This window comes from Salmo salar, chromosome ssa24 (assembly GCF_905237065.1).
Source record: "Salmo salar chromosome ssa24, Ssal_v3.1, whole genome shotgun sequence".
NCBI lineage: Eukaryota > Metazoa > Chordata > Actinopteri > Salmoniformes > Salmonidae > Salmo > Salmo salar.
In genome coordinates, this window is record NC_059465.1 from 18,089,841 (window position 1) to 18,234,019 (window position 144,179).

The window sequence follows — 144,179 nt, forward strand, 5'->3', positions numbered from 1 at the left end:
TGTGTGTTCGATTTTATACACCTGTCATTTACAGGTGTGGCTGAAATAGCCGAATCTACTAATTTGAAGCCGTGTCCACATATTTTTTGTGTATATATATATATATACACACACACACACACACACCAAGGTACTGGTGCAAATACCATGATATTTTCCTGGCATGGCAGTACAAAAAATTACCATGTCAGGAAATACCATGGTATTTTCCTGCCTAGGATAGTGACCAAAAACCATGATCGTACCAAAGTATTAAGGGGTAATAATCAGCTGCCTGGCTGATGACCACCGCGGTAACTAGTGACGACCAATGACACCAGGAAAAACATTTAATTTAATCTTTATGGAATTAGTTTTCATTCCACAAATGGTAAGAGGGTATTGTAAAGAAAAGCAACAACTCAGAATGTTGGTATGAGTGGATGCAAAAATGTATAGAAATTCATATTAAGGAATATTAGGCCAGATTTATTGATTAACAAATTCTGTATTTAAAAGTATCAAAAACATGCATGTACAAATGGTGAGATGTGACATTTTTTTTAAACAAATTGTAGCCATTATCTTTTGTGATTTTAAACCCAGAGCCATATGCTGGATTCATGACGGAAACTCGGAACCTCAGAGTAAAAATGTACCTAGGTTATTTGTGTAGAGCTTCCCATTGGTTTATTCTGATACTGTCTGAGTGGGAAACTCGGGTATTATCGTTTCCAAGTCAAACATGTCTGAGTTTCCTAGTTCCGACATGTCATGAATCAAGCATTAGCGCTTCCTAAACCATTGGTGGCCAACTCTGTTGTAGTGGTGTGGTGCAGGCTTTTGTTCCTTTGTTATTTTGATAAGATCAATCAGGTGTGTTACTGCTTGCCTGAAACAAAAACCTGCACCCACACAAGCCCTCTGTGTATTAGTGACCATCCCCGGCCTAAACCAATATTTCCACTTGACATAACCTGCGGTTTACCAAGGAGGGTGATAATACAGTAATACCTTACCAAAAGAAAACCGTGGTAATCTTTAAATAAAACTTTCCAATTACAAAGGTCCATGTACAGTATTCATTTGCATGTCACGTTGATGGCTTGAGTTTCTTCTTCTTTGACTTCACCACCTGGGGCAATGGAATTTTGAAGGCAGTCCTACAAGGAAAAGGCATTTGAAGATGACTAAACACATTTTCACAGAAACAAAAAAATAATTACCACCTGTTTCTACTTCCCCTAATGTCTATTACAACAAGAGTAAAGGTCTGTAGTACTCACTCGCACGTTGTGCAGATGGGACTGAAGTTGCAGAATACTTCAAGAGAATAGGGTTTGTTCATTAGAAATTAAATCATTATACAACTGCAAATGTTCACAACTTTTATACAATGAAAAAACAAAATAACTCACTTGACAAACACACTGAGCAGACATAACCAATCTCAATGAGGTTTCTGTGGCAAAAGCATGCTGCTCTGTAATCCACATGTACAGGAGGTGGCAGCACCAGTTGGGAGCGTTGGTCAGAGTCTGGCAGGAATACCCACTACAGGTAAAATAGAATGTAACCAATGTCACACAAAACATAAGACATAAAAGCTAATCAATCTTTATCTCTGATATCATTTTTATCCTCACCAGAAGATATTGTGCCAAGGCAATCTTCTGTGGTATCTTCAAGTACAATCCTCCAGTTATGTCACAGGCCTGTTAAGACAAATGCAGTAGAAAATGGTGAACCTGAAAATGTTTGTGCACATCTATATGATAAAGCAATCAAAACTTGCCTGTTGGAGGAGACCTGAGTCCGAGTCTAACACACAGGCGTCTATTAGGATGCTCTGTAACAAGACAAGACAAAATACAGGCACCGTTTCTTTATTAAACATATGCTAAAGAAAGCGAAAGCTGAGAAGAAAGTAATTTTACCTGCTTCTGGGCAGCGAAAATCACATTCATGAAGTTCATGTATTGCAAGGCACAGTCTTCCGCTGCTTTAACGACCTATTCCGCAAAAACACAAAACAAATATTCAAACCACTCACCAAAGGAGTAAGCTACCCTTGTGAAACTGACTCCAGTGAGGTCTTACCAATATCCTTGACTTCATTTCTTGTCCGGCTGAAAAAAAAGCAGGGAAACATATGACTGAAAACCATGACTTGTATAATGACCATTACAAAATTGTAAGATTAAATCTGATGGAATTTATTAACACTTTATTAGCCTAGTAATTGAAATGCTCTGAATACCTTCTAGCTCCTTTGCGACTCTATGGATATCTGAATATTGAAAGTAAAAGAAACATACAAGCATCCAGCTCAAATTTGATGAGGGGGATTTTATTTCTAATTTACAAATCGACAAAACACCAAAGAAAACCAACCATTTAAAAATAATTAAGTTTTCTAGAACCCTCTTCCCGACAACTAAAGGTCTGAAGCTTCTGCGCATGTGCGTGATTCTCTACTTCACGCAGTTTCTGCTCTACTCATTCGGCTTCCCAGAGAACAGGCAACTCTGGCAAATGGTGCTCATTTAATAAAGTTGGATTAAAGCTGAATCAATGTCTGCAAGATCACATAATGACAGTATTCTGCACAACAGAACTGAATATAATAGCATAGTATAACATTATTGTAAGACACAAAAAAAACATTTATGATTTTTTCCCCCCTTATGATATTGTGTGAATGGTCGTATTAAATACATTTTTTAAGTGTGAAATGTCAATCAGTTTCATGGGGATATATATTTAGATGTTCTTGAGTTATCAACAGTGTTGTTCTAAAGTAGCCTACAGGGTTGTTTTGAATTATGTACGGTGACTAAATTTAGAACAGATGGTGTTAAACTAGCATACCTGTGTTTTGTTTCAATCAAAGCACATATTTTGTCTAGTGGCGCATGCTGTTGAGTTTTGGCCGCACAAGAGAAAAATGGGACCAGTCGCACAATCATTCTAAAATCTCATAAATGATTTATTTTCATTTTCTTAAATGAACGTTATACTTTGCTATTATATTTGGTTCTGTTATGTTGACTACTATCATTGTGTGATCTTGCAGACATTGATTCAGCTTTGACCTAACTTTATTAAATGAGCACCCTTCACCAGAGCAGCCTATACTCTGGGCAGCCGAACGAGTAAAGCAGAGAATCCTGCATATGCGCAGAAAGTTCGGATCTTTAGTTGTCGGGAAAGGATTCCAGAGACTCTGATGTGCAGCCTTGGCCAACATAATTTCAGGGAAATTGATTAATATCTTCTCTAAGATGGTGATTATGCTGCTGTTCTAATGGAAATGCATTGTAATGACTAAGTATTTTAATGGAAAGGATACAGCAGAGAGCTTTAGCAAGTGATCCCGCCAATAGTGTGTCTGTCTGGTTTCCCTTCACTTCAGCTGAAAAACATAAAAGTGAGGATCTTCTAAGAGTACACAAAGGGAGTTGACAAACACTGCTAACTGTGTTATTTTTTGGCAACGCACAGGGAAATTATTCTGCACTTACTTCTTGACATGAGATTCTTGATCTCTTCTGCAATGAAGTCATTGGCAACTGACAATAGCTCATACTTGCCATCCCCACTAGTTGATGCATTGTCATCCCCATGACCATCTCCAGATTTCCAGAGCTTACAAGGATACAGAAAATGACTGCAGCATATGACAAGGGAGGAAGAGAGACATTTGTAATTAGATTGGAACATGAAATCACAGGACAGAAACCAGCATTTATAAGTATTCTGTGTATCTACTAACAAGTTTGATTACCTTTCCTGACAATGGCTGGCAATTATGGCCAGCTTGTTGGTCCTAGTCATGACCAGGTGGGAGTTACCCATCACCATGACTGCATCCAGACACTTGGAAAGGGTGAACTAAGAGAGAAATACAAATCAAGCATATCTCAGTCTAATTTATTCTTTGAAGTAGAGGCTAACTCTGTAGACAATTGCACAATTAATAATAGTTAAATACCTGAGGTTCTCGATTAGCTTGCTGACCCCACCATATGGGATTGACATCCACAACAATGACCAGAAGACTTACTTCATCCTCTGCAGACAAACACATAAGTTAGCTTGACAGGTGGCTATTGTTGTTATGAAAATAACTAACTTATGCCTTTTCTCATGCATTCCTTTTATATGAGTGATTAGTACTACACCAACGTTACTAATTGCTAGCTAGCTAGTGATTAGCACAAACTAGCCAATGTTAGCTAGCTAGCCAGCTATGTCATTCCTTCATAAAACGAATTCAATGCCAGCAAGCTTGTAAGCCAATGTTTTCACTACATATAAATATATATATATATATATGTTACACATGCAATGTTTTAACATATTCATTATTGTTTGAAATTATGGTTTATTATGGTTAAATCTCTATTATGGTGAATTCACTTACCCGACGCCATCACCATAAGTTAACATTGCTAACTCCTCCAGCGTACCCAAACTAAAGACCTGCCCATTTCTCCCTAAAACAACCAATAAGAAATGAGGTGTACATCATCAAATTGCGACGTCTGATATTTATGCCGCGTTTAAAACACCTTGGATCTCGGAAATCTCTGACTTCCGAGCGTTCCCGACAACTTGGAACTCGGGGAAAAATGAGCTCGGACTGAGAAAAAGGACCGTGCTATTGGGACGTCTCTATCCCATTGAAGCTTACATTTAACATAGTTAGAGCAGAGTTTCTCAAATTCGGTCCTCAAGTGCCCGTTTTGGTTTTTGCCCTAGCACTACACAGCTGATTTAAATAATAAACTAATCATCAAGTTTTGATCATTTGAATCAACAATGTAGTGTTTTTTCCGAATTCCCAGTTGTCGGGAACGCACTGAAGTCGGAGATTTCCGAGTTCCCAGTTGTTTTGAACGCGGAATCCATCCCAAGAAATGAGCAAACATTTACCTTAAACCCAGTATAAGTGTGACAGAATTTGCTATTAAACGTATTTTATTTGACGCAAATCAAGGATTGTCTTTTCTCAGTCCAAAACGTAAGAAGCTACACTTGAAAGAGCATAATTCGCGTCAGAGGAGGAAAAACGTGTCTGTTTAATGCGCGCGAGCAAGTACATGACTAGTAGCTCGCTAACGTTAGATAGCTGGAGAACGAAGGACTAGGTAGCGTAGTTGTCAGGAAAAATCCATCTGGCACATACTAGGTTAGCTGGCTAGAAAGTTTATTCTACAAATATTCAGGTATCATCTGGGCCGTTTTCTGCTTTTGTTGAGGTGGGGACTTGTTTGACAGAATGGACAAAGATGGTGAGTTTAGGTGTCATTGATGAACTTGATGAGTAGACATGCTTCTCATATGGTCCCCCATAGGAATATATACATGGTCTTGCCTGCAGTTGATTTCATGGGGGTTGTTTCCATGTATGCACAACACACTATTCACTTTTTAGTGAGAGTGTAATCAAGTAGATTTGCACTTCTATATAGATCATGTTTCCATATGACTGACTTGCCCATGGCCATCTCCTTTCAGAGCTGGTGGAGTACTTCAGGACACAAATGAGACAGGACCCTGAGGTACCCTCTGCTGTAGCAGCAATCCGCACTCTCCTGGAATTCCTCAAAAGAGACCAAAGTCAGATTTACTTTCAGACAAGACATTACTTTTCTACCCTCCTTCATTTGTTATACTGATGTGTAGTGAATCAAGAGGCAAATCTTTTGTCTGATGGTTACTGAATTCAAGATATTTTCCTCATCACTGCTGAAGGGTTGGTACTCGATTTGTCAATTATTAGCAAATAGACAAGTTGTGGTATTGATTGGCTGGGTGCTTTATGTCCCTGAGCAGGTGAGACCATCCTGGGCCTGAGAGAGAACCTGACCCAGACCATTAGGTGTCTGGAGGAGGCGGACTCCTCTGTGGCTGTCTCGTCTGGTGGCGAACTGTTCCTCCGCTTCATCAGCCTCACATCACTGGAGCACCCTGTGAGTAGAGGGCTATCACCTATCCCTCTTGCTGCAACACCTAGGCTACTCTTATACACTCCGAGCCCACTTTACTGTGATTTTACATGTATTCAATGGTGAGAGTACTTTGAGTTGTACAACGTACCATCATGATTTGAGATGTCATTCTCAGAAATGTTTTATTTGTCCCCCGAACAGGATCTCTCTCAATGCAAGAAAGTTATGGTAGAGAGAGGAGAGCTCTTTCTAAAGAAAATATCCCTTTCCAGGAGTAAAGTAGCAAAACTGTGCCATATCTTTATCAAGGATGGAGCTGTAAGTATTTCTATAGAATTTAGTTTTTTGAATGAAGTCTCAAACCCGCTCCACTGGAATACATGGTGATTCTGCCTCTGACAAACACTGTGTTCTCTATTGCCATTCACAGAAAATATTGACACACTCCTCCTCCCGGGTGGTTCTTAGGGTACTGGCGAATGCAGCAGCCGCCAAGAAACGCTTCATTGTCTACGTCACTGAGTCACAACCAGACTCTGCAGGGTGTGTGCTCAACACAAACGCATGCATATGTATAATACCAAACTAAGCAAACCCTAGAGAGGAACTTGAAAGAATATTCACAAGTATACTTTCGTCTCTTTCCAGACAAAAAATGGCAGACAAATTACGCAACCTAAACATTCCGGTCACAGTGGTTCTTGATGCTGCAGTGGGGTAAATATCAAAATCATTTGTTGAGTCATGAAATTATATAAATCAGATTGAGATCTCAGCTCAATCATACTATTATTTTTTTGAAGGACCTTAAAATTACTGTTTTAATAATACCCACTTTTGATTTATACAGGTAGTCTATATGAAGGAAGTAGTCAGTGAAAACCATGTCTCTTATTAGTACTGAAAATAGTGTGTTTTGTTAAAGGTATATCATGGAAAAGGTGGATCTGGTGATTGTGGGTGCAGAGGGAGTGGTGGAAAGTGGTGGCATTATCAACAAGGTACTGTGTATATTCTGAATTGGATAACACACCAATCAGACACATTCTGGACAATCTTATGTTTGTCATTGGATGATGTTACCATTTACAACACATCATGGGTTACCCTATGTTCTGCAACCCACTTGACAGATTGGCACCTATCAACTGGCTGTGTGTTCCAAGGCTCACAACAAGCCTTTCTACGTTGTGGCAGAAAGCTTCAAATTTGTCAGACTCTACCCTCTAAACCAGCAAGATGTCCCAGACCGATTTAAGGTAATTGCACTCATCTTTAATTTACAATCTGTAGAAACTGAGAATAGAAATGTTTGTCAAACATTACAGCACAGTTAAAGTATATTGCAACTAGAAAATCAAAAGTGGATGGTTTTCAGAGATAGATGGGAGGATTGAGGGTAGCTGAAGGGTGGGACTAAACAAATACAAATTAAAAGATAAATGTAAAATATACCGTTTCCGTAAAGTGTAGTATGTATACGGAACAAAAATATAAATGCAACAATTTCAATGATTTTGAGTTAGAAGGAAATCAGTCAATTGAAATAAATTAGGCCCTAATCTATGGATTCATATAAATGGGCAAGGATGCAGCCATGGGTAGGACTGGGGAGCCACCCACTGGGGAGCCAGGCCCAGCCAGTCATTCGTTTTTCCCCACAACAGGGCTTTATTACAGACAGAACTACTCCTCAGTTTCATCAGCTGTCCGGGTGGCTGGTCTCAGACCATCCAGCAGGTGAAGTAGCCGGATGTGGTGGTCCTGGGCTGGTGTGGTTACACATGGTCTGCGGGTTGTGAGGCTGGTTGGGAGTACTACCAAATTCTGTAAAACGACAGAGGCGGCTTATAGTAGAGAAATTAACATTCAATTCTCTGGCATCAGCTCTGGTGGACATTCCTGCAGTCCACATGCCATTTAAGCTCCCTCAACTTGAGACAACTGCACATTTGTGTCCTTTTGTCCCCAGCACAAGTTGCACCTGTGTAATGATCATGCTGTTTAATCAGCTTTTTGACATGCCACATCTGTCAGGTGGATGGATTTTCTTGCACAACATTTGAGAAATAAACACTGTGTGTATGGAACATTTCTGGGATCTTATTTCAGCTCATGAAACATGGGACCAACACTTTACATATTGCATTTATTTTTGTTCAGTACAAGCTGTTAATAGAAGCTAAGTATTGTCCATTATTTTACTCTAATTAGGGAAGGTAGAATCAGTAAAATAAATTAAACATTTGAAATCTATGGGGGATTGGAAATGATGCAGACAATTATTGATAGAACCCACAATCTACAATATTAAAGCTGTTCCACCCCTAAAAACAATTAAAAGTCATTGGGCTGTAGTTATTTTATGTGCTAACTTGTGGTCTCACTTTACTCTCTCAGTATAAAGCAGACACTCTGAAGGCAGTGGAAGATCTAGCACAAGAACACCCCATGATTGACTACACACCGCCATCGCTGATTACACTTCTCTTCACAGACCTGGGGGTTCTCACTCCTTCCGCAGTCAGTGACGAACTTATTAAGCTGTACTTGTAAACCATCACTAGAATACAATAAACACCATCAAATGGATTCATTTAATTCAGATATGAACAAGTCACCTTTCAATATGCATATCACTAATAACATTAAACCCATAGTGAGTCAAGACATAATTCAAGGATTTTATTAGTCTTGGATTTAAGGAGAAACTCACAAAAATCAGGTGTTTTACTTTGTGTGTGTGAACATTTGCCCCCTACTTGCTTTACTGGAGTTTGAAAAGGTTCCTCTGACCCATGGGAGAGTATATAAAACGACTGTACTCGTCAATTACGAATTAAAAGCAATCAATCTTGAGGACAAGGAAACACTTTATTATGAACTGGATTTGGGTCATGAGTTCATCCACATTTTAACTTGACTCTGAAAGTCTGAGCTCTGTATCTGTTATTCACCCCGTTGTGACCAATGTCACCCTCTGCTAACCCAGAATAAAACATTGAACATAACTACCAATACAAACTAGAATAAGATCTGCACAAAATTGTCCTCATTTGATAAAGTACAATACTAGAACAATAAATGCTCAAGCAACTACTTCAAACTGGCAACAATAGCTCAGATCTCACACCAAGGCTTTTCTTATTCTGCATTTTACCCCAAAATGTAACAGTCTTAAATACATACAGTACAATTATATACCATTACTTTTTCCATTAAATATGCATTGTGCATACTGTGACTGATTGGCACGGTAGGTGTTAAAAAAAACGTATTTGTACGACAAAATATACTCCCTAAAAAACATCTAGAGCAAGCTGAACAGTTGTAACAATTATCATTCCAAGCCCAGTGTTGTATTTAATGTGTCCACAACTTACTACAAAACCTCCTGGCATTGAGTTTTAGGGCAGTGGGTTTGAATGCATAAATACTCTTCTTGATCAAAAATGTATAATACCCTCTTCAGTGCTATTGATATCAAAGTCTGAGGAGTCAATGCAAAGACAGTTCTCCTCGATTGGAAAAACATACATTGTACCATGGCCTGAAGTACGAGAAGAGAAAAACAGAGACATGAGACTGGATAAGGAAAAGGCTTTTCAGAGGTTGTTTGATTTCCAACTTTGTAGTATGGTGCGGCTAATGGTTCAAGTGAACGATGACTCACTTTGGAGTTGGGAAAAAAGCCTTGTTTTACACAACTCTCCGCACCTCGAAAAATCTCTTCAGGTAGTAGATCTGTCCCAGGGTCATGGCTACCAACACAAGAGCTTCAAAGAAGGACCAAAGCACCACTCGGCTGTTTGTGTTGTCATTAACTAGAGGGGAGGGAGAGAAACAGGATAATACTTTAAACAACTACTGCCACTGAACAATGCATTCATTAAGCTGTCAAAATTGATGTTCTTTACATAAATGCTGTTTGGTTTTGTTCATACGTTATTCATTTTCTATGGAAATAGCACATTTTACATTGCTATCTTGTTGAAGAAAGAAGTAGCACAGAAGTGGTCTTACTTGCTCTGTGTATTCTCTCTCGGACCTCCATGTATTCCTGTTCATGTTTTACTGCCGTCATGGCAACTGCTAGCTCATTAATCATCTCCTCCAGCTTGTTCTGGTGGGCTGTGAACAATAACAGTACACCAAATATTGCACAGTTAAAGAAGCCAAGAAGCACAGGCACATACAAGTAAATCAAGTAAAACTCAAATCCAAGGTTTATTGTAGATGCTGGTTAAAGGGATGTAAGGACTTTCAAGCAATAAACTTGTGCAGGAAATGTTTGTACATCACACAATAAACACCATCAGTAACTGTCAGTAAACTGTGACATCCATGTCTGCCAATATCTTGGGTATACCTATTGTGCAAAATTGTCCTTTTAACTAACCTTTACATTAACCTTACACTATGTCAGGTACATTTAAATAATTTAAGTTTGTTTTCTACATAAAATAATTGCAGTAACAAAAGACTTGGATAAAACTTAAAGGCACAGTTTGAGCTGGTAGTGCTGTACAAACTGCTGCATTGACTGGACACACGTGTACATGGATTGGATACCAGATTTCTTATTGAAACTGACCAACCAATCATTTTGAAAGACTGAGGGGAAAAAATATATAATTGCTGACCCAATTTGTTCACTTACTGCCCATAAGGCAGAGGCTGAGGGGGCATACATTTCCAAAATCCATTCACCAGTCTCAAGTCATTGCTCGGCAACAGGTGAGTGTCCATAAAGCAAAACACAAAACAGCACAACCCAGGCAATTAATAAAACTGCACTATTTAAATTCCCTGTGTTAATTAAGTAATTCAGTATCTGGGGTAAGCAACACTACAGAGAATGAGGTCATTCTCTCCAAGAGCATTGAAGAACGACCATCTGACCTCATGCAATAGTGTTAACCTACCGTCCCAGGTGTCTCCACCACCTGATGGAGGGAAGGGGCAGGCAGAATGAGAAAAGGAGGAATATGATAGAACAGAAGGAATATAAAGAAAACAGCAGGAGAAAATGAAAGTAGCACACAGTGTTCCCAAGAACGTAAAAACATTGACGGTGAGATGATTTTCCTAACATCAGTCAGTGTAGCCATTGCTGCCTCGTCAACCTTAACCCCAGCCTACCTTCCGTCTCCATGCCGTCTCCCTTGGGGGCCTCTCCGATGTCAATGGTAAACATGACAATCTTGGGCGTCATGGTGGACATCTTATTGCTAAAGCAGAACTTGTATGTGCCATCCATATGGGCAGCCACAGAGTACTTTCCACTGGATTCTCTGTCTCCTTTATAAATCTGCTTCCCATCTGGACCCGTGATCTGCAAATGAAAAGTACCTGCTTAGTAATTGATATTCCCCTGTTATAGGGATAGTTCAGATGAATTACAAGATGACCAACTGGTTTCCTTACCTTGTAAGCAGTCTATGGCCAAGGTATGACAGCAATCCATGCTTTGGTTTTATTTCCCTTGCACTGTTTCCAAATGCTAACATTTTAGCATTTGTGGCACAAATCCCATTTAAGTCATGGTACCGATATTAGCATTTTTCGTGCATCATGTCCAAACATCCGAAAGCATCTAAAATTGATTCTGAAGCTCAACAAAGTCACTTATAGATAATTTGAACATGAACATCGTGCACCCAAAATGCTAATACCGGCACAATATACTTGAATTGGGCTTCCGAGTGGCACAGCGGTCTAGGACACTGCAGTACCAGGTTCTAATCCAGGCTGCATCACATCCGGCTGTGATTGGGAGACCCATTGGGCGGCGCACAATTGGCCCAGCATCGTCCGGGTTTAGCCGGGGTAGGCCGTCATTGTAAATAGGAATGTTGTTGTTAACTGACTTGCCTAGTTAAATAAATGTTAAATAAAAAAAATGTATAAGTGGGATGATAGCAGGGCAAGGAAACCAATATATAATTTGGGTGAACTATCCCATTACCGTTAGGAATACAGGTAACTTAGTTATGTTTTGACTGGACACCAGAATTAAAGGCGCTACATGGTCAATCCAACATCTGCATCGGACATGCAGCATTTATGGCGATATGGCCTCTGTAGAAGTCAGGGCATTCATACTTCTTGCGCTTCGTGGAGCAGGGCAGAACTGTTGTGAAGGAAGTTGTCAAGGAAGTGAGTTTGTGTTTAAACCAGGGGCGGAAATCCCGGGGGGGACGGGGGACACACGACCCCCCCATCCTGGGAAAAATATGATTTGTCCCCCCCAATATATCACTGAAACATAACTATGTAATTTAAATAATATTAATAATACGCAATGAAAGCAATTGTGCTGATTATAGACACTTAATAGTGCGTTTTTAAGTTTCAAAAGATTGCAACCCCCCCACCCTTTGCCTCACAATGGTTTGATCCACTGCCAGTTCCTTAGCTTGCTCCGTAACAGAGAGGTCGTATCTACTGTCTGAAAGGCACTCAATGCACGTAACTGACGTGAGGTTAATCCAGTCAATCGCGCACACACACTAGCTGAATATGCAGAGCTAGCGCGCAAATATTAACTATTAAGCTAGCTAGTACCTATTCCATTTATGTAGCGTCGTCAAAGATGGAATCAGCATGCAGATGATGTAAGTTAGTGCTTCAAAATCCCTGTGATAAGGTTAGCGATAAACTGAAATCCAAACTGAACAGAACTACACTCTCTTCTACCATTGTCTTAAATATATTTAATGGTCTCGTTGCAAAAGCTAAATTGTCGCAAGTGAACTTTTATTTATTTATTTTATTTCACCTTTATTTAACTCGAGTAGCAAAGATTATAGCAAACACCACTGAAACTGAATTGGTGCTCGCTAGCTTTGCAAATTCAGCTATTGTTGGAAGCCAGCCAATATGAAACAAACTATTAAAATTACAAAAGGTTGCAGCATATGTTGTGTAAATGGTGAACTCATACAGCTGTCAACTCTTGTCATTTTAATCCGTTTCACATTTGCTAGCTACCTTTTAGATCGAAGCCCAAATAGAATGATTGAAGATGATAGAAGCCCATCTCCTACTGTAAATAACCTACACACTGTGTGTGTAGCCAGCCAGGTAGAAAAATGGCAGAAAAATAAAAGACGGACATCAGAGTATTTTTCAATACACCAAAACGCATAGTAAGAACCCTAGTAGCCTAATATCTCAAAGACTAGTTGATAAAATGTTCATAAGAAAGAAATTACATTCTAATGGAAATGTTTCACAATGATGTCATTAGGCAGAGCAGGCAACAGATGGCACACAGACAGCAGAGTTGGGGACAGATATGCAGGGACAGACTGGCAGAGACAGGGAGTCTCAGGTAAGTTTGTTGAGTCTTTGTTTGGCAACATTATGAAAGGTTCTCAATTTTTTTGACTTGTAAAATAGGAACATAATTGGAAAATGCCATGGATACCCCCACTCTCAACTTAAACTGGTGACTGAACTAAGATTTGTTAAAGGCAATGGTATTGCTGTTGTGATTAGTTGTGTAGTATTTACCATATTACAATGTAGGCTGTGTTACAGCACTACTTTTGGTGTCCCCCTCAGGAATTGCTCTTGAGAAAATTTCATGTAATTGTCCCCTCCAAAGTTGATATCAGATTTTCGCCCCTGGTTTAAACAGGACCTCCAGCACCCCCATCAACCCTCAACCAATCATGTCAATGCGGAGCTGGGATATGGAGCCCTCTGCATCGTTACAAAAAATGGGAGGCGCATGCCATGCACATGGCTCAAATTGGGCCTCTGCATGCCGCTGGAGGCTTCGCAATTGCGTCACACCCTCCATACTGGAGCCCCCGACCACATTTTCGGATCAAGCATAAATTGGCTCTTCGGCAGAATGCTGCCCAAATCCACCAACACAAATATATGAATTATAAACAGCCATAACATGAAATCATGCCTTGGCTCATGTTATTTAAATTATAATAACTATGTAAACAGGATAGTAGCTACTTAAAGCTACTAACTATTATTATATGGCACAATTTCAGTGACGTTTGCAAGGTGATGCTGCTAGCTAGGCAGGTTAACGTTAGTTGGCCAACTCGCCAAAAAGTTAGCGATCAAAGATACTTAGCCACTAACATCCAGAGAGTTTTCTAATATCTCCGACATAGCTAGCTACATTACCAAGCTATCTATTTACCCACCCAACTTAGCTAACAATAAAATTGTCAGTATTCTGTACCGCAAGGTGTAGACTTCACTACAAGTACATTATATGACAAGACCAACTGTTAGCATTATTTGTTAGCCACACTAACTCATATTGCTAGTAAACTAGTAGGACGAGTTTAATGGCTTGCTAGCTAGCTAGGCTAACGTTAGCTAACTCAATTGCTCATATTTAGCAAGGCCCGCATATTCCAAACCTAGCTAATTGAGCTGCTGCAGGGACTGATTTCGCTCAAACAGATTTAGAAAGATGTTGGGCACCTTCCACAACTCAATGGGCTTACCTCCACATCGATGTCAAGGAAACCTCCTTCGGCCACCTCAAACATGAGGCCCATCTTGGTACCAGAGTTGACTCGTTCAAATAAACATTCTTCTGCATGAGCGTCTATGCTTACAAAATAACCTGACGCGGTGGCGGACAACATAGCTAAAATTACCATAAACTCAGAGAGGGTAAACATAACTGCTGTTGTTTTTCGCAACTATCTATGTGAAAAAGACGCTAAAACGTACTAGTAAGAGCGAGCCCTCGCAAGCCATTGATTTGTGGAGGAGGAGCTAACACTACTAGTGGAGCGCGGACCCGTTCTTCACACCTCAGTGAACGCGTCTTACTTGAAGATGGTGCCACATAAAGACTGGAAAACGAGCCGCATCAACGTTTAAAAAGCTATTCGATTTCCACTCCGCACTAATACACTACACTCTCAAATTGACCAGGGCCCTGGTGCAAAACCTGTTGTAGGCCTACGTATCATAATCTAGTACACCGGCCGATTGTAATTTAGCTGCAGATGAATATTTCGCCTGCTGTAATTCCTTGTTCTGCGTTTTCGGCACACTAAACCTTCAGCACCATGGACAGCGCCAGAATCAGCGCAAACTTTGAGTTAGCTACGCTCTGCATTTTATTTGAAATGTTTAATGAGTACATAGTAATTTGAGTTTGCACACAGGGAAATCCATCCTCTCAGAAACATGGCTAAGAAACAAGCTTACACCATGAACACATGACCAAAGCATTATGATGGGAACTTTCTTCCCTTTGCGAAAAAAACATCACCATAATAACAGATAAACAAATGTTCTATACAATATCATACAACATAGCTTACTTCTGCTATTATCTGGAAACCTGCTTAAGCCGGTTATATCCGTAATTATTATTATTAGGCTGTAGGCCTACAGTCTGGATATTTTGAACAACAATAGGCCTACACAAGTGCTTTTATAACAGTCATACTATAATAGAGCAACTCATCAAGTCCCCCTTTTTATTTTGCAACCATGAAGTATGTTGTCCAGCCTGCTAAGAGCAAAGCGCCTAACAGCACTGTGTAACTGAAGAGAACAACTTTCAGAAGTTCTTTAAAGGTCCGAAGGAAGCAGATAAACATTGGCTCCATCTCGTACAGGTATTCAGTCACCCAATGAGTGATGTAGTTTGCAGGATCTGTCTGCTCTGCAATCCCAGGCCCTGAAAAGATTTCAAGGATTTTAATTTGGTCCCCCATTGGGTATACAGTAGAGCCTATATCAGCAACTCATATGCATGGCTAAAGACTACAATAGTCAAACCATTACCTTATGCATAATATATTTGTAAATTGCTCCAAGTGCTTTTGATCTCACTCATCGCAAATGATCATACATTTACCTCAGACACATACAAGCTACAAGAAGTAGTCTGTATATCTTATTGGTAATTTCAACTACTGAAATATACCCCTTGATATTTGAAGAATACAGTAATGGCTTATAGCTTGTCAAAACACCCAATAATTATTTGTAACGATACAAAATATTTTAGAGAACCAATAAGGAGAAGCGCTGCTGTTTGTAAACACTGGAGTGGCTGGTTCACCCACTCAGAAAGTAATTAAGCAACTTTATCGATTGAAATGATCTTCAAATGTAGTTATTTTTAAATTCTCTCAGGGAATGTAATTCCTTTATAGATATTCTGTCTATCGTCCACATGCACATTTTACAGTGCACAAATAGCACAAATTCCCTGCACTTGTAGACGATACAACCTCGATCATATAGGCCTACAAAAGTCTAAATAATGTAATAGTCTAAGGGCTCTATTCAATCTGTATCACTGAAGCGTTACATTGCGCAATATACATTTTAAGGTAATTTCCGACACATGCAGCGTTTACCTTGAATGCAGCCTCCGCTGACGCTCGAACATTGACTTTACATTTCAATCACGCTGTAACTCTGAACTTCTGCAATATGGATCGAATAGAGCCCTAAAACAAATATAGCAATAGCCTAAACACATTTATTCAGAATAACTATTTAACGGATGGTGCACCAAAAACAGCAAAGCCCCACTTCTTTCTCAGCTAAAGTCATTTTTGTTGTTGTTGCTTTGATAACCTATATAATCTGTATTATTATAAAATTGTTTACTAAACTATACCGTTTATGCATTTTTCAAGTATATGAAAGTTTATAACTGAACATGGATGCAACCAATGAACTCATTGAACATATCGTTAAAACGTTGTCAGTATTTATAAACTGCCTAAAAATGGTTAGGCTACTTACCCAATCGGAAGTCTATTGGTAGCCTATTTTAACTTCTTGGAAATTGCATCTGTTGCAGATGCTCTCAGTGCACGGGTTTCGATGTGTTCAATGTGTTATCATACATTTGACAAACCGAAAAGAAAATGCAATACCACATATATCTTCATGTGATATTTCACACTCAGTTCCTGACTCTTCCAACGCTATAGGTTGAAGATAATATATATTCTTTTCGATCTGGCCTGTGAGTTCACAAAAATCTCAGACTGCTGTCAGCCTGTCAATACCCGTCCCCCACTGACTACAATACCCCGCTGAGCATAGCGCAGGGCACGGACAAACCATCGATCTAGCCAAGAGATCAAACCCAACTCCCCCGCACTCATCCTCTACCGGAACACGGAGCAAATGGCCTCCTAATTCAATCAGCGTCCTGCGCTGTCAAATCATGGGCCTTTATGGGGTAAGATATCCAGACAGCAGAGGGCCATTATCGGCTGATCGGGAGGCCTGTTATTGGGCTAATTGTTCCTTGAAAGAGCTGGACTGCTGAAGGCTGACTGGGCTCATAACCTTTCCGCTCCACTCCTTTCCTCCCTGCCTGCATCATTCTGTCCGATCTTTATTTTCTTCTACAGCATAAACAACTCGTAAAAAGTAACAATACATGTTGCCTAATTAATCGTTATCAAGGATTTTAGATCCTACATGTTGAAGCTGGAGCAAGGATAGTGTAATGGAGGTGGAGCCAAAGTCAGACTGTCCAACTGTACATCAGACATTTGGTCACATTGTAGAGTGGAAGGATAAATGTTTAAATGGTCAGTGTTTTAGAGACCTGAGGTTAACTCTGGTTATAAAAGCAGTAATAAGCTGTCAATTACACATTTTATTTACAGGACTTTTTACACAAATACTGGAAAGGAGAGAGAAAATCCCTATACTGTACAACACAATATATAGGTTGAAATCACTAATAAACAATAATACAAACAACTACATTTCAGCCTCTGTAAATACAGTATTATTTTTTACAATGATCTTAGAACCTTTCATATGATCATGCCCCAAGTAAGAGACATCTTCTTGGCTCCATACAGTGACCACAACAGGTGACAATGGAGAACTACATTTAGCAAGCTGTGAGAGTTGCAGAAGAAAGACATTGACAATTGAGGAGCTGACTTCTGCTGAGCTCAATCAGACACACCGGCAGGGTGCTGGAATATGGACATTAAAAACAAGCGGCAAGGTCTTTTGTTCCGAATGTTTGTTGGGTCCAGCAGTGCATCTGTTCCCCCTGAGGGGGCAGACAGCGGGCTCAGGAGGCCTGAGCCTCAGGGCGGTCCATTAGGGATTTGATCCAGCTGGTACCATTGATGAGCTTGGTGGTGGCAATGATGTATTCTGTGCCACCATCCTCCATCTGAGACAGGAAGCGCAGGGCAGCAATTTCTGCGTACGTCACCCCTCCCAGAAAGAACACCAGTGTGGTCCTGTTCTCCCCTTGCTGGCCTGTGGGTGGGGAAAGCACAGTCAAACAGGGTGGAGATCACAGGGTGCTCCATTCTCAGAGGATGTCTCAGGGGGAGTTGGGATATGGAAAAAAATACATTTCCATTTCACACATACGTATAATACACACTTGTACATGTATGAAACAGGACAAATATAAGCACCCACCAAATTATCATTACTTAGCAGAATGTTTGTTTTGAAGTGAGGTTACTTTGATAACCTCAAAAACCAATATTGTACATGTAAACTCACAAAGAAAGTAAGAGACACTACTATTCAACCCCCATCCTCCCATTCAACCCCCCATCCAACCCCCATCCTCCCATTCAACCCACCATCCTCCCATTCAACCCACATCCTCCCATTCAACCCACATCCTCCCATTCAACCCACATCCTCCCATTCAACCCAGATCCTCCCATTCAACCCAGATCCTCCCATTCAACCCAGATCCTCCCATTCAACCCAGATCCTCCCATTCAACCCAGATCCTCCCATTCAACCCCCATCCTCCCATTCAACCCAGATCCTCCCATTCAACCCAGATCCTCCCATTCAACCCAGATCCTCCCATTCAACCCAGATCCTCCCATTCAACCCAGAACCTCCCATTCAACCCCCATCCTCCCATTCAACCCAGATCCTTGGGCTCACGAGTGGCGCAGAGGTCTAAGGCACTGCATCTACAGCCCCTGGTTCTAATCCAGGCTGTATCACATCTGGCCGTGATTGGCCGTGATTAGTAAAATAAAAGATAACATTTAAAAAAATATAATAATAAATGTCCGCACCCACACACTATTCTCTCAAATCGCAAACAAACTCCGCCCTCCTCCTGCTACAACAGGCTTGTTTATTGTCAGTCTTCCATTATCACCTTTCTAGAACAAAGATCTGGCAGACATGTAAGATCAAGTCAACTGTCTTAATACCCAAACTCAGTTCTAATAACATTGCATGGTGTGAAAAGCATCTCACCAAATTATTTATCCTCATGTCAATGAGGTATCCAAACTGACCCTGGAGTCAGTAAACCACAGTTATAATGCTTAAGATGAGAGGGATATTCCATACCCCGGTCACCAGTGCCTTTTCCCCTCTTTCATAAACAAATCCATGTACACAAACAATTACCCAGACAGACACACACTTAATGGTAAGGTCCAGTTTGGTTCACTGTGTACAATAAATCAACTGCTGCTCTAAGACATCTGACACGACAGGGAAAAAGCCAGTTCTTGTCTACAGCCAGCAGATCACCACACCGGTGATCGTTCACCCTGCCTTTCAATAGCTCAGCTTGTTGAGCAAGACAGCAACTGGCTGCCTTGGTCTCCTGCACTCCTTACGTTTCTTATGGAGACCAGCAGGCAGCTGTTGTCTCTCCTCAAAGTGTGGACCAGGGAGCATCTTCAGAACCTCCTCGATGCTGCGCCAGCCAGGCCTGGCCAACACCTGGGTCAGACGGATGCTGAGAGGAGCATAGCCACTGTACACATAGGAGATGTCGTTGGGGTTCTGGATGAAGATGACACACACACACACACACACACACACACACACACTGGGTATCAGTACAGACAATACTATATACAAATCCCACTCTCACAGTCAGAGGAAAAACTACGCATGTGGGTTTTGGCAACGTTGTTTTACAAAGACATTTTTTTTTCTCTCAACTTTCTTAATGACAAAAACAACTCAACTCCATTATTGTGCAGTTACTAAGCAATGACTATATTACTAACGTGTCACTAGAATAATTACAGTGTTGTCACACAGGTGTTAGTGTTAATCCCCATCCCCTCTCCCAGACTGCATTATGTCTCTCTCATGGGATTCATTCACCTGTTCATTGGCATCCTCCATCCAGAGTTTGAGTGTCTTCCTGATGGTGGGGTAGTTATTCCTGGTGCTTGTCTGGGGCTTCAGAAGACCTGTCTTCTCCAGGTTGTTGAGGGTAAGCATGTGTTCATATCCATACGTCTGGAGAAAAACAGCACAGGTCAATCATGTTGCCACAGTAGCATTCATCACATCTTCAAAATGACCATCACTCGTTTAAAACCACTGACTTATTGTAATGTAATAAGACAAAAAAGCACCTGCAGAATCTCCCTCTTGTAGTAGTCCAACAACTTCTGCTTGAGGCCATTGTTGCAGACCGACTGCATACAGACCAGCCGCAGGATTTTGATTAGGGGATCCTTCTGGGCGATACAGTCCTCTATGTATGTGTTAACCTGGGGAATGGGAAATAGGTGTTGTTGATTAGCAAGATTACAGCCCAAAAACACACACACACAGCCCAAAAATATGTTTATTTAGTGAAGGCAGCTTTCAGGGCCGACCCTAGCTTTTTGGGGGCCCTAGGCAATAATTGGTTTTGGGGCCCCCCACCACGCTGGTAAAACATTTAAGTGATCCCCTCTACGCCCGTGGTTTTAAAGCACATTTTGCAAAATTTTACACATTTTGCCATGGGGCAGTGAGAAAATGTTGCAGTTTTAAAGCAAATTTCCTGTAATTCTACAAAGTTTGCCATGGAGTGGAGAGAAAATGTTCCAGTTTTTAAAACATACCATAACTGACTTATGCCATGTTCATATGATATCTGAGTGAGAGTGACTAACAAAATCAGGGCCACTGGGCACATGCCCTGCATGCCTGGTCAGTAATCATTCGGCCATGATTACTACAAGGTGTAAATAGCCTCTCAAACAAACTCCGCCCTCCTCCTGCTACAACAGGCTTGTTTATTGTCAGTCTTCCATTATCACCTTTCTAGAACAAAGATCTGGCAGACTTGTCAGATCAAATCAACTGTCTAATACCCAAACTCAGTTCTAATAACATTGCATGGTGTGAAAAGCATCTCATTAAATTAATTATCTTCATGTCAATAAGATGTCCAAACTGACCCTGGAGTCATTAATCCACACTGATAGTCACATTGAGACATTAGAAGAGAAGAACTGGTGATGCACCCACTACATTTCATCATTCCAACTTGTGTATTCTACTATTCTAACTCTCAACAGTAAGTTGAGACCCTGACTGAGTTCCTAAAAAAAAATTTTATATTTTGTTTGCGGCCCCCACCCCAGCAGCTTACAATATTAGAGCTAACCACAAGTCCACCAAGCACTGAAAACATTGTGTACCTACCTTGTCTGTATCGACTCCAGTCATAAACTCCTGCTCCACTGTCAGGTTATCAAAGAAGGCCTCAGAGGCTGTATCGGAGAGAGAGAATATCCATTTACCTCTGTTACAGAGTACCAACAGCCGTCTTACTCTAAACTGTATGCCACACATACATGACATACTGATATACTCTACCACATTCAATTCTATCAAGATCGGATTATACTGTAGGTATATCTTGTATCAGGAAGAAAGACAGAGTGGAGGGGTGTTAGTTGGACATGAAAGGAGAAGGAGTAAAGGTTGTTTTTCTCACTGGTGATGTCCTTGATGAGCTCAGCTATGGAGGTGTGATTGGCCAGCGAGCTCCGTGCTGCCTGCATGTGGGGCAGCTGGGACACAAACTGCTTTATCTCACCCACTGTTTTGGCACTATGCCGCTCCTGCAAGACAAATTCAATTAAATAACATTAAAACACTGGGAAAAAAAGTTGACAGGTCCGTCGTAGACAGTTTAAATCACACATTACCATGAGTCAGATACTGGATGCTGGAGGTTTGAAATAAGGAAAATGTATGATAGACTTTGACAAGGACTGTGTAGTGTAACATACGGATGATGTGAAATGTGAGAACCGTTTGAGCTGACTACAATCACGTAGGAAATTACAAAAAAAATCTGCTTCTCAACTACACAATAAACAGACATTAAGCTCAAAGCAAAGATGTAGGGATGATTTCAGATGAAACATATCGTATAGACTGCTGCCACGTAGGCATAACAGTAGTAAGAAAGGGCTTGTTGGCTGGAGAAAGCTGATGCTCTCACTGATACAATCATCAAACTAGAGAACATAAACTTGGATTAGGAACAGGTTTGGGCAGGACAGAAATGTAAGAATACATCAACACCCACCGGTGTGGGACGACAGCCCAATTATCACATGCAAAGCACCCAGTGACAGTTATGATGCCAAAAAGTCTCTTGCTGACAAAAATGTAGGCCTGTGGGGAGATCACCTAAACACAGTAGAAAACAGCTTTTTTTGTTGCTCTTATCTGACACTCTTGTATCATAAAAATGTTGTTTACGGTCTTAGTCGATAATACTAACTGTCAGCTGGCTTTACTTTTTACCATTGGAAATCCACCTGGCACATCGAAGGTGATTAATAAGAACACAAATTGATATGAGAGAAATCGGTAGCTAAAATGTAATTACATTTACGTTAGAGTAGTTTAGCAGATGCTCTTATCCAAAGCGACTTAAATGAGCATTAGATAAGAGTTGTCATTTTCAGCTTGAACCTGATGAGCTCAACAGTACCGAATGGGCTTGGGCTGGACCAGAATTTCTCTGAATTGATTCGGATCCAAATCATGTAACAAACCAAAAAAGACCTTGCGTGTCTGTTCGACTACTAGCGCACCTTGGACTCCACTACTACTTTCTCTAAATCTCTCTCTTCTTCTCAGCAGCGAGCAGTCACAGGAACCAACAATGTGTATGCTGTGTGATGACATGATGAATGATTAATTGATTGAGATATACTGAAGTAAGTTACGTTAACACAGCTAAAAATTGACACGCTCTCACAGCTCGATAGTGGATAGATTATACAAGGCTACTATAGCCTAATAGGACTAATAATAATAATACTTAGTAGGCTATTACAATGATATTCATAATAATTGTAATACTAATAATAACAATAAGACGCCGATCAAGAAGAGGAACAACAAGGAGGGTAGGAGCAGGTGCCAAACAGGTGTTAGTTGAATTTTATTTTTTACCGTTTGGAACAGTGTAAACAACACTGAAAACACATTTTAAGAAATCCCAGAGTCTGTTCTAACAAAAACTAGTTTTAAAGCCTTTATTATGCATTGCAAAAATTATAAAAGCCGCCGCATTCGTGAGACGCGATTGCTTTAGTCGACATGTTGTGGAGCTCACAGAATCAGTTTTTACTCAAAGACAGGCAACAGCAGCAGGATCTGTCTAATTTCTGAAGCTATATGGATGTTTTATAAAGCCTGTCACATTTAACAGTTGTTGATCATAACAAAGGTGAATTTTCCTGTATCCTCGCTTTTCTTTCATTTTTTTGTGACCAAGATTTTTATCAGTTTGGTTATTTTTATTTTTCAGAGGGGGGTTACAGGTACAAAAACAATCAAATAAATGCATACAAAGATAACCCGTTCCCTCCACACCCGGAAACCATGCTTCCCACTCCACATAATAATACTAATGTTATAACTTCCAATAGTAACTGTATCCACTTCTTAAATGGGTGAGAGTGAGGTGGTTGCCATCTTGGAGGTAACAATTTTGTTCACAGCAGTGCTGCCTGTTAGCAGTTAATCTTCTCTGATTGATTGAGAGATTCAAAAAGATATCATAGACGGATGCAAAAGGCTGCCCTCCAAGGCATTATTGTGAAATATTGGAGAATGAGAATGTCATTTTGATTCCCAGTTACAGTTGAAAGTTTACATACACCTTAGCCAAATACATTTAAACTCAGTTTTTCCACAATTCCTGACATTTAATCCTAGTAAAAATTCCCTGTCCTAGGTCAGTTAGGAACACCACTTCATTTTAAGAATGTGAAATGTCAGAATAATAGGAGAGAATGATTTATTTCAGCTTTTATTTCTTTCATCATATTCCCAGTGGTCAGAAGTTTACATACACTCAATTAGTATTTGGTAGCATTGCCTTTAAATTGTTTAACTTGGGCCAAACGTTTTGGGTAGCCTTCCACAAGCTTCCGACAATAAGTTGGGTGAATTTTTGCCCATTCCTCCTGACAGAGCTGGTGTAACTGAGTCAGGTTTGTAGGCCTTGCTCACACATACTTTTTCAGTTCTGCCCACAAATTTTCTATAGGATTGAGGTCAGGGGTTTGTGATGGCCACTCCAATACCTTGACTTTGTTGTCCTTAAGCCATTTTGACACAACTTTGGAAGCATGCTTGGGGTCATTGTCCATTTGGAAGACCCATTTGCGACCAAGCTTTAACTTCCTGACTGATGTCTTGAGATGTTGCTTCAATATATCTAAATAATTTTCCTTCCTCATAAAGCCATCTATTTTGTGAAGTGCACCAGTCCCTCCTGCCGCAAAGCACCCCCACAACATGATGCTGCCACCACCGTGCTTCACGGTTGGGATGGTGTTCTTTTGCTTGTAAGTCTCCCCCTTTTTCCTCCAAATATAACGATGGTCATTATGGCCAAATAGTTCTAATTTTGTTTCATCAGACCAGAGGACATTTCTCCAAAAAGTACGATCTTTGTCCCCATGTGCATTTGCAAACCGTAATCTGGATTTTTTTATGGCGGTTTTGGAGCAGTGGCTTCTTCCTTGCTGAGCGGCCTTTCAGGTTATGGCGATATAGGACTCGTTTTACTGTGGATAAAGATACTTTTGTACCGGTTTCCTCCAGCATCTTCACAAGGTCCTTTGCTTTTATTCTGGGATTGATTTACACTTTTCGAAGCAAAGTACGTTCATTTCTAGGAGACAGAACGCGTCTCATTCCTGAGCGGTATGATGGCTGTGTGGTTCCATGGTGTTTGTACTTGCGTACAATTGTTTGTACAGATGAACGTGGTACCTTCAGGCATTTGGAAATTTCTCCCAAGGATGAACCAGACTTGTATAGGTCTACAATTTTCTTTCTGAGGTCTTGGCTGATTTCCTTTGAATTTCCCATGATGTCAAGCAAAGAGGCACTGAGTTTGAAGGTAGGCCTTGAAATACATCCACAGGTACACCTCCAATTGACTCAAATTATGTCAGTTAGCCTATCAGAAACTTCTAAAGCCATGACATAATTTTCTGGAATTTTCCAAGCTGTTTAAAGGCAGTCAACTTAGTGTATGTAAACTTCTGACACAGTGAATAATAAGTGAAATAATCTGTCTGTAACAATTGTTGGAAAAATTATTTGTGTCATGCACAAAGTAGATGTCCTAACCGACTTGCCAATAGTTTGTTAACAAGAAATTTGTGGAGTAGTTGAAAAATAAGTTTTAATGACTGCAACCTAAGTGTATGTAAACTTCTGACTTCAACTGTACATTGTTTTATCAATTTTGCGCCAAATAGAAATTGTTTGAGCAATAATAGGACCAAAGCGTAGTTTACATTGTTTAAGGGATATATCAGAGAAGACCACCTCTTCCAGGGCAATAGGAGACACCATATTTCTCTCTATATATATATATATATATATTCAGCCCGGGGGCAGAAGAATCATGTCTAAACCAATTTAGGACGGGGTTAAAAGCTAGTGGTTGAAAATACAATTTAAAGTTGGGTATGGATAGTCTTCCTACGTCTTTCCCTCTTTGTAAATTCATTAATTTTATCCGGGATCGTTTACCTTGCCATATACATTTTGAAACCGCACTATGAATTTTATCCCAATAGCCAAAAGAGGGAGCGCCATGAGAAGCATCGAACTACAGAAATTCAGCTATGGCAATATATACATTTTGACAATAGATATTCTACTGGTTAAAGCAACTGGGATATTATTCCATCTACTATCATCTGTGTATAATGAGATGAAGTGATCAGTAGATTTTAGAGATTGACAAATTGCCTGGGCCAGAGGTTCCATGGATAATAAGAATAGCAGTGGTGGAATTGGATCGCCTTGTCTGCTGCTTCTAGTGATTATGAACGGAGCAGATTAGATATTGCCTGTTACAACTATGGCTGAGGGATTGGCATAAAGTATTTTAATCATATTAATGAAATTGGAGCCAATTCCCATATGTTCCAAGAGAGGAACCCCTCGCCTTTCTAAGACAAGGACTGGGCCTGGGCTTGGGCTTCATCTCACCAGGCTTGGCTCAAATTGTTAAGTTAAAGACAACTCTAGCTTTGGTGGTCTGACATTAGGACTTATGAGTGTTTTCAACAATCGGTCTGCTCTGTCTGTGTGTGTCTGTGAGTGTGTGTTGGGATGAGGCCAACCTCAAATGCAGCGGAGATGATCTTGGCCTTCTTGCTCAGTGCAGCCCCTACGCCATTGAAGTTTTTGTCCCGTATCTCAGCATACAGCTCCTCTGCTGAGTTGAGCTGCATCTTCTTGGGCTCCGTGGGCAGGTCTTTACCCGCCTCACCCTGCTTCTTTTGGGCAGAAAACTTCTCAGGAGGCAACTTCACATAACCTGTTTGCAGACGCATGCACACAGAATAGACAAACATGCAGACAAAGGTCACAAAACCACATACACAAATCGACAGAAACCTCTCAAGATGTCTGTATTTTAATCTATATGTCATTGAATAAAGCCATGTCAATGTATTTAGCTTATTATTGTTTTTCATGCATTAACAGAGGCCCATCCTCACCGTTGGTGATTCCATAGACTTCGTCAATGAGGCCCTCGTAGGTGAGCTGTGTGGCCAAAGGGGTGAGCAGGTCTACATTGCGGTCCAGCAGCAGCAGTGAGTCAAACACAGGTAGGATCTGAGTCTGGCTGCCAGCAAACTCCCTTTTCATCCTAAGCATCATGTTAGCTACATGCTTCACAGGAAAAAGACACAAGAGTTTAATTTCCAACACAATGCATTTATCCAAGAGTTGACTGTTTGTTTCAAAACAAAATGTGGACATTTAACTTTTTAAGGTATAGGGGGCAGTATTTTCATTTTCGGATGAAAAGCGTGCCCAGAGTTAACTGCCTAATACTTGGGCCCAGAGTTAAATATTTGCAAATTATTAGTAGATTTGGATAGAAAACACTCTGAAGTTTCTAAAACTGTTTGAATGATGTCTGTGAGTATAACAGAACTCGTATGGCAGGCAAAAACCTGAGAAAAATCCAACCAGGAATTGGGAAATCTGATGCTTGTAGTCTTTTCAAGTCATTGCCTATCTAACACACAGTGACTTAGGGTTCATTTTGCACTTCCTAAGGCTTCCACTAGATGTCAACAGTCTTTAGAACCTTGTTTCAGGCTTTTGCAGTGAACAGAGAGCGAACAAGAAGGCCGGGAAGTTGGTGACTCAGAAAATGACATGAGTTCATTGGCGCGCATTCACGTGATGAGGTAGCTGTGTTCCATAAAACTTTATGTCATGAAAAATGTTATGTTAAAAAGGCCCTAAAGATTGATGCTATACAACGTTTGACATGTTTCTACGAATGTAAATATAACTTTTTTTGACTTTCGTCGTAAAATTTTCGGCACGCTTCCTACATTTGGAGTTGCTTACTGAACGCGCAAACAACAAGGAGGTATTTGGACATAAATTATGGACATTATCTAACAAAACAACATTTATTGTGGACCTGGGATTCCTGGAAGTGCCTTCTGATGAAGATCATCAAAGGTAAGTGAATATTTATAATGCTATTTATGATTTTAGATGAATCCAAAATGGCGGGTATCTGTATTGCCCGATGTATTTTTCTGAGCACCGTACTCAGATTATTGCAAAGTGTGCTTTCCCCGTGAAGCTTTTTTGAAATCTGTCACAGCGGTTGCATTAAGGAGATGTTCATCTATAATTCTTTGAATAACAGTTTAATATTTTATCAACGTTTATGATGAGTATGTTTGTAAATTGTTGTGCTGATTCACCAGCAGTTTTGGAGGCAAAATATTTTCTGAACATCACGCGCCAATGTAAAATGGGGATTTTGGATATAAATATGAACTTTATCGAACAAAACATACATGTATTGTGTAACATTGAGTCCTAGGAGTGTCATCTGATGAAGATCGTCAAAGGTTAGTGCTTCATTTTAGCTGTATTTCTGGTTTTTGTGACTCCTCTCCTGCTTGGAAAATGGCCGTGTGGTTTTTCTTGTGTTGGCACTGTCCTAACATAATCTAACTTTATGCTTTAGCCGTAAAGCCTTTTTGAAATCGGACAATGTGGTTGGATTAAGGAGAGGTGCATCTTTAAAATTGTGTAAAAATAGTTGTATGTTTGAGAAATTTGAATTATGACATTTTGTTGTTTTGAATTTGCCGCCCTGATATTTCACTGGCTGTGTCCCGCAGGTGGGCTAGCGTCCCACATAGCCCATAGAAGTTAAACTTCAAATGAAGCCTTTTCCAATACTCACCCGTGCACACTCCCCTTTCCCAAATATCTGGGGGATGGTCCCATACAGAGCCTGGAGAGTCATAAGGCCCTTGGCGGTGTGGTACAGACTTGTCTGGTCACTTTCCAGATAGCACTCCTAAAGGAGCCAGGCGGGGCACATGAATGGGTAATTACACTTTACAATACAAAATATAGCTTTGTACCTGAGCATATGCATACACTGGGACGTGTGTAGTGTCTATGTGCATGTCCCTGTCCTAACCTACCCTGAAAGCCCCCTCAGACTCCATGGAGAGCAGGTCTCCATCATAGGGGATGAGGTCTAAGATGTACTCGTCTATGTTGATAAACGAGCCCAGGACCCCCTGCTCTTTCAGCCGCTGCTCACAGAGCATGCTCCGCCGTGGCACAAACAACATATGGAAATCACGTGGGGAATGCATCTTATCCTCACTGCAGAAACACACATTGAACACAAGAGATACGCTATATGAGGGTAAGCAAACCACATTCACCTCCACCCATATGCAATACTGGCTGCAGCATTACTCCAAAATCAATACAAGTGTTTAGTGCCAGTGAGATACTGACCTGATTACATTTTCAGCTATAATATCCATCAGCTCAAGCCTGGGACGGACAAAGAAGATGATATTTTTCACGTCAGCAGCAGGGAGACGCCCCCCTTTGAGGGTGAACATCTTCTCCACCTCATGTTCCTGGAGGATATAAAGAAGACACAGATCTGTCAATAACCAGTTTGGCATTTTGCTCTTGCTGTAATGTGAGCCTTCTAAAGCCTATGCAAACACAAGCATTCATTGTTGCTATTCTGTCAGACTCGCTTATAAAAGTGTTACTGTTGGTCTACAGTACACACAGATTTACACATTTTAGTCAGTCTTACCTTCAACAAAGAATATTGTGCTATCAATCCAAAGGGTCCAGTCAGGTATTCATCCCACACAATAGCCTATGGACAGTCAACAACAATTTGACACATAAATACTATTTGAGGTCCAAAGTTGATACTTGAATCCACTGCATCTAACTGTTATTTAGCTAGTTAGCTAGCGTTACTAACGATGTGGATTACTATGTACGACAACAACCCCATCATTGTTTATGTGGATGATAGCTTAGCATGCTAGCTAGTGTTGAACAGAAAATTCAGATTAAAACAAGGTAAATTAGCTTGTAATTTATAAACGCTTTAAACCAGACGTTTTACCTTGCTTCCTCCACATTTGTCCAAAAACTCACGGAGCTCCTTCCGCGCTGCTTCCCTCAAAATGTTTAAATTTACTCTTCCATATGATAAGTGCGCAGACATTTTTGCACCGACTGTGTAGGGAGTGTCAGGTGACTGCTAGTGGAAAAGTGTGTGTGTGTGCATCATGTGACCTACAAGAGGTTGTCTTTGAGCTGTAATAAATATTCTGTCCAATAGATGGCCTTATATATACACAATGAATCCTCAGTTATACCGCAACTGTAAAATCAGATGCGGTGAAAGGCATTTAGAGACGGGCAGTCTATTTAACATGCACAAATCAATTTAAGACCAAGAATCGAGGATAAAGTGTGGCAATAGTATAACGATGTGCCTCTAGCGACAAATGTTGTTGATGACCATGGCCATTTGATTTAGCACATAAAACACAGACATGCAACTAATGTGGCCTTTTGATGGAGGGAAAACAAAAACTTCATATGTTACCCCGATCTGCAGGCTGATTGAGCATCCATGAAAATAAGGTTGACGTCTAGGCTATTAGATCGTTTAACTGAAAGTGTTTACTTTCATTGGGCTAGTGTAGCCAATCAATTAAATAGTAAGTTGAAATGTAGAAACACGAAACGAAGACTAATTTAAAGTATAACCAGGTAAGAGTCCACTACTTGAGCATCAATGGTAGCCTACTTGGATGCAGGGGTCTCCTTCCCAGGGTACCAAGGGCTTACCACTGAGGAGAGGAGCCCACGCAGGGCGTATAGTGTGGAGATTGGTCCTGGCGACGGTGTTATAGGAATTGAGAAGCACCCCTTGACTATTTTTTGTGTGCTTGTGACAGGCGTTGCATGCGCAATGAACGGTTTGCGGTTGATTCCAGTACAGTATAAAATTAGTCCGCATCATTCCCTGACATCTTCCTTCAATAGAGGGCTGAAATCTCAGGTAGGCTTGCTACTGTTTTCTAAAGGTCTGCATCTATTGTGAGCAATAGGCTACGTTTCACGTATTGCAGTTCAGGGTGCTTCAATTAAAGATTTTTTCCAAAATGCAGTTACATGAATAAAATAACATTATGTATACATATGAGGACTGGCTGGTTCTAAGTCACAGATTCTCCATCACTTATGATGAAAAATGTATGGAGCGCTGGGCTTCAGTTTATTTGAATAATCTCATTGAAAATTTATTTGAATGATAAAAGTATCGAATTGTATCACATAGACCTATGGTATGCAGTATGATGCTACCTGTATCAAAAAGACCCGATGGATCAGAGTATTATCTAGATTTTTGAAAACGTTCCCGAAGACGAGGTTGAGTGAATAGATTGCGTTTTATTTCGTAGCTGTAACAAATGCTTTCCTGAGTGAAATTACTTGACTACCAATAGAATGCTATTCCATAGAGCCTACTAAACAGTAAGCTTTACTGACGTAATTTTATGCTTAGCATATGTCACTTAAAAAAAACTGATATTACAGGCTGTCTGTTGTAAAATACATAGGCTAATGATTACTTGACGTATTTACATTTCTTATCCATTTCATTTATGAATAATGTGGTCCATTAATAACCACTGATGGTGGTAAAGCTTCCTGCAGCCTCCATTCCTCCATCAATGTCTCTACACAACCCTGTGCAGTAAGTGCCTCTTTACAATGAGACTGGTGGCAGACTACAATTCATTCTCTCAGGTCTGGATGCTTCCTTGTTGCAGTTGTGTTGTGGGAGAGAGCCCTGGTATGTTATTTTGGAGATACTGTGGTTGCAGTAAGCTTCCTCACATCTCATCCCTGGGCGTTGCTGCAGGATTTGAGAGAATCACATCAGCACTTGATGTGCCACTGCTCCAGACCTGACTAAAATCATGGAGATTGATTTTAAGGCTCATGCTTTCCTGATGGTTGCGCCATTGTTAGTCAGCTGATGTTTGCTATGTGATGTCTCAACCTCCTCCCCAGGGCATATTGAGAATGGGGTTGGGGGGCCAGAGTTATCTGAACCACAACTGTATTGAGGTTAAAACCAATCTAGGGGAAACACTGACTATGCTGAGAAACCCTGAAATTATGATAGTACTCCCAATACCACCATCCCAACTCTTTCCAAAGTCTTGAAGCATGGGGATTCAATGGAGGAGGGGAGATAAGACTGAATGGACTGCTTGTGATATCTGCAATTGCCTCCTCATACATGAGCAATCACCCATAGCAATTGGTTGACACCCTTGCGCTCTGCACCCCCCCCCTGCTTCTCTCACTACCACACTACCACACTCTTGATGTGCATATGCTGCTGCAGAGAAAGAGAATGGAATGTGGAGAGAGGAGTAAAAATGTCTCTGAAGAAAGAGGGGGATTGAGGGGGGGGTGATTAGCTTCACACCATATATATATATATACAGTGACAAGAAAAAGTATGGGAACCCTTTGGAATTACCTGGATTTCTGCATGAATTGGTCATCAAATTTTATCTGATATTCATCTAAGTCACAGCAATAGACAAACATAGTGTGCTTAAACTAATAACACACAAATTATTATTTTCTTCTCTATATTGAATACATCATTTAAACATTCACAGTGTAGGTTGGAAAAAGTATGTGAACCCTTTGGAATTACCTGGATTTCTGCATGAATTGGTCATCAAATTTTATCTGATATTCATCTAAGTCACAGCAATAGACAAACATAGTGTGCTTAAACTAATAACACACAAATTATTATTTTCTTCTCTATATTGAATACATCATTTAAACATTCACAGTGTAGGTTGGAAAAAGTATGTGAACCTCGAGGCTAATGACTTCTCCAAAAGCTAATTGGAGTCAGGAGTCAGCTAACCTGGAGTCCAATCAATGAGACGAGATTAGAGATTTTGGTTAGAGCTGCCTTGCCCTATAAAAAACACTCACACAATTTGAGTTTGCTATTCACAAGAAGCATTGCCTGATGTGAACTGTGCCTCGAACAAAAGAGATCTCAGAAGACCTAAGATTTGGAATTGTTGACTTGCATAAAGCTGGAAAGGGTTACAAAAGTATCTTTAAAAGCCTTGATGTTAATCAGTCCATGGTAAGACAAATTGTCTATAAATGGAGAAAGTTCAGCACTGTTGGTACTCTCCCTAGGAGTGGCTGTTGTGCAAAGATGACTGCGTGAGCACAGCGCAGAATGCTCAGTGAGGTTAAGAAGAATCCTAGAATGTCAGCTAAAGACTTACAAAAATCTCTGGAACATGCTAACATCTCTGTTGACGAGTCTACGATACGTAAAACACTAAACAAGAATGGTGTTCATGGGAGGACATCACGGAAGAAGCCACCGCTGTCTAAAAAAACCCATTGCTGCACGTCTTAAACTTGCAAAAATGCACCTTGATGTTCCACAGCGCTACTGGTAAAATATTCTGTGGACAGGTGAAACTACAGTTGAGTTGTTTGGAAGGAACACACAATACTATGTGTGGAGAAAAAAAGGCACAGCACACCAACATCAAAACCTCATCCCAACTGTAATGTATGGGCCTGGCCAGCTTGCTATCATCGACGGAAAAATGAATTCCCAAGTTTAACAAGACATTTTTCAGGAGAATGTTAGGCTATCTGTCCGCCAATTGAAGCTCAACAGAAGTTGGGTGATGTAACAAGACAATGACCCAAAACACAGAAGTAAATAAACAACAGAATGGCTTCAACAGAAGAAAATACGCCTTCTGGAGTGGCCCAGTCAGAGTCCTGACCTCATCCCGATTGAGATGCTGTGGCATGACCTCAAGAGAGCAGTACACACCAGACATCCCAAGAATATTGCTGAACTGAAACAGTTTTGTAAAGAGGAAGGGTCCAAAATTCCTCCTGACCGTTGTGCAGGTCTGATCCGCAACTACAGAAAATGTTTGGTTGAGGTTATTGCTGCCAAAGGAGGGTCAACCAGTTATTAAATCCAAGGGTTCACATACTTTTTCCACCCTGCACTGTGAATGTTTACACAGTGTGTTCAATAAAGATATGACAACATACAATTGCTTGTCTGTTATTAGTTTAAGCAGACTGTGTTTGTCTATTGTTGTGAACTAGATGAAGATCAGATCAAATTTTATGACCAATTTATGCAGAAATCCAGGTATTTCCAAAGGGTTCACATACTTTTTCTTGCCACAGTATATGTATATATACAGTTGAAGTCAGAAGTTTACATACACCTTAGCCAAATACATTTAAACTCAGTTTTTAACAATTCCTGACATTTAATCCTAGTAAAAATTCCCTGTCTTAGGTCAGTTAGGATCACCACTTCATTTTAAGAATGTGAAATGTCACAATAATAGTTGAGAGAATGATTTATTTCAGCTTTTATTTCTTTCATCACATTCCCAGTGGGTCAGAAGTTTACATACACTCAATTAGTATTTGGTAGCATTGCCTTTAAATTGTTTAACTTGGGTCAAATGTTTCGGGTAGCTTTCCACAAGCTTCCGACAATAAGTTGGATGAATTTTGGCCCATTCTTCCTGACAGAGCTGGTGTAACTGAGTCGGGTATGTAGGCCTCCTTGCTCGCACATGCTTTTTCAGTTCTGTCCACAAATCTTCTATGGGATTGAGGTCAGGGCTTTGTGATGGCCACTCCAATACCTTGACTTTGTTGTCCTTAAGCCATTTTGACACAACTTTGGAAGCATGCTTGGGGTCATTGTCCATTTGGAAGGCTCATTTGCGACCAAGCTTTAACTTCCTGATGGATGTCTTGATGTCTATCCACATAATTTTCCCGCCTCATGATGCCATCTATTTTGTGAAGTGCACCAGTCCCTCCTGCAGCAAAGCACCCCCACAACATGATGCTGCCACCCCCGTGCTTCACGGTTGGGATGGTGTTCTTCGGCTTGCAAGTCTCCCCCAAACATAACGATGGTCATTATGGCCAAACAGTTTTATTTTTGTTTCATCAGACCAGAGGACATTTCTCCAAAAAGTACGATATTTGTCCCCATGTGCATTTGCAAACTGTAGTCTGGCTTTTGTATGGCGGTTTTGGAGCAGTGGCTTCTTCCTTGCTGAGCGGCCTTTCAGGTTATGTAGATATAGGACTCATTTTACTGTGAATATAGATACTTTTGTACCTGTTTCCTCCAGAATCTTCACAAGGTCCTTTGCTTTTGTTCTGGGATTGATTTGCACTTTTCGCACCAAAGTACGCTCATCTCTAGGAGACACTACGCGTCTCCTTCCTGAGCGGTATGACGGTTGTGTGGTCCCATGGTGTTTATACTTGCGTACTATTGTTTGTACAGATGAACGTGGTATCCAGGCGTCTGGAAATTGCTCCCAAGGATGAACCAGACTTGTGGAAGTCTACCATTTTTTTCTGAGGTCTTGGCTGATTTCTTTTGATTTTCCCATGATGTCAAGCAAAGAGGCACTGAGTTTGAAGGTAGGCCTTGAAATACATCCACAGGTACACCTCCAGTTGACTTCCAATTGACTGAAATGATGTCAATTAGCCTGTCAGAAGCTTCTAAAGCCATTACATAATTTTCTGGAATTTTCCAAGCTATTTAACGGCACAGTCAACTTAGTGTATGTAAACTTCTGACCCACTGGAATTGCGATACAGTGAATTATAAGTGAAATAATCAGTCTGTAAACAATTGTTGGAAAAATTACTTGTGTCATGCACAAAGTAGATGTCCTAACCGACTTGCCAAAACTATAGTTTGTTAACAAGACATTTGTGGAGTGTTTGAAAAAACAAGTTTTAATGACTGCAACCTTAGTGTATGTAAACTTCCGACTTCAACTGTATGTATATATACAGAGAGAAGAGGGGTGGTCATGGAAGAGGTAGAAAAACAAATATAGGAAAGAGCCAGATAAGTGCTCTGCAAGCGAACTGCATAATTTAAAGCTGGCAGATACAAGGCAGATGTACCAAAATCCAAAATTAAGTTTTCAACTAAAGTGACTTCCACTTGAAATCAAGAAAACAATTCACCATATCATTTGATTTAGGTAAAAAGTTGGGTTTAAAAAAATGAAATTCCTTTAGGTTGATTACTTTTTTCAAATCCAATCAGTTTGCCATGTTGATTCAATGTCATCACATTGACTTTTTTGGTTAAAATGACATGAAAACAACGTTGATGCAACCAGTTTTTGCCCAGTGTGCAGTATCTTTGGGTTTGTTTTCATGGTTTCCCTCTTAGACCATTCTGTCTTAGGGGACTTGTTCTTATTCAATTCTATTTCTAGCCCTGCAGGAAGGCTATCAGGCTGGAGGCATTATTTGGGTTGAAAGCAGGCTCAGGGTTTTCCCCAGCACACATGGGCTACGGAACATAGACCTGGTATATCATTAGTAATTAGTCATGTGTTTTGGACCCCTTGTGAGGACACACTATTTTCCCTAAGCCCTAACCCTAAACCTAACCCTTACCCTAACCTTACCCCTAATCCTAACCTTAACACTAACCCTAAACCTAACCCTAGCTCCTAACCCTAAACCTAATTCTAACCCTAAAACTTATTTTAACCTTAACCCTAAACCCCCTAGAAATAGCATTCGACCTTGTGGGGACGAACAAAATGTCCCCAGTTGATAAAATGTTTGTTTGTTTACTCTTCTTGTGGGGGCTTTTGGTCCCCACAAGTATAGTTAAACATGTCCACACACACACACACACACACACACACACACACACACACACACACACACACACACACACGCACTCACCCACACAGTGTTTGATTGATCAATCACATTGTTTTCTTCTGATCTTCCTGTTACCATGGTCACAGTTGGTAAAGGTAGTTCTGTTCCTCTTCTTTATGTTCTTTATGTTCTTTGGAATCCATGTTGGAAAAAGTTAAAAGCCTAAACTGTATGACTGCTGTTCACAGTTTGTTGATGGGATATCTTTGTGAATGGTTATGTGTGTGAGTGTGGCTTTGTGTCAAAAGGGAGCGAAATGTTTTGAAGTGTACTCCTCTGAGGATCATCAAGGCGTGGGATCAGGATCGATTGGCAGAGGGGGTTCCCCTGGACACTTGTTATCAGAGCTCTCCAAAAGCAGCCATAGTGATGAAGAGAGGGGCCATTGATGAGACAATAACTCCACAGTCCACCCAAGAGAAAGGTTTAGAATCAGAACTGGCCATATCTTTAGCCTGGATTGGATGGAGGTTGATTATGTGATTAGTGGCTCACACCCCAATAGAGAGCATCACCCACGGAATTAGTCCAATAAATACAATTATCAAAAAATTTACAGAGGATAACAGGCCCTCTTGTGTTTCCACTGGCTCCATCTCTCTACCCTTTAGCAGCATAGAAAGACCAACCTGAGTTGTGATGATGCAGAGGACCACTGCTGACCCCAATACATCACCAAATGGCAGGTCATTAAGAAAATTAACTCATCAAAAGGCTTTCCTAAGGGAGTTATTGTAGAGAGGGGGTGAGTGTAGAGTAGTTCTGCCTAAGCCTATTAACAAGTCAGTGACCAAACGGCTTCCCATGTAATAGTACGGCTGAACCTACCTTTTATATCAAAGGGTGCATTTTCCTGGGTCATTAAAGATGCACTATGCAGAAATTGCACCACCATTTCATGGTTACAAAAATTCTAATAGTTTGCCTAATTTCGGTTTATGTGACAAAACAAGCATATATAGTGTAGAGAATAATTGTATCATCTAAACCGCTGTTAATATATTTTACATAACCAAAAATATTGTATTTTCAGCAGTTTGAAGCTGGTGTACAAAACTCAAAAGTAAAAGAAGCAAAAACTAAACATAAGAACAGGAAGCACAGAAATACCACACATAGAACAGATCTACCGCTTCTTAGACTTGCTTTCAGTGAGAATGACAGATCTATAACACACATTTATATATGAATCGCCCAAAAAGTTACATATTCCAGCTTTACCTATATGTACATATTACCTCAATTACCTCGACTAACCGGTGCCCCCGCACATTGACTCTGTACTGGTACCCCCTGTATATAGCCTCGCTATTGTTATTTTACTGCTGCTCTTTAATTATTTGTTACTTTTATTTCTTCCTTTTTTAAGGAATTGTTCTTAAAACCGCATTGTTGGTTAAGGGCTTGTAAGTAAGCATTTCACTGTTGTATTCGGAGCATGTGACAAATACAATTTGATTTGATTTGATTTGCCACCACCATATGAATAATACATTACATTACATTTACATTTACATTTAAGTCATTTAGCAGACGCTCTTATCCAGAGCGACTTACAAAATGGTGCATTCACCTTATGATATCCAGTGGAACAACCACTTTACAATAGTGCATCTAAATCTTTTAAGGGGGGGGGTTAGAAGGATTACTTTATCCTATCCTAGGTATTCCTTAAAGAGGTGGGGTTTCAGGTGTCTCCGGAAGGTGGTGATTGACTCCACTGTCCTGGCGTCGTGAGGGAGCTTGTTCCACCATTGGGGTGCCAGAGCAGCGAACAGTTTTGACTGGGCTGAGCGGGAACTGTGCTTCCTCAGAGGTAGGGGGGCCAGCAGGCCAGTGGTGGATGAACGCAGTGCCCTTGTTTGGGTGTAGGGCCTGATCAGAGCCTGAAGGTATGGAGGTGCCGTTCCCTTCACAGCTCCGTAGGCAATCACCATGGTCTTGTAGCGGATGCGAGCTTCAACTGGAAGCCAGTGGAGAGAGCGGAGGAGCGGGGTGACGTGAGAGAACTTGGGAAGGTTGAACACCAGACGGGCTGCGGCGTTCTGGATGAGTTGTAGGGGTTTAATGGCACAGGCAGGGAGCCCAGCCAACAGCGAGTTGCAGTAATCCAGACGGGAGATGACAAGTGCCTGGATTAGGACCTGCGCCGCTTCCTGTGTGAGGCAGGGTCGTACTCTGCGAATGTTGTAGAGCATGAACCTACAGGATCGGGTCACCGCCTTGATGTTAGTGGAGAACGACAGGGTGTTGTCCAGGATCACGCCAAGGTTCTTAGCACTCTGGGAGGAGGACACAAGGGAGTTGTCAACCGTGATGGCGAGATCATGGAACGGGCAGTCCTTCCCCGGGAGGAAGAGCAGCTCCGTCTTGCCGAGGTTCAGCTTGAGCTGGTGATCCGTCATCCACACTGATATGTCTGACAGACATGCAGAGATGCGATTCGCCGCCTGGTTATCAGAAGGGGGAAAGGAGAAGATTAATTGTGTGTCGTCTGCATAGCAATGATAGGAGAGACCATGTGAGGATATGACAGAGCCAAGTGACTTGGTGTATAGCGAGAATAGGAGAGGGCCTAGAACAGAGCCCTGGGGGACACCAGTGGTGAGAGCGCATGGTGCGGAGACAGATTCTCGCCACGCCACCTGGTAGGAGCGACCTGTCAGGTAGGACGCAATCCAAGCGTGGGCCGCGCCGGAGATGCCCAACTCGGAGAGGGTGGAGAGGAGGATCTGATGGTTCACAGTATCAAAGGCAGCAGATAGGTCTAGAAGGATGAGAGCAGAGGAGAGAGAGTTAGCTTTAGCAGTGCGGAGAGCCTCCGTGACACAGAGAAGAGCAGTCTCAGTTGAATGCCCAGTCTTGAAACCTGACTGATTAGGATCAAGAAGGTCATTCTGAGAGAGATAGCAGGAGAGCTGGCCAAGGACGGCACGTTCAAGAGTTTTGGAGAGAAAAGAAAGAAGGGATACTGGTCTGTAGTTGTTGACATCGGAGGGATCGAGTGTAGGTTTTTTTCAGAAGGGGTGCAACTCTCGCTCTCTTGAAGACGGAAGGGATGTAGCCAGCGGTCAAGGTTGAGTTGATGAGCGAGGTGAGGAAGGGGAGAAGGTCTCCGGAAATGGTCTGGAGAAGAGAGGAGGGGATAGGGTCAAGTGGGCAGGTTGTTGGGCGGCCGGCAGACACAAGACGCGAGATTTCATCTGGAAAGAGAGGGGAGAAAGAGGTCAAAGCACAGGGTAGGGCAGTGTGAGCAGGACCAGCGGTGTCGTTTGACTTAGCAAACGAGGATCGGATATCGTCAACCTTCTTTTCAAAATGGTTGACGAAGTCATCCGCAGAGAGGGAGGAGGGGGGGGATTCAGGAGGGAGGAGAAGGTAGCAATAATACTCAACCATAGCATGTGGAATCACTTTTTGGAATTTATATTTTTCAAATGTTTGTATTTTTCCATACTGGTCCCCCATGGGAATTAAACCCACAACCCTGGCATTGCAAGCGCCATGCTCTACCAACTGAGCCACACGGGACCCCAACGCAACATTTCACCTTAAGAAGGACGCATCAGGGTCAGAATTGAGATGCCTAAACTGTCCCTAGACCGCTGCCCCTCCTATGTGAATAGCAGAATTCTAGATGGTCTTTCGGTGTGGGTTATTTACATTTATTTAACCAGGTTAGTCTCGTTGAGATCAAAAATATATACTGCTCAAAAAAATAAAGGGTACACTTAAACAACACATCCTAGATCTGAATGAAATAAATAATCTTATTAAATACTTTTTTCTTTACATAGTTGAATGTGCTGACAACAAAATCACACAAAAACAATCAATGGAAATCCAATTTATCAACCCATGGAGGTCTGGATTTGGCGTCACACTCAAAATTAAAGTGGAAAACCATACTACAGGCTGATATACTTTGATGTAATGTCCTTAAAACAAGTCAAAATGAGGCTCAGTAGCGTGTGTGGCTTCCACGTGCCCGTATGACCTCCCTACAACGCCTGGGCATGTTCCTGATGAGGTGGCGGGTGGTCTCCTGAGGGATCTCCCAGACCTGGACTAAAGCAGCCGCCAACTCCTGGACAGTCTGTGGTGCAACGTGGCGTTGGTGGATGGAGCGAGACATGATGTCCCAGATGTGCTCAATTGGATTCAGGTCTGGGGAACGGGCGGGCCAGTCCATAGCATCAATGCCTTCCTCTTGCAGGAACTGCTGACACACTCCAGCCACATGAGGTCTAGCATTTTCTTGCATTAGGAGGAACCCAGGGCCAACCGCACCAGCATATGGTCTCACAAGGGGTCTGAGGATCTCATCTCGGTACCTAATGGCAGTCAGGCTACCTCTGGCGAGCACATGGAGGGCTGTGCGGCCCCCCAAAGAAATGCCACCCCACACCATGACTGACCCACCGCCAAACCGGTCATGCTGGAGGATGTTGCAGGCAGCAGAACGTTCTCCACGGCGTCTCCAGACTCTGTCACGTCTGTCACGTGCTCAGTGTGAACCTGCTTTCATCTGTGAAGAGCACAGGGCGCCAGTGGCGAATTTGCCAATGTTGGTGTTCTCTGGCAAATGTGAAAGCACCGCCAGCATTCAAAAGTGACCAAAACATCAGCCAGGAAGCATAGGAACTGAGAAGTGGTCTGTGGTCCCCACCTGCAGAACCACTCCTTTATTGGGGGTGTCTTGCTAATTGCCTATAATTTCCACCTGTTGTCTATTCCATTTGCACAACAGCATGTGAAATTTATTGTCAATCAGTGTTGCTTCCTAAGTGGACAGTTAGATTTCACAGAAGTGTGATTGACTTGGAGTTACATTGTGTTGTTTAAGTGTTCCCTTTATTTTTTTGAGCAGTGTATTTTTCAAGAAAGACCTGTGGGTGCGAGTGGGCTCTTTGTTAGCAAACGGACCTGTTGAAGACACTCAGGTAGATGGTACCTGCTAGTTTTCTAGCGGGCCAGAGGGAGTGTCAGATAGCCAGCAGCGGAAGTGTGCCAGCTCCTCACAGCTGACTTCCAGCAGAATAGTCCGGGTCCGGCAGAGGCATCACCATTATCCTCAGAGAGACAATAGAGACGGAATGGAATACGTTTATATTTCCCTCCGCCACCTCGGCCACATACAATCATCATGTCTAGATCAATAGCCATATGTCAAGGTTTGTGTGCAACAATATAAAGCATTAGATTTTGACAATGGAAAATGAGTGGCTTGATTTAATGCCCCATGCACGTCTGATTATGCCTGTCTCCTGGAGAGGTAGAGAGAAAATGAGGGGACAATGACTGACCTACAACTCTAGAGTTGAATTTCCACGTCCCTCTTTTCAACTCTGGGGTACGGCAAGGATGAGTCACCAGACTGTGAGCTGGGAGCAAATCAGGGACGAGGAGCCCATCCTGAAATATAATCAGGTGGTGCTGCCTTTCTGATGAATGGTGTCTGCATAATGCTTGCATTTTCAGGTTGCCAAAGTCAAGACTGCAATTGTTCTACGACTCAATGTAAGTAGGCCTACACATGCAACAGAGAATATTGGAATCAAAAATAGCTTTTTGCTAAAGATACCTGTAAATAAATATTAGTTTCCATCATGGTAAGAGATCACCGATACAATTGAATCCTATTTATGTTTTATTTGTATGTGTGGGAGTGTGTACATACCACATGTAAGTGTTTGTGTGCCAGCCCTTTCCGGTCCCATCTCTCATTGGCTCTATGTGGATGAAATTGCTGTGTCTGCAGGGTAACGACAGCGCGAGGGCTTGTTGGTCACGGGAGGATCGTTCCTGTTTGTTACCTAACAGGGCTGCTTCTGGATCTATGCCTCCCTAGAGGAAGTGGTGGTGGTTGTGAGAGCTAGGGATGGCCGTTCCTCACAGATGGCCACACAGATGGTCCCTTCTTCCCAGTTCATATGACTGAAAACAGGGAAAATACTGTATGTGACATGTACTGTATGTCATAGACCTGGAAGGCCCCCACCACCTGCTAAACCACAGCCACAGCTCTCACCAACAGGCATACCAACAGGCTCCCAAAATAAGCCAATTTCCTCTCCTCAACCATCCCTCCTTCCTTCCTGCCAAGCTCCCAGCTCGCACATAACGTTCTAAAAACCATATTTCTTAGAACTTGGTGAGAGCGTGGTTGTCCTATGGTTTTTTTGCGTACAACCTTCCCACAGCTTTCTAGTAATGCTGTAGTATAGTTGCTTGGTATTTAATTACTTTAACAGAATGTTTCCTCAAAAATCAAACATGGTTACATTTAATTTACATTTTGATAATGTTCTAAAATAGTTCAAGAAGCAACGTTCTTCTGTGGGAATTTCGGTACTTCAGCGTAATGTTTCCTACAGGTTTACTCATGGTTATATTTAAAGTCATGTTCTCAAATTATTCCAAGAACATTAACAAACAACTTTCTTCTTTGGAAATGTCAGTACCTCAGCATACTGTTTCCTACAGGTTTCCTCATGGTTCCGACAACGTTAAGAAAACTTTCCATAAAAAACACAAGAAAACGTAAGTAACATTCAGAGAATGTTCAACAAATCTTTTTAAAGATGCACTATGCAGAAATCGTTCCGCCATTTCCTGGTTGTTAAAATTCTAATAGTTTGCCTAATTTCAGTTTATGTGACAAAACAAGCATATAGTGTAGAGAATCATTGTACCATCTAAACTGCTATGAAATATCTTTTCCATAACCAAAAATATTGTATAGTGTAGAGAATCATCGTTCCATCTTAACTGCTATGAAATATATTTTTCCATAACCAAAAATATTGTATTTTCAGGTGTTTGAAGTTGGTGTACAAAACCAAAAGTAAAAGACACAAAAATCTAACTTCAAAATGGGCCGTTTTAAGGAAGGTATTCAAAACCTCAAAATAACCTATATTTTCTATTCTCAGAGCGTTAATAAAACCTCCAAGGAAAACTTTCAAGGAACCAGAGTAAAATGTTCTCAGAACCTCCCTACAACCTAAAAATAAACGGTCCCAGAACAGGCAAAATGTTCACTTCTGTTCTCAGAACATTTTAAAAACTTTCAGTTTTACCGGTCAGGAAATGTATGGCTTTGTTGCCATAACCAATGTGAAACCAAAAACATACTTTCCCACAACTTCCAAGGTAGAGAATGTGCTTTTTTTTTTTACTCCTGTCCTGTCCCCCCAGAACCCGCTCTATGTGTTCAGACATACAATTTCTGAGAGCTTGCAGATAGTGCACTTTAGTTATTCATACTCTAAGGCCTGAAAAATGAGATAGAGAACCCGCTACACTGGAGTGAGGAGCGTTGGGGGATGGATTGGGAGTTGTAAATAATTAAGAAATGCAGAACGATGTTTTCATCCTGCAGTAGAGGGCTAATCGGCGCAGTGCTTTATAGTTCTGTCCAACTGTAGGCCTCAGGGTTGCTATCTCATAATCACACCCCGCTCTCCTGATGGAAAACATGCCAGGCTAATGGAGAATGGGCCTTTCACTCAAACCAGTGGCCTCCCCAGCCCATTTCCCCTTAACACTCATGCTCTCTAACGCCAGCAGGACTGTTTGATCCCAATTGATGACAAAGATTCAATTTTGTTAATGGTAATGGAATGTGGGGTTTCATCGGTTGTAATGATAAGGTTGATGAGATCTAATAACAGAGGGAGTGGAAGGATGAGAATGAATGAGCCTAAGTGTAAGTGAGTATGAGCATGAGAGAGTGATTCTGACCATGCACATCATTCATCAAACTACAGATGTCGGATCTTAACTTGATCACTTTTTTGTCACAGAGAACTTTACTGCTGCATCGGGAAATTCAAATGAGCCTTGTGAGTTCCTGAAAAAAATCGATTATCGTTCTCTCCATGCGGTCTAGTCATTGGGATCAGTACCTGCTATCCAAATAATTTTCTCTCTCGCTCAAAGGCCAGGACTAGGTCCTATTACTGTACAAAAATGTATCAGAAATGCAGCCATACACATCAACAACCGTCGTTTTACAGCTTAATAACAATATAGATATTGGTCTCCACTAGACTATGACATACAGGTGTCAAGTGTATGGTAAGGTGAAAAGTAAGTAAAATTGTGGCCTGGTGGTTAGGATCGCTGCCTTCAGCGTGGCCACGCACATGTATGTCTATCTTATCGGCGTGGTTTTGAATCTGGCCTATGCCCTTCTGGCACAAATAACTCAATCGCCCGATTGATTTGATTTATTTATAGATTCAAATATGGAGAGTCCAGGGATATTTTACCCCTGATCTTGATAAGAAAGGACCATGCTAGATACTTTTGGGTAACATAAATAGGATACAAATAAAATAATATCAGTAGGCTACACCAACATTAGTTTCCATTCATACAAAGTGTCGGGTAAATTGCCACAGTAGATTTGCCTTGGTAAACAGCTAAATACTTTATTTCTATTATACAGAATGCTTGTCAAATAGATATTCGCCCTTAGTCTGTTGAAAAATGGGTAAATTGTTGCGATTACAGTACCAACCAGAGGGCGAACATATCTTAAAGACTTAGAGATCCGGCATGGTCAATCTGTTGTCTGCATTGGCATGCAGCGTTTACAGGATTTAAAGACCCTGCATGGTCAATCCGTTGTCTGCATTGGCATGCAGCGTTTACAGGATTTAAAGACCCTGCATGGTCAATCTGTTGTCTGCATTGGGGTGCAGCATTTACAGTGATACGGCCTCTGCAGAAGTCAGGGCATTCATACTTGCGCTTCGCGGAGCACCTCAGAGGTGTTGAGCAGAGCTGTTGTAAAGGAAGTGAGTTTGTGTTTATACAGGACCTCCCACCCCCACCTACCGTCAACCAATCATTTCAATGCAGAGCTTTACGGAGCTATTCGGATCCTTACGCATTGTTAAAACATTTGGGAGGCGCACTGCGATGCGGTACAGAGCTCAATTTGGCCTCTGCATGCCTCTGGAGGCTCCTCAAAGGCTCCTCAACACCCTCCATATGGAGCCTCTGACCACATTTTCTGATCAAGCATAAACTGGCTTTAAGGGTAACGCCGACATCCTATTTTAGGGAGCAGTAGAGGTGACCAATAAGGGTTACAATTAAGATCAGCTGTGAGGGTGAATTTAGCGCGTATTGATGGTTTAACGAGACATCAGATGGCGATAATCCATCGATGGTTGCAATAGGCCCCTTGTTCTTTGATTATATTCCAATAGGCTACATTCTGTAGACTACCCAATAGCCAATCCATTGTCACATAATGAAAGTGAAAAACAATAATACCCTACTGTGTTTCCCTGGCAGAGTTCGGCCATCAGTTGATAGACAGATGTAGGCCTACTGTAGAAGATAAACTTTCCTCCAGTGTGGATGCTCGTCCACATTTTGTAGTTAGGCTATGTATAATTTGTCAATATACACTACATGACCAAAAGTATGTGGACACCTGCTTGTTGAACATCTCAATACCAAAATCATGGGCATTAATATGGAGTTGGTCCCCCTTTGCTGTTATAACAGCCTCCACTCTTCTGGGAAGGCTTTCCACTAGATCATGGAACATTGCTGAGGGGACTTGTTTGCATTCAGCCACAAGAGCATTAGGGAGGTTGAGCACTGATGTTGGGCGATTAGGCCTGGCTCGCAGTTGGCGTTCCAATTCATCCCAAATGTGTTCGATGGAGTTGAGGTCAGGGCTCTGTGCAGGCCAGTCAAGTTCTTCCACGCCGATCTCGACAAACCATTTCTGTATGGACCTCGCTTTGTGCACAGGGGCATTGTCATGCTGAAACAGGAAAGGGCCTTCCCTAAACTGTTGCCATAATGTTGGAAGCACAGAATCGTCTAGAATATCATTGTAGGCTGTAGCGTTAAGATTTCCCTTCACTGGAAATAAGGCGCATAGCCTGAACCATGAAAAACAGTCCCAGACCATTATTCCTCCTCCACCAAACTTTACAGTTGGCACTCTGCATTGGGGCACGTAGCGTTCTCCAGGCATCCGTCAAACCCAGATTCGTCCATCGGACTGCCAGATGGGGAGCGTGTGATTCATCACTCCAGAGAAAGTCCAATGGCGACGAGCTTTACACCACTCCAGCCAACGCTTGGTATTGCACATGGTGATCTTAGGCCTGCGTGCGGCTGCTTGGCCATGGAAATCCATTTCATGAAGCTCCCGATGAACTCCTTGTGCTGACGTTGCTTCCAGAGGCAGTTTGGAACTCAGTAGTAAGTGTTGCAACCGAGGATAGACATTTTTTTCTCTGCGCTACGCGCTTCAGCACTTGGCGGTCCCGTTCTGTGAGCTTGTGTGGCCTTTATTTCTCTAGACGTTTCCACTTCACAATAACAGCACTTACAGTTGACCGGCGCAACTCTAGCAGGGCAGAAATTTGACGGACTGACTTGTTGGAAAGGTGGCATCCTATAGTGGTGCCACGTTTAAAGTCACTGAGCTCTTCCGTAAGGCCATTCTACTGCCAATGTTTGTCTATGGAGATTGCATGGCTGTGTGCTCGATTTAATACACCTGTCAGCAACGGGTGTGGCTGAAATAGCCAAATCCACTCATTTGAAAGGGTGTCCAAATAGGGCTGTGGCGGAAATGAAATTTTGTCAGCCGGTAATTGTTAAACAAATAACTGCTGGTCACACGGTAATTGATCCTTAATTAACATAAACACATTTAGCATCTTCTGGATTCCACGCATAGCCTACAAGCCACTGATGCTGACCTTTGGAACATCTACATTTTAAAAAGTCTAATAAATCCATGTAATATAGTCTACACCACCACAATTAACCCATTATTTATTTTAGACAGGTCTAAAGAAACATGATTTGAAGAAAATGTAGTCTATTTCAGAAGAACAGAATAGCATATGTGTCCTTATGTTTGGCCCTGATCTGGCTATGCAATATGACTGTGGCTACACTAGTTCATTTAGCAGACAAGATTTGCTTAGAATTCCGTGGCATTATTTTATATTTTCTATAGTATGAAGATTACAATTGAACATATCTGAATAAAATAGAAAGGATATTTTCTCCAAACGATTTGAGGGAGTGTGCACATGCGGCTATTCTGTGCTGAGCGGTTAACGATGAAACAGGTCCTCATATATGCTTAATTTAGAGTTATTAATGTAACTTAAGTTGTTATATAAACGTTGGGCTATATGTTAAGATTTTTAATACGTTATAAGGCTGCATGATGGGACTCTAATGATGGTTTGATAAAAGTTGCATGAAAGGCATGAACTCTGCTTTTTTTGTCTCGGCTGAACACATTTCATCAGTCTCTCGTTCACAATTTGACAAGCACTTGATAATGCCTCGAATTTCCCGACGGTACCCCCTTTGTGGGGCCGTAATGCCCCCTAAAAAAATCCATGCCTTTTGTGGCCAGTGGCTGTTGGGCCCTTGGTCTGAATATAATAATTAGAATTCCCTTCTCCCGGTTGCGTGCTCCGAAGTACCTCTCACTTACATGGCTCTTTCAGATATCTCAATTCTTATTAGCCAATGCCCATCACTGGGCCTTCAGGTTCTTCTCACAGGCAATCTCAGATCCTTCTCACAGGCTACAAGTGAAGACCAACACATTGGGGCGAGCGTCCTTATCGAATTCCAAGGCACATATTGAAGATGTTGGAAGAACTGTCCACATTTACTTTTCATCAGCCAACAAGATGAGAAGGCCTAATGAACAGCAAATGCACTAGCTTATGCCAATCTACTATCCCTCACAGTACAAAAGTTGACCTATTCTATTGGTCAACTTGTCCTTCTGTGCAAGAAAGAAATATTCCAAACATAGTTTGGGACAGTTGTGGGATGCGATAGATCCCAAATTAATACAACCACAAGCATCAAAAAAACTTAAAAATCTATAAGGCTGATGCAATAGATCAGAACGTTTAGCTTAAAACGTTGATAAACTATTAGGCTATTTCTTCACATTATAAGCGCAGCAATGAGAACACGAAATGTTCCAAAATGCAATCAATTAGCAGGAAAAGACCATTCTCAAAAGTGACTGCAAATGCAATTACGCATGTAATGCTTTATTGTAAAGGTGCATTTTTATGCTGAAAATTATCTTCCCCAAACTTGAAACTCACGCGCCGCCTTTGTATGCCAGTTAGGCTCTACACCGGTTGTAAAGCAGTTTAATGTGCTTAATTTTAATATGGTCATTTGGCCACTTTAGTTGTGATACAAACCTTATCAAACATATAGGCCTATGGGCTAGGCTACATGAGGTGTTCGACTATGATTTCAAAAAGAAAAAAAAGAAAAGGAACGGCTGTTTCTTGCCTTAAGCTGGGCATCATTCGCAAGTGATAATATATAATTATAATTATATAATTAAAGTGATAGGCTAATATTGTCACCCATCAGACTATTCTTGATTTAATCTTGTCTTTACATATACTAGATAATATGTGTGAAACTTGTTTTGATTTAGAATGGACCATTATCATGCACTTGTTTCGAAACAAGGGCAGGGGAAAAAAATACTTAATCTATGCACTTAAATAGCGAATGGAGGACGCTTTTCCCGTGGATCATTTTCATGCCAGCCAGGTAGGCTATAATTCTGTTGTAAAGAGAAGCAATGTGCTTAATATTAAGAAAGTTGAGAAATAAATATAGTAGGCCTAGCCTATAGAAAGCTGATGGGTTACTCCTCTTTTTAACAGAGGCCATCACTCTGTTTTCTCACGCAATTGCATTTTTGATTACATTTGAATTGATGTCAGAGTGATTAGAGAGACAATAGAGTGCTGAGTACCAGGCAGTTAGCAAGTTTGGTAGGCTACTAATGACCATCAGTAGCATCAGAGCTAGGAGAAGCCTAATTACTGTGACTAAACGGTCACGTGGAAATTGACTGCCATCTTGACCGCCGGTGTAAAAATGGGTAAAACAGTATGTAAACATTATTAAAGTGACCAGTGTTCCATGTCTATGTACATCGGCAGCAGCCTCTAAGGTGCAGGGTTGAGTAACTGGGTGGTAGCCAGCTAATGAAAGTGACTAAGTTCAGGGCAGGGTACTGGGTAGAGGCAGGCTGGTGATGGCTATTTAACAGTCTGATGGCCTTGAAATAGAATCAGATTTTTAGTCTCTCGGTCCCAGGTTTGATGCAACTGTACTGACCTCGCCTTCTGGATTATAGTGGTGTGAACAGGCCGTGGCTCGGGTGGCTGAGGTCCTTCTTCTTGGCCTTCCTGTGACACCGGGTGCTGTAGATATCCTGGAGGGCAGGCAGTGTGCCCCCGGTGATGCACAGGGCAGACCGCACCACCCTCTGGAGACACCTGCGGATGGTGCAGTTGCCGTACCTGGCTGTGATCCAGTCCGACAGGATGCTCTCAGCGGTGCATCTGTAAAGGTTTGTGAGCATCTTAGGGGCCAAGCCAAATTTATTCAGCCTCCTGAGGTTGAAGAGATGTTGCTGCACCTTCTTCACCACACTGTCGGTGTGGGTGGACCGTTCAGATTGTCAGTTATGTGTACACCAAGGTATTTTAAGCTTTTCACCTTCTCCACTGCGGCCCTGTTGATGTGGATGGGGGTGTGAAACCTCTGCTGTCTCCTGAAGTCCACGATCAGCTCCTTCTTTTTGTTGATGTTGAGGTTATTTTCCTGGCACCACTCTGCTGGGCCATCACCTTCCCCCTGTAGGCTGTTTCGTTGTTGTTGGTAATCAGGCCTGATCAGGAAGTCCAGGACCCAGCTGCACAGGGCGGGGTTCAGACCCAGGGCCCCGAACTTAATGGTGTTGAAGGCTGAGCTGTAGTCAATGAACAGCATTCTTACATAGGTATTCCTCTTGTCCAGATGGGATAGAGCAGTGTGCAGTGCGATGGCGATTGCATCATCCATCATCTGTGAACACAGTCTGTACTCGCTTTAAAGTTACAGTTTTAACAGTGGCCAAGTAGACTACTGTGGCTATTTGATCATAATGTAGGCCTACCAGAGTGGCCTACCATCAAAAACAATAGAGAAAATGCATCCCATAACATTTTATCATAGAACTAGCTGTTCTATCATTCAGCCTACAGTAGCAGCCAATGTGTGGTGTTCAATGTAGGCCTACATTCTATGAGACATTTGAAAAAAAACATGCAGGGCTTGACATTAACCTGTTTATCCACTTGTACTTCAGACAAGGAGGTGACTGAAAATGTTGTTGTGTTGTTTGATGCAAGAAACCACTTTACAAAAATAATATGCATTATTATTCCCATACCATTATTAAAGAGAATCAGACAAATTATGCTACCCACGGCCTATTGGCTACTTAGCTTATTCAAGCCTATCTCTGATCTATAACTGGGCTAATAACTCACTAACTAGCAAAGGTTATGAACAAAATGTGCAGACATGGCTACATGCAGCTCTCGCTTTGATCTCAAAACAAGCGCATCTACTCACGACCACTCATGCTGTAAACATAGTCCAGTTCTAAGTAGATGGCACAGATCCATATGCCAATGGTCTATTTGCATATAGGCCTACTATGGAGCGAGATACCTGCCAAAAGGTTGAACGTATATATCGTTAGGATCGTAAGAAAATCCATGAGTGAAACATAAAATGTAAACGTGATATTTAATCTGTGAACATACAAACACCATGTTACGATTACGGACTAACATTTTGGTCTAGAACAAATCTTGTGTTGCAATTCTGATATACAATAATACCTTTCAGAGTTTTGGCAGTTTCATCTCACCAACAAACAAAAAAGTACACCAAACGGCCTGTGAGGAGTGCCAAGCGAACAAGCATAACACCATATAAAAATAAACGGAAGGCAGGGAAACCGGAAAGAGGTATCCTTCACGTTTTCAAGTTAAAATTCTCCATTCTCTATTACACCTCAGTTAAGTTTACTTCACATTAGGTAGCTAATGTAATGGATTGGTTTTCCAGCGCAAGTCTAGATAGCACTAGCTATATTATGCCTACAACAGTGAATTTTCAGTCCGCTAGATGTATCTCCACAGCATGGGCATATCTCTGGGTGACATGGACATCCCCATGCATGCAACCTTATAAAAATATTACTAATTCAATATTGCACCATCCCATTCTCTGGGCTCTGTCTGCAATCATGACCAGTAGTATCTACCAGGAATAATGAAACATAGAATAATAATAATAATAGATGTTTGGTGAATTTATTAATTATCTATGACCACTGGAGTCTTTGTCACTCAAAATATTTTCACTCTAAATCTTGCCTAAGCATATTCTGTAGGAGGGGTTAATAGGAATTTAAAATTTGATAGGATTTATATGAATCGGGTCATGAACATATGGATGGAAATGAACAAGGGGGAGGTCAAACGTAGGCTGAGTCTGGCATAAGCTTATTCCTACACTTTACAATAACTGTAATATTGCCTGTGTATAGCTGGTGTAGAGGAGTCAGGCGCAGGACAGCAGATGGGAGTAATAAACCTAATTTACTGAAATATTCACAAATACACAATGACAGACCGTATTACAAACAAACAATCACTCACAAACAAACATGGGGGAACAGAGGGTTAAATAATGAACAAGTAATTGGGAGAATGAAACCAGGTGTGTAAGACAAGGACAAAACAAATGGAAAATGAAAAGTGGATCGGCGATGGCTAGAAGGCCGGTGACGTCGACCGCCAAATGCCGCCTGAACAAGGAGAGGGACCGACTTCGGCGGAAGTCGTGACAATAACTCCGTAGGGTGGTCTTAGGTAGTCTACATATTGGCTATTCCCACTATCGCGACACTGCTGCCCAGTTGAAGAACTTGTGATCTCCATGCAGCACCGCAGCACTATGCGCCTTCGGAAAAGCACCCCTCAGCCTCAGAAGATGCCCTTCTGGAGGCATGCAGCCATAGTCATTATACCCTAATGTAAGCCTATTTGCCTATTAGCCAAATAAAGTGCAAAACATATTTGAACATTTAACTAATCCTTTATTCAGTTCAGTAAGGCAGTATGTCATCCATTCTGTCATTTGTCTTGAGTTGCAATAGGAACTAAATCAAAGAGAATAGAACAGTCTTATCCATTTGTTTATTGAAATCCATGTGTGTATTCAAAATGATCTAAATTCTCAAAATGTCTTTAGCCTATCGCTTTAATAATTATGTTTAATTTAGGCCTATCCAAATAAAAAATAGGCTTTCAACTTGTAGGCATCGCAATTTAGGCTATCATTTTGGGTACTTGTGTCTTGCAGAATAGTTTTAGAACTCCGTTTTTTTATAACTGTTTTTATTTTAGGGCTCCCCCCACCCTCCCCTTAAAAAGAGACCCTAGCTCACAGTTCTCCAAATATAGCCTATAAATACATTTTAAACAAAATAGTTTAAGAAGCAGATGAAATGGCTCATAGGGAAAACAGATCTGGCAAAAAAAATAGGCTAAACCATTTAGGACACCTTGGCTATTTCGCACAAGACAGATTATAGCCAAGACTTAATCAATATTTTGTTTTGTCTCATTTATTGATATGGATATAGCCTCTGTGTGATTGGGTTGTGCAACGCAAATGGCTATAACAAGCCTACATACAGAGTGAAATTCACTAATACAACAGTCAAAATGCCTAATATAAGGCCTACAGTCCGTGCTCCCGATAATACTAGAAAAAGTGTGATTCATTAGGTTACATGATCACCACAGTAGCCCCACGCGGCTATAAAAATAAATTATGCAATTATATAGTCATTAAATAACATACAACAGCACGGCATATTTAGATAGCGGAATAGGCTTAAATCATATTTACTTTCTATTTTGCAGCTCTGGTGGTTATTCTAGACAAGGCTCTTGACTTTATCATTCTCACACAAGTAATGCTGAAGGCTCAAGCCTATACTACGCCATCTACTGGTATACATTTGTTATCGAATGCAGTTCTAAAACAAGCTCTAGACTTTTATTTTGGAAATGAAACCAGAAGCTGCAAAGCAACTCTAATGTCTGGGCTAGAGTTTCTTGATTGACTAGCAAACTTTTGTCAGTAATGTGGCATCTGCAAAGGACATGAACCGAACGTAGCTAGTCGAAGTTTCCTTTGCAGATGCCACATTACTGACAAAAGTTTGTATGTATATAAAGATCTGTAACCAAGTAAAGGGAGATGTAAAGTAAGAATTGAACATGTAAAAGTTCATTCATAGTCGTAACATAGGGTTTGTACGTTTACAGATCTAACTTAACGTTTACGTGTCATTTTTCACACATGGATTTTCTTACGATCTTAGCAATTTACGTATGGATTTTCTTACGATCCTAACGACACGTACATTCAACCTTTTGGCAGGTATCTCGCTCCATACATTACTGCAGACACTGTCATCTGAGCCATCCGATTGGCCAGCAGTAGACCTACAGTGCACTTGATTTGCTCTCTGGGCCTGCCGGGAAGGCAGAGTTTGTATCTTCAGACACAGGAAATGGTTCAAAAGGGCAACATCGCAGGGCAGCTGAATTGGGTGCATCTATCGCAACAGCCCAAGACAAAAAAATAAAATAAATAGGAACACAAGGCCTTGTTTTTTTTACAGAAATGTTTGGCGATCGACTAGGAATGTCACCAACCCAGTCGGGTCACCAACCCAGCCCACAGCTCTAGAAAGTTGAGTGAAGTTCAATATTGAGCTTCTTTGTGTGGATTGATATTTCTGTGGGTTGATATTTCTGTGCAGAAACAACTGAAAGGTAAACAGTTTAGGCATTCATTCTGCGTGGTTAAGGTTAAAGCTATGGTTTGAGGAAGGTGTAAAAAACAAAATAATAAAATCATCAATATTCATATTGTTCTTAGTGCTTACCAGAGCATTGTTAACTGCTGTAGCACAGTAGTCTAAGCAGTGCGCTCAGGCTCCGAGCCTTATGAGTTCACGCCAAGCCATGGGTGATATAGTGACCAGCCTGAGCCTATATTAAGCCCACAAGTTAATTGCATTTATTTCAAGTATTAAAACGAATAGTCTGATAATGTACACATCAAAGAAAATTGTGTCAGCTCAATTTTTGGATAGGTTCAAATGCATAAACATCTTGACAGCTTTCAGAAATTAAATATTAAAGCCACACAATTGTCACGGGTGTCGTAGGGATTGGACCAAAACGCAGCAGGAACGTGTAAACTCATCTTCTTATTTTATTAAAGAAGGAAAACAAAAGAAACACGTATACAAAAACAACAAACGACACTAAACAGTCCCGTCAGGTGCACGAACACAAAACAGGAAATAACTACCCACAAATCCCATAGAAAAAACCCCCCTCTTAAATAGGACCTTCAATTAGAAGCAACGAGGAGCAGCTGCTTCCAATTGAAGGTCAACCCAATAAACACCTGTCGTGTCTTTGGGCAACATTAATACATTTGATACAACCATTTAGCTGTAAGTCCCATAGCTGAGGCTATTATATAAACATTATTATGGTCATATGGCAATATTGTCTCTCATGGGTTTCCTAAAATTGTACCAAGCGGACCAGTTCGTAGCTGGATTCTTCACCGATCTTTTATACCTTCTCCAGAACATAAATGTCGTTCGGTTCTCCAATTCTGTGAGGTGGAAGAATCCTTTGTTCTCTCCATGAAAACACTCTGTCTCTTTACTGTGGCCTGTTAGGCAGGACATTCCCTTTGGAATTTATGACCGCCTTCACACAGCCTTGTGTCAGAAGTATAGAGGTCGGGGAATGGTGCATAGAAAACCCAGAGGGCAATGTCATGACACACCACATAGAAATAGACATACTAGAACTAACATAGAAATAGACTAACAAAGAACATAGCCCAACAAACCCCGAAACACTCTAAACAAACACCCCCTGCCACGCCCTGACCAAACTACAATAACAAACAACCTCTTTTACTGGTCAGGACGTGACAACAATACAGGCTTTCAATCCACACTAAAGACCAGAACTACACTACATGACCAACAGTATGTGGACATAGGGCTGTTAAGGTGACCGTATTACCGCCACATTGGCAGTCACGAGTCATAACCACAGTCAAATTCCACGTGACCATTTAATCACGGTAACTAGGCTTCTCCAAGCTCTGATGCTGCTGATGGTCATGACCGAACTTACTAACTGCCTTGTACTCAGCACTCTATAGTCCCTCTAATCACTCTGACATCAATGGAAATGTAATCAAAAATCTAATCATACACTTCAAACGCTCATGTTGCTCAACATTTCTATAGGCTATGCAATTCCGTGGGAAAACAGACTGATGGCCTCTATTAAAAAGAGGAGGATCCCATCAGCTTTCTATAGGCTAGGCCTACTATATTTGTTTCTCAACTTTCTTAATATTAAGCACATTGCTTCTCTTTACAACAGGAGTATAGCCTTCCTGGCTGGCATGAAAATGAACCACAGGAAAAGCATCCTCCATTCGCTATTAAAGTGCATGATAATGGTCCATTCTAAATCAAAACAAATTTGACACATATATTATTTAGTATATATAAAGACAAGATGAAATCAAAAATAGTCTGATGGGTGACAATATTATCCTATCACTTATGAATTATATATTATCACTTGTGAATGATGCCCAGCGTAAGACAAGAAACAATGCCTTTTTTTGCGAATTCTTCGTATCATAGTCACACACCTCATGTAGCCTAGCCCATAGGCCTATATGTTTTGATAAGGTTTGCATCACAACTAAAGTGACCAAATAACTTCTTAAAATTAAGCACATGAATCCACTTTACAAGGGGTGTAGAGTTAACTTGCATACATAAGCAGCTTGAGTTTCAGGTTTTGGGAAGATAATTTATTTAATTTGAAAAAATAAGTTATTTTATTTTTACATGTATCACTTTTTCTCCCCAATTTCGTGGTATCCAATTGGTATTTACAGTCTTGTCTCATCGCTGTAACTCCTGTACGGCTCAGCAGAGGCAAAGGTCGAGAGCCATGCATCCTCCGAAACACAACCCAACCAACTGCTTCTTGGCACGATGCCCGCTTAACCCGGAAGCCAGCCACACCAATGTGTCGGAGGAAACACCACACACCTGGCGACTGTGTCAGCGTGCATTTATTTCTAACGCCTGGAGCATGCAGCACTTAGGGAGAAGGGAAGTATAATTATTATATTTAGCCCAAGGGCACAATGGCCACTGGCCGGTAATGGCTTTGATTTTTTTAGCGGGCATTACGGCCACACAAAGGGGATGACGCCTGGAAATTTGAGGCATAATCAAGTGCTTGTCAAATTGTGAATGAGAGACTGATGAGGTGTGTACAGCCTGTACAAAAAAACAAAGCAGAGCTCATGCCTTTCATGTAACCTTTTTCAAACCATTATTAGAGTATCATTATGCAGCCTTAGAATGCATAAAAAAATCTAAATATATAGCCCAACGTTTGTAGAACAACTTAAGTTACATTAATAACTCTAAATTGCTTGCTTCTACACCTGCATTGCTTGCTGTTTGGGGTTTTAGGATGGGTTTCTGTACAGCACTTTGTGATATCAGCTGATGTAAGAAGGGCTATATCAATAAATTTGATTTGATTTGATTAAATTAAGCATATAGGAGTACCGATTTCTTTGTGAACCGCTCAACACAGAATAGTCTCATGTGCGCACTCCCTCAAATCGTTTGGAGAAAATATCCTTTCTATTTTATTCATCTTTGTTAAATTTTATTCTTCATACTATTAAATAATATAAAATAATGCCACGGAATTCTAAGAAAATCTCGTAGTGTAGCCCCCAGCCATATGGCATAGCCAGATCAGGACCTAAGGACAACTCATGGTATGCTATTCTGTTCTTATGAAATAGACTACGTTTTCTTCATATCATGTTTCTTTAGACCTGTCTAAAATAAATAATGGATTTATTGTGAAGGTGTAGGCTATATTACATGGATTTATTAGATTTAAAAAAACATTTAGTTGTTCTAAAAGGTCTGCATCAGTGGCTTGTAGGCTCTGTGTGGAAGCCAGGAGATGCTTAATGTGTTTATCTTAATTAACGGTCAATTACCGTGAGGTGATGGCGGCAGATGATTGGCATGACAATGGCCCTAAGGATCTCGTTACAGTATCTCTGTGCCTTCAAATTGCCATCGATAAAATGCAATTGTGTTCGTTGTCCGTAGCTTATGCCTGCCCATATCATAACCCCACCGCCACCATGAGGTACTCTGTTCACAACGTTGACATCAGCAAACCGCTATTCCCACACAATGCCAAACACTCTGTCTGCCATCTGCCTGGTACAGTTAAAACTGTGATTCATTAGTAAAGAAATCTTCTCCAGCATGCAAATGGCCATTGATGTCACGTCCTGACCAGTTTAGGTATTATTTGTGTTGTAGTTTGGTCAGGACGTGGCAGAGGGTATTTGTTTTGGTTGGTTCGGGGTGGTTGGTTGTGTTTAGGGTATTTGATTTGTTAGTTCTGGGTGTTGGGTATGTTCTAGGTTGTATTTTCTACATTCTGTCTAGTTTAGTTTTTCTATGTTTAGGTTTGGGTGTGGACTCTCAATTGGAGGCAGGTGTTTCTATTTTCCTCTGATTGAGAGTCCTATATATAGGTATGTATTTGGGGTTGTTAATTGTGGGTAGTTGTATTTCGCACTGCTGTTATTTATTGTAGCCTGTGAAACTTTCGGTCTGTCGTTCTTTGTTTTCTTGCTTTCCGTGTTCACGTTTATTTTATAAATTATAATGATGAGCACGCAACCCGCTGCGCCTTGGTCCTCTCTCTCCTACGACAGACGTTACAATTGAAGGTCCTGCAAGTGAAGAAGGCAGATGTGGAGGTCCTGGGCTGGTGTGGTTAAACATGGTATGCGGTTGTCAGGCCGGTTGGATGTTCTGCCAAATTCTCTAAAACAACGTTGAAGGCGGCTTATGATAGAGAAATTCAATTATTTGGCAACAGCTCTGGTGGACATTCCTGCAGTCAGCATGCCAATTGTATGCTCCCTCAAAACTTGAGACATCTGTGGCATTGTGTTGTTTGACAAAACTGCATATTTTAGAGTGGCATTTTATTGCCCCCAGCACAAGGTGCATCTGTGTAATGATCACGCTGTTTAATCAGCTTCTTGATATGCCACACCTGTCAGGTGGATGGATTATCTTGGGAGAGAAGAAATGCTCACTATAAAAGGGATGTAAACAAATTTGTGCACAATACTTTTGAGAAATAAGCTTTTTGTGCTTGTGGAAAATTGTTTTTATTTTATTTCAGCTCATGAAACATGGGACCAACATTTTACATGTTGCATTTATATTTTTGTTCAGTATATATATATATATATATATACTGTATTTATACTCCGGACTCTGACATTGCTCATCCTAATATTTCAAGATTTCTTAATTCCATACTTTTACTTTTAGATTTGTGTGTATTATTATTGCACTGTTTCTCTACATTCAAGGGATTAATGTGTCCATGAGTCAAAGGGAAGTGGTTCAGATTCAAACTCATGCCGACTCTGGCAAATGTGTGCCAGGGTCAGTGGCAGTAACCACTGGACCACACAGGCACTGAGGAAACCAGTAATTGATTTAACCTATTGCTTGCTTTCAACATATAATAAAACAATTGATCTAAAAAAACAGATTTTCCCTAACAAAAATACTTTATTATGATCCACATAAGAATTCACACGAGACACGCTGTAGCCTGCACATAGCCTACATAAGATCCAATGTAGGTACATTGTATACAAACACTGCTTCCAGCTACCCCCTGGCAGCTATTCTATATATTTATTCAGGTATTAAAATCCTCCTGCTGCAGGATTATTTTCCTGCGACGAAAGGGGTCAAATTAAGATCCGACATCTGTACATTAAATATTCAGCATTAAGTAATGGATATAGGCATAAACACATGCCTATGTGAATAGACTATTAAAATGAAGCAGCATTTTCCAGGAAGTAGCCTTGCATAGTTTTTTAATTACTTTTGTGGGGTTTTTAAATGGTCTGTAAAGGGCAAAAACGTAGCACAGAAGTTAATTCATCCACAAACACAAATATAACTATACAGTTGTCGTGTCTTTGGGGTACCATTAAACTGAAGACATGTTTATCAATTAACTCCCTGTAATTATTATCACGCGATCAAACTGATTAATCGTTTAATTGTAATTAACTAGGAGATCGGGCACCAAGGAAAATATTCAGATTACAAAGTTATAATTTTCCTAATATAACTTTCCTATATTATAACATTATATATTATATTCTATTATAGTATAGGCCGATTATCTTCTGGTTTAAATGGTGTATTTTACCTCGCGTCCAGTCTCATTCCAAACGTCGTAAATTGTTGTATCTGCACGAACCCAGCCTTTACTAAGAGTCATCCATACATCAATTGTCTTAAAATCATTTATTTACTAAACTAAGTAATTCACAGAAAGCATACAAACAGTAATTATCATCACAAAGAATTGGTAGAGTAATGTGCCCTAGTGGGCTAAACAGGCATGGCTGGTGTCTTGTTAAACAAAGGGTCATAAATGGTTCAGCTGAGGAGGCACACAGAGTTCATTAATATTAACAATTGATATGCTAAACCTTTGCACATGAACGCTCACTCATTCGGGAACAATTGCAATCAATATATATTTACGCTCAGTGTGTCGTCGGGATCCTTGTTGGAGCGTCGTTCTGTTGGAGAGTTTTGTCCGCGTTCTCTCTCTCTCGGTTAGAATGGATCTTTCAAAGCGACATTCATTAATGTCATCATAGAATGGATGTTTCGTCAGTCTTCGCGTTCAATGATATAATTTCTAGCTGCAGACTATTAATTAATATCAAAGACTTGTTCTTATTCTGTCGGTATCAATAGTCTAAAAGTTAACCACGTGGTATAGTTCACTTTCAGTATAGGAATTGGATGGTCAAACCTATTGGCCAACTCGCAATGGAGTGGAGGCATGGTCTGAAGAAAGTAAATCAGGGTGGGGTTTTATAGTGAACATAGAACAGGCTTGTCACATGACGCCTGGTCCTGTCTGTGTCCCTGGGGGCGTGCCGATGACTGAGTTAAGCTTGGTACAGAAATACAATTCTATCACATTAACATCAGTACATAGCATCTCAATGTATTACAAATAGCTTTATCCTTATTAATACATTCTATACAACCATTTGGATGCAAGTCCCATCGCTGAGGCTATTATATAAACAGTTTTATGGTAATATGGCTATATTGTCTCTTCTGAGTATCACAAAATTGTACCAAGCGTACCAGTTCGTAGCTGGATTCTTCACCAGTCTTCCATACCTTCTCCAGAACACAAATGTCGCTTGGCTCCCCAATTCTGTGAGTTGGAAGAATTTCCTGTGTCTCTCTATGGGCCATGTGGCAAGAGATTCTCCTCTGGAATTTTACCACCCCTTCACACAGGGCCTGGGTGGGGGGAGGTAGGTTGGGGGATGGTGCAAGGGGGAGGGGGTCAACTGTCCTCCCTGTACTCAAAGAGGCCAACGTCATGACACAGTACAGTATATATTTATCTTAACCTGACAAAATGTTCATGAATTTGGTGATATAATTGTCAAGCCTATTCAGAAGATTAGGGGACTGACCCCGGAAGTATGATGTAATACCGCGTTACATTCACAATGTATTGCTCATGGAGAAAATATTTCCTCTCGCATGTGAAGAGCACATGATCCATTCTACTCTATACGCTAGCAAAGTAATGCGGCATTACATCATGTTTCTGGGCTTGAAAATTATATCATCAAATTCTGCTAACATATGTATTGGCAATTCGTAACATATCATAAGAAATTGATGATGGACATCCACAAATTAATGCATATCATATGAAAAACGTAACATATCATACTAAATGAAGGGGAACAAATTTATGTGTACTATGTTACGTCTACCTCTGAGTCCAGGTTGACATAACATGCTTCTGTCTGAACCTTCCCAAACCTTGTGTCCTGCAAAACACACCCCAGGTGTGCTAGCTCTGGAATAGCTCAAATACATGGAACAGCTGGGGGTTCCCGAGGAGAGGTTTGATAACCCCTGTTCTAGCCCACTGGTATGTAGACATTTGGTGCTAGTCGCAGCTAGAAATGTTAACCTTGCCCACTTGGAAAAAAATGGTTGAATCAATGTTGTTTCCAGGTTATTTCAACCAAAAAAATCTTTGTGATGACATTGAATCAACGTGGAAAACTGATTTGGATTTGCAAAAAGTCGTCAACATAATGTAAGGATTTTGTTGATTTCAAGTTTAATACACGTTAGGTGACAACTCAACCAAATGTAAATCAAAACTAGATGTTGAACTGATGTCTGTGCCCAGTGGGTAGATACTTTGTTGAAGAGTGATAAGAAAAATGTTATTTCAGAGTACTTTTTATATACGAACACTTCTGTAAAGATTGCTTTTAAAAGCTTGGCTGCATCAGCCAATTGCCCTTTAGAAGCTTAAGTGTTTCTTATCACTGAAACATCATATAATATTCTGAAAAGGTTATTGTGCTGAAGCGTTGATTACTCTTACTTGGTTAGCTGTATTTCCATGAACAGAGTGTGTGGTTATCAGCAGTGGAGGCTCCTCAGAAGAGGAAGGGGATTTCTTAAAAAAATAATAATTGTAAAACATTAAAAAAGTTAGCCTTTTTAGATAAAAACTATGCTAAATATATTCACATGTCACCAAATAATTGATTAAAACACTTTTTTTGCAATGAAGGCTTACAGTAGCCTCAACAGCACTCTGTAGGGTAGCACCATGGTGTAGCCGGAGGACAGCTAGCTTCCGTCCTTCTCTGGGTACATTGTCTTCAATGCAAAACCTAGGAGGCTCATGGTTTTCACCCCCTTCCATAGACTTACACAGTAATTATGACAACTTCTGGAGGACATCATCCAACCTATCAGAGCTCTTGCAGCATGAACTGACATGTTGTCCACCCAATCAAAGGATCAGAGAATGAATCTAGTACTGAAAGCATAAGCTACAGCTAGCTATCACTGCAGTGCATAACATGTGGTGAGTAGTTGACTCAAAGAGAAAGAAAGACAATAGTTGAACAGTTTTGAACAAATACATTTTTTCCAAAATGAAGGAGAAGCAAGAGAGAGATTTTGTCATTTTTTTCACTTTCAGTTTCACTTACTCAGCTAGCAAATGCAGCTAGCTAGTTTAGCCTACTCAAACTCCCTACTCAAACATAGTGATGCTATGTTAGATAGCTGGCTATGACTATCCAACACAACACTGGAACTCTTCCAAGTCAAGGTAAGCTTTTGGTTTTACAAATATATTGCCACCGGGGCCTGCCGGTGTAAGTGCTAAACTGCTTACAGACTGTACACTGTAATGTCACTGCATGACTGTAGTGGGTTTACTAACGCTCTAGTTCTATTAGCTATGTTGACAATGACGTTACTTTAGCTAATATGGTGACAACGATGTAGTCTGTGTATAGTGGTTATGATATGGTTTGGCTTGGAAAGGTTTTTTCACCTGGTCACATACAGCTGATGTGTTGTGCATTGAAGTCCACAAGCGAAGGGAATAGGTGGGAGGAGGAGAGCGCATCTATCTGCGAGAAGGAATACACCGTGGCTGCTATGAAAGTGAACTGTGTTTACGTGTGATCAGGGGTGTATTCATTCTGCCGATTCTGTTGAAAAACATTTCTTAAACGGAAGCAAACAGAAAGAAATGGGGATAAACATGCTTGAATTTGTCCAATAGAAACTCTCGTTTGCAACTGTTGGATTAATGATTACATCCTAGATCAGATTGATGCAGGCAAGAGTGTGCAAGTTGGTATTGAATGTGTCACTGTCTGTCCATGTGTCACTGTCTGTCGCCTACAATTTTCGACCTGTGTGCACCTACGCTGTAAACTTTCATTGATTGGCTAGGTTTTAGGAACCTCATGATGGTTACAGGGAAAATGTGAGTATCATGTAGTAAACCTATTGCTGTTACATTGCGCTGGGTGAATGGAATATGAATGAGTCATCCAATATGCTGTAATAGAAATAAGGCCATGCTCATAAAAAATAAAATTGTCCTCCTTCGTCTTAAACGGCACTGACCGCCACTGGTTCACAGAGTATCCATGTGTGGATTTGCAAAAAGTAATCAACGTAAGGGCATTTCGTCTTTTTTTCACCAAATGTTTTACCTAAATCCAATGTCATTTTTTGTTGATTTCACATTGAATTCACGTTAGTAAATCAAAACTAAACATTGAACTGCCTTCTGTGCCCAGTAGGTAGCCTCTCACTACTGCCAACAGACCCTTTGGCCAAAAGCCTTTTTTATACTGAAATTGCTGGCTATGTCCTTGATCAGTCCAACTGTGCTGAAACCAGCAAGCATATTTCTGTAACCACCCGAATAAAACCTTCCAACCCTGGCCACTGTTACATGCAGTATGTTATGGCTCGGTTGGATTGTGGGAAAAGGGTTTAATAAGGGTTGGGCTTAGGGGACTTGTCAGCACTGCTACACATGAGTGGTCTTTACAGGATAGCATCCTGTGCCAACCAATCAGGATGATTATAGTGGATTTTGTGAGATGTGAAGTTGGGGGAGTCGTTGATGGTAATATACAGTAAATGCCAGGGTGATTGTGGTGTTGCTGGTCCTCTGCTTACAGCATTTCCAGGTTTTACAGCTGAAAGGCCAGCTCAGCTCAGCATCAGGAGGGTGTGTTTGACAGACAGCACATCCAGCCAGAAGCAGAGCAGAGACACACGCCCCTTCAGCTGCTGGTTCTGAGGTAGACTTACTGAAAACTCTGAGGGCATGGTCCTTTCTTAGCATAAAGTAACCTAACAGGTTAAGGGCAGGAATGAAATATTTAATGTGGAAAAATTAGCTTTTGAGCCTCTCACACCATTATTTTTGACATGTCCAGTTATGGTTGGTTGTGCACTGAGTGTACAAAACATTAGGAACATATGCTATTTCCATGGCATAGACTGACCAGGTGAATCCAGGTGAAAGCTATGATCCCTTATTGATGTCACTTGTTAAATCCACTTCAATCAGTGTAGATGAAGGGGAGGAGACAGGTTAAATAATTATTTTTAAGCCTTGAGACAATTGAGACATGGATTGTATATGTGTGCCACTCAGAGGGTGAATTGGCAAGACAAAAGTTTTGTGTGCCTTTTGAATACGGTATGGTTTTAGGTGTCAGGTGCACCCGCTTGAGTGTGTCATGAACTGCAAAACTGCTGGGGTTTTCACGCTCAACAGTTTCCTGTGTGTATCAAGAATGGTCCACCACCCAAAGGACATCCAGCCAACTTGATACAACTGTGGGAGGTATTGGTGTCAACATGGGCCAGCATCCCTGTGGAACGCTTTCGACACCTTGTAGAGTCCATGCCCCGACGAATTGAAGCTGTTCTCAGGGCAAAAGGGGTTGTGACTCAATATTTGGAAGGTGTTCCTAATGTTTTGTTCACTCAGTGTAATTTTAGTCTAGGTGGAGAAAAAGCCCCTTGAATAGAATAGTGATTATAGCATTAACTTGCCATCAATATCTGGGATTGGGTGTTGAAGCTCAGCAGTACACTCATTTGTCACATCAGCCCTCAGCCAATGGCGAGCCATGAAGGTGGCTGGTGGCTGGTGGCTGGTGGCTGCGGCAGCAGTGCCCTGAAGCCGGACCGAGGCTTTGAGTCAAGCTCCACCCCTAAATTTAAATTCCGGGAGTCACAATTAGGAATGCTGCCCTGATAAATGAATAATTAAAGTGAAACCAATCATGGGAGTTTACACTGATCTCAGAATCTCATTAATCCACTTAAGAAATGTATCTCTCATCTCAGAGGAGAGGCCAGAGAGAGAGAGAGAGGGTGTCTTGGCAGAGTGGTGTGTCCATTGCAGTTAGAGCTTCAGGAAGGGTACTGTATGAGGTGTCTCCAAAAGCCCCTCACGTCTCACCCTCCCCAGTTTTAAAGATCAAACAGGTTTTTATAGTCAGTGTCCAAGTCATACTACAATGGGAGCAAGTTAGTCATTCTGTACCTAGTAGTAATGGAAATTCTTTTTTTTTTTTTTTACTCATAAAAAAAAACGTTCAAGTAATTCAGTGTAGGAGCATCAAGGGAACCTGAAATGATCCCGCTCTCTGTCACCATATCTTTTATATTCTGGTTTTCTATGTTTTTTTCTGTATTATTATTAAGAACAGGTACACCTGTATGTGACCTTAGGTAGTTTAACATCTAGACAGAAGTAATATTTAAAATAGGATTTTTTTTTACAGAAACAGATATTGTCTCACTCTAGTCAGCAGGAAGCAGATTGTGCAGTCAACGTTTCTACCTGTTCTTGATTATGGTGATACTGTTTATCAAAATGCAGCTGCCTCTACTCTTCATCCCTTGGATGCTGTTTTTCATAGCTCCCTTTGTTTTATCACAGGAGACAGTTTTATTTATCATCACTGTATTTTTAACCAAAATTATGGCTGGACATCTTTGAAGTCACGTAGATCACATCGTTATGCTCTTTTTGTTTACAAAGCCCTGCTCCACAAAGCTCCGAATTACCTAACATCACTGTTAAGATTTTAAATGGCAAGTTATCAAACCTGTTCACAGGGTTGATTAACTCTGGAGACTCCTTTGGTGTCTAGAGAGATAGATAAATCAGATTTTAATTCCCTTACACCTTACGTGTAGAATTATCTACAATACACTTTAAAATAGGAGGAATTAGTTCCTCTTGGGCCTTTCAGATGGTTGTTAGGGGACCTTTTTACTGAAGAATTGGTATGTTTTTTATGATTGTGTTTTGCTTTTTGTGTATTGTTGTGTATAATAACATGTATTTTATTGTGTATATGAATGTGTAGTTTAATGTGTATTGTGGTGCTATACAGGGCTCATCTGGAAAAGAGACCTTGGTCTCAGCATTGACTCCCTGCCAAAATTAAGGTTTAATAAAATTCATCACCAAGATACCATTGGCAGAAACAGGGTTTGGCTATAACAGTCTCCAGACATATCTTTAAATGTAAGTGAACACAGTCAAATTTGAATAAGTCTGGCAAAAAGTACTGAACAGGTATTGGACAATAGGATGCTATAGCTAATAAAGAAAATGGTGGCTTACAGGTTGGCTTGGTGGGGACTTGTGCTTGGTATCTTGAATGACACAAACTAGTATTGACTATCCTGTTAGGCCCTTGAGTGAGTCGCAGGTTTCAAAATTGGTCCTCTCCACCCCTGTAGAAATGGTACGGTACGGATGCTGCTGAGGGGATGACTGATGGTAATGATGAAGGGGATGATGATGTGAAACAATGTTGGTGCTCTGGTTTCCCCCATCTCACCCTCCGTCTTCTATTATGCTTTCCTGGCACAGCTTCACACTGTTCTGCATGGTTGTTTCTCCATGCTCTTGTCCCCAGGCACCGCTGTGCTGTGCCGTGCATATCGCTGGCTCGCAAACCTTCGTCTCTGTCACATTTAGAAAAATGCAGGAGAAATGCCAGCTGCTTCTAAAGGCACAATGCACAATCTGAATGACTCATCACTTGAATAAGATGAATGAAAGACGAGCTGGTGTACTCTTCAACACTGAATGAGAGTCATAGAAGAGATGACACAGACTGAGTGCCAACCCTGCATCATACTCATTGAGACAGATTCGTTCAGACCCTCACCTCCTAGTGCTGTGAGAAGACTGTTGAAGCCTGTTGAAGGGTCAATAACCAGAATGTAGTGTCCTTTCTCTGAATGAATCTTCTGAAAGTCTCTGCCAGCACTGACAGGAAAACTTCTTCAGCGGAGGCAATTTCTCTCGCACTCTCACCGCAGTGACGCAACAGTGTTTATCTTCAGCGTTATAAAACTTTGTCTGGGTGAGAGCTCTTCCTCCAGGGTCCGTGTGGTGTACGTCTGAGTATCTCTCCACCTCTGATCCTCCTTCCTCTCCTCTCTATCTGCCTTCCCAGGATAACCATCCTAAACAAAAGGGGGATGATTCATTTTGTGCAGTGATGGAGAATCATGGTTGTGAGACTCAGCATATGGGACGTATACAGTGTTATGCATTTTTGTTGTTTCCTTAGAGAGCTGGACAGGGGGAATTATTGAATGGAAGCCAGACCACTGGGCAAAAAATTGTTGAATCAACGTTGTTTCCACGTCATTTCATAAAAAAATTCTATGTGATGACGTTGTATCAACACTGGTGATGCTGGTGAACAAGCAGGTCAAGCTGGTCTGGCAAAACCCACCCATCATTATCATATTTCCCAACATGCTCTATTGCAGTTAGATTTTTTTTGTTTGTGTTTTTGCGTCTACATTGATTGATTTATTAATCGTATGCTACACAAAGATGAATGACATACATTTTTCTAAACTATTCCAATCTTTTAGTTGGATTTATTGCATCCGTTACTTTAATTTTTATTTATTTTTATTTCAACTTTATTTAACCAGGTAGGCTAGTTGAGAACAAGTTCTCATTTACAACTGCGACCTGGCCAAGATAAAGCAAAGCAGTTTGACACATACAACAACACAGAGTTACACATGGAATAAACAAACATACAAATAATACAGTAGAAAAAGTGTATATACAGTGTGTGCAAATGAGGTAGGATAAGAAGGGAGGGCAATAAATAGGTCATGGTGGCGAAGTAATTACAATATAGCAATTAAACACTGGAATGGTAGATGTGCAGAAGATGAATGTGCAAGTAGGGATACTGGGGTGCGAAGGAGCAAGATAAATAAATAAATACAGTATGGGGATGAGGTAGTTGGATCGGCTATTTACAGATGGGCTATGTACAGGTGCAGTGATCTGTGAGCTGCTCTGACAGCTGGTGCTTAAAGCTAGTGAGGGAAATATGAGTCTCCAGCTTCAGTGACTTTCGCAGTTCGTTCCAGTCATTGGCAGCAGAGAACTGGAAGGAAAGGCGGCCAAAGAAAGAATTGGCCAGTGAGATATACCTGCTGGAGCGCGTGCTACGGGTGGGTGCTGCTATGGTGACCAGTGAGCTGAGATAAGGTGGGGCTTTACCTAGCAGAGACTTGTAGATGACCTGGAGCCAGTGGGTTTGGCGCCGAGTATGAAGCGAGGGCCAGCCAACGAGAGCGTACAGGTCGCAGTGGTGGGTAGTATATGGGGATTTGGTGACATAACGGATGGCACTGTGACAGACTGCTTCCAATTTGTTGAGTAGAGTGTTGGAGGCTATTTTGTAAATTACATTGCCGAAGTCGAGGATCGGTAGGATGGTCAGTTTTACAAGGGTATGTTTGGCAGCATGAGTGAAGGATGCTTTGTTGCGAAATAGGAAGCCGATTCTATATTTAATTTTGGATTGGAGATGCTTAATGTGAGTCTGGAAGGAGAGTTTACAGTCTAGCCAGACACCTAGGTATTTGTAGTTGTCCACATATTCTAAGTCCGAACCGTCCAGAGTAGTGATGCTGGATGGGCGGGCAGGTGCAGGCAGCGATCGGTTGAAGTCCATGCATTTAGTTTTATTTGCATTTAAGAGCAGTTGGAGGCCACGGAAGGAGAGTTGTATGGCATTGAAGCTCTTCTAGAGGTTAGTTAACACAGTGTCCAAAGAAGGGCCAGGGGTATTCAGAATGGTGTCATCTGTGTAGAGGTGGATCAGAGAATCACCAGCAGCAAGAGCGACATCATTGATGTACACAGAGAAGAGAGTCGGCCCGAGAATTGAACCCTGTGGCACCCCCATAGAGACTGCCAGAGGTCCGGACAACAGGCCCTCCGATTTGACACACTGAACTCTATCAGAGAAGTAGTTGGTGAACCAGGCGAGGCAATCATTTGAGAAACCAAGGCTGTTGAGTCTGCTGATAAGAATGTGGTGATTGACAGAGTCGAAAGCCTTGGCCAGGTCGATTAATATGGCTGCACAGTAATGTCTCTTATCGATGGTGGTTATGATGTCGTTTAGGACCTTGAGCGTGGCTGAGGTGCACCCATGACCAGCTTTGAAACCAGATTGCATAGCAGAGAAGGTACGTTGGGATTCGAAATGGTCGGTAATCTGTTTGTTAACTTGGCTTTCGAAGACCTTAGAAAGGCAGGGTAGGATAGATATAGGTCTATAGCAGTTTGAGTCTAGAGTGTCTCCGCCTTTGAAGAGGGGGATGACCGCGGTAGCTTTCCAATCTTTGGGAATCTCAGACGATATGAAAGAGAGGTTGAACAGGCTAGTAATAGGGGTTGCAACAATTTTGGCAGATAGTTTTAGAAAGAGAGGGTCCAGATTGTCTAGCCCGGCTGATTTGTAGGGGTCCAGATTTTGCAGCTCTTTCAGAACATCAGCTATGTGGATTTGGGTGAAGGAGAAATGGGGGAGGCTTGGGCGAGTTGCTGTGGGGGGTGCAGGGCTGTTGACCGGGGTAGGGGTAGCCAGGTGGAAAGCATGGCCAACCGTAGAAAAATGCTTATTGAAATTCTCAATTATAGTGTATTTATCGGTGGTGACAGTGTTTCCTAGCCTCAGTGTAGTGGGCAGCTGGGAGGAGGTGCTCTTATTCTCCATGGACTTTACAGTGTCCCAGAACTTTTTTGAGTTTGTGCTACAGGATGCATATTTCTGCTTGAAAAAGCTAGCCTTAGCTTTCCTAACTGCCTGTGAATATTGGTTCCTAACTTCCCTGAAAAGTTGCATATCACGGGGGCTATTCGATGCTAATGTAGAACACCACAGGATGTTTTTGTGCTGGTCAAGGGCAGTCACGTCTGGAGATAACCAAGGGCTATATCTGTTCCTGGTTAAAAAAAATTGAAAGGGGCATGCTTATTTAAGATTGTGAGGAAGGCACTTTTAAAGAATAACCAGGCATTCTCTACTGACGGGATGAGGTCAATATCCTTCCAGGATACCCGGGCCAGGTCGATTAAAAAGGCCTGCTTGCTGAAGTGTTTTAGGGAGCGTTTGACAGTGATGAGGGGTGGTCGTTTGACCGCAGACCCATTACGGATGCAGGCAATGAGGCTGTGATCGCTGAGATCTTGGTTGAAAACAACAGAGGTGTATTTGGAGGGCAAGTTGGTTAGAATGATATCTATGAGGGTGCCCGTGTTTACGGATTTGTGGTTATACCTGGTGGGTTCATTGATCATTTGTGTGAGATTGAGGGCATCAAGCTTAGATTGTAGGATGGCCGGGGTGTTAAGCATGTCCCAGTTTAGGTAATCTAGCAGCACGAGCTCTGAAGATAGATGGGGGGCAATCAATTCACATATGGTGTCCGGGCCACAGCTGGGGGCGGCAGAGGGTGGTCTATAGCAAGCGGCAACGGTTAGAGACTTGTTTCTGGAAAGGTGGATGTTTAAAAGTAGAAGCTCGAATTGTTTGGGTACAGACCAGGATAGTAAGACAGATCTCTGCAGGATATCTCTGCAGTAGATTGCAACACCGCCCCCTTTGGCAGTTCTATCTTGTTGAAAAATTTTATAGTTAGGGATGGACATTTCAGGGTTTTTGGTGGTCTTCCTAAACGAGGATTCAGACACGGCTAGGACATCCGGGTTGGCAGACTGTGCTAAAAAAGTGAATATAACAACTTAGGGAGGAGGCTTCTAATGTTAACATGCATGAAACCAAGGCTTTTACGGTTACAGAAGTCAACAAATGAGAACACCTGGGGAATAGGAGTGGAGCTAGGCACTGCAGGGCCTGGATTAACCTCTACATTACCAGAGGAACTGAGGAGGAGTAGGATAAGGGTAATGGTTACTGAAATGGTTGTTCCAGTTTAGATGGTCTCATTTATTCATAATTCTAATCCTGGCAGTCATTCTGAATGCAGATTTGGGGTGAATAGAAATTCCAATTGTTGGATATTCCTACTCTGGCTGGATTCCAATAGGAATTAAATATACCTTTGCAAGCCAGCATAATGTGACTTGAAGGCCTGAGGGGTCCACTGTATTAGGGAGAAACTCTTAAAGTAAGACCTATGTGATGTACTGTCTTTAATAATTAAGCACTTTGATGCTGGTGACCAGTTTATACTGGTATGCTGGTCACCAGTGTCCAAAACACAGCGAAGGCTGTGATAAGCCTATGCTGGTTTATGCTGTTTTTTTTAGCAGGGTAGTGAGACAGGTTCCAGGCTAATACTATAAAGGCATCCTCCTACAGTTTATATACAATAGTACTCATTGTTTGTTGTGCATTCTGCGAGTGTTTTGAATGACCAATAAATGTAAGTGTTACAGGAGTTAATACTGTAGATCAGAATTACCCCCCCCCCTCTCTCTCTCTCGCTTCTAGCTATGTTCTGGAGTGCTACTGTGGAGTGATCGCTTGTATCGCTTGTAGCAAACTGAAGACAAATGAGATTTATAGATTTTTTTCCCCTCACAGTTTCTTTTTCTGTCTTACCCTCGCTCTCTCTAATCATGCCACAACATGTCTCAGTTCCCTGCTATCATCAGCTTTCGAAGGAGGAGCCTCTATCTGAGCCAGGCTACTGTGGAAAGAGGATTGTTGACCCTCCCTACCCACCCTGCTCATTCCCTGAGGACCCACCCTGTTGCTAGTTGGGTGTCGCTCCCTGCTCTGCCTGGTGGTGGCCCTCGGGAGCTTTGAGCGCATACAGGTACGTTCAGTTCTCTACACTCCTATTGATTTCTGTCATTTCCTGTCACATTGTTCCATTCGATTAAATTGCTCAGTGGTTGCATCACTGTGGATCATAAACATTAGTTGTACTGTAAGAATTGGCTAGACATTGGGAGACATGGTTTATCGATGGTTACTGTAAAGTTCTTCACAGATCACGTAAAGGCACGGTTTATATTGTGCTTATTCATAGCCCTTATTGTTATTGTAATGTACTGTATCAGTATCAGACTCTTACATCAAATAGAATAAGTATGTCTGATGACAAGCCAATCTGAGGTCAGTGAATCTCCTGGCCCACACTCTTAGCATACAGAGGGCTCTGCCTGCTGAGAGGGCAGCAATATTAGTGCTGAAGTCAGTAACATTTGATTTGATTGGAAGTTAGTGCTGCTTAAGCAGGGAAGATTAAATGTGACCGTCAATTTGATCAATTGATAGTTAGTTATGCTTTCCTGCATGGATTTGATGTATTGATTTGAGTTGTGGTAAAGATGAGATAAGATAACTTTTAATAAACATGTTGTTTCCAATGAAGGAATCAGAGAATGTAAATGCTCATCTTAAAACCTAGCCTAAGTGATTTAGGGCAAAGAGTATCTGTAGCTAAGAATTCCTTCTTATATGTATAATTTATCATGTAACTGTGTGTGTGTGTGTCTTGTCTTTATCTACGTGTCCACCTGCAGAGTGCGATAGTGCAGCAGCCATGACGAACGCAGTGATGGGAGGTAGCTCGGACCGCTGGGTGCCCAACGATAGGCAGATGAGCATGCATGCCAAGTAAGCACGGGTGGCAGAACAACAGGGTACACTAAGCACCATGCTGTTATCTCTGCACTCTAAAAAAAAATGTTTTATTTATTTTAGTTATTTTGACCTAGCCAGTTGGGTTGTGTGAATAACCCAACATGTTGAGTTGTTGGGATTACCCAAACATGGGTTAATTTAACCATCAATTTAGTTTTTATTTATTTTCATACTGGGTGGAACCAGCAGCTGGTTCTTTTTAATGTAATTTTCAGGAGGCGGGGCTTTTTAGGAGCATGGCTTTCTACATCATTTTTGGCCATCCAAGAGAGCAAATGTCATACCTATTCATCATGTTAAGTTTGTACACTGCAGTGCCTTCCGAGTGGCGCAATGGTCTAAGGCACTGCATTGCTGTGCTGAATGTGCCACTAGAGATTCTGGGTTCGAGTCCAGGCTCTGTCGCGACTGGGAGACCCATGGGGCATTGCACAATTGGCCCAGCATCATCCGGGTTAGGGGAGGGTTTGGCCGGCAGGGATGTCCTTGTCTCATTGTGCACCAGCAACTCCTGTGGCGGGCTGGGCGCAGTGCACCCTGACAAGGTTGCCAGGTGTACGGTGTTTCCTCCGACACATTGATGCTTCCGGGTTAAGTGGGCAGTGGGGCTTAGTTGGGTTGTGTTTCGGAGGATGCTTGACCATCACCTCTCCCGAGTCCGTACTGGAGTTGCAGCGATGAGACAAGACTGTAACTACCAATTGGGGAGAAAAAAGATGAACAAAAATACAAATAAAATGTTTGTACACTGCAAATGTATATTTTTCAAACATGACATATTAAAATATAACATGATTATTTACATTACGTACTAAAGTGGTAACTATCCCAACATTGGGATTTGCATAGGCTCATAAGGGACTCCTACACGTGTGTAAGCCTCATTAAAGCTATCAGTGTCCAAACTTAATACGTAATAACAATACAACTGAACAGATAAACGGGAATGACATTTGCTCTCACGGGTGGCTAAAAATAACTTAACATCTGAAAGCTACTCCCTTACTAAGCCACGCCTCCATTCTTATGATCTAACCCCTGGGATATATCTCAATAATCCAGCATCAAAAACACTACCTTGCACTTTTTTAAAGAAACGAACCCAACAAAGAGACCCAATGCCTGCAACCCAGCAGTTGGGTCATCCAAACAACCCAGCATTTTGTGTGGGTCAATTGCCTGCTGCATGGTGCTGTTAACCCTTCCATGGATTCCCAGGCACCAACTTATTTTCTCCTCTCCTGTCTGCTTCCTTTTAATCTCTGCCCTGGCTGGGACTCAGTGATAAGGAACAGTAAGTAGAAAAGCTCTCCCTCCATCTTCCCTGTAGCTCACTTGGTAGAGCATGGTGTTTGCAACACCAGGGTTGTGGGTTCGATTCCCACGGGGGGCCAGCACAGATATGAAATGTATGAAATTGTATGAAATGTATGCATTCACTACTGTAAGTCGCTCTGGATAAGAGCGTCTGCTAAATGACGTAAATGTAAAATCTCTCCGTCTACCTCATCCCCCCCACCCTCTCCACTGTTTCAATCTACTATTCTAGTTTTTGATTGTATTTAGAGTGTATCTAGGGTATGTACAGGTAAATGTATATTCACTCCTGAATTATTGTATGTTCACATATGTTTTGGACACAGGTAATGAAGGGTGTTTGCACAATGTGCACATGTGCATTAGGCCATTATGGTATTTTTTGTATTACGTTCTGTCTACTTTGTCTCTCTGTCTATTGTATACCTCTGTCAATTTGTCCACTCTTGTGTTTGAGTGTTATTTTGCATATACATTTGATTTCTCACTGTATGTCTGAGTGTGTGACCCTGACGAGCTAAAAATGCATGCATGCAGCATGGGTGCCTCAGCCCCAGACAGTTTTCCTGTGTGGTTGTCAGGGGCAACTGGACCAACCAGGCCAGGCCTGGTCCCGGCGCTCCGGACCTGACTGATGAGGAGAAGGAGATCATTAACGGTGTGATCGCCCGCGCTGAGAAGATGGAGGCCATGGAGCAGGAGAGAATCGGGTGAGGACTAAAGAGACATTCTGAGCGAATGGATTGGAACTCCATTGCACTGCCAACCTCAGTGTTGTTAAATCTAAACTCTGCAAAAATACTGGACAAGATGATAGAATTACACACACATCATTCAATCGGTTGGACTATTATTACCACATTTACCCAACTGAGCATGGATGTTCTACTGGTAATTGGCTGTAATGAGAGTTGTCCTGGCTGCTGCAGGCGCCTGGTGAACCGTCTAGATGACATGAAGAAGACGGTGTGTGGGGACGGGGTGAACCGCTGTCTGCTGTGTGGGGAGCAGCTGGGTGTTCCAGGGGTCAGCTCAGTGGTTTGTGAGGACTGCAAAAAGGTAGGGGGTTGGAAAGATTGGCTTTTGGCCCCTTCCTATAGATGGCAAAGACGCTTTGCTTTTGCTGTATTGAACCATTACGGACCATGTTAGGCCACAATTGACCCTGAGAAATGAAATGGTAATATATCTGTGACATTGTAAACATTAATACCTCTTTGTGAACCTGTGTCTTCTCTCCTGTAGCACATGTGCACCAAGTGTGGAGTGCAGAACGGCAGCCGGTCGCGCTCTGTGTGGCTCTGCAAGATCTGCAGCGAACAGCGAGAGGTGAGTATTTCTGCGAGACACACAGGGTGACAGGGATATGTCATAGCATGACACGTTACGCTATGTGTCATAATGAATTAAAAGACGTGGTGGGTGAAAGATACAGAGTGATGATTCACTTCTGTGAGACAGAGGGATCAGGGGGATTAACAGTGACTGTACTGTTGGTGTCAAGGTTAAAGCTTATATGACGCAGGCCATTATCTACGAACCCCAGGAAGACTATCTGTTGTCATGGCGTCAGCTTGATGGGGATCCAAATAAAGATGAAAGATTCTATATCATCTCTTAGGTGTGGAAGCGATCTGGTGCCTGGTTCTTTAAAGGCTTTCCTAAGCAGTTCCTGCCCTCGCCCATGCCCATCTCCAAGTCCAAAGTGTCAAGTGCCCAGCGAGCCTCAGAGACAGCATCATCTGACCCCAGGGCTGCAGCTGGTCATCCCCGACCACAGACACAGGCCAGAGGTAAGCAGGCCACACGGATCAGTGGGAGTGGGGGTTGTGTCAGGTTGATTGCTTTCTTGGCTTGTGAGAGTGGCAAAGTAGATATAGACATGGTCTGTTTTCAGTAGCTGGCCAGGCAGAATAAAACCCATTCAGCTAACTAATTATAGGTAAATGGGAATGATGTTGTCCTGAAGTGAATATTCTATTCTAAAATGACTTGAAAGATAAAAGTGATGGAAAGCCCGAACAGTATCTACAATGTTTTATTTGTTTTATCTTTTGTACTGTTCATTACTGAAGTTGTTGACTATGAATACTGTTTTGTTGGGAACATATCTCAGTGGGCCATGCACACTCGGGAGAGGTCTTAATTCATGAACATGTACCACGTTCAAAATGACTGAAGTCTTATACAAAACGATACAGTTGACAGGGCAAAAATAAGAGTGTAGGTGTGAGAGAGAATCAGTCCTGTGCTGCCTGTCTCCCAGGTCCAGAGGAGAGTCAGGCTCCTAGTGCTAGCCAGCAGGGAGCAGGTGAGTCATTCAGTCATTAACCCTATAGCCACCATCTCAATGCACCGTCTCACCAGTTTAAACAGAAAAACATCACCAGATGTTGGGCCCTCCACTGGCTCCCAGTCACTCCTAACATTTATTTGAATGATTCATTTGTCAGCATTACCATTAAAAAACAGGTCTGTTTCCTAGGATGAGCACTGCCACCTCCTCTCAGACAGCCAGATCCAGGAGTGGGTGGGTTGACTTAGGCAGTGGGAAGTACATTCTGGGGCAAGGCTGGCACCTCCAGGGGGCTCTGAAAAGAGAGGTGGCATAGAATCTGCTCCCACTTGCAGCAGTTCCATTAGCATTACAGTAAGATATCCTCAAAAAAGAAAGCTGGGAAAAGGTAGAGATAAAATTCAGGCTTTAGGAAGTGATCAAGGTTGCCTGCCACAGTTTGTTGTACTGTATGTAGGTCAATGCCTGTGCAATGGAAAATCTGCAACATTAAAAGGATTCACAGAGTTCACTGTTCACTAGCGAGCCATATGGATTCCACTGCAGGGCAGTCTCAGTGATACGCTGATGTGTGTGTGTGTGTGTGTGTGTGTGTGTGTGTGTGTGTGTGTGTGTGTGTGTACGTTTGTTAATGTGTGTAGCAGGACCAGAGGAACTGGGGCATGCTGGCAAACCACCTGTGGCCCCTAAGCCGTCAGATGTTCGCATGGCCACTGGTGGGACTGTTCATGGTTACAATGAGGGAGGTGCTCAGAACAGCCCAGTGGTGCTGCAGAAGGCTGTTCCAGTCCAGAGCTCCAGGCCCCCTCCAGCAGCATCGGCCCAGCAGGGTAGGGCAAAGATGGACCCACATCACCAGGCCAGCCCTGACACTGACACACACTTAGCATCTATAGAGGATAGAAATATGTGGTGTCCATCAGCACATAAGAACACTAATCATTATCATGGTTATGGTTGTAGCTCCACTGGAGACGGAGGGAGGTGGCTACTCCACTAGCGCTGCTCCAGTGGAGGAGAGAGTGCCTCCTGCAGTGCGGGAGGAGAGGAGACAGCCAACCACCTACAACCCCCCTCCTGCTCGACAACAAGCCCCTCCGCCTGAGGAGGAGGATGCAAACAGCTATGACTCAGATGAGGCCAGTAAGTGACCAGCCTGTCCTTCCAGCTAGACCTCTTCAATATGGGCTATGTGTCTATTGTTGGATTTCCACCTTACTCAAGACTTCAGTGATCTCGCTCTCTATGGCTTCCAGACTGTTTTAAGTTAACATACACTAAGTGTACTAACAGCCCTTAGTTGTGGTTTACTTGGCATATATCACACCTCCTTGGGCCATATTGCTTAAATAGACTCAATATTAGGAAGATGTTCTTAATGTTTTGTACACTCAGTGTATAAAGACTCCCCACTGGGCACAGACATCAATTTAATGTCTATTCCACGTTGGTTCAATGTAATTTCATTGAAATGATGTGGAAACAATGTTGATTCAACCTGTGTGTGCCCTGTGGGTCTGCTCTTTGTATTTCTATTTGTTTACATAGTCATTCAGCAGACACTTTTACCCAGTCTGTTGTAGCATCTCCATGCTTGATCTCTTACTCCTCTGAGTTGGTGGCCTTTGTAGGGTTCTAAGCATATCAATCATCTAATAATACTAGTAGCCAGCATGCATCCTAGTAGAATTCATGGAGATGTATTGGAGATGATATACGATACCGACCGTATATTATCCAAGCATGTGAATCAATATCTTGGAAGTAAAGTAGAAGAGAATGTAAACAATTCAATGGTGAGACATAAACTCTGTAATGGAACAATTTGTGTGTATGTCTCCCTTGCGTAATGGGAATCGTGTCACGACAGTCGTACGTCATGTTCCATGCCTCAAATGGTCTTTCCTTGCTCCCTGGGGGATGAGGCGTTAAATTACTTCATGGAGGTCCGGGAATTTAGAACAGAACACATTATTTAGGATACGAGAGCGCTGATGGGATCTAGATTTCCCTTGTGTTTTGAATAGTTCCCTAATGTTATGGTAGAAATGGCAGAAATAGCATTGGTTCTGGTTCTCTATGGAGTTGGCAGTGCTAGGACAGCCAGGTTCTGTGGTACAGACTGGTTTCAATAGCTCAACTGCTGCTGACTAAATCAGTGTTAAATCTACTCACAGATGTCCTGGTTCTGTAGGCCTAATTATTTGTTTGCATCTAGTTACTGTAGATAGCATTATATTACACTAATTAAATGTGTGCATTTTCGCCCTAATCTAATATTAAACTTTCCTGTGCTTTAAGTTTTCCTGCCATTTGAAATGTTGCGTATTAGCTCAGTGATGTCTAATAGCTAAAGAGGCTGATTGGAGTCAGAGAGATTTAAGTACACAGGCCACTAGAACTACAGGCTTTAAAAGCTGGCCTCCCAACCATTACTCAGCAATGTGGTGGTTTGGAGCTGTTGGAGGTTTACTGTTTTAGATGAGGGGGATGATAGATTTAAACCTATTGATTATTAGTATGATCCCAGTTTCACCCTCCCTAAACATCCATGCATAGAATCCCATTTAACTTCTCTGTTTTCATATTCTGTTTGAAGTGGGATATCTTCTAAATGTATTCCTTTGTGAGTCATATTTTTTCTTTAGGTGATATTACTGTAATATTCTGCTGGTTTTTAATGGAATTTCCTGTTTCTAATATTTGGACGGATGCATAACCTATTTCATCTGTTTACAGTCCATTTAGTCTGCAGATTTACTGTTGGATTATTTATTTATTTATCCTTTATCAGTTCATCACTTGATTTTCTGTTATTTGTTCTACCCTCTGGCGTGAAGCTCATATCTCTATTACTGCAGACCAGGCCTCTCCAACCCTGTTCCTGGAGAGTTACCCTCCTGTAGGTTTTAACTCCAACCCTGTTCCTGGAGAGTTACCCTCCTGTAGGTTTTAACTCCACCCCTGTTCCTGGAGAGTTTACCCTCCTGTAGGTTTTAACTCCACCCCTGTTCCTGGAGAGTTACCCTCCTGTAGGTTTTCACTCCACCCCTGTTCCTGGAGAGTTACCCTCCTGTAGGTTTTAACTCCACCCCTGTTCCTGGAGAGTTACCCTCCTGTAGGTTTTAACTCCACCCCTGTTCCTGGAGAGTTACCCTCCTGTAGGTTTTAACTCCACCCCTGTTCCTGGAGAGTTACCCTCCTGTAGGTTTTAACTCCAACCCTGTTCCTGAAGAGTTACCCTCCTGTAGGTTTTAACTCCACCCCTGTTCCTGGAGAGTTACCCTCCTGTAGGTTTTTCGCTCCCACACCAGTTGTAACTAACCTGATTCAGTTTATCAACCAGCTAATTATTACAATCAAGTGCGCTAGCTTAGAGTTGGAGTGAAAACCTACAGGACGGTAGCTGTCTAGGAAAAGGGTTGTAGACATTCTCAATATTTTCTGATACTCTGAGAATCAATCCTAGTCTAGACTCTATTTACAACCCAGTGCCCTCTATATAAGATGTACTGGTAGTGTCTGTGTTCCACTGTTTGTTGTCTGATCTAATGACTGTCCTGGGTGTGTTTCAGCCACTCTGGGCGGCTTGGAGTTCAGCTTGCTTTATGAGCAGGAGAACAACAGTCTCCACTGCAGCATCCTCAAAGCCAAGGTATCACCTACTGCACTCATTCACTCACTCTGAGCCAATTACACTGAAGTGGCCTGTGTTAAGAAGCTGCTGCTGCAGTAGTTTACTTTCCCATCTTGAATAGGGGCTCCTGGTCCCTGCTGTCCTGTCTGGTGACATAAAGAGTCTTGTCTTTTCCTCAGGGACTGAAGCCCATGGACTCGAACGGACTGGCTGATCCCTATGTCAAGCTGCATCTACTGCCAGGGGCCAGTAAGGTGATAGAATTCACTTTCCTTATTTTCAACCTGGGAGTTAATATATGTTTGTGTATTTGTTATGGTATGTGTTATGATTCAGAAAAATGTGTTATGATTCAGAAAAATGTGTTATGCTAGGATACACGCCCATTAGCTCAAGCCTGCCACCATAAGGATTATCCATTGTACTACACATAAAGATCCCTTGCCTCTCTCCAGCCTCAGATATAGAAGTGCTGAAGACCAGTTGATTGAGTTCCTTATCTTTATTTATTGTATCTACTCTCATGTGCTGCAGTCCAACAAGCTACGCACCAAGACCCTGAGAAACACCCGTAACCCTGCCTGGAACGAGACCCTGGTCTACCACGGACTCACAGACGAGGACATGCAGCGCAAGACTCTCAGGTGGATACTGGAAGCAGAGAAACAACACACGCCTGTTCACTAAACATCAGGATAACCTGTCTTGTTGTCTACATTTGCTGCCGTGGTTTTATCTAAGGGCTTAATTGTTTTAATTTACATGATTTCCTCCATAGACGTTATGATCCAATATTATCGATGTACTATCTTGGTTGATGTAGGATCTCTGTCTGTGATGAGGACAAGTTTGGGCATAATGAGTTTATCGGAGAAACTCGCATTGCGCTGAAGAAACTGAAGATCAACCAGAAAAAAAACTTCAACGTGTGTCTTGAGAGAGTTGTCCCTGTGAGTACGTTAACATGCTACACACATTTGATAAATATACAGTAAAAGTCCCATTTGTTTGTATGTTTGATTGGACCACCCTTATCCATATTTTTCCACAGACAAAGAAGACTGCAACAGCTGGAGGGGCTCGAGGCATTTCGCTCTACGAGGATGAGGTATTGGTGTTTGACCTGCGTGTGTGGGCATGTAGATTACCCCTACGTGTCTTCATGCAAATCATGTCTTCATGTTATGATTTTTAAAAAAGTCGCTCTTCCCTCCTCTCTCCCCCATCTCTCTCTCGTCCAGGGTGGGAAGGAGGTTGGAGATGTGGAGGAGCGTGGTCGTATCTTGATCTCCCTCACGTACAGCACCCAGCAGAATCGTCTCCTCGTGGGTGTGGTGCGCTGTGTTCACCTGGCCGCCATGGATGCCAATGGATACTCTGACCCATTTGTCGAAATGTCAGTCTGTTTCACTGTGATTCCTATCAGGCGTCATTACAAACAAAACTTTTCCAGTGTTTAGTATAATTTTTTCACTCAAAATCAATACAAATGGAATTATGTCAAAGTTTTTCATTTGCATAGCAGAATATATCTGTTTTGCAATTTACTTTCCTATCCCCAAATGCAGGATGACAACATCAAACTAATATGATCTATCATATGATGTGTTAGATGCCTGAGACCTGATATGGGGAAGAAGGCCAAGAACAAAACAAATATCAAGAAGAAAACCCTGAACCCAGAGTACAACGAGGTCAGTCTCCTGTTGGTCCCACGCAATAATAATACAAGACCGAAGTAACCATCTGACAGCAGTACTTTGTTTGTGCTTTTAATGTTTAAATGCCTGTCAAAACATCAATGTATTGATTTGTGTATCGAAGTAAATTACATTTATTGGATATTGTGAAGGGGATGATTTCTCCGTTGTTGTGTTACAGGAATTTAGCTATGACATCAAGCACAGCGACCTGGCGAAGAAGACCCTGGACATCTCAGTGTGGGACTACGACATTGGGAAATCCAACGATTACATCGGTACGATCCATAGGAGATCTGTTTGAGATCTAGTATACCTTGTTGAAGTTTCCATCTGTTGTGCCAGCCCTCTCACCCTCCTCTCCCTCCCTGTTGGTCTGCTGTAGGTGGGTGCCAGCTGGGCATCACAGCCAAAGGGGAGCGGCTGAAGCACTGGTATGAGTGCCTGAAGAACAAGGACAAGAAGATAGAGCGCTGGCACACCCTGTTGAATGAGAATCCTGTCAACAGCAACTAACCCCTATTAGAATGAGCAAAGTCATCTCCCTCAACACTCAGCCCCCTCTCCTTTCTCACATTACCCTCTCTAACCTCCCTCCACACCTCCCCAAGAACCTTTAATATTGGACTAACCAGTAGTCTTCCTGTCTGGCTGTCTGCATTCTTTCCTGCCCTCAACCCAACCCACCACATGCACCTTTCCCATCCTCCCCGTTGTCCCAGATGTGATATTCCCATCTCATGTCTCTCCCTCTGTACTGAGACTTATCTGGAAAGACTCCTCCAGAGGCAAAACATGGTATACTTTAAAATCATCCTTCAAAAACAACTTAGGGATTCAACAATTTAAGGCAAAAAAAATACATAAATGAATACCTTTGAAGATAATAAAAACAACAGCTTGACATTGCATTATACAGTTGCATTGAGATAATCATGGCATTTGATGATGTTATATACTGAACTTGACACATCCTAAAGAAATCCAATTTTGAAATGCACTAGCACAAAAGATGTTGAAGCAATATGTTATGGAATTCTATGTGGGATTACAGCTGCAGCACCCATTGAACTATGAAGTTCATTAGACTGGCAGGTTGTAATCCTTGATTTCTGGTAAAATGACATCATGCAGTATTATTACCACTTGTATGAGCATGCAAAACCACATGAAAACACACAGAGGACCCACAGCTGCCCTCTGAACTATTTCAAATGTTCCTAAAGTCACATGTTTATTTAATGATATCTAATGAATATTATGGCATTCTCATGAAGAAGGTTTATGTGTTGCAGAATTTCGGAAGTTAAAGATAAAAATAATCTGGACTATGGGAATGATTCACAAAACACTTGACTGACATTTAGTTTGGAGAGAATATTTATTATTTTTTAATATATTACTTACTAAATAGGCAATTCAAAGCATATTTTTTTTTTCAGTATCAGTTTAGAAGAAACTGTGCTCACTTTCTGCCAAGTGTTCACTTTGTCCTTATTTGAGTCATGTTTATAGAGGTAGTGGGAACATGTTACATTTTTGATGAGAATGTTTGCACTGAAAGTTGAAAATCTGGTTCAGTTCTTTGTTTACAGTGAAGGAAGAGAGGAGACAGGAAAACATTATTTCCCTGGCTAGTAATGAGAAGTATACTATGACAGGTGTGGTCTAAATTAATGTCTACTGAGGTTTTTTACTGACTGACATGTTAACATTGAATGCACATGATCAGATTTTTCACTGACACTTAAAGCCTGCTCCACCTTAGTCACATTACATAAGACAACATGGGTAAGGCTATGTCATAAATAAATGTGCTGCTTGCATGCACTGTGCTCGTGACCCTTGTGTTTTCTGTGGCTGGAGCAGTCACACAACCCAACCCGCTCCTCCCTGCAATGCACCCCCCTTTACCCACTCTGGCCGCCTCCATTCGTGCGTCATCCTTTTTTGCTGCACCAATCACTCAAAGTTTTGGCGGGTGGCTGTTGGTCAATTAGCGTAATTCAAGGAAAGCACATCTTATACCATGGAATGACCTCAATTTATACAGCTGTTTGCAAGTTTCTCAAAAAAACCTATGCATGAGAGATCTTGTGGTTCATGATATATACATTGACTTAAGAAACAAATTCTATTGTAATTTGATGATTTGTCTCTACCCCTTAACATTGGTCCAAATGCTTTTTTTAAAACACTGAAGTCCACAGCAACATACATTTATTTATGCAGCATGAATATCAGGACTATTATTGTTATCATTAGGCTAACAATGGATACATTCATTGATGTACCAGGCTACTTTAGACCCTCTTCGGAGCATCCTCAGCTTGGTAATGTGACAGGGATGAGAGCAAATGCTAGGACCCTGTACACAGAGCTCAGATAACGCTTAGAGGGCTGATTATTGTGCGTAAACAGTCAAGCACATTAACAAATGGATCTCACTCACCAGTTCGTGAAGGTAGAAGATTCAAGGAGATTAATCTCATCCATAGAGTGATGCATTTTCACCAAGTGCTCTGTCTCCTCCTTTGATGGGTAAAAACAGGGGCTCCCACAGTCATGAGAGCCTCTGTCTGAACTGTATTGTCTTGCTGTCCACCAGTAGCCACAATTTCAACATTATTTTGTTGCGTATGCACTTGGTTTTCACTGGTTCTACTATGGTACTATTGTAGCCTACCTGTTCTGTTTTGTGACCAGTTTAGTGGTCTTTAATCTTAATTCGTTTATATTCACTTTTCTGGATAGTAAGTATCGCTAAACCTAAAGAGGATACAACTGTTCTCTGTTTTGTTCTGCTTACTCTATTTAAATGAATTGTTTGTTGGTTTTATTTATGTAAATTGTAAATAAGTAGTGCATGGACTTGAGAGAAACAAAATATAAGTATCTGTGTATGTTTGCATGTAAAGATTTTACAAGGAGTTAGGTTTACACAGATCAATAAAAGCTAGGTCAGACTTGTGAGATCATTATCTTGTGTACCGTCTATGATCTTTGTAGGGAGATATTTAATTTTTTTTGTGTGGTTTTGATGCTACATGTTGCGTTGTGCCTAAAAATAGTCCATTGGGCATATACCACACCTCCTCGGTCCTTATTGCTTAAAAATACACTGAGTGTATTAAACATTAAGAACGCCTGCTCTTTCCATGACATAGACTGACCAGGTGAATCCAGGTGAAAGCTATGATCCCTTATTGATGTCACTTGTTAAATCAACTTCAAATCAATCTAGATGAAGGGGAGAAGACAGGTTAAAGAAGGATTTTTAGGCCTTGAGACATGGATTGTGTATGTGTGCCATTCAATTCAAATCAAATCTAAGTTTATTTGTCACATGCGCCGAATACAACAGGTGTTTCACCTTACAGTGAAATGCTTACTTACAAGCCCTTAACCAACAATGCAGTTAAGAAAAATACCTGCTAAGTAAAAAAAAACATAAAAAACAAATACAAATTAAAAAATTGATAAGTAGTAAATAAGAAATAAAAGAAACAAATAATTAAAGAGCAGCAGTAAAATAACAATAGCGAGGCTACCGGTACAGAGTCAATGTGCAGGGGCACCGGTCAGCTGAGGTAATTGAGGTAATATGTACATGTAGGTAGAGTTAAAGTGACTATGCATAGATAATAAACTGAGGGTAGCAGCAGCGTAAAAGGGGGGTAATGCAATAGCCATTTGATTAGCTGTTCGGGAGTCTTTTGGCTTGGGGGTAGAAGCTGTTTAGAAGCCTCTTAGACCTAGACTTGGCGCTCCGGTCCTGCTTGCCGTGCGGTAGCAGAGAGAACAGTCTATGGCTATGGTGGCTGGAGTCTTTGACAATTTTTAGGGCCTTCCTCTGACACGGCCTGGTATAGAGGTCCTGGATGGCAGGAAGCTTGGCCCCAGTGATGTACTGGGCTGTTCGCACTACCCTCTGTAGTGCCTTGTGGTCGGAGGCCGAGCAGTTGCCATACCAGGCGGTGATGCAACCAGTCAGCTCTCCATGGTGCATTTGTAGAACTTCTTGAGGATCTGAGGACCCATGCCAAATCTTTTCAGTCTCCTGAGGGTGAATAGGTTTTGTCGTGCCCTCTTCACGACTGTCTTGGTGTGTTTGGACAATGTTAGTTTGTTGGTGATGTGGACACCAAGGAACTTGAAGCTCTCAACCTGCTCCACTACAGCCCCGTCAATGTTAATGGGGGCCTGTTCGGCCCTCCGTTTCCTGTAGTCCACGATCATCTCCTCTGTCTTACTCACATTGATGGAGAGGTTGTTGTCCTGGCACCACACTGCCAGGTCTCTGACCTCCTCCCTATAGGCTGTCTCATCGTTGTCAGTGATCAGGCCTACCACTGTTGTGTCGTCAGCAAACTTAATTATGGTGTTGGAGTCATGCCTGGCCATGCAGTCATGAGTGAACAGGGAGTACAGGAGGGGACTGAGCACGCACCACCGAGGGGCCCCCGTGTTGAGGATCAGCGTGGTAGATGTGTTGTTTCCTACCCTTACCACCTGGGGGCGGCCCATCAGGATGTCCAGGATCCAGTTGCAGAGGGAGGTGTTTAGTCCCAGGATCCATAGCTTAGTGATGAGCATTGAGGGCACTATGGTGTTGAACACTGAGCTGTAGTCAATGAATAGCATTCTCACATAGGTGTTCCATTTGTCCAGGTGGGAAAAGCCAGTGTGGAGTGAAATAGAGATTGCATCATCTGTGGATCTGTTGGGGCGGTATGCAAATTGGAGTGGGTCTAAGGTTTCTGGGATAATGGTATTAATGTGAGCCATTCATAGAGTGAATCTGAAAAACAAAATAGTGCCTCTGAACAGGGTATAGTAGTAGTAGTGTGTCAAGAACTGCAACGCTGCTGGGTTTTTCAACGCTCAACAGTTTCCTGTGTGTATCAAGAACGGTCCACCACCCAAAGGACATCCAGCCAACTTGACACAGCTGGGGGATACATTGGAGTCAACATGGGCCAGCATCCCTGTGGAACGCTTTCGACACCTTGTAGAGTCCATGTCCCAACGAATTGAGGCTGTTCTGAGGGCAAAAGGGGTTGCAACTTAATGTTAACAAGGTGTTCCTAATGTTTGTGTCGGTCATGATTCCTCTCATACACAGAGAAAATATAATGTTCCTTATTTCTCAAATGGTTCTTCATCAGCTATTAAAGGTCAATTCCACCACTTTTCAACCTAATTTTCACCATCTCCATCTGTAGTCCCGTGTGGCTCAGTTGGTAGAGCATGGTGTAGAGCATGGTGTTTGCAACGCCAGGGTGGTGGGTTTGATTCCCACGGGGGACCAGTACGGAATTATTATTTTTTTTTTTAAATGGATGAAATGTATGCATTGACTACTGTAAGTCGCTCTGGATAAGAGCGTCTGCTAAATGACTAAAATGTAAAATGTAATCTCCAGCTCAATACCAGTGTCTACATGTTAAAACGGCACATTTCTAGGTTTTGTAGAAAAATAATTACGTCAAAAGTTCCTCCCAATAACATCATCAAAAGTTGAAACATTTTACAAACAGTGATTTTAAACACTATAGATTCGCGGTGACGTGGGGAGCACGTCACCCTCCGTCTAGCTAGAAAATCGATGTAGGTTATTGTTGTAGGTTGTTGTCCTGCTGAAAGGTGAATTCCTTTGTCTGTGGTAAAGCAGACTGAAGCAGGTTATGCTCTAGGATTTTGCCTGTGCTTAGCCCTATCCCATTTATTTTTATCCTGTAAAACTCCCCAGTATTTGCCAATGTCAAGCATACCCAGATGGTGATGCAGCCACCACCATGCTTGAAAATAAGGAGGCAGTTACTTGGTGATGTGTTGTTTTGGATTTGACCCAAACATGTTTATTTGCAATATTACTTTAGTGCCTTGTTGTGTAAAAAAATGCATGTTTTGTATATTTGTGATCTTCTTTTCACTCATTTAGGTCATTATTGTGGAGTCACTATAATGTTGATCCATCCTCAGTTCTCCCATTACAGCCATTGAACTCTGTAGCTGTTTTAAAATAACCAATGGCCTCGTGGTAACATCCCTCAGCAGTTCCATTCCTGTCCTGCAACTCAGTTCAGAAGGACAACTGTATCTTTGAGGTGTCTGGGTGGTTTAATATATAATGCACAACATAATTATTAACTAGACCATGCTTAAAAATATATAAAATGTCTCATTTCTTATCATTACTGCACTTTTTAATGAGGCTTTCAAAAACCTCCCTGGTCTTTGTTGTTGAATCTGTATTGAAATGTTGTCTGTATGGGTTAGTCATTTAGAAATTATGTCAACCCCTATTATTTCAGAGTGAGTCCATGTAACTTTTTACGTGCTTTATTAAGCCAGATTTTTCTCCTGAACTACACTATAATGTATATATGAACGTATGTAGACGCCCCTTCAAACTAGTGGATTCAGCTATTTCAGCCACAACCGTTGCTGACAGGTGTATAAAATCGAGCACACAGCCATGCAATCTCCATAGACAAACATTGGCAGTAGAATGGCCTTACTGAAGAGCTCAGTGACTTTCAACATGGCACCGTCATAGGATGCCACCTTTCTAACAAGTCAGTTTATCAAATGAATGAACAGCCTGGACAACTGTAAGTGCTGTTATTGTGAAGTGGAAACATCTAGGAGCAACAATGAGCTTCAAAGTGTTAGGCCACACAAGCTCACAGAACGGGAGCGCCTCGGTTGCAACACTTACTACCAAGTTCTAAACTGCCTCTGGAAGCAACATCAGCACAATAACTGTTCGTCGGGAGCTTCATAAAATGGGTTTCCATGGACCAGCAGCCGCACACAAGCCTAAGATCACCATGCGCAATGCCAAGTGTCGGCTGGAGTGGTGTAAAGCTCACCGGCATTCGACTCTGGAGCGGTGGAAACGCGTTCTCTGGAGTGATGAATCCCACTTCACCATCTGGCAGTTCGACAGACAAATCTGGGGTTGGGGGATGCCAGGAGAACGCTACCTGCCCGAAGGCATAGTGCCAATTATAAAGTTTGGTGGAGGAGGAATAATGGTCTGGGACAATTCTAGACGATTCTGTGCTTCCAACTTTGTGGCAACAGTTTGGCGAAGTCCCTTTCCTGTTTCATCATGACAATGCCCCTGTGCACAAAGCAAGGTCCATACAGAAATTATTTGTTGAGATTGGTGTGGAAGAACTTGACTGGCCTGCACAGAGCCTAAATTGGAGCGTAGACTGCGAGCCAGGCTTAATCGCCCAACATCAATGCCCAATTTGATGCTGCCACCACCATGCTTCACCGTAGGGATGGTGCCAGGTTTCCTCCAGATGTGACGCTTGGCATTCAGGCCAAAGAGTTCAATTTTGGTTTCATCAGACCAGAGAATATTGTTTCTCATGGTCTGAGAGTCTTTAGGTGCATTTTGGCAAACTCCAAGCAGTCTGTCATGTGCCTTTTACTGAGGACTGGGTTCCGTCTGACCACTCCACCATAAAGGCCTGATTGGTGGAGGGCTGCAGAGATGTTTGTCCTTCTGGAATGTTCTTCCATCTCCACAGAGGAACTCTGGAGCTCTGTCAGAGTGACCATCGGGTTCATGATCACCTCCCTGACCAAAGCCCTTCTCCCCCGATTGCTCAATACTAGGAAGAGTATTGGTGGAGGCCACTGTGTTCTTGGGGACCTTCAATGCTGCAGACATTTTTTGGTACCCTTCCCCAGATCTGTGCCCCGACACAATCCTGTCTCGGAAATCTACGGACAATTCCTTAGACCTCATGGCTTAGTTTTTGCTCTAAAATGCACTGTCAACTGTGGGACCTTATATAGAAAGGTGTGTGCCTTTCCAAATCATGTCCAATGAATTGAATTTATCACAGGTGGACTCCAATCAAGTTGTAGAAACATCTCAAGGATTATCAATGGAAAAAGGATGCACCTGAGCTCAATTTCGAGTCTCATAGCAAAGCGTCTGAGTACCTACGTAAATAAGGTATCTGTTTTTTATTTTTATACACGTGCAAAAATGTCCTAAAACCTGTTTTTGCTTTGTCATTATGCGGTATTGTGTGTAGATTGACGATGAAAAACATAAATTGAATACATTTTAGAATAAGGCTGTAAGGTAACAAAATGTGGAAAAGGGGTCTGAATACTTTCCGAATGCACCGTATGTATTCGATGTTTATGTATTCCTATTTGTTGGTTGATTTTACATATCAATAAGGTGTTATGCCATTGGTCATGCTTGCAGATGGGGGAGATCGAACATAAATTCTTCCCAGTCTGATATTGACATGCAAGCGTTAGGTCACGTTTTAAAATACTGTATTCTATTTTCATATTTATAATGTGTACGAGTTCACTATGTACATGTCCTGATGTGTGTATACAGTGCCTTGCAAAAGTATTCATCTCCCTTGGCGTTTTTCCTATTTTGTTGCATTACAACCTGTAATTTAAATTGATTTTTATTTGGATTTCATATAATGGACATACACAAAACAGTCCAAATTGGTGAAGTTACAAAAATAACTTGTTTAAAAAAATTATAAAAAATAAAAACAAATGGAAAAGCAGTGCGTGCATATGTATTCACCCCCTTTGCTATGAAGCCCCTAAATAAGATCTGGTGCAACCAATTACCTTCAGAAGTCTCATAATTTGTTAAATAAAGTCCACCTGTGTGCAATCTAAGTGTCACATGATCTCAGTACATATACACCTGTTCTGAAAGACCCCAGAGTCTGCAACACCACTAAGCAAGGGGCACCACCAAGCAAGCAGCACCATGAAGACCAAGGAGCTCTCCAAACAGGTCAGGGACCTGTATAGGTACAGATCAGGGTTGGGTTATAAAAAAATATCCAAAACTTTGAACATGCCACAGAGCACCATTAAATCCATTATTAAAAAAATTGATAGAATATGGCACCACAACAAACCTGCCGAGAGAGGGCCGCCCACCAAAACTCACAGACCAGGCAAGGAGGGCATTAATCAGAGAGGCAACAAAGAGACCAAAGATAACCAGCTGCAAAGCTTCACATCGGAGATTGGAGTATCTGTCCATAGGACCACTTTAAGCCGTACACTCCACCGAGTTGGGCTTTATGGAAGAGTGGCCAGAAAAAAAGCCATTGCTTAAAGAAAAAAATAAGAAAACACGTTTGTGGGAGACTCCCCAAATATATGGAAGATGGTACTCTGGTCAGATGAGACTAAATCTGAGTTTTTTGGCCATCAAAGAAAATGCTATGTCTGGCGCAAACCCAACACCTCTCATCACCCCGAGAACACCATCCCCACAGTGAAGCATGGCGGTGGCAGCATCATGCTGTGGGGATGTTTCTCATTGGCAGGGACTGGGAAACTGGTCAGAATTTAAGGAATGATGGATGGCGCTAAATACAGGGAAATCCTTGAGGGAAACCTGCTTCAATCTTCCAGAGATTTGAGACTAGGACGGACGGACGGACGGGGGGGGGGTGAATAGTTATGCACGCTCAAGTTCAGTTTTTTTTGTCTTATTTCTTCTTTGTTTCCCAATAAAACATATTTTGCATCTTCAAAGTGGTAGGCATGTTGTGTAAATCAAATGATACAACCCCCCCCAAAATCAATTTTAATTCCAGTTTGTAAGGCAACAAAATAGTAAAAATGCCAATGGGGGTGAATACTTTCGCAAGCCACTGTATACAGTACCAGTCAAAAGTTTGGACACACCTACTCATTCAAGGATTTTTTACTATTTTCTACATTGTAGAATAATAGTGAAGACATCAAAACTATGAAATAACACATATGGACTCATGTAGTAACCAAAAAAGTGTTAAACAAATCAAAATATATTTAATCTCTTAACTTTATTCCTTTGATATCAGCATTGTTCCTTGTTATTTGAGATAAGAGTTCAATGCTTATGGCAAACAGGAGTGGCGAGAGAAGGAAACCTTGCCTACATCCTTGTTCCAGCTGGATAGACTGAGAGAAGCTCTGACTATGCCTTGTGTGGCAGACTATAATGACTGAATCCATTTAATTACATTTTTCAAATGTTCGGAAGAGGCCATTTCAGCATCCAGTGCCAATGCCATGCGTGGCACTAGTTGGGGAATGGAGTGGGACATAATGTTAAGCAATCTACGTATGTTGTCAGGTTGGTGACAACCAGGAATGAAACCTATTTGGTCTGGATGTATTATTGTTGTAATCACTGCCTCCAAACGTTTAGCCAATATGGAGGTCAAGATTTTACAGAAGTGCAATTGGCCTGTATGAGGCGCATTCTGTGGATCTTTAAATGCTTTGTAGATGACAGATATAATCACCTCCTTCCAGCACAGCGGGAGCTCCCCCTTCTGGAGAGCATGGGAATAGGCCCTCTCCAACAGTGGGCTAATGAGGTCAATACAAGTTTTATAAAACTAATTTGAGTAGCTGTCTGATCCAGGACTTTTATTATTATTCAATCTCTTAAGTGTCCTCAATCTTTTCCCTTGTTATGGAAACATCAATGTTTTCTGAGGCAGCTTGATCTATTTTGGGTAAATTAATGGAATCCAAATAGGGATCAATTCTGTTCACATCCCCACATGTCTGTGTTAGAGTACAATATCTTACAGAACTTAGCAAAGGCATCAGATATTCATTTTGGTTTGTACAGAAAGAGTTCATCTTAATTAGTGCTTTTAATTTTCAACCCAGACTGTTTCCTGAGTTGAGATTTACATTTTAGTCATTTTGCAGACGCTCTTATCCAGAGCGACTTACAGTAGTGAATGCATACATTTCATGCATTTTTTTTTGTACTGGCCCCCTGTGGGAATCGAACCCACAACCCTGGCGTTGCACACACCATGCTGGCATTGCAAAGACCATGCTCTACCAACTGAGCCACAGGGAAGACCAGGGAGATGCCAGAAGTCAACTGGCTCTACTCCCATGATCATAGTATCTGTGTTAAAAATCGTAAGTTTCTTTCTACTTTCTCTCTCAGCAATCCAACTAGTACTCTCTTCGCCTCATTTAGCTGTGTTAGATTTTCAGCTATCGCCATCTGTGATTGTTCTAGACCTTCTATTTTCTTCTCAAATTCTAAACATTTGGTCACCAGCTTTTTCAAGGTTTTAGAAAAATAAATAATTTTACCCATCAATATCACCTTAGATGCCTCCCATAGGGTTGTAGGAGAAATCTCTGCTGTATCATTGAATTCAATGAATTTCATAACCTCTGTCCTGATGTAGTCTTGGAAGCCAGTGTCCCCTACCAACGAGGTGTTGAGCCTCCAGCGATTTGCTGAGGTATTCCTTTCTATGTCCCACATTATAGAGACTGGGGCATGGTTACTGAGAGTTATACTATGAATCTTACAGTCCAGATCCCTATGGGATTTGTTTTTAGATACCAAAAATCTTTAGTTTTACTCGAGTATGACAATTGGGTACTTTTTCCACCACTGGTAATACAAAATAATGTTTTGATCTGCTGCTCTGCTAAGTAGCTAGTTAAAGTGTAGTCTGTGGCTAGCTAAGCCATTGAAAGCGGACCTTAGAAGTACAAAACTGTATTCAATTACATTCAATACAGCAGATGATTTCATCACGGATTGGACAAAGGTCTCTGATCACGCTGGTCAGTAGTTGACAGTGTAGGCTAGAGGTTATGTGTAGGAACTTCTTGCAGGAATTAGTCTTGCTGAAGTATTCTTTGTTGCTAATTAGCATTTCACATTTTGAGTAAATTGTGGCGAATGTATTGATAAAACGCACCTTGTCTGAGAGAGAATTACGAGGTTAACAAAACGTCACGCCAAGGTAAGCCTACACCAAACACACCCTTAATTTGAAGTGTTTATACAATTCACGATGTGAAAAATGAATGGCTGAAAAAACATTGGAACCATTTCGGTGTTTTTATGGGTATTATGACGCGTTCACTGTGGCGGACTGAACGAACTAGAGGCAACTAATTTCCGGTTTTTAGGACTACAAACTGACGAGCTCTGTTGAGACGGCTGTTACTTTTTTAATGTATGTATTAATATAATTTAGTCTGTTTGATATGATAAACAAACGTTTACTGCAATTTGCTCTGTGCTTGTCATTGCTCAGTTTGCAAAGTGCACATGATGTGAAGATGTCAGCAGGGACCGACGCGCAAAACGCCAACTTCTGCCACAGGACGAGTTTCACTGGACTTGGACACACGCGCCTAAGCTTCCTCCGAAATATGGTCGGGACTCATACATTGACGTTATATGTGAGCGAATGGTCAGAGAAGCAGCTTGTAAAATGCTCAATTAACGACGACCCTGTAGCCACTGCCAGTTACCTGTATCTTTGCCGCCAAACGCGCTCGGAGAGCCTCGTGGAATTATCCCTCTTCAATATCAGGGCGTTGTTGAGTCCAGACAACCTGTGTCCACTGAGTCCTGTCGATGGATTTATCAAACAGACGAAAAGTGACCCATTGGAGCAACAATATATTTCGGGTCCAAAATCCCGTAGGAAACGCGCGTGGGTATTTCCTGGGACACTTTGGTGTGGCACTGGAAGCAAAGCGATTGACTACAAACAGTTAGGTGAGTAGAATAATATTTACACTTCACACCCTGTCATGTTATATCAAAGTGGCCTATAACATAGGCTACAGCTAATTTGTTTCAAAGTTGGGAAAGCTTTCTGTTTTTTAAACCATATTTGGGCTGCTTCATAATGTAATGTATAGTGAAAACAAGAGCCATAAGGATAGCTGTTTCTGGACAACATATGGCAAAGTCACACACAGAGGACAGAATTAATAACAAACAAAAAGGATCTAGCCTCAAATTGGGCACAGGGCACAACCTTAAAGATTTATGAGTTGAATTTGCCCAGACTTGAAAGAAATTTGAATGCTTTACCTGTAACGTAATTCTCAATTCCATATCTTTAACCTTAATCTTTATTTTTCTCTCATTCGTTTATAGTTTGCACATATGCACTCTTCACTTTATCATTCCTTATCCCTATTTGTCTCTAGCCTATTTGATCAGGACAACTCCTTGGAGTTGCCATGTGTGTAATGTAGGCCTACTTCTGTTCCAGCAAGCACTATATCACATCTTACTTATTGATCTATAACATTAGTGCTTGGTGCTACTGCTGACCACCCACTGTAGCAATTAGAGGTCGACCGATTAATCGGCATGGCCGATTCATTAGGGCCGATTTCAAGTTTTCATAACAATCGGTCATCGTCATTTTTGGACACCGATTACATTGCATTCCATAAGGAATCTGCGTGGCAGGCTGACCACCTGTTACACGAGTGCAGCAAGGAGCCAAGGTAAGTTGCTAGCTAGCATTAACTTATCTTATAAAAACAATCAATCTTCACATAATCACTAGTTAACTACGCATGGTTGATGATATTACTAGGTTAACTAGCTTGTCCTGCTTTGCATATAATCAATGCGGTGACTTTTAATTTATCATCGAATCACAGTCTACTTTGCCAAACGGGGGATGATTTAACAAAAGCGCATTCGTGAAAAAAAGCGCAATTGTTGCACGAATGTACCTAACCATAAACATCAATACCTTTCTTAAAATCAATATACAGAAGTATATTTTTTTAAACCTGCATATTTAGTTAAAAGAAATTCATATTATCAGGCAATATTAACTAGGGAAATTGTGTCACTTCTCTTGCGTTCAGTGCAAGCAGAGTGAGGGTACATGCAACAGTTTGGGCCGCCTGGCTCTTTGCGAACTAATTTTACATAATTATGACATTACATTGCACAACCTTCAATGTTATAGAAATATTTAGACTCAGGGTTGCTGCCCGTTTGATAAAATACGGAACGGTTCCGTATTTCACTGAAAGAATAAACGTTTTATTTTCTAAATGATAGTTTCCGGATTTGACCATATTAATGACCAACGGCTCGTATTTCTGTGTTATTTATATTATAATTAAGTCTATGATTTGATAGAGCAGTCTGACTGAGCGGTGGTAGGTGGCAGCAGGCTCGTAAGCATTCATTCAAACTTTACTGCGTTTGCCAGCAGCTCTTAGCAATGCTTGCTTCACAGCACTGTTTATGACTTCAAGCCTATCAACTCCCGAGATTAGGCTGGCAATACTAAAGTGTCTATAAGAATATCCAATAGTCAAAGGTATATGAAATACAAATGGTATAGAGAGAAATAGTCGACACGTCATAATTCCTATAATAACTATAACCTAAAACTTCTTAACTGGGATATTGAAGAACTGGGAATATTGAACCACCAGCTTTCATATGTTCTCATGTTCTGAGCAAGGAACTTAAACGTTAGCTTTTTTACATGGCACATATTGCGCTTTTACTTCCTTCTCCAACACTGTTATGATTTTAACGCCGATACCGGCGTTGAAAAATCATAATCGGTCGGCCTCTAGTAGCAATGTGTCATTACACATGAAATGTGTATTTAATGATCTGAGAGACTTATTTAGTCTCTCCACTGTTTGTTTCTTGTTGTAGGAATGTTTGAGCGAGCAGACAGGTGCTGCCGTGAGCATGACCACTGCAGTAACACTATCCCCTCCTTCACAGTGAACTATGGTGTTTTCAATCCCAACTTCTTCACCATCTCACACTGTGACTGTGACCAAAGGTGAGCCTCAATGTGTAGCCCCTGGGCAGCATCCATCACATTCCAGGGATGACACAGACATACATTCCAGTCCCCTGAAGGGGAACTCCTTAGAGCTATAACTCAATACTGTTCAATAAAGACAGACTTTTTATTATGCTGACTTTTATTTTTCAGGGGTATGGTGCATGGCTCATCTGCTAACTGATAGGTGTTTTTCTTTTCTGGAATGTCGGGTAGAGTGTGCCATTGTACCAATGATACAATATCAGATCATTTGATTCAGTGCTTTAGAGTACAAATTCTAGTCTAACTTGAGAGTCAGGATAAAATATATATATTTTTTTCTTCCACTCAGTAAAACTGTAAATATGCTATAGGCTTAAAGCTGCAATATGTAACTCTTTGGGCAACCCGACCAAATTCAAATCGAAATGTGAGTTATAGATCTGTCATTCTAATTGAAATTAAGTCTAAGAAGCGCTATATCTGTTCTATGTGGGATATTTCTATGCTTCCCGTTCTGAAGTTTTGTTTTTTGTTTTTGCATCTATTACTTATGGTTTTGTACACCAGCTTCAAACAGCTGAAAATACAATATTTTGTGTTATGGAAAATATATTTCACAGCAGTTTAGATGGTACACAATTTAGATGGAACAAGGATTCTCTACACTATGCTTGCTTCTTTTGTCACATAAAGCAAGTCGTTTTTTGCAACAAGGAAATGGCGGTGTGATTTCTGCATAGTGCATTGTTAAATGGCACCCCAATTTGGATTACCACAATGCATGCACCAATAAAATAAGGTGAATGAAAAAAGTCACACTTCCCCATAAAAAAGACGTAGTCCCCACAGTGACTGTACGAACATATCCCAACCAGAAGCCATGGATTACAGGCAACATCCGCACCGAGCTAAAAGCTAGAACTGCCGCTTTCAAGAAGCGAAACACTAATCCAGACGCTTATAAGAAACCCCGCTATGCCCTCAGATGAACCATCAAACAGGCAAAGCGTCAATACAGGACTAAGATTGAATCTTACTACACCGGCTCTGACACTCGTCGGATGTGGCACGGCTTGCAAACTATTACGGACTACAAAGGGAAACCCAGCCGCGAGCTACCCAGTGAAGCGAGCCTACCAGACGAGCTAAATGCCTTTTATGGTCGCTTCGAGGTAAGCAACGCTGAAGCATGCATGAGAGCACCAGCTGTTCCGGAGGACTGTGTGATCACGCTTTCTGTAGCCGATGTGAGCAAGTCCTTTTAAACAGGTCAACATTCACAAGGCCGCGGGGCCAGATGCATTATCAGGGCGTGTACTCAGAGCATGCACGGACCAACTGGCAAGTGTCTTCACTGACATTTTCAACCTCTCCCTGACAGTCTGTAATACCTACGTTTCAAGTAGACCACCATAGTCCCTGTGCCCAAGAATGTAAAGGTAACCTGCCTAAATGACTACCGCCCCGTAGCACTCACGTCGGTAGTCATGAAGTGCTTTGAAAGGCTGGTCATGGCTCACATCAACACCATCATCCCGGAAACTCTAGACCCACTCCAATTCACATACCGCCCCAACAGATCCACAGATGACGCAATCTCAATCGCACTCCACAGTGCCCTTTCCCTCCGAGACAAAAGGAACACCTATGTGAGAATGCTGTTCATTGACTACAGCTCAGCGTTCAACACCATAGTGCCCACAAAGCTCATCATTAAGCTAAGGACTATGGGACTAAACACCTTCCTCTGCAACTGGATCCTGGACTTCCTGACGGGCCGCCCCCAGGTGGTAAGGGTAGGCAACAACACATCTACTATGCTGATCCTCAACACCGGAGCCCCTCAGGGGTGCATGCTTAGTCCACTCCTGTACTCCCTGTTCACCCACGACTGCGTGGCCAAGCACGACTCCAACACCATTATGTTCGCTGACGACACAACAGTGGTAGGCTTGATCACCGACAACCTATAGGGAGGAGGTCAGAGACCTGGCAGTGTGGTGCCAGGATAACAGCCTCTCCCTCAATGCGAGCAAGACAAAGGAGATGATCGTGGACTACAGGAAAAGGAGGGCCGAATAGGCCCCCCATTAACATTGACGGGGCTGTAGTGGAGCGGGTCGAGAGCGTCAAGTTCCTTGGTGTCCACATCACCAACAAACTATCATGGTCCAAACACACCAAGACACCCTCAGGAGACTGAAAATATTTGGCATGGGTCCCCAGATCCTCAAAAGGTTATACAGCTGCACCATGGAGAGCATCCTGACCAATTGCATCACCGCCTGGTATGGGAACTGCTTGGCATCCAACTGCAAGGCACTACAGAGGGTAGTGCGTACGGCCCAGTACATCACTGGGGCCAAGCTTCCTGCCATCCAGGACCTATATACTAGGCGGTGTTCAAAGACTCCAGTCATCCAAGTCATAGACTGTTCTCTCTGCTTCCGCACAGCAAGCAGTCCCGGCACGCCAAGTCTAGGTCCAAAACGGCTCCTTAAGAGCTTCTACCCCCAAACCATAAAACTGCTGAACAATTAATCAAATGGCCACCCGGACTATTTACCTTGACCCCCCCCTGCTGCTACTCGCTGTTTATTATCTATGCATAGTCACTTTACCCCTACCTACAAGTACAAATTACCTCCACTAACCTGTACGCACATTGACTCAGTCCCGGTACCCCCTGTATATAGGCTCGTTATTGTTATGTAATCTTATTGTGTTATTTTATTTTTTACTTTTATTTTAAAATAAAGTTTTTTAAATAAATATTTTCTTTAACTCCATTTCTTGAACTGCATTGTTGGTTAAGGGCTTTTAAGTAAGCATTTCACGATAAGGTACCTGTTCGGCGCATGTGACAAATAAAATTTGATTTGGCCTGTAAACCAGGTGTTTCCTGTTAGGGTGTAACTAGGCCCTCAAAGAAAGACCTTATGATTTATGTAATGTATTGTCATAAAAAGTACAATTTTAAAGGATAATAAGGTTGGTGGAACCATTCATATAGGGTTCTAGGAAGAAACCATCAAAGATAAAAGCATTCTTTGTAGAACCTTTCATTGACGGTTCTAGGTAGAACCATTTACAGGAGGTTCTATGAAGAACCCTACATAGAAGGTTCTAAGTAAAACCCTCTGCTAAGGGTTGTAACTAGCACCAAAAAGGGTTCCCCTATGGGAACAAACCGAAGAAATCTAGAAGGTTCTACTTAGAACCTTTTTAGGGTGAGCAATAAATGCCCATCTCTTTCAGGACTCCTAATCAGGCACTTTGGAGATCTAAGTGAGGTGTCAACTTAGCTCTGAGTTGCCACAGAACACAAGACAGATGTTTGTGTAGTACGCTTATACTCTGATTAATTTCCTTTATGCATGAGTGCCAGACAGACAATGTAGTCTCGTTCTCCTCCCAGGTTTAACTGACAAGGTCATACACAGTATTCATTCCACAGTAAGCACTAGAGCCCTGCACAGACATGAATTTTAAGCCATACCCATGCCCGTGACATTCAGGCCCTACCGTACCGTACCCAGGCCCGATTTGCTTATGCCAAATTTAGGGCCCAGCCATGCCCGAAATCAGAAATAAATTATTTCATTAGTAAATCCATTAGCTGCTCCACTCTGTCACTACAGCTCTCCTACCGAAGCTAATGGAGGAAGTTATTTCTGATTTCGCGCTTCAGGCAGGGCCTTAAATTTATCAGAAGCAATCAGGCCTGAACGTCGCGGTCATTGGTAGGGCTCAGGCTTAAAATTCATGCCTGTGAAGGGCTCTAAAGCAGAGCACGTCCATGGCTCGGCTTCAAAATGTTAGTGATTAATTTAGTGATACCCGAGCCCTGCCTGTGCTCTAGTTATGAATCAACAGGCCCTACCCGGCCCTAAACCGATGTATAAGCACCAAGTAGTTACATAATTGGATGTATAGCACGTCACTTCATGTTTCCTCGTAAGCAATTTAAATCTTCCTGTAAAATCATGTCATGTTTTGACTTGTCACTTCTCCCTGTGAATACCAAGCAACAGCGATATGTGGCTCTGTTGGACACATTGACATTAAAGAAATGATGGGAAACATCAACTATTCAATAATAATAAGTGTTATACAACACAGTGTGATTTGCGCTCGCTGACAACATGCCAAGTTTGCCAACCTATTTGAACTATTCCTTGGGTGAGAGATCCCTGATTTGATGTTTAAGCTTAAAACAGCACTGGTAAGCTTAGGACAACTGACGACTTAAAGGGACATTTCTAGAATGTTAAACTTCATATTCATTATTTCGAGCAGCACCCCAACGTCAACATATGTTCAAATAGCGCGTTTCTATGTTTTGTAGTGGAAGATAAGTGTTTACAATGACATCATCGGTGTGTATCATGTAATTTTAAGCAATTATGCATTGCCTACTAATTGGTTGATGGTCATTGGAAACGCTTATATTCCTCTTTTTTTTTTTTTACTACGACACATAGAAACACACCATTTTCACATATGTTGGGGTGGGGCTGGAGATGATGAATATGAAGTTCAACATTTTAGAAATTTCCCTTTAATGCCACGGTCTTGGCATTACCTACCCTTCTTTCTGTTGTCATCAGGTTTCGCCAGTGCCTCCAGCGTGTAAATGATACCATCTCCAATATGGTGGGCTTCAGCTTCTTCAACCTCCTCAAGATGCCCTGCTTTGAGTTCACTCCCAGGAGTCAATGCACTGAGCTTAACTGGTGGGGAATGTGAGTACTGTCTGTCAGAAATAATTTTGTGTATGTACGTGATATTGTCCTGATCAAGTCTTTACAGTACATGGACTTTGTTCTATAATACTGTAATAACTGTGATAAGGATAGTAATATGGGACATGCTATTGTTTCACCCAAAAAATGTAATAAGGATCATATGATGGGCAATTGAAACTGCAGCAGAAACTCTCCAGTTTTAACTGAGATGCTTGTGATAACTTGCCTGATATCCAGCCCCCTCACTCTTCCTCCAGACACCACATTTCCCTGGTCCATCCCAGCAAAACATTGAAAATTAAAAGTAATTCCCTGTATTTAAAATACGCAGTGAAACTTGTTTAGGTTGTATTAGATAATTCATTACTGTATGTTTTTTTCCCCCGATATGAAATATACAGTGACTCTGAAATTACAAATAATACAACCAGTAAGCTAACGTACACAAAATTAGGGAAATGTTGTGAAAAATACAGAGACTTATGGCCAGTGTTGTGGGTAACGTGTTCCAAAGTAAAGCGTTACAATAATACTATTATTTTGAGCTAACAAGTAATATAATAAAATACTGTTCCAATTTGAAGTAATAATACTACAGTTACTGATCAAAGATAGGTTGTTGTTACTTTTGTTACCCTTCCCATTACAGTTATGGATCCAAATAAATATTTGTGATTATTATTCCCTCTCTGTTGGCGTAATATTTAAAAATCCCCCCGTCCCAGTATTGTTTTCTTCCTAGTCTGACGTCCTCTCACCAAGTTCCTGTTTACGAACGCACTACTACAAACTGCTTTAGTGAGGGCGATGAACGTTAAAACATTGAGTTTCAGTGTGGAAGTACTCCCATTACTTGTGGCCTTTTTTTTCCCCCTCCCGCACAGTTTGTAATAGTAAAAAAAAAAACTGTCTTTCTATTTGTGCAAATAAACTAAACTTTGATTTGGTGTGAGGACAAAATTAGAAGAATATAACCTTAAAACATAAACTGTACCCAGGCATGAAAAAACACTTCACTGCTAGAAACACAACTTCCAATCTCTTGAAGCACCTGCAAAAGCAACACGCCAAGACAAAACTCATAGCGGAAAACCCCTGAGGCCCGATTGCTGCTGAAGAGGACTATGTAGGCCTACCTCCTCCAAACAACCAAGGCTTGATTTTAATCGTTCAAAATGACAGGCTTTAGCCCAGGGAGAGGTGAACAAGCTTGTAGCTTGGTATGTAGTGGATTTTGTGTCTGTCATTATTAGGTTACTTGTGTTAGTGTATAGGCCTAAGTAACATAAGGTTTACATTGAGTGAGGGCGCACAATATTTTGGGGTGTAAGTGATTACTTTTCCCAGGGAGTGATAAGTAAAGTAATATGTTACTGTTGATGGACGTAACGAGTAATAGGTAATACATTAATTATTTTGAGTAACGACCCCAACACTGCCTATGAGTTTATGAAAGGATTCTCTCTTGGCATGTTTGGCCTGTCTAATAAGTACATTTTTGCTCTGTGCAGGTGCAAGGTGGCCAAGGTGGCCCCATATGCAGTCTTCAAAAATCCCAAAGATTACACCATCAACCGCATGACAAGTAAACATGGTGGCAGCAGTGACCCCGAAACGTCAGCAGGCACCGGGGAAAACCTGGTTACAGTGAAACCCTTGTCTAGCCCAACCAGGTTAATCCCCAAAGGGAACCGTTCCAAGCTATTTGACCCCTCACGGGACTGTGTTCCAAGAGGTCCTCCCAGAGGAGACACCTTCCAGCTCAAGCACAGGAAAGGGAAAGGATGCAGCAGGGGCAAGAAAACATTCACAACTCAAACAACCACAAGTCAAACACAGACCAGCACGCCCTTAATACAGACAACTGCATCCCTGATATCGAGGAGTGCATCACAAAAACAGAAAACCACACCCACAACTCAGAGAACTGCTTCGAAAATGATTACAACCACATCTCAGGTAAAAATGAAAAAAACTGATACACAAAAGACTGGATCAAGAACTGAAAAAATGATCTCGCATCAAAATCAAGCTACACCAAATAAAAAAACACGGTCACGACAGAGGACATCATCCACAACAATGCAGAGGGCTACATCAACACCAAAGCCTTCACCTCATCCACAGACAACAACTTTAACAACCACAACTCTTATACCCAAAAGTCCCAAACTCCCAAAGGTTCTTAGGAAACTTCATCGTTGTGGGCCTCCAAGAGGAGATGCCTTTCAGCCTCGCCGCTGGAGGGGGGAACGAGGCAAAGCCTGTTTGGAACAGATAACTACAACACCAACGACCATATCCTCAGCAAACAAGACTGCATCTCCAACCCAGAGGAGAATATCTCAAACTCATAGAACAATGCCCTCAAATAAGAGAACAACATCTGCAACTGTGATGACTTCATCTACCCTTTGGAAGAACACAATTACTAAGAGGACCGCCTCCTCAAAGCTAAGGACCACACCTCTAATACAAACCCCTACTGAGAGTGCACCATCTATGACAACAGGTAGTAGTTTTGTGTTTCTCCATGAGCCCACTATCAGTCTGGTAACTGGCCAGCCTGCAACTGCCCCAAGCTTTAATTTGACTTTTTAGGAAAAGCTTGATGATGCCATTCTAGATATACAGTGCCCTCCATAATTATTGGGACAGTGAAGCATTTATTTTTATTTTGGCTCAGTACTCCAGCACTTTGGATTAGAAATGATACAATGACTATGAGGTTAAAGTGCAGATAATAGTTAACCCATTTTAGGGGACCAAAAGTATTGGGACAAATTTACTTATGTGTATTAAAGTATTCAAAAGTTTAGAATTTGGTCCCATATTCATAGCACACAATGACTACATCAAGCTTGTGACTCTACAAATGTGTTGGATGCATTTTCTGTTTGTTTTGGTTATGTTTCAGATTGTTTTGTGCCCAATAGAAATTTATGGGAAAATGTAGTGTCATTTTGGAGTCACTTTTATTGTAAATAAGAATAGTATATGTTTCTAAACACTTCAACAGTCATTTGGATGCTACCATAATTAAAGATAATCCTGAATGAATCCTGAATGAATCATGAATAATGTTGAGTGAGTTACGGACGCACAAATACAGTGAGGGGGAAAAAGTATTTGATCCCCTGCTGATTTTGTACGTTTGCCCACTGACAAAGAAATGATCAGTCTAATTTTAATGGTAGGTTTATTTGAACAGTGAGAGACAGAATAACAACAAAAAAATCCATAAAAACGCATGTCAAAAATGTTATAAAATGATTTGCATTTTAATGAGGGAAATAAGTATTTGACCCCCTCTCAATCAGAAAGATTTCTGGCTCCCAGGTGTCTTTTATACAGGTAATGAGCTGAGATTAGGAGCACACTCTTAAAGGGAGTGCTCCTAATCTCAGCTTGTTACCTATATAAAAGACACCTGTCCACAGAAGCAATCAATCAATCAGATTCTAAACTCTCCACCATGGCCAAGACCAAAGAGCTCCCCAAGGATGTCAGGGACAAGATTATAGACCTACACAAGGCTGGAATGGGCTACAAGACCATCGCCAAGCAGCTTGGTGAGGTGACAACAGTTGGTGCGATTATTCGCAAATGGAAGAAACACAAACGAACTGTCAATCTCCCTCGGCCTGGGGCTCCATGCAAGATCTCACCTCGTGGAGTTGCAATGATCATGAGAACGGTGAGGAATCAGCCCAGAACTACACGGGAGGATCTTGTCAATGATCTCAAGGCAGCTGGGACCATAGTCACCAAGAAAACAATTGGTAACACACTACGCCGTGAAGGACTGAAATCCTGCAGCGCCCGCAAGGTCCCCCTGCTCAAGAAAGCACATATACATGCCCATCTGAAGTTTGCCAATGAACATCTGAATGATTCAGAGGACAACTGGTGAAAGTGTTGCGGTCAGATGAGACCAAAATGGAGCTCTTTGGCCTCAACTCGCCGTGTTTGGAGGAGGAGGAATGCTGCCTATGACCCCAAGAATACCATCCCCACCGTCAAACATGGAGGTGGAAACATTATGCTTTGGGGGTGTTTTTCTGCTAAGGGGACAGGACAACTTCACCGCATCAAAGGAATGATGGATGGGGCCATGTACCGTCAAATCTTGGGTGAGAACCTCCTTCCCTCAGCCAGGGCATTGAAAATGGGTCGTGGATGGGTATTCCAGCATGACAATGACCCAAAACACACGGCCAAGGCAACAAAGGAGTGGCTCAAGAAGAAGCACATTAAGGTCCTGGAGTGGCCTAGCTAGTCTCCAGACCTTAATCCCATAGAAAATCTGTGGAGGGAGCTGAAGGTTCGAGTTGTCAAACGTCAGCCTCGAAACCTTAATGACTTGGAGAAGATCTGCAAAGAGGAGTGGGACAAAATCCCTCCTGAGATGTGTGCAAACCTGGTGGCCAACTACAAGAAACGTCTGACCTCTGTGATTGCCAACAAGGGTTTTGCCAGTACTAAGTCATGTTTTGCAGAGGGGTCAAATACTTATTTCCCTCATTAAAATGCAAATCAATTTATAACATTTTTCACATGCGTTTTTCTGGATTGTTTTGTTATTCTGTCTCTAACTGTTCAAATAAACCTACCATTAAAATTATAGACTGATCATTTCTTTGTCAGTGGGCAAACGTACAAAATCAGCAGGGGATCAAATACTTTTTCCCCTCGCTGTATCATACCCCCAAGACATTCCAACCTCTCACTGTTACAATAACGGGGGAGGGTAGCATTTTTTTAAAGGGGGGTGGGTATGATATTTGTGGGTCTAATTTTCTCACTCATCATTATTCACAATTTAATTTAGGATTATCTGTAATCATGATAGCATCCACATTAATGTAGAAGTGTTGGGAAAACATTCTATTCTTACTTACAATAAAAGTGACTCCAAAATGACACAATGCATTATTTACCATTCATTTCTCTTGGGCAAAAGATTATCTGAAACATAACAAACAGAAAATGCATCCAACACATTTGTAGAGTCACAAGCTTGATGTAGTCAAAAGAAGAAAAATGCCTCACTGTCCCAATAATTACAAAGGACACTAACTTACTGCATGTCATGACTCAGCTAGCTTCAGTATGTTCTGTTTGTTCTGTGTTACAGATAATATGCTTCTTTGTGGCACCCTCAAGCATTTGGATGAATGTAAATACAAAATTCCCCCTTCAGAGAAGAGATATGATCTCCACAACATGGGATCAAAGACTGTGTACCATTGTGATTGCACCCACAGGTGAGAAAGTATCCGTACAGTACAATGCAGTGACGCTTATTTTTATGAGCATGGCCTTATTTCTATTACAGCATATTGGATGACTGTCATTCATATCCCATTCACCCAGCTCAATGTAACATCGATAGGTTTAGGCTACTACATGATACAAACATTTTAACTATACCTATCATGAGGTTGCTACAACCTAGCCTATGAATGAAAGTTTTCAATGTAGGTGCACAGGGCGAGAGAAGCATTTGAGTCAAGGTGACACATTAAATACTGCCTGGCACACTCTTACCTGCATCTAGCAGATCTAGGGTGTAATCATTAGTCCAACAGTTGCAAACTAAAGTTTCTATTGGACAAATTCAGGTATGTTTATCCCCGTACCGTTTGCTTCCGTTTTAAGAAAAAAAAATTCAACAGAATGGGCGGAATAAATACACCCTTGATCACACGCTAACCGTTCACTTTCATAGCAGCCACATACAAACAGATTGATAATTTTGCTCATTGTATAATTCCTTTTCGAATCTACGCACTCTCCTCCTCTCACCTTTTCCCTTCGCTTGTGGACTTCAGTGCACAACACATCAGCTGTCTGTGACCAGGCGGAAAAACCTTTCCAACCCAAACCTTCATATCATAACCGCTACACACAGCCTACATCGTTGTCACCATATTAGCTAATGTCATACCAAGTCAACATAGCTACTATAACTAACGTGTTTGTAAAGCCGCTACAATCATGCAGAACAGTACAGTCAGCAAGCAGTTTAGCAGCTACACCGGTGGGCCACGGTGACAATAAATTATAAAACCAAAAACTTACCTTGACTTGGAAGAGTTCCAGTGTTGGATAGCCATACCCAGCTAGCTAACATAGCATCCCTCTCTGTTTGTGCCAGGTGTTTGAATAGGCTAAACTAGCAAGTTGTATTCACTAGCTAAGTGAAGGTGAATAAAAATACAATGAAATAAAGCTAGCTCTCTCTCTTGCTTTTCCTTCAAAACTTTTCAACTATTGTCTTTCTCTCTTTGAGTCAACTACTACTCACAACTTTATGTACTGCAGCGCTAGCTATCTGTAGTTTATGCTTTCAGTACTAGATTCATTCTCTGATCCTTTGATTGGGTGGACAACATGTCAGTTCATGCTGCAAGAGCTCTGATTGGTTGGAGAACGTTGTCATAATTACTGTAAGTCTATGGAAGGTGGTGAGAACCATGAGCCTCCTAGGTTTTGTATTGAAGTCAATGTAGTGGACTGGTCGATTGTTTGGTCGGTAGGCTGTTGGTCGACCAATATTATTCTATTTTGAGCAGTAGCAAATATGTATTTATTTTTTTATGGCACACGAGTCTGATTCAGTGAACTAATCCATTGCGGATGCCGGGGGATGGCACAGTTTTAGAAGGTCAGAGTGGCTAAAATGCACAATGTTCTTCGCTCTCCAGAATGCGCAAAATCATTGTTTCATAACTTCATTGCATGAATTGTTTGGCTTGATTTTTATTGTCTATCAATTCCCCATGACATATCACCAGTAGTAGCCTACATTTACCGTTAATTCCTATCATTTCTAATCTACAATGTTTGTTTGCATATGTTAATTTCTGTTAATGCATTCAATATATTATTATTCCAGTCTTTTACCGTTCTCATTGTCAGAGTGGACACATTGTTTGTAGAGCACACAACCTATGCTACACTTGTGAGAAACAAGTTCCATTCCATTTACAAGTTTTGTCAATTTAGTCATTGTCTTTTGTTTGGAGCGCTGCTGTCAATGTTGAGTAAGGAAGCACACTGATTATGCATAGAAGTAGACCTATAGGCTACTTGGCCTGCATGCAAATGTAGGCATATAAATGTACTGATTTGGGGATCTAATAGTATTTCTGATTGGCTTAACACACCACCTCTAATGAGCTGTGGAGGTTCTCAAAGTAATGTTTTCTTCACCTCAAACAGCAAGCAAACAAAGTCGGGTATTACATACACATTGAAAATGACAATAGTTCCTCAAAGTATTTGAAAAATATCCCTTTCGATAACCAGTGTGAAAGGGAAAAATGTTATGCTCTGATCCAGTGGAAACAGTCCTAAAATACAGTGCCTTGCGAAAGTATTCGGCCCCCTTGAACTTTGACCTTTTGCCACATTTCAGGCTTCAAACATAAAGGTATAAAACTGTAATTTTTTGTGAAGAATCAACAACAAGTGGGACACAATCATGAAGTGGAACGAAATTTATTGGATATTTCTAACTTTTTTAACAAATAAAAAACTGAAAAATTGGGTGTGCAAAATTATTCAGCCCCTTTACTTTCAGTGCAGCAAACTCTCTCCAGAAGTTCAGTGAGGATCTCTGAATGATCCAATGTTGACCTAAATGACTAATGATGATAAATAGAATCCACCTGTGTGTAAAGTCTCCGTATAAATGCACCTGCTCTGTGATAGTCTCAGAGGTCCGTTTAAAGCGCAGAGAGCATCATGAAGAACAAGGAACACACCAGGCAGGTCCGAGATACTGTTGTGGAGAAGTTTAAAGCCGGATTTGGATACAAAAAGATTTCCCAAGCTTTAAACATCCCAAGGAGCACTGTGCAAGCGATAATATTGAAATGGAAGGAGTATCAGACCACTGCAAATCTACGAAGACCCGGCCGTCCCTCAACTTTCAGCTCATACAAGGAGATGACTGATCAGAGATGCAGCCAAGAGGCCCATGATCACTCTGGATGAACTGCAGAGATCTACAGCTGAGGTGGGAGACTCTGTCCATAGGACAACAATCAGTCGTATACTGCACAAATCTGGCCTTTATGGAAGAGTGGCAAGAAGAAAGACATTTCTTAAAGATATCCATATAAAGTGTCGTTTAAAGTTTGCAACTAGCCACCTGGGAGACACACCAAACATGTGGAAGAAGGTGCTCTGGTCAGATGAAACCAAAATCGAACTTTTTGGCAACAATGCAAAACGTTATGTTTGGCGTAAAAGCAACACAGCTCATCAACCTGAACACATCATCCCCACTGTCAAACATGGTGGTGGCAGCATCATGGTTTGGGCCTGCTTTTCTTCAGCAGGGGCAGGGAAGATGGTTTAAATTGATGGGAAGATGGATGGAGCCAAATACAGGACCATTCTGGAAGAAAGCCTGATGGAGTCTGCAAAAGACCTGAGACTGGGACGGAGATTTGTCTTCCAACAAGACAATGATCCAAAACATAAAGCAAAATCTACAATGGAATGGTTCACAAATAAACATATCCAGGTGTTAGAATGGCCAAGTCAAAGTCCAGACCTGAATCCAATCGAGAATCTGTGGAAAGAACTGAAAACTGCTGTTCACAAACGCTCACCATCCAACCTCACTGAGCTCGAGCTGTTTTGCAAGGAGGAATGGGCAAAAATGTCAGTCTCTCGATGTGCAAAACTGATAGAGACATACCCCAAGTGACTTACAGCTGTAATCGCAGCAAAAGGTGGCGCTACAAAGTATTAACTTAAGGGGGCTGAATAATTTAGCACGGCCAATTTTTCAGTTTTTTAATTGTTAAAAAAGTTTGAAATATCCAATAAATTTCGTTCCACTTCATAATTGTGTCCCACTTGTTGTTGATTCTTCACAAAAAATTACAGTTTTATATCTATATATTTGAAGCCTGAAATGTGGCAAAAGGTCGAAAAGTTCAAGGGGGCCGAATACTTTCGCAAGGCACTGTAAGTCTACCTGACGAGTCTGTCCCGAGCTTACTGGTGTGGGAAACTCTGGGGGCCCAGAATATTTTGTGTTACAAGTCTGCTAGTGTGAGCTTCGGGCTGGACCCAAGTTGATCGTTGATACAATGTTTAAAGTTCGTTGCAGACAGGCCATGCATAGCCAATGTGATTTATGGGAGATTTTGTTTTTATTTGTTGGCTTTATGTAGGTTTGTATAATTTTCATTTAGAGTTGGATAGAATTTTTGATTAATCACATCCCAATGAATTTGAGATGCAAAGACGTTATTTATCAATTAAATGAAACTGTAACACAAATGTTCATATGAAAACCATAACTGGCACGCTGATCGGTAGAAATTGTAAGACAAATTTGCATTCCACATGAAAATAGTTGCAGACTCTTAGTGTAGCCTATTACCGGCAACTTCAGGAGAGTAAATGGCAGAACCTGCGAAAGCCAGTAGGAGCGGGAGGAGGTTGGTCTGGTCAGCTTTTTATTTTCTGATGATCTTAATCTCTGCTCCCTCTTGAGTCATTTGTGTCTTATTTCATCAAACAGCATCAGACAAGCATATAGTTGATTTTATTAAAACACAGGGTGGGTCTATATATGGAAAAATACATGTTTAAAAAAAAAAGTCAACCAATCGAGTGGTCGAAAGAACAGACGACTTTTGGTCACCAAGATTTTTTTGCTGTAGGGGACAGCCCTACAATGTACCTAGAGGAGGACGGGAGCTAGCTGTCCTCCGGCTCCACTATGGTGCTACCCTACAGAGGGCTGTTGAGGCTACTGTAGACCTTCATTGCAAAACAGTGTGTTTTAATCAATTATTTGGTGACATGAATATATTTAGTATAGTTTTATCTGAAAAGGATAACTTTTTTTGTATGTTTCACTATTTCTGTTTTTATGGAATTCACTGAGGAGGATGGTCCTCCCCTTCCTCCTCTGAGGAGCCTCCACTGGTACAATGTATCCTGAGCACTTTGTCACTAAAATGGACTGTGTTAAAGTATCTTGCAGCTGCCTTAAATAACTAAGGGTTAGAGGGTTAGGGCCTGCTGGGTTAGATAACTACGCAAGATGGACGCAAACATGTTACCACCACTGTCTCACATATTGCCTTTCTGATAGTGTTTGTCTTTCTCTTAACCTTTTCTCCTCATCCACTGGCTGTCTCCCTGGAGCACTGGTCTCCTCTGTCCCTCTATCTTTCTCCATCACATTTCAGGCTGGCTGATCAGATCAGACACTTGGAGAAGACCACAATTCTCCAATCGCTCCTGCAGGACTTTGTATCTCTATCCTGCTTCAACATGCCAAGTGTGAAAGACTGTCATGGAGGGAAAAGGTTGGTGGCTCAAATTCAAAGGATGATAGATTTGCAATGAGCCACAACTTTTTCAATGGATCTCTTCACAAGGCTAATTGTTCATTGTTACATTACATGCAATGTGTCAGTGTCTTACCTACTGTCAATCTAATAACAATAATCCTTAGTGAAACTGTGCATGTGCCTGTCGGTTCAAGTATTTATATATTTTTCTTTGTTCTCTTGCTGTAGCTGTACTGCTGGATTTTCCCAAGCCACTGACCTAATTCAAGTCCTTAAAAGCATGGAGGAAAGAGGAAGACTTATTGCTCAGAGCACAAGTAAAGACTCAAAAAGAGGGACTCCTATTCGCCTCAACAAGCGATGTCTGAGGATCATTGAGTCCAAGAAGCCTTGACTGATGATTCCCAAACATCAGCACCTTTAAGTACCAGTTACTAGAATGGGAATGCAATGCATCTGTCCAACATCACCCTCTATTGTGGTTTTTAAGATTTTAAGCCTTAAGATGATAAATGTGGCAGAAGGACTTGATTTGCTGCTGTTCGGTATAGGAGGGAATTCCAAATACCTTCCAACTTTTCCCCAAATCTTTGACCTCAACTGTAAATAATGATTCACAACTAGAGTAGTACGGAATTCTTCTGCTGAGGGTACAATGATCCCTGACAACAATTTAATATATTTATATTGAGTCTTTGTACTTCTAGATTAAAACCCTTGAATATTACCAGTCTCTGTTATTTCATTGTCTCACATTACAAGATTCCCTTAAGGTGCATTATTTTTTTAGCCAATTGCATTTCTAAAATTGCTCAAGAGGTGGCACCCTTCTACCTTTAACAGTAAGGTAATTGACATTCACACACTCATTTGTTATTTTTCTTAGTTTTAGTTTGTCATGAATTGATCATGTTGAAGTAAACAGTGTGGGATTTTCACTTCTTACCTAAAGGCTTGAAATGTTAATATTGTGTCAGATGATGATCATCATTTACCTACCTTGTCACTACAATCAGAAAAAGTACAGTAATACTTAAGAAAACAAATGAAACCATGAGTATTAAACAAACCCTGATACAATCTCAGCATTAGTAGGAAGTATGTTTGTTGAAATGTTTGTCGACCAGGAGTCTCCAACAGGTAGATCGCGAGCTACCAGTTGCTCGCAGCCCACCTATGAGTAATTTGCCAATCAATTCTGAAAGTACATGCATATTTTTTCATGTGTTCCATCGCAAACTGTCATAAACATAGCTCCTGCTACTATCCAATCAAAGGCACATTGACATGATCCCACCCCTGGCTTAAACAGGGTTGCCAACTTTTGAAAAAAGCTTGGAGTGAGATTTGTTATGTGAATTTCTTTGCCCCCTGACACAACCCCTATATGTACAATTGTACTGTTTTAAAGCTAATTTCCTGCAATTCTACATATTTTCACATGGCTTAAGCATATGACACTGGTCAGGTGTATTCAGGGTATTTTGAACATTAAATGAACACTCAATTTGACATTGTTACTTTGAGATTTTTAGGGGATGAAATTTAAAGAAGGCTAATATTTTTTAAATTTTTTAGGTGGTTTGACACTTTATTTAGACAAATTAAGTTGGGGAGACAGGCAAATGCTAGAAACAGTGGGAAGGTTGAAAACAGAGATTAATCCCTGTTCTCAGGTGCAAAGTTGCATGCGACACGTACCGGGGAGTGTTACCACTACGCCAAGGTTCTGCACAGGAGATAATATTTATGGTTGATGGCATTGGGTAACCAAATCATAGATTGCATTCTACTTGTCTATAGACTGTTTTCAAGTTAAGGACACAAAGTGGAATAACCGTAGTGTTCTTGCTGACAAGAACAGTAATTACCCTATATTTTAGCCCATTGTTAAGAATGATAATTGTTCCACTGATCAGAATAAAGTAAATAGTTAATGAAATTGAAGAATTAATTATATAAATCTGCCCCTACACACTAACCAAATAATTGTTATATTAATCGTCCCTTTAGAATCAAACGTACACTTTTCGGTTCACTATCTGTTTGACAAATTGATTTCATAGTTACAAATCAGGCCACCGTACCAAACTTCCCTGCTAAAACGTACTGCATGTAGGACTACCTGCTGCCTTTTCGTTGTCACAGCCTAAATGCCAATCACCAAACGAAGGGACTAATGCAAGTGGATTAAATCGATTTTAGTACATGCTGTCAAAAGGCTGCATTCAGGAATATGGACTGAAGTAACAGCAACCTAATTTTGTTGACAACATTGTACATAAAACAGCGCTACCATGCTACTCTTTTTAGTTTTCTAAACTCAGCAGAGAACGTTCTCTCGCTCCATTCAACTCCACTAATTTTGAGGGGCGTTTATTCAAAACATGCATCAAATCCCCTTGATCCCTTACAAAACTAGACCAATCATATGCTTCAATGTGTCCCGGTTCAGTGCTGTGGCAAGACAGGAAAATGATAGAGGTTCAGCTCGTGATGTTAAATTACAGTCGCAGATGCTCCGATTTCAAAAAGATTTGGAGCACCCCTTACAAAAAGCACTATAGGATTACTATCACTAGCGGTTCTGGGCGGTGGGCCAGGGGGGCCAGTGCCCCGGTGACAACAATTTTGGACCCCCTTGTGGCCCCCCTAAGTGTGGAGTATGAAATAATTTTTACATAACTAATTTTTGCTATCGTTCTTTTTTTACATCCGTTATTAGACAGTGGCAACGCGGAACACTAATTTAACCCACACATTTTCTAGAGGGACGGCTTTAGGCGGAACACAACAGTATCGTACCACATGCAAAACGATATGACAACAATAACGTCTAACGTAACTGGCCCCTCTAACAGTACAACTGGCCCCAGCTTGGCCCCCCCAGTTGAAATGGTCTAGAACCGCCACTGATTACTATAAAGAGTATTATATAAATAGCACTAAAAAACGTAGTATCCTTGTGGAAAATTCAGACATACTATAGAATAACTATAGCAATTTTATAGTAATAACTATAGCAATATTATAGTGATCCTATAAGATTACTATAGAAGAATATTATAGAAATATCACAGAAAAACTTTTCACATTCTATAGCATTCTTATGGTAAATTCAGACATACTATAGAATAACTATAGTAATCTTAAAGGAATACTATACCATCATCTTATAGTGATACTATAGCAATAACTAACACTATACACTACTATACCAATATACTAATTGTATATCTTATGGTAATATTATAACAATCTTATAGTGATACTACAGCAATAACTATAGTAGACTTGAAATGTTTTTGTTCAGTGTACATTAAGAAGTTGACAGATATGAGGACATCATATTTGAAAAATTATCAATTTTAATACTTTTTCACTGAGTTAACAAATCAAAAAGTTCGGCCTTAGCCTCCAAGTTACTCCCTTTGAGTAAAAAAAAAAGCAGTTTTAAACCTAAATCTTGGACTTAAGCAATTTCGATTCAAGCTTCGATTCAATTATTTTTAAGACATCCTTCTCCATCTGGTTTCGCCTAATTAAAAAGGCTGTGGAGAAAAAGAAAAGAGGGTTTAAACAAATTTGCTTTGAGTACATAATAGCCTGCCTAACCCCAAATTAATCAACAGTCTTGGCACAAACTAATAGACCTGAGATCAGGTTACACACATTCACACTCTTGTAATAAATAAATAATAAAATAAAATAATAAAATAGACTACAAAACCCTTTTTGGCCATTTAGTAGTTCTGCTGTATTTTGAAGTAAAAGTCTTATATTTCATAATTTTACATGTTATTGTACAGTATTTATACAAAAAAATGACTAAGCCACTTACTGCAAATGCCTGTCAACGAAGAGACGGCCATCACCTCTGGGAAACAGATCTATCATGAGCTAAGAAATGCACTTTGATGGTTCTTTGCTCAGTCGAGTGATAATGTTCGCTTGAAGTTTAACACCCTCTGCCAGTTCCACGTGTAAAACATCATCAAACAATAACTTTATTAAAATACATAAGCCAGTTACACATGATTTTGGGCCTTTAGAAGCTGTGGTCAAAATGTGCTATTTGCACAGTACTGTAGTAGTTATCAACAATGTATTCAAAATTTCGTTTGTGATGGACAGAAACTTAGTTTTTTGCATATTAGAATATTTTAAAAAATGATATCCGAAATCAATACAGTATTTTAATATCAGGATTTTCTCTGACTTCCAGTTTGTGTGCACCTGTTCTAACAAACCCTTGCCTTGTTAGCGCAATCATCCCCAGTATGTCTTTAATAGGGGTGTGCCGAGTATTCGGACAAAACCATTATTGTTACTGATATTAGGACTTTGCAGAACACAAATATGAATAGATAATTAACATCATTATTGATGATTGTAAAATGTTTCAGAATACAGAATTTCTCGAGAAATACTACAAATTTAACAAAACATTGTTTTTGACATTGTCACGTGGTCACCGTTGATGATGGATGTAGTCCTATCCCCCAGCCATGTGGTAACTATACAACTGTTATCTCCTTCTTTCTCTCTGTCTCCCTCGCTTAGTCACTCTCCCCTTCTATCTTTCTCCCCCTTTCTAAGTACAGTACCGTAATTTCCGGACTATGAAGCGCAACTGAAGCCGCACCCACTGAATTTTTATTATTATAATTTTTTTTTTAACATAAATAAGCCGCATGTGTCTATAAGCCGCAGGTGCCTACCGGTACATTGAAACAAATTAACTTTACACAGGCTTTAACGAAACACGGCTTGTAACAAAAATAAATAGGCTTTAACGAAACACGGCTTGTAACAAAAAAGAAAACATTTGCAGTAAGCTTTAGTTGTCTTTTTGCACTGAGTCAATTCCTCACGCTGCTGTTTCCAACGTCTTATCATCGACTCATTAACACCAAGCTCCCGTGCAGCAGCTCTATTTCCTTTTCCAACAGCCAGATCAATCGCCTTCAACTTCAAAGCTGCATCATATGCATTTATCCGTGTCTTTGCCATGATGAGGGTCACAAAATGACTACCGTAACCAGAATGATGGGAAGTTTGAGAGCGCTCGATTTAATCTAAACAGTAAACAAAAAAGTTGTTTGACCTTAACCCGTTCGGCAATTTCATTGGTCTAAGGAAAGCTTCATGCCGCCAAAAAACTGAGCACGTCACAGAATGTGTTTTTTTTGGAGAAAAAAAAAATTAAAAGCGGGAAAAATCCATATATTAGCCGCGTCATTGTTTAAGCCGCGAGGTTCAAAGCCTGGGAAAAAAATTGCGGCTTATAGTCCGGAATTTACAGTATATTAGATTTCAGTTTTGGACTTAGTCAAGCGAATGTTCTCTGCCTATCTCTCAGATTCATTAGATAAATGCTTTGCTCATAAAGTATTATCTTGAAATGTAAACTGTTGTATTGCCTTGTTTAATGTTTTCATCAACTATGTTAAAGGGGTGGTTCATCGAAGAATATGTTTAATCTCACTAGAACATTTCCTTAGGCATTAGCCTTCACCAGAGACAGTTTTTAGGATGGTTGGGTCAGTATTTAGTTTAGCTCATCAGCGAATTCTACTTCGCCCTCTCCCATAGAAACCCCATTTAATGTCAAAGTTTATCATAAATACATTCGAAAGACACCAAAGGTGCCTCCAATCACTGCAATAGCCCTTGTAGTTAAAATCTTGATAAGATTACTTTGCTAAAATATTTACCTAGCCTAATATTTCCAAATGATACCGGTAATTTTTTCTTTAAAATCTGAGCCCGCGACTTGGGTCAGAGTCACAAACTGAAGAAAACATTAGCTCCAGTAGGCTGGTTTTTGTAACATGTTTACAGCATAACAGATTGTTTTTGGGCAATTCAATGACGAGACAGCATTTGTTGCATAAAGTGAAGATAAATACATATAGTTTTTCATACATTCTAGATAAAATCGTAAATGTCGCATTTTGAAATAAAATTGCAGAAGTCTAAATACTGATCCAACTAACCTAAAAACTGTCTCTGGTGAAGGCTAATGCCTAGGTAAATGTTCTAATGAGGTTAAAAGTATTTTTCGATGAACCACCCCTTTAAGTAAGTAAATGTATTTGAATTATAAAACCATTATTGTAGTCCTTTCTGCCATGACTCAAGTTGTTTGCTTGCTGTACTCCGTTAGATAGTATTAGTAGTTAACGAGAAATAGTTTTGTGAACATGTTTTGCATAATCCTATATGGCACTCTATAAATTAAGACAAATTATCATTGTACTACAATATGCATTACACATTTACAATAAATTAAGAAAAACTGCACATGCATACAGTATTTTTCTGCTTGCTGTATTGTTACAATGTTAATACACCTGCTTTTGTATTCAAATTGTGACTAGTTTGCATCCCCGCTTTACAGTTCAAGGTTTAAAGTTACCCTACCATGCTGTCTGGTAGGGTTGTGACGACTATGTCTTGGAGTGCTGCTTTTGTGGGTTGGAGGGTCCAGCCATGATGTCTGGGAACACACAGTATGACAGACAGTTAGAGAAAGTGAATACAGATTCATTCAACCACCTCCTTCCAACTTCTAATCCTCCTTCCTACTCTCAACCTCTACTCCTCATATTCTGATCATCATGCTTAAACCAAACACACACACACCATTAGAAACTGTTTCCTCTCTCACCATTGTGAGTTTTGGAGATGGCTGGGGATCCACTAACCATGATGTCTGGGAACACACAATATGACAGTTAGAGAAAGTGAATACAGATTAATTCAACCACCTCCTTCCAAATTCTAATCCGCCTTCCTACTCTCAACCTCTACTCCTCATATTCTGGTCATCATGCTTAAACCAAACACACACACACACACACACACACACACCCTTTGAAATTGTGTGTCTCATTCTCTCCCTCTCTAGGTTTTTCACCTCCTGGAGCAAACGTGGCAACTCTGAAAATATAAAACATAATGTGCTATCATTACACTTGCATGCAATATGCATTCAACTAATAGATAGGTAGAAACTATACAACTGGTATCTATGGGTATATACACAACTATACCTGGACTTGCACGCATGGTGAGAATATTCATTGGGAGCATCCACAAACAGGAAAGCTTACCTTCAATCACGGAGAGAGATTGTCTGAATGCTGCATTTTCTCTTTTGAACTCCCCTATTTGAAAGTTTGCAGTGGTTAGCTGTATTTGAATTTCCTGTTTTGACAGGTGAGGACCTCCTCACTCCTGTGTCACTTTGAGATCTGGCCTGGAAGGACAAAGATTCTTTGTACAACTTACAAATTTAGACATGAATATAATTTTAAGAAAAAAATTCACCATCCCCTCTTTTACGCTACTGCTACTCTCTGTTTATCATATATGCATAGTCACTTTAACCATACCTACATACTACCTAAATTAGCCCGACTAACCGGTGCCTCGCTACTGTCTTTTTACGGTTGTTTTTTTATTTCTTAACTTATCTATTGTTCACCTAATACCTATTTTTTACTTAAATTGCACTGTTGGTTAGGGCCTGTAAATAAGCATTTCACTGTAAGGTCTACACCTGTTGTATTCAGCGCACGTGACAAATAAACTTTGATTTGATTTGTGGTGTTTTTTAGTCTCAATGATTGGAGGCGTTTCAGACATAATTATTAACCACAGAATAATTTTTTAAATGTATTTGGTTGTGTTGAGGAGAAATCAGATTTTTATGACACAGTGTTACACTAATGTTAGTGATTAGTACATTAAGTAGGTGAGACAGGGTTAAATTCACCTCTAATGCATCAACTTAAAATTTGCACAACTAATGCCATAAAGTATTAGAAACTTACTTGACCTGATACACTGGTCATTAGTTCTGCCTATGGTTGCACATTTTGGGGAATATTCAGAGGTGGAAACTTTCCGTGGGAATTAACAGGGATATATGGAAATTAATGGAAATATATGCAAATTAATATTAATACCATTTAAATGTAGATGGGTTTTTTTTTTGCATTGGATATATTTACCATATCATATGGAGACAGAAGCATAAACCTTTTACCTTATCATAAGTAGACATAATTGCAAATGATTAAATCCTAACAATAGAAATAAAAAACTATTTAGTTACGAATCAAACTTTAATTAAATGAGTTGACTCTTCACATGTGATGATTTCACTGAACAACAAAAGAAATGGAATATTGAATGATCCCCAATGATCCATCGCATCTCCCAAAAACGTTTTCAACATACATCTGTAAAATGATAGTCTAGAAACTAAAGCTTTGGTTGTTTTCCTCTCAGGCTTCCATGTCTTCTCCCTGGACCTCCTCAATGTCCACCTCTTGAACATCAGACTCTAAGGCCTCATCTTCACTGTCACTTTCCAACCTTGAGGATGGCTTGTTGTCAGGCTCAAAAAGCCTCAAATTTGCCAGGATGGCCACCAATTTTTCAACCCTTGATTTGGTCAGCCTGTTGCGTGCTTTGGTATGTGTGTTCCCAAACAAAGACCAGTTGCGTTCTGAGGCGGCTGATGCTGGTGGGATTTGGAGGAAACAGGGGAAAGAGCCTCAGATCCACAAAGTCCCTTCCACCAGGTGGCTGATGAGATATGTTGGCACGATTGCCATATTGCATCTCCATCCCAAAGCCCTTGCTTGGAAGTGTACTTCGCCAGACTGCCAAGAACCTTACCCTCATCCAGGCCAAGGTGGCGTGACACGGTAGTGATTACACCAAAGGCCTTGTTGATCTCTGCACCAGACAGGATGCTCTTGCCAACATACTTGAGGTCCAACATGTACGCTGTGGTGTGTATGGGCTTCAGGCAGAAGTCTTCATGCTTTTTGATGTATTTCAGAACTGCAGTTTCCTCTGCTTGGAGCAACAGTGAAGTGGGCAGGGCAGGATTTATTCTCTTACATCTGCAAGCAGAGTCTGAACATCAGACAGGATGGCATTGTCTCCCTCAATCCGTGCAATGGCTACTGCTATAGGTTTCAGGTAACAACACATCCGCCACGCTGATCCTCAACATGGGCCCCTCAGGGGTGCGTGCTCAGTCCCCACCTGTACTCCCTGTACACTCATGACTGCACGGCCAAGCATGACTCCAACACCATCATTAAGTTTGCCAATGACACAACAGTGGTAGGCCTGATCACAGACAACGACGAGACAGCCTAAAGGGAGGAGGTCAGAGACCTGGCAGTGTGGTGCCAGGACAAAAATCTCTCCCTCAACGTGATGAAGACAAAGGAGATGATTGTGGACTAGAGGAAATAGAGGACAGAGCACGCCCCCATTCTCATCAACGGGGCTGTAGTGGAGCAGGTTGAGAGCTTCAAGTTCCTTGGTGTCCACATAACCAACAAACTAACATGGTCCAAGCACACCAAGACAGTCGTGAAGAGGGCACGACAAAACCTATTCCCCCTCAGGAGACTGAAAAGATTTGGCATGGGTCTTCAGATTCTCAAAAGGTTCTACAGCTGCACCATTGAGAGCATCCTGACTGGTTGCATCACTCCCTGGTATGGCAACTGCTCGGCCTCCGACCACAAGGCACTACAGTGGGTAGTGCGTTTGGCCCAGTACATCACTGGGACCAAGCTTCCTGCCATCCAGGACCTCTATACCAGGCGGTGTCATAGGAAGGCCCTAACAATTGTCAAAGACTCCAGCCACCCTAGTCATAGACTCTCTCTGCTACCGCACTGCAAGCGGTACCTGAGCACCAAGTCTAGGTCCTAGAGGCGTCTAAACATCTTCTACCCCCAAGCCAAAAGACTCCTGAACATCTAATTAAATTGCCACCCAGACTATTTGCATTGCTGCCCCTCCCCCTTCTTTTACACCGATGCTACTCTTTGTTTATTATACCTACATGTACATATTACCTCAATTACCCCGACTAACTGCCCCCGCACATTGACTCTGTACCGGTACCCCCTGTATATAGCCTCGCTACTGTTATTTTATTGTTGCTCCTTAATTATTAGTTATTTTTCTATTTTTCTTTAAAAAATGTAAAATATTTATTTGGTTTATTTTAGTAAATACTTTAACACTTTTCTATTTTTTTCTTAACTGCATTGCTGGTTAAGGGCTTGTAAGTAAGCATTTCACTTTTCGGCGCATGTGACAAATAAATTTAGATTTGAAATAAGTAAATACATTTTGAAAATGTCAACAACAGTGCAGGCTAACTCAAATGAGCTGCTAATGTAGCTAGCTAGCTATCTAGCCAACTTTACATACTGTATAGCTAGCTAGCTAAGTGAATTAAGTATCACCAGCTATCTAACTTCATATTAGCTAGCTAAACACAAACTCCAAATGCACTTGTTGGTAACCAGCTAACAGCCATGGAGGAGGGTGAAAGGATAGCACTTCCAACTGTCAAATAAGGGAGAGAGTAGGCTATTCTGGATAGGGCAGGTTTGTTTGTGTAGTTCCAGTTCCTCGAAGTGAGGACAGAGATAATATTCAGTGCTATCTAATTTGAGTATAATGAAGTCTGTTTCTTGTGTTGTTTTCTGTCCTTAGAGGGCTGTGAAAGCCTGTCTGGAGATGAAGAGGGCCCAATAAAGAGCAGTGGTTCATATTTTTTGTTTCTGCCTTAGCACTACACAGCTGATTCAAATGATCAACTCATCAAACTTCAAGTGGTATTTACAGTGGACTCAGAAAGTATTTAGACCCCTTGACTTTTTCCACATTTAGTACGTTACAACCTTATTCTAAAATTGAATAAAATGTTTTTTTTTCCCCCTCATCAATCTACACACAATACCCCATAATGACAAAGCAAAAACAGGTTTTTAGTAATTTTTGCAAATGTACAAAAAAGTTAGTAGACCCTTTACTAAATACTTTGTTGAAGCACCTTTGACAGGGATTACAGCCTCAAGTATTCTTGGGTATGACGCTACAAGCTTGGCACACCTGTATTTAGGGAGTTTCTCCCATTCTTCTCTGTAGATTCTTTCAAGCTCTGTCAGGTTAGATGGGAGGGGTCGCTGCACAGCTATTTTCAGGTCTCTCCAGAGATGTTCGATCGGGTTCAAGTCCGGGTTCTGGCTGGGCCACTCAAGGACATTCAGAGACTTGTTCCGAAACCAGTCCTGCGTTGTCTTGGCTGTGTGCTTAGGGCCGTTGTCCTGTTAGAAGGTGAACCTTTGCCCCAGTCTGAGGACCTGAGAGCTGTGGAGCAGGTTTTCATCAAGGATCTTTCTGTATTCATATTTCCCTCAAACGGGTACAATTTTTTTTGTTTTGTTACGAGAACCAAGCTATCATAAGTGCTTTTTATAGGCCTATTATGCATGTTGTATAAACAAATAGAATATTCTATAATTGTGGTACAACAAAGGTAAACTATTTTACATTTACATCTGCAGGATGTTGTCTTTCCTGACTAGTCTCCCAGTCCCTGCCGCTGAAAAACATCCCCACAGCATGATTCTGCCACCACCAAGCTTCATCGTACTTATCGTGCTTGGTTTCCTCCAGACGTGACCCTTGGCATTCAGGCCAAATAGTTAAATCTTGTTTTTCATGGTCTGAGAGTCTTTAGGTGCCTTTTGGCAAACTCCAAGCGGGCTGTCGTGCCTTTTACTGAGGAGTAGCTTCCGTCTGGCCACTCTACCATAAAGGCCTGATTGGTGGAGTACTCCAGAGATGGTTGTCCTTCTGGAATGTTCTCCCATCTCCACAGAGGAACTCTGGAGCTCCAAACTTCTTCCATTTAAGAATGATGGAGGCCACTGTTTTCTTGGGGACCTTCAATGCTGCAGAAATGATTTGGTGCCCTTCCCCAGATATGTGCCTCGACACAATCCTGTCTCGGAGGTCTATGGACAATTCCTTCGACCTCATGGCTTGGTTTTTGCTCTGACAGGCACTGTCAACTGTGGGACCTTTATATAGACAGGTGTAGGCCTTTCCAAATCATGTTCAATCAATTGAATTTACCACAGGTGGACTCCAATCAAGTTGTAGAAACATCTCAAGGATGATCAATGGTCAGTCTTCAGGCAATTTTGGTTCTGTTTTCATGTCCAGACGCTTCTCTTGTTTTGTATTACTCTTGTTCATTATTATGAAACTCACCAATTGCACTTGCTTCCTGTGTCACGTCCTGGCCAGTATAAGGGTTAATTGTTATTGTAGTTTGGTCAGGACGTGGCAGAGGGTATTTGTTTTATGTGGTCCGGGGTGGTGTTTTGGAAAAAGGGTGTTTGATTTAATATTTCCGGGTTTTGGTTTATGGTCTATGTTTATGTATTTCTATGTGTTGTCTAGTAAGTGTGTTTCTATGTGGAGTTAATTGGGGTGGACTTCCAATTGAAGGCAGCTGTGTGGTGTTGCCTTTGATTGGAAGTCCTATATTAGTTGGGTGTGTTTGTCTGTGTGTTTGTGGGAAATTGTTCTGTGTTTAGCCTTGTGCCTTGCCAGACTGTCAGTGGATCGTTCGTGCTCTTGTTTTTGTGTTCGTTTTTGATTTAATAAATGTTCAAAATGAACAAACACAGTCCTGCTGCATTTTGGTCCTCCTTCACCGACGATAACCGTGACATCCTGACTCCCAGCGTGTTCGTTACACATCTATCTATCTATCTATCCAACGTTGGCTTGATTTGTTATAAGAGATATTATACTTTAGTAATCCACAATGACCTGGTGATGGAAGTCTAATAATTACATTATCTTCTATATTCTTACGCATACCTTGCAACTGGAGATCCCTTCAAAACGAATGCCTACAGTTACCGTGTAGGGCACTGCACGGTTGGGTGACCAGGGCCATCTGGGACTGCCTCCTGCGGGAATTCAGGTGTGTGTGAAGTCCACCTGTGTCCTGCATAACTTCTTGAGGATGGACACGAGGACCAGGATGGCATCTACAGCTTTGCAGACGTGTGCTAGAGGAGAGGTCTGCTGCTCTGCAGGATGTTGTCAGGATGGGGCCCAACAATGCAACACAGGAGGCAATCTGGGTGCGGGAGATCTTCACTTCCTACTTTTTCAAAGAGGGTGCTGTTCCCTGGGAACAACAGACTACACTATGCACAACCAGAATACTTTTTTAAGAGCCATCCACATATCAATAAGAGTATTCTTCCAGTCATTAAATTCCCAATTCCTCTCCCTTTATTTCTACTTGTCAGGTGAGGGTGCTGTTCAAGTAAGGGTGATGTGTATACAAAACCAAACAGGCTCTTTTAAGAGTCTCCCATATTGAAAAAATTTTGAACAATTAGACACCCTATAACCCACACCTACATACTGGTGCATTAATCTGAAAGCATTAATCAGAAAGCAGGCTCAGGTGGGTAGCTGTGGCTCCTTCCACCTTCAAAGAATAGGCAAGAGGAACAACCATGGAGAATAGTATGTAACTTAATTATTTATATTTATATAACTACGCTATATTGTTTGTCCTTGTGTGTCTGTACATGTTTTTCAGTATAAAGTACTCTACAGCCACTTAGTGTGGACACCAGGTAAGGCCACACACACAGATTGTTGTTGAACACTGTTATTGAGAAAATAAGGTAGTTAAATTGACAGTCTCTCCCTAAATCCACAAGGTTATATTAGCCGTGTCGGTGAACCCCTCCCGCATCTGAACCCCTCCTGCATCTGAACTGGCTGAGACATAGAGGGCACAGCATGATCAGAGGTGAGAGGTCACTTGGTCGGGTCAACAGGAAGTATTATTAAAGAGATGCTTTACATTGAAATACAGATAGAGATGTAGTAGTCCCTGAGTTAATGATCCAAGGTCAGTTTTGCATTTCACCTCCTGATGATTATGATGACTGAGAGTGTTAGAATAAAAAAAAATCTCTCCATCTGTCTCTTGTCTGCAGGTATGTTTTGATGTGAGAGAGGATGCCAACCCCCAGGCCTGTCATCGCCACCTCACCAGCTCTTAAGATAACCTTTGGCTCAAGGCTGGTTAGGAAACACAGCTAGATACAGTATTATGTAATTGTAATGACATGAGAGAATAATAAGTTTAGTAGCACTATAATTCATTAATCATATGTTGTCTTCCCTGCTCCACTGTTCTTACCACTTTCCCTTTTTGTATTTTACACTCACACCTCTCTCCCTACCTCCTCTTTCTTCCTCAGATTTTATAATGCACACCAGATGTGCATTGAAGTAAAAATTTAACTTCTATGTATAATATATTACAGTTATAATATTTATAATGCATGTATTATGTATTTATAACACTTGGATAATGAACTTCTTTCAATAAAGCAATTCACATTATCTACTGGAATGGGTCCACATTCTCTACTGGTTGAAATTAAGTCTCTCATTTGATGAAATACTACACCTATCATGTGTCCTCAGATCAGTGCTGATATTGAAGAAAGTCTCCAGCGATGGTTCGCATAGTGTCAAATTCGTCATGGGAACCACTCGATATGATTGGTCATTGCCCAGTGGTCATAAAGTTGGGAAATGTTGAACTTTTTCACCCCCTCCCACACCACGTTCACGCACCCCAACGGTCCCGCCCACTCCCCTTCTCACCGCATTTCTTCCATTAAAAATGAGTGGGAAGTGTTGTTTCACCACGCGGTACCACTCTCAGATCACACATATAGTGTCATTGCGTAAAATGGTACGAAGCATCATCTGGATATGTGTGCAACAAAAGTTCAACATTTGACACCCGCTACCATTTCTGTCAACAACACATAGTTTGACCCATGCATTCGATAAATCCAAGGTATGCACCACACAGAACGTACTGCAACTGCCTCTGCAACACAATGCTGTAAGGCAAACACAGCGTTCCATTGGAAATGAATGTACTTCTGCCGAACCAAAATGGAAAAAACCCTGTCGGTGTGATCCAGGCGTGAAGCAGTGTGCAGATGCGTGTCTGGCTTTATCAGTTGTACGTCTTCAATGACGTGCGAAGTTTGTTTGATCAGGTGCTTTTTCAAACTGCTTGTTGCAAAATGCGAGACCCCATTGGTTTCGCCATGGTTCGGGCTTTCTTCGATTCCAAGCTGCTTTAAAACACCGACCTCTACTGAACGTACTTACAAATATAGTTAGGATTTTGTAAAATAAATTTCACCTGACCGGTAGCTTAGCAGGTAGAGTAGGGAACTATGGAACATTCAGACATGTGAGGTCGATTGCACAATATTTTGAAAAATAGTTTTATGTGAAACCACACTCTCGGCACTGTTGTTCAAATAATTTGTTTTGTTTGCTATTGTATAAACCTATGTCTTATGCATCCTAAATAATACTATAGATTCAGTTAGGAAAAATAGCAAACTTCAAGGTAAAAAAGGGAAGCATGATGTAAACCCGGTCTTCCAACTGATTGTAGGCTACTAAAGCCAACGATTTACCGCTGCGCCACGAAATGTACATAAAAACAGTTGTGAAAAAAACATCTATCTGATAATCACACCTATTGCTGTCTAGCAAATGTCATGTGCATTGTGAACAGATAATGAGGCTCCAAGTACTGAACCATTTCCCGGAACAATTTGCTGAAAGCGCGGAAGCTTTCAGAAAGCCTCGGTTTCCCATAAGGCCCAGCAGAAACATCTCTAGACCGACAAATTACTCTCTTGCAACATGTGCAGTTAAAGGGGAATAATACACGCAAATATATATTTTTTACCTTAAAAAAACAGGGATTCAGAACATAAGTTCTCGATGTTTCTCTTTGAACAATTTAAATCATGAGAGCAAACATTATTTTTTTCTTCCAAAACCAGGACATTTATTTGTGAGAAAACAGAATTCAGGAAATACTACATTTAATTGTGCCCCTTTGTGTTGTTTTAACCATTATTTTACCAGGTATATTGACTTAAAACACCCGTTGTACACCAATGGCCCGGGGAAGAGTAGCTATCATGCTAGAAAAGGTTAGAAATCCCTGTTGTAGGATAACCTGCAGTGTATGCTGGGAACTGTTGGCCTAGGAAACATGGCGTCTCAGCTGTGGTATTTCGAATATCTATCCGGTCACTAATAAACAGGGGTTGGACCATTAACGGAGCCATTTTTCCTGCTTTCTTGTCGTGTTGTGGTTATGCTCAGACGTTGTGTTCAGCAGGAGAAGGCAGTCATTTATGAAACTTCGCTGTAAATATTACGGTTTACAGAGTGTCACATCCACTCTGCACTGTAAAAACGGTACAGTACGGTTGATAGCTAGCCTGGGGTAGATAAAGAACCTGTCCCACACAGTGCAATCAGCTGGCCGACCTATGTTAGCCAGCTAGCCACTGTAGTTAAGCAGTACGAGTGGCATTAGTTAGCTAACGTAGCTGGCTCGGACTACGTTTGCGTTTGTCATCTGACTGACAGCATGTCTGTCGGGTAGTGTTGTTGTCATTTCGGATATTGAATTTGTTTTGATGTTCGACCTCTCTGGCATTTTTCTCGGGGGAGAGAGAGATGGGCTCCGGGGCCGTGGATTCGTCCCAGTGGCTGTCAGTGAAGGAAGAGACTATTTTCCTTCACGATGGACTGATTCGGGTCACGGATCTGGCTGAACTTCCCAGTGAAATCGGGGTGTCTGAGCAGGGGGACACTGAGCAGGAGGTGAGTCTACTCTGCATCAACGTTTGCATTTCGAATGTTTTCTTGGCAACAACAGAGTGTCGTTAACGTTAGCTAGCTAACCGACTATAGTTAAGCTAAATAGCCGAAAGTTAACTAGCTAGCTCAACATTTAATTACATATGAATGAAGTCACATTTAGCTGTAGAAACAGATTCTATTTTTAGCTAATAATGTTCATGAGTAAGGTGCCAACGCCGGCTTGACAAGCAGGTCATGGCGTTAACAGCCTACTATTGTAACTGTTTAGCCAACGTTAGCAGACTGTCTAACGTTACCTTTTGAAGAGGTAGTTAGCTATAACTAGGTACGTTATTCATGTCAATTGAAATTCTTATTGCCAGCTAATATTCAATGTGGTGATAACGTTGTTTCCTTTCCTGATTGATCGGATCCAGCTGCTATAACGTTAGCTATGAATCTCACTGTATAGGCATGATGACTCACGACGTAGCTAGGTAGACTATTATCATGTCCTGGCTTTTAAATCCCCACCCTTTGTGGGGAACCCCTTGTCATTTTTGGCCAAGACATTGGGTGCTCTTGAGTGGTGGCTGGCTATTGTTGTTGTGTTCATCAACTTATGCATTACATTCTTCAAAGCACATTGGCATACAAACTAAACAAATACAAAAGGAAAAGTAAATAAGGCATGCTTGCAGGCTCCTCAAACCAGTATGTAGCCAGAGGGTCTTACAGTTCAGAGTTCAGCACATAGAAGCACAGTATACTTCCTCATTGGCACACTTGACAGTATTTTAATGAACTGCCATAATTCAATGGCAGTCTTTTTTATTTGATCAATATTCATCTGGTGTTGACACCTGTGCAATGCCTTGTGGCCTTTTACTCAACCATAGACACAAAAATATGGACCATTAAGCTAGCTGGCCTATGTGCTTGACTCTTAAAAGGCCTTTTCTGGTCAACCTTGACATTATGGTTCAGAATAAGTACCGAATAAATGGACGCTTGAATGATCGATCCCGTTAGCTGTAGGAATCCATTGACAAATGTGCTAGGCATATCAGAGACTAGGGCTGCAGGTAGCCTAGTGGTTAAGAGTGATGGCCCTGTAATTCAAAGGTTGCAGGTTATCTATTCTTATTCCAGATTAGATTTGACTTAGATTTGTGTGTATTAGGTATTTGTTGTGGAATTTTAGATATTACTTGTTAGATGTTGCTGCACTGTCGGAACTAGAAGCACAAGCATTTTCCTACACTCACAATAACATCTGCTAACCGTGTGTATGTGACCAATAATGATTTGATTTGAATCCCTGAGCTGACTAAGTGAAACATATGTAATTGTGCCCTTGAGCAAGGCACTTAACCTATAATTACTCCTGTATGTTTTTTTTTTTATGAATATGGACTTTCTCTAGTTCCTACTATTCATACTGGAATAGAATTGTGTTAATAACAACCAGAAAATGGTGGAACGGGGGAATAGAGAAGGTGAGAACAAGGAAATTGAGGTTTGCGACTGAGGGTGCACAGATGGAGAGTGATGTAGACCTAAACATAGATAAAGGGGTCACAGATTGATAGATGGTGAATGAGTGAGAGTCAGACAGATTACATGCTACAGATGGACACTGAGAATTAATCAACCTGAGTGGACTAGACTTTACTGCGTACATCTCCTGCTTGTGAAGTTTTCTTATTTTTCGTAAAAGAGTGGAGCAATGACTGGGGGGATAGAGCAGCTGTGCTAGCTAGCCCTGTGCCCCAGGTGCAGTAGTTTGGCATCCTGATTCTACTGCTTCATAGTGGGACAGGCTTAGCTTTGGGTCTGAGAGGTGGAAGTCAAAACAAAGGTCTTATTGCCCGTGTCACTTCTCAGAATAGCCCAGTACCATTGGTTCAATAGCAGTACAGGACATGGAAGTGTTGCTTGTCCTTTCTGCAGTGGAAGGATGGATGGCATGTAACCTGAGCATCTGCAGTGTGCCTCTAGTTATTGTACTGTCACCACCATCCACCCTTCCCCCTGCTCTCACTAACCTTATTCTTCTTATGTAGGGCTCCCGAGTGGCGCAGTGGTCTAAGGCACTGCATCTCAGTGCTAGAGGTGTCACTACAGACCCTGGTTAGATTCCAGGCTGTATCACAAACGGCCGTGATTGGAAGTTCCTTAGGACGGCGCACAATTGGCCCAACATCGTTAGGGTTTGGCTGGGGTAGGCCGTCATTGTAAATAAGAATTTGTTCTTAACTGACTTGCCTAGTTAAATAAAAAATTATGTGAGGAGGTAAGGTAGTGCAACACTAATTGCTGTATGATGAGTTGGGGTTATTAGGGGTCTGTGGACATTGTAATTTCCCTATCAGAGAGTAGTAGAAACATTAAAATGTGTGATTTGGTTAAGTCCTCCAGCCTCTCCAAGCAGCTTCCTCTGGTCTTTATGGAGGTCATCTACAGGGGCCATTAGCACAGTGGGAATGTTTCCATATGCATTCCTCTTTTGGGTTAATGTTGCCAAACTCATGATTGATCAGGTCATCCAGCAGCCCATGGGCGCTTAGATGCAGGCTATTTATATCAGCATCACTAACCACGTTTCCATCCACAGTTTTTATGCGAGTGAAGTCATACAGTATTAAAAAAAATCAAAAATCACGACAGCTGTGATCAAAACAGGAAGTTTCGGTACAATTTTATAAAGATCATTTGTGCGTTCGACATAGTGGGATACATTTTGTGTCCGTAAAATTAATTATGCATAAAATGGCGGTGGAAACGCAGATATTGATATAATAACCATCATATCGAAGTAAATTCGGAGTCACACAATCATATGGTGTGTGGTCCTCCCACTATGACTTGGGGAAACCATGCAGTTTATTAGGCTACAGATGAAATACATTATGATGAACTTCACAGGGTGGTGAAAGTGCATGGTGATGAGCTTGCTTGATGCTTCTTTCCATTAAATATCTAGGGTCTTATTCTGGTGACATGATGATCGATGCTTGACTGCCTTTTGACAAATAAAATATTCTCGCTCTTATCCATAATAATGTAGACTAGCCCACCTGCACTATATCTGCGAGCTGCTGAGTAGTCACATTTGGTATTTAACATAACAGTTCTAGTGACAAATGTATCAGTGCAGTTGAAAATGTGATGGGAACATCTTGAAAATGTGAGTTTTCGGGACATGAAAACTTAAGCGGAGAAGAAAATGTTGTGCCCTACGTCGTCAGGCACTGTTTTTATCCACAACCAGTCCATTTGGTGAAACACCACTGGTGGAAAAATGTGCCTATTTTCTTTATGCAGCTTCTAGAATATTTGGATTGACATCTTTCTCCAATTGGATGGAAATCTAGCTGTAGAGGAGAATCCTTTCTGCAGAGTAAGGTGGAGAGGGTCGGTGAACAATCCCAGTCTCCAATGAAGGGACTTTACTGTAACATTAATCGCATATCTGAAGAAAAAAAAGTGCCTGCCAAATGGTGTTATGGAGTCTTAGACTAGACACTGTAATCGATACCTGGTTGAAATGCTGCGTAAGTGCAGATGATGCACAATTTTCCTTTTTATCTCCTCTGAAATAACCCCACAATCTCTCTCTTTTTCATACTGCTTATTTTTTTGATTATGTAATGCTGTATTTGGCTGTTTCTCTTGGTAAGAACATCTGCACCATGAATACAATTTAAATGTGAAATGACTGTGGGTTAGAAATACAACAAGGGGTATCCCAGGTTATTTCCACACATGTATTTTGATTCTTTAATGAGTATCATTAGAATCAAAGGGTCTAACCTCCTTTTCCTCCCTCATATTCAATTTAGCTACACATTATCTCAAAGTGAAGCAGTGCTCTGTTGTAAATTGGATTTAGAGGTTGCCAGACCCCAGCTAGATGGTGATTTACAGTCAGTGCACTATACTGGATGCCGTCATTGCTTTAAGATCTCGAACCATTGTCTCCCCAAGGATTAAACCAACTCCTGTTGGTTACAGATCTTCATGACTATTTTCTATATCCCTCACATTTTCTCACTCTTCCTTTCTATCTCTTCTAGATCCTCACATTCGAGACAAAGAATCCTGCGGAGCTAGCCGAGCGTCTCCGTGCAGTCTGTGGTAACCAAAGCAATGCGTATGCCCGCCTGTTGGAATACCGTCTGAATGCTCTGCGGGGCCTGTGGGGGGCTCAGCGTCAGTTGGCCCTGGAGGAGCAGCAGGACCGGGAGGGGGCTGGAGGGGGCGATGAGGAGGCCCTGGCCCTGCTAAAACGACAAGGCCTGCTGCAACAGCCTGAACAGGCTCCTTTCACCTCCCGCATGGGGCTGCTACTGGTCTTCCCCCTCCTGCAGTCCCAGACACGCAGTGACCCGGCACTCTGTGGGGTCACGGCGGAGGTACTGCTGTCTTGCCTACGTGACTGCCAGCCCCTCAGCCTCAGCAAGGAGCCTGCCGACTGCCTCAATGGCCTAGAAGGGCTGCTCTGCTCCTGGCTGGAGGAAGGGGTCCAGCAGACAGCACAGACCCAGCAGGGCCAGGGGCAGCAGGGCCAGGGGCAGCAGGGCCAGGGGCAGCAGGGCCAGGGGCAGCAGGGCCAGGGGCAGCAGGGCCAGGCTCCTACGTACGTGCTCCACGCACACAGGCAGAGGGAGAATGCTGCCGCTGCTCTGGTAGCTCTCGCCTGTGCCAGGTGAGACCACACGCTTAACAACAGAGCACACCACACATAAAGAGGAGAGAATAGTATGCCGGATCACTTGAGTCTGCTTAGCCGTCTGGCTCATTTACTCCAGCTTCCTAATACTGCTCAAATGGTGATTAGGCAAGCCCTCAAGTGTCATCCCATTTCTGTTTCCACTTTCAGTGACGTAGCTAGCCCCTGTCAGTGACGTAGCTAGCCCCTGTCAGTGACGTAGCTAGCCCCTGTCAGTGACGTAGCTAGCCCCTGTCAGTGATGTAGCTAGCCCCTGTCAGTGACGTAGCTAGCCCCTGTCAGGGACGTAGCTAGCCCCTGTCAGTGACGTAGCTAGCCCCTGTCAGTGACGGTAGCCCTGTCGTACGTAGCTGCCCTGTGACGTAGCTAGCCCCTGTCAGTGACGTAGCTAGCCCCTGTCAGTGACGTGGCTGCCCCTGTCAGTGACGCTAGCCTTCGTACTGCTAGCCCCTGTCAGTGACGTAGCTAGCCCCTGTCAGTGACGTAGCTAGCCCCTGTCAGTGACGTAGCTAGCCCCTGTCAGGGATGTAGCTAGCCCCAGTTGTTCACTAAATATAATCTTCTCTTTCTTTATCTTTGAAAAATGCCTTTCAGTTTTTGTGTTTGCTATGTCAGTGATGCTTGTTGAACAGGGGTCTTGTTTGTCACCTAGGTCAGGGGTTTTCAGACTTTTCTTTCCCAGGGACCCCCGCCCAGGCAAACTGGTAACCCAGGGACCCCCATCATATTTTAGCAAAAAAAATATATAATCACGTCTTGTCTCAGGTGAATGATAATGGCAAGTAGAAGTAATCAACATTTAAAAAATGAATAGATTTGGAAGACAGTTTCATTGTTTTAACCTCCCCACAGTTCATTGGAAGAGGAAGTGTAAACTCTAACATATTCTAGCTAGAAATGTAAAGGCATCGTGGCGGCATAGACAACATTTAGCTGTTGTAAAGCACCTTTTTGCAATGCTACTATTTTTCCATTGAGCTGAGAGAAAACTGTACATGTTTGAAGCACATTTCCTGCAATTCTATGCATTTTGCCATGGCTAATGCTGTGTTCCTCTGCTCAATCACTATAACAAAATCACTGGGCATGTGCCCTGAATGCTGGGGTTTTAGAATCTTTTATTCCTCCTGACTGTCTAGCTTTCATTTTATTGTTAGTTCTCAAAGATGCTATTATCAAAATCCAATCTAATTTTCTGGTCACCTACACATATTTAGCAGATGTTATTGCGAAATGCTTGTGTTCCAAGCTTCAACAGTGCAGTGATATCTAACAATTCACAACAACACACATCTGAAGTAAAAGAATGGAGTTAAGAAATATCTAAATATTATGCCGTGCAACGTCGGAGTGGCATTGGCTAACAGTAGAATATTTAAAATTCTATCTTTTCTGCATGCTTTCTAGCTGGTTTTGGTTGTTTATTTAAGTTGACACACCGTTTTTCCATCCCGAAAAGTGACCAGTATACAGAAATAACCCTGTTATTAGCTCCAATGACTGTAATTTCCTCCATATTACAAGGATCGTTTGGGATTTTGTCAATGAAGCCGTTTATCTACTTCCCCAGAGTCTGATGAACAGGAACAGCTAGCATCACACTGTTCCTGTAGACTTGTAGACCTGTAGACTAGTCATTGCGCTAACTTTATTGGCTTGTGAAACTACCTTTTTAACTTACTTCATACTGGACGCAGAGACATAAACATGGTATCCGTGGACCCCAGTTGGAAAACCCCTGACCTAGGTCACAGAGGAAAGCACTCTTTTTCTTTCACCTGTGGCTGCAGCCCGGCTTCCGCTGTTGACAACTGAGCTTCACCTGTTAACCAGAACCCTCTGCCCTTTGTGTGCCCTCTGTAGAGGCATAGAGCCCATTGTGTTGGGGAACCATCCAGTTCTGGTGCTCTCTCTTTCACCAACAGTGGTTGGTAGTTCAAGAGCTAGGCTATCCTCTCCCCCCTGATGGTTTGGGTGTGCCTTATTGCTGCGTTCTTTTTTTAATGGTCAAAGTAGCTTAACTGTTTCTCGCCCGTGTGATGTCACCAGCTCGTGAGGTGTGTTAGTGTAATGTGGGGAGGGGAATTCTAGTTCCAGGCTGTATCATCTGCTGTTTATTTCATGTGGGAACCAGCATGACAGTTACCTAAGCCACACTCACAGGCACAAACACACAACGTCAATGTCAAATGGAATGTCTTTCAAATAGAGGTCGACCGATTAATCGGAATGGCTGATTAATTAGGGCCGATTTCAAGGGCATTTTTGGACACCGATCATGGCCAATTACATTGCACTCCATGAGGCAGGCTGACTACCTGTTATGCGAGTGCAGCAATGAGCCAAGTTAAGGTGCTAGCTAGCATTAAACGTATCTTATAAAAAACAATCAATCTTAACATAATCACTAGTTAATGGTTGATAATATTACTAGTTTATCTAGCTTGTCCTGCGTTGCATATAATCGATGCGGTGCCTGTTCATTTATCGTTAATCATAGCCTTCTTCACCAAACAGTTATTTTTATTTATTTATTTCACCTTTATTTAACCAGGTAGGCAAGTTGAGAACAAGTTCTCATTTACAATTGCGATTTAACAAGAGCATTCGAGAAAAAAGCACTGTCGTTGCACCAATGTGTACCTAACCATAAACATCAACACCTTTCTTATAATCAATACACAAGTATATATTTTTAACTGTGGTCCCGTGTGGCTCAGTTGGTAGAGCATGGTGTTTGCAACGCCAGGGTTGTGGGTTTGATTCCCATGGGGGACCAGTACGGAGGAAAAAATGTATGAAATGTATGCATTCAACTACTGTAAGTCGCTCTGGATAAGAGCGTCTGCTAAATGACTAAAATGTAAATGTAAAATGCATTTGCGAAAAAAGCACAATCGTTGCACGAATGTACAGGGGGGGAAAAAAGTATTTGATCCCCTGCTGATTTTGTACGTTTGCCCACTTACAAAGGAATGATCAGTTTATAATTTTAATGGTAGGTTTATATGAACAGTGAGAGACAGAATAACAACAAAAATATCCAGAAAAACACATGTAAAAAATCTTATAAAATGATTTGCATTTTAATGAGGGAAATAAATATTTGACCCCTCTGCAAAACATGACTTAGTACTTGGTGGCAAAACCCTTGTTGGCAATCACAGAGGTCAGACGTTTCTTGTAGTTGGCCACCAGGTTTGCACACATCTCAGGAGGGATTTTGTCCCACTCCTCTTTGCAGATCTTCTCCAAGTCATTAAGGTTTCGAGGCTGACGTTTGGCAATTCGAACGTTCAGCTCCCTCCACAGTCTGGAGACTGGCTAGGCCACTCCAGGACCTTAATGTGCTTCTTCTTGAACCACTCCTTTGTTGCCTTGGCTGTGTGTTTTGGGTCATTGTCATGCTGGAATACCTATCCACGACCCTTTTTCAATGCCCTGGCTGAGGGAAGGAGGTTCTCACCCAAGATTTGACAGTACATGGCCCCGTCAAATGATGCGGTGAAGTTGTCCTGTCCCCTTAGCAGAAAAACACCCCCAAAGCATAATGTTTCCACCTCCATGTTTGACGGTTGAGATGGTGTTCTTGGGGTCATAGGCAGCATTCCTCCTCCTCCAAACACGGCGAGTTGAGTTGATGCCAAAGAGCTCCATTTTGGTCTCATCTGACCACAACACTTTCACCAGTTGTCCTCTCAATCATTCAGATGTTCATTGGCAAACTTCAGACGGGCATATATATGTATTCTTGAGCAGGGAGACCTTGCCGGCGCTGCAGAATTTCAGTCCTTCACGGCGTAGTGTGTTACCAATTGTTTTCTTGGTGACTATGGTCCCAGCTGCCTTGAGATCATTGACAAGATCCTCTCGTGTAGTTCTGGGCTGATTCCTCACCGCTCTCATAATCATTGCAACTTCACGAGGGGAGATCTTGCATGGAGCCCCAGGCCGAGGGAGATTGACAGTTCTTTTGTGTTTCTTCCATTTGCGAATAATCGCGCCAAATGTTGTCACCTTCTCACCAAGCTGCTTGGCGATGGTCTTGTAGCCCATTCCAGCCTTGTGTAGGTCTACAATCTTGTCCCTGACATCCTTGGAGAGCTCTTTGGTCTTTGCCATGGTGGAGAGTTTGGAATCTGATTGATTGATTGCTTCTGTGGACAGGTGTCTTTTATACAGGTAACAAACTGAGATTAGGAGCACTCCCTTTAAAAGTGTGCTCCTAATCTCAGCTCGTTACCTGTATAAAAGACACCTGGGAGCCAGAAATCTTTCTGATTGAGAGGGGGTCAAATACTTATTTCCCTCATTAAAATGCAAATATTTTTATAACATTTTTGACATGCGTTTTTATGGATTTTTTTGTTGTTATTCTGTCTCTCACTGTTCAAATAAACCTAACATTAAAATTATAGACTGATCATTTCTTTGTCAGTGGGCAAACATACAAAATCAGCAGGGTATCAAATCCTTTTTTTCCCCCACTGTACCTAACCATAAACATCAATGCCCTTCTTAAAATCAATACACAGAAGTATAGATTTTTAAACCTGTATATTTAGTTAAACGAAATCCAGGTTAGCTGGCAATATTAAACTAGGGAAATTGTGTCACTTCTCTTGCGTTCATTGCACGCAGAGTCAGGGTATATGCAACAGTTTGGGCCGCCTGGCTCGTTGCGAACTAACTTGCCAGAATATTACGTAATTATGACATAACATTGAAGGTTGTGCAATGTAACAGGAATATTTAGACTTATGGATGCCACCCGTTAGATAAAATACGGACCGGTTCTGTATTTCACTGAAAGAATAAACGTTTTCTTTTTGAGATGATAGTTTCCGGATTTGACCATATTAATGACCTAAGGATCGTATTTCTGTGTGTTATTATAATTAAGTCTATGATTTGATATTTGATTGAGCAGTCTGCCTGAGCGGTGGTAGGCAGCAGCAGGCTTGTAAGCATTCATTCAAACTGCACTTTCGTGCGTTTGCCAGCAGCTCTTCGCTGTGCTTCAAGCATTGAGCTGTTTATGACTTCAAGCCTATCAACTCCTGAGATTAGGCTGGTGTAACCGATGTGAAATGGCTAGCTAGTTAGCGGGGTGCGCGCTAGTAGCGTTTCAATTGGTGACGTAACTTGCTCTGAGACCTTGAAGTAGTTGTTCCCCTTGCCCTGCAAGGGCCACGGCTTTTGTGGAGCGATGGGTAACGCTGCTTCGAGGGTGGCTGTTGTCGATGTGTTCCTGGTTTGAGCCCAGGTAGGGACGAGGAGAGGGACGGAAGCTTTCCTGTTACACTGGCAATACTAAAGTGCCTATAAGAACATCCAATAGTCAAAGGTATATGAAATACAAATGGTATAGAGAGAGAGAGAGTCCTATAATAACTACAACCTAAAACTTCTTACCTGGGAATATTGAAGACTCATGTTAAAAGGAACCACCAGCTTTCATATGTTCTCATGTTCTGAGCCAGGAAATTAACATTAGCTTTTTTACATGGCACATATTGCACTTTTACTTTCTTCTCCAACACTTTGTTTTTGCATTATTTAAACCAAATTGAACACGTTTCATTATTTATTTGAGGCATTATATTAAGTTAAAATAAGTGTTCATTCAGTATTGTTGTAATTGTCATTATTACAAATAAAAAATCGTCCGATTTAATCGGTATCGGATTTTTTTGGGGGTCCTCCAATAATCGGTATCGGCGTTGAATAATCATAATTGGTCGACCTCTACTTTCAAATATATTCTATGATGACGACACTGAAGCAGGAAGTTATATTATACTGTAAACAACGCACGAACTGAGTCTGGTCAGAGTGCTTAACTATGCTGCCCCATCATCCAGGAACACTTTGCAGAAGGACTTAAAATTAGATCATTTTATTCTGATTGATTTTAAATTCTTGATTGGAGGGCTGCTGACCAGACTGCACATGTTTTTAAACCTGCTCTCTTATGCACCATTTTAACTTCCATTCATTGTTATATTTTTTGTCTATTGTTTAACTATATGTAAGATTCTTTCTTGGCCAGGGCTCACTTGGAAAAGAGATGTACATCTCAATGTGACTTCTAAGATTATATAAAGAATACAAATAATAATAATTGGTCATACATTGTACAAAGTAAGGCAAACGATGCAGATCAAGAAATGGCTACACAGCTGAAGCATGGCACAACATTCTCTTTTGTGTTAAAGGGGAACCTTCTTTTGGTATTTGTTTAATTTGTCCATTGTTGATATGCACTGTGTACAAAACATTAGGAACACCTTCCTAATATTGAATTTCACTCCCCTTTGCCTCCAGACCTGCCTCAATTCGTCGGGGCATGGACTACAAGGTGTCAAAAGTGTTCCACAGGGATGCTGGCCAATGTTGACTCCAATGCTTCTCACTGTTGTGTCAAGTTGGCTGGATGCCTTTTGGGTGGTGGACCATTCTTGATACACAAGGGAAACTGTTGAGTGTGAAAAACCCCATTCACCCTCTGAATGGCACACATACACAATCCATGTCCAAAGCTTAGAAATCCTTCTTTAACCTGTCTCCTCCCCTTCATCTACACTGATTTGAAGTGGATTTAACAGGTGACATCAATAAGGGATCATAGCTTTCACCTGGATTCACCTTAAGTCTGTCATGGAAAGAGCAGGTGTTCCTAATCTTCTGTACACTCAGTGTACTTACAAAAAGCTTTCAAGACATACAGTACCAGTCAAAAGTTTGGACACACCTACTCATTCAAGTTTTTTTTTTAAATTTGACTATTTTCTACATTGTAGCATAATAGTGAAGACATCAAAACTATGAAAGAGTTAAACAAATCAAAATTATAATCTATATTTGAGATTCTTTAAAGTAGCCACCTTTTGCCTTGATGATAGCTTTGCACACTCTTGGCATTCTCTCAACCAGCTTCACCTGGAATGCTTTTACAACAGTCTTGAAGGAGTTCCCACATGCTGAACACTTGTTGGCTGCTTTTCCTTCACTCTGCAGTCCAACTCATCCCGAACCATCTCAATTGGGTTGAGGTCGGGTGATTGTGGAGGCCAGGTCATCTAATGCAGCACTACATCACTCTCCTTGGAAAAATAGCCCTTACACTGCCTTGAGGTGTGTTTTGGGTCATTGTCCTGTTGAACAACAAATGATAGTCCCACTAAGCGCAAACCAGATGGGATGGCGTATCTCTGCAGAAGGCTGTGGTTGCCATGCTGGTTAAGTGTGACTTGAATTCTAAATAAATCACTGACCGTGTCACCAGCAAAACACCATCACACCTCCTCCTCCATGCTAGAAGGTGGGAACCACACATGCGGAGATCATCCATTCACCTACTCTGCGTCTCACAAAAACACAGTGGTTGGAACCAAAAATCAAAGGACAGATTTCCACCAGTCTAATGTCCATTGCTCGTGTTTCTTGGCCAAGCAAGTCCCTTCTTCATATTGGTGTCGTTTTAGTAGTGGTTTCTTTGTAACAATTCGACCATGAAGGCCTGATTCATGTAGTCTCCTCTGAACAGTTGATGTTGATGTCTTACTTGAACTCTGTGAAGCATTTATTTGCGCTGCAATTTCTGAGGCTGGTAACTCTATTGAACTTATCCTCTGCAGCAGCTTTTTTTTAAATAATTTTTTTTATTTCACCTTTATTTAACCAGGTAACAAGATAAATAAGTAAATAAATAAATAAATAAATACAGTGTGGGGATGAGGTAGATTGGATGGGCTATGTGCAGTGATCTGTGAGCTGCTCTGACAGCTGGTGCTTAAAGCTAGTGAGGGAGATATGAGTCTACAGCTTTAGTGATTTTTGCAGTTCATTCCAGTCATTGGCAGTAGAGAACTGGAAGTAGAGGCGGCCGAAGGAAGAATTGGCTTTGGGGGTGACCAGTGAGATATACCTGCTGGAGCGCGTGCTACGGGTGGGTGCTGCTATGGTGACCAGTGAGCTGAGATAAGGCGGGGCTTTACCGAGACTTGTAGATGACCTGGAGCCAGTGGGTTTGGCGACGGGTATGAAGCGAGGGCCAGCCAACGAGAGAGTACAGGTCGCAGTGGTGGGTAGTATATAGGGCTTTGGTGACAAAACGGATGGCACTGTGGTAGACTGCATCCAATTTGTTGAGTAGAGTGTTGGAGGCTATTTTGTAAATGACATGGCCGAAGTCGGGGGTGGGTAGGATGGTCAGTTTTACGAGGGTATGTTTGGCAGCATGAGTGAAGGATGCTTTGTTGCGAAATAGGAACCAGATTCTAGACTTCATTTTGGATTGGAGATGTTTAATGTGAGTCTGGAAGGAGAGTTTACAGTCTAACCAGACACCTAGGTATTTATAGTTGTCCACATATTCTAAGTCAGAACCGTCCAGAGTAGTAATGCTGGACGGGCGGGCAGGTGCGGGCAGCGATTGGTTGAAGAGCATGCATTTAATTTTACTTGCATTTAAGAGCAGTTGGAAGCCACAAAAGGAGAGCTGTATGACATTGAAGCTCATCTGGAGGTTAGTTAACACAGTGTCCAAAGTAGGGCCAGAGGTATACAGAATGGTGTCATCTGCGTAGAGGTGGATCAGAGAGTCACCAGCAGCAAGAGCGACATCATTGATGTATACAGAGAAGGTAACTCTGGGTCTTCCATTCCTGTGGCGGTCCTCATGAGAGCCAGTTTCATCATAGCGCTTGATGGTTTTTGCGATTTTACTTGAAGGAACTTTCAAAGTTCTCAACATTTTCCGGGTTGACAGACCTTCATCTTAAAGTGATGATGGACTGTCGTTTCTCTTTGCTTATTTGAGCTGTTCTTGCCATAATATGGACTTGGTCTTTTACCAAATATGGCTATCTTCTGTATACCACCCCTACCTTGTCACAACACAACTGATTGGCTCAAACGTATTAAGACGGAATGAAATTCCACAAATGTACTTTTAACAAGGATCACCTGTTAATTAAAATGCATTCCAGGTGACTACCTCATGAAGCTGGTTGAGAGAATGCCAAGAGTGTGCAAAGCTCTCATCAAGGCAAAGGGCTACTTTGAAGAATCTAAATAATAAAATATATTTAGATTTGTTTAAAACCTTTTTTGTTAGTACATGATTCCATATGTGTTATTTTGTAGTTTTGATGTCTTCACTATTATTCTACAATGTATAAAATAGTAAAAATAAAGTAACACCCTTGAATAAGTGGGTGTGTCCAAACTTTTGACTGGTACTGTATATAACTTGATGCAAAATATGTCGTACCGGCTGTATTTCTGTATTTTGAAAGTTATATCTTAACTTGATTGTTGACATTCAAAACATTTTGGGACTATATCAACGATGGACTAGTGAGGCAAATACCAAAACAATCATCTTTGGGTGGAATTTTTCTTTTAACACTATTAGGCCTACCTGGGACCTTCACTGTTGCTCCCTCCCATTCCATGGTTTAACACATGTTTTGTGTTTCCAGAGGGTCCCTGAAGACCTTCATCCACACAGTTCACCTGCTGCAGAAACAGACAGACCTGGGCCAGCTCCCTGTGGCTGATGTGCTCTACAGGTGAGTCTAGTATCCTTATGTCTGGATGTGCTTGGTGAGACACCGTTGTCCCTTTTCTGTATTGTCTTCGTTGTGAACTCTTTCTCTCCCGATCTGGCCCACCCAGACTCCTGGTGCTGGAGGGGGGACCAGGCTCCCCGTCCTGTCTGCTGGGGGGCAAGCACAGGGTTTCCTGGGGCTTTGAAGACATGCTGCCTACACCTGACAGCAGCGCTGGAGGGGCAGAGAGCAAAGGTAAGCCCGTGTGTGTGTGTGTGTGTGGAACAAGAGCTCCATTGGTCTTTCAACTGAGGTTGCTTTTTTTGGGGGGGTTGAAAACTCTAAATATTTTCCAGTCTAGTGATCATATTAGTGATTTTTGTGCTGTCAGATTTGTATTTATTTAACCTTTATTTAACTAGGCAAGTCAGTTAACAACTAATTCTTATTTACAATGACGGCCTAGCAAAAGGCCTCCTGCGGGGCTGGGTTTAAAAATAATATGTGTGTATTATTTATATATATATATGAGACACATTTTCACACTACCATTATAGAGTAATGTGTATGTGAGTGCACTGCAAGTGTAGTTGTTAGTAGTATTGTTCTGGTGACAACGGCAACCAGGCTAAGTCCTGCTGGCCCTCATAATCCTTCCTCTCATTTGGATGATGATTTATTCATTTACCTCTTTAGATCATTTCTATTTGATCCTTTGTCTGGAGCCACTTAGTACTCCCAACATTAAGCCAAGGGCAGACATGGAGTCATCCTTCTGTCTCATTGGCTGAGTCTCCTGAGGAGGGCATCATGTGTTGGTTATAGGGCAGGGTAATGACTAGCAGAAGTTTGAGGGAGAAAGAGGGAGGGTGGGTGATGGCTTGTTTCCTCCAATCGATGGGCTGACCTTGGAGAGCCCTGTAAGGTGATAGGACCTCATCAGCTCTCCTATAGGAAGCCAGTTGAGAGGCAGAGACATGGCAGCTAAAGAATACAGTAGAGCTGGCAGGCCGTGGGCTGGGGGGCTTGTCCCTCTCACCTGCCAAGTGCAAACTACAGGCAGGTTCAGCCAAAAGGAAAGTATTTTTCCCTGCCTTTCTTGTTGATTTGCTGACTAGTCTCCTTTGATTCTGTTTGGCCAATGCTGTGGGTGTGTGAGACCATATATATGTACACTTACTATGCTATAAAATGAAGGACAACATTAAACACGAATTGTCAGTAGAAAAGGTAGGGCTATACTGTCAGACTTGTCCCTTCTGTCTGCACCATGGTGCTTCAGTGGGGAGAAGATGAGAGAAAGCATACAGATGGACATAATCACACCCCTTTTCCTGTTATCCCCTCCTGTATACTGTCCTCCCTCTCCCCTCCGTTCCTGTTGTTTTGCTCCCTCTTCTGCTGTTCCTCACTCTGTCTATATCCTCCCTGCTGTTGCAGACACAGACCTAGGGCGCTGCCTGGCCACAGATGGGCTCTATCTCTACACCACTAACTCCTTTGGGAGAGGGATCAGCAAGCTGGGCTCCGGTTTGCACGGGACACTGAGGTAACATGACACCCCTGCCTATATCTGCACAGAGAAAGAGTGAGAGTGCCTCACTTAAAATACCCTCAAATCCAATTGTTTCTTAAACAACAGGTGTAGACTCACAGTGAAATGCTTACTTACGGGCCCTTCCCAACAATGCAGAGAGAGAAATTGAGTACTAATAGAAAAAGAATAACATGAGGAATAAATGAGTAACGATAACTTTTCT

The 144,179-nt window shown here is 41.6% G+C and overlaps 7 protein-coding genes across 17 annotated transcripts in view; 4 read left to right on the forward strand and 3 right to left on the reverse strand.

Moving 5' to 3' along the window:
* Nucleotides 1-447: 447 nt before the first annotated feature.
* On the reverse strand, nucleotides 448-4,521 carry gtf2h3 (general transcription factor IIH, polypeptide 3). The gene is made up of 13 exons (XM_014171356.2): nucleotides 4,406-4,521; nucleotides 3,974-4,053; nucleotides 3,767-3,873; nucleotides 3,504-3,649; nucleotides 3,332-3,394; nucleotides 2,240-2,269; nucleotides 2,080-2,108; nucleotides 1,917-1,991; nucleotides 1,775-1,828; nucleotides 1,626-1,694; nucleotides 1,398-1,533; nucleotides 1,266-1,302; nucleotides 448-1,142 (listed from the first exon to the last, which is right to left on the reverse strand). The coding sequence occupies exons 1-13, from the start codon at nucleotides 4,419-4,421 to the stop codon at nucleotides 1,073-1,075; spliced, it is 912 nt and encodes a 303-aa protein (XP_014026831.1). The 5' UTR covers nucleotides 4,422-4,521; the 3' UTR covers nucleotides 448-1,072.
* A 314-nt stretch (nucleotides 4,522-4,835) lies between these two features.
* LOC106585290 (translation initiation factor eIF-2B subunit alpha) lies at nucleotides 4,836-8,541 on the forward strand. Its single transcript, XM_014171357.2, has 9 exons — nucleotides 4,836-5,276; nucleotides 5,503-5,604; nucleotides 5,821-5,957; nucleotides 6,138-6,254; nucleotides 6,367-6,479; nucleotides 6,585-6,653; nucleotides 6,862-6,937; nucleotides 7,070-7,195; nucleotides 8,337-8,541. The coding sequence occupies exons 1-9, from the start codon at nucleotides 5,264-5,266 to the stop codon at nucleotides 8,490-8,492; spliced, it is 909 nt and encodes a 302-aa protein (XP_014026832.1). The 5' UTR covers nucleotides 4,836-5,263; the 3' UTR covers nucleotides 8,493-8,541.
* A 250-nt stretch (nucleotides 8,542-8,791) lies between these two features.
* Nucleotides 8,792-14,756, reverse strand: LOC106585291 (transmembrane emp24 domain-containing protein 2). Of its 2 annotated transcripts, XM_014171358.2 has the most exons (5): nucleotides 14,423-14,756; nucleotides 11,079-11,271; nucleotides 10,862-10,882; nucleotides 9,960-10,067; nucleotides 8,792-9,760 (listed from the first exon to the last, which is right to left on the reverse strand). In XM_014171358.2, exons 1-5 carry the CDS (start codon nucleotides 14,600-14,602, stop codon nucleotides 9,636-9,638), a joined length of 627 nt encoding a protein of 208 aa, XP_014026833.1. In that variant the 5' UTR covers nucleotides 14,603-14,756; the 3' UTR covers nucleotides 8,792-9,635. The 2 variants fall into 2 exon arrangements, with proteins under 2 accessions (XP_014026833.1, XP_014026834.1); XM_014171359.2 differs by lacking the exon at nucleotides 10,862-10,882 and having other exon boundaries at nucleotides 14,423-14,748.
* A 2,795-nt stretch (nucleotides 14,757-17,551) lies between these two features.
* Nucleotides 17,552-29,824, reverse strand: vps33a (VPS33A core subunit of CORVET and HOPS complexes). The gene is made up of 13 exons (XM_014171361.2): nucleotides 29,665-29,824; nucleotides 29,341-29,406; nucleotides 29,025-29,152; nucleotides 28,700-28,886; nucleotides 28,453-28,569; nucleotides 26,726-26,900; nucleotides 26,345-26,541; nucleotides 21,664-21,790; nucleotides 21,369-21,436; nucleotides 20,306-20,443; nucleotides 20,049-20,186; nucleotides 19,550-19,718; nucleotides 17,552-18,197 (listed from the first exon to the last, which is right to left on the reverse strand). Exons 1-13 carry the CDS (start codon nucleotides 29,764-29,766, stop codon nucleotides 18,004-18,006), a joined length of 1,806 nt encoding a protein of 601 aa, XP_014026836.1. The 5' UTR covers nucleotides 29,767-29,824; the 3' UTR covers nucleotides 17,552-18,003.
* Nucleotides 29,825-30,415: 591 nt separating this feature from the next.
* Nucleotides 30,416-84,815, forward strand: LOC106585294 (rabphilin-3A). The gene is made up of 19 exons (XM_014171362.2): nucleotides 30,416-30,612; nucleotides 71,871-72,051; nucleotides 72,764-72,857; nucleotides 74,167-74,178; nucleotides 74,783-74,911; nucleotides 75,131-75,260; nucleotides 75,447-75,530; nucleotides 75,823-75,994; nucleotides 77,139-77,327; nucleotides 77,461-77,640; nucleotides 80,073-80,152; nucleotides 80,314-80,388; nucleotides 80,669-80,778; nucleotides 80,958-81,084; nucleotides 81,186-81,242; nucleotides 81,376-81,530; nucleotides 81,747-81,828; nucleotides 82,016-82,112; nucleotides 82,220-84,815. The coding sequence occupies exons 3-19, from the start codon at nucleotides 72,784-72,786 to the stop codon at nucleotides 82,348-82,350; spliced, it is 1,884 nt and encodes a 627-aa protein (XP_014026837.1). The 5' UTR covers nucleotides 30,416-30,612; nucleotides 71,871-72,051; nucleotides 72,764-72,783; the 3' UTR covers nucleotides 82,351-84,815.
* Nucleotides 84,816-93,165: 8,350 nt separating this feature from the next.
* Nucleotides 93,166-112,270, forward strand: LOC106585295 (group 3 secretory phospholipase A2). 4 transcript variants are annotated; one of them, XM_014171365.2, is made up of 8 exons: nucleotides 93,166-93,644; nucleotides 93,942-94,411; nucleotides 96,344-96,476; nucleotides 101,075-101,209; nucleotides 102,724-103,724; nucleotides 106,350-106,479; nucleotides 111,439-111,558; nucleotides 111,772-112,270. In XM_014171365.2, exons 2-8 carry the CDS (start codon nucleotides 93,967-93,969, stop codon nucleotides 111,935-111,937), a joined length of 2,130 nt encoding a protein of 709 aa, XP_014026840.2. In that variant the 5' UTR covers nucleotides 93,166-93,644; nucleotides 93,942-93,966; the 3' UTR covers nucleotides 111,938-112,270. The 4 variants fall into 4 exon arrangements, 3 of the variants coding, with proteins under 3 accessions (XP_014026840.2, XP_014026839.2, XP_014026838.2); XR_006761796.1 differs by lacking the exon at nucleotides 93,166-93,644 and having other exon boundaries at nucleotides 93,750-94,411; nucleotides 111,772-112,079; nucleotides 112,121-112,270; XM_014171364.2 differs by lacking the exon at nucleotides 93,166-93,644 and having other exon boundaries at nucleotides 93,747-94,411; nucleotides 96,416-96,476.
* A 15,244-nt stretch (nucleotides 112,271-127,514) lies between these two features.
* LOC106585296 (probable E3 ubiquitin-protein ligase HECTD4) overlaps nucleotides 127,515-144,179 on the forward strand; it is a 61,456-nt gene continuing 44,791 nt past the window's right edge. For all 7 annotated transcript variants that reach the window (XM_014171366.2, XM_014171370.2, XM_014171368.2 and 4 more), the window contains exons 1-5: nucleotides 127,515-128,148; nucleotides 132,207-132,838; nucleotides 142,351-142,440; nucleotides 142,547-142,674; nucleotides 143,860-143,968. In XM_014171366.2, coding sequence (XP_014026841.2) covers nucleotides 128,002-128,148; nucleotides 132,207-132,838; nucleotides 142,351-142,440; nucleotides 142,547-142,674; nucleotides 143,860-143,968 — 1,106 coding nt within the window. In that variant the 5' untranslated portion in view covers nucleotides 127,515-128,001. The remainder of the gene's footprint in view (nucleotides 128,149-132,206; nucleotides 132,839-142,350; nucleotides 142,441-142,546; nucleotides 142,675-143,859; nucleotides 143,969-144,179) is intronic.

Excerpts from the sequence above, each read along its gene's own strand:
- gtf2h3 (XM_014171356.2), bottom strand. Across the intron at positions 3,650-3,766 it reads GCCAGCCATTGTCAGGAAAG|TCATTTTCTGTATCCTTGTA; the intron begins GTAATCAAACTT and ends CATATGCTGCAG. Across the intron at positions 1,992-2,079 it reads AAATGAAGTCAAGGATATTG|GTCGTTAAAGCAGCGGAAGA; the intron begins GTAAGACCTCAC and ends TTTGCGGAATAG.
- LOC106585290 (XM_014171357.2), top strand. Across the intron at positions 6,938-7,069 it reads GTGGTGGCATTATCAACAAG|ATTGGCACCTATCAACTGGC; the intron begins GTACTGTGTATA and ends CCCACTTGACAG. Across the intron at positions 7,196-8,336 it reads ATGTCCCAGACCGATTTAAG|TATAAAGCAGACACTCTGAA; the intron begins GTAATTGCACTC and ends TTACTCTCTCAG.
- LOC106585291 (XM_014171358.2), bottom strand. The coding sequence starts at position 14,602 with ATGTTTACCCTCTCTGAGTTTATGGTAATTTTAGCTATGTTGTCCGCC. Across the intron at positions 11,272-14,422 it reads TCCTTGACATCGATGTGGAG|ATCACGGGTCCAGATGGGAA; the intron begins GTAAGCCCATTG and ends TTTCATTTGCAG. Across the intron at positions 9,761-9,959 it reads AGAGAGAATACACAGAGCAA|TTAATGACAACACAAACAGC; the intron begins GTAAGACCACTT and ends CCTCCCCTCTAG.
- vps33a (XM_014171361.2), bottom strand. The coding sequence starts at position 29,766 with ATGTCTGCGCACTTATCATATGGAAGAGTAAATTTAAACATTTTGAGG. Across the intron at positions 21,437-21,663 it reads GCTCATCAAGGACATCACCA|CCTCTGAGGCCTTCTTTGAT; the intron begins GTGAGAAAAACA and ends TCTCCGATACAG. Across the intron at positions 20,444-21,368 it reads CTGGAGTCGATACAGACAAG|GTTAACACATACATAGAGGA; the intron begins GTAGGTACACAA and ends CCCATTCCCCAG.
- LOC106585294 (XM_014171362.2), top strand. The coding sequence starts at position 72,784 with ATGACGAACGCAGTGATGGGAGGTAGCTCGGACCGCTGGGTGCCCAAC. Across the intron at positions 80,779-80,957 it reads ATGCAGCGCAAGACTCTCAG|GATCTCTGTCTGTGATGAGG; the intron begins GTGGATACTGGA and ends TGGTTGATGTAG. Across the intron at positions 81,243-81,375 it reads TTTCGCTCTACGAGGATGAG|GGTGGGAAGGAGGTTGGAGA; the intron begins GTATTGGTGTTT and ends TCTCTCGTCCAG.
- LOC106585295 (XM_014171363.2), top strand. The coding sequence starts at position 93,892 with ATGATAAACAAACGTTTACTGCAATTTGCTCTGTGCTTGTCATTGCTC. Across the intron at positions 96,477-101,074 it reads CACTGTGACTGTGACCAAAG|GTTTCGCCAGTGCCTCCAGC; the intron begins GTGAGCCTCAAT and ends TGTTGTCATCAG. Across the intron at positions 106,480-111,438 it reads CATTGTGATTGCACCCACAG|GCTGGCTGATCAGATCAGAC; the intron begins GTGAGAAAGTAT and ends ATCACATTTCAG.